Genomic DNA, 144,179 nt, shown 5'->3' on the forward strand with positions numbered 1-144,179 from the left:
ATATATATTGTGTGTGTTTAATGACATTCTTCAAATTCACCATTTGTTTTCTAACAGCAAATGTCCCCTTAGATATCAAGTTGAGGAATTGATCTCTTACCTTTTTTTTGGATGCCCTTTCTCAAGGGCTTTTTAGTTTGGTTCTTTGTCACTTAACACAGACTTCTTGAATCATTCAAGTTACTTGCAACCTCTTATGAACTTTATCAAGAGGCAAATTTTGGATAAGAAAATAGATCTACTTGAAAAAGTTAGAATTTTAATATAGAGCATTAGGAAGACTTGCAATTATGTCATCCATAATGGTCACATGCTTAATCTGAATAGAGCCATACAATAATTTCATCACTCGTATAATTTCCTAAGGCATATTTGCACTTGGGATGAAAGGGATATGCATGCATATGATTGTAGTGTTCCTTGCACCCTTTCTAGCAAGCATTTTCTACCTAGCTCCCTTAATAAAAAGAGAGCTTCTTCACTTTGTGGATTAAAATGGTATTTCATTTGCACTGGAATAAAGAGTTGTGTTTTTACAACAATTGACATTCTTGTTCTTCATTAAGGGCAGAAGGTTGTCAAGTTTACTTGGTCAAAACACAAATCTTTTAATCGGAGCAACTTTGAAATTCTTTGTTTTCTATGTACCATGCTTTGGGTTATATCTATCACTCCTGATTTTAAAAAACTTTGCTTGTGAGACCCCTACCTACTTTATTGGCCAAATTGTTTCTTCAATAATCTCTCAGTTGGATAAGCTTAATTTTGGTGATAGCAAAGGACATTCATTTTCTACTTGCCAACTTCATTGTGGTTTATATAGAAAACTTAAAATCAATCCCCATAGAAGTAGATGCGTGTCCTTTGTCTTTTTACTTTTTTTTTTGTTTTCTATTTCTATTTTCTTTTTTCTTCTTTAATTGTATTTGAACTTAGAGTCAGGAATTCGGGTGAGTCGGGCTTATTTTGATTGAACTCAATTTGGATTGAGCTTAAAATATCATATATTTTAAAAAAGCTCATATAGTCAAGCATGTCACTAACTTTTTTTTAGGAAGATTCAGGTTTAGCCTAAATTACAGGCTCTATATATCTATAGAGCTGATAATTTCAGCAATTGGTTCAATTTAGGTTGGGCTTATTCAAATTGAACCTAAAGTATCTTTCCTTTTTTAAAAAAACCTATATAGTCAAGTTTCATCTTAACTTTTTTCAAGTGAGTTCGAGTTAGCCCATTAGGTTTAGCCCGAGTTATTGACTCTACTTGAATTATTTGTATTTTTATCATAAAAATGAAATGTGATTAAAGTATGTTTATAGAACAAGTGAAATTAAATGTTGAAGAAGCCAAATCATCGATCAATGGGAAGTATTTCATCTCTTTTACTATTTCAAACTTTGGAGCATCTTGCTTGTCTTCTCGCTCAATACTAATGGTGATGCTTTTGAAAAATTCAAATTCAAATTTAAAATTTTATAATGGGTGGGTGATGCTCAGGTTAAAAAAAAAAAAAAGGTAAGTACTTGCTTTGTCTTCAATTTATTGCACTTTAATTTCATTGCAGAGTACAGTGCAATAAATTTTAGTTTTACGTTCACCACACTGAGAGAACACAATTCATTAATTTACTTTCACCGCCATATTTGGATTTCTTTTAATTTTTCTCGTTAAATTTGGCAAATTTCGTCAAGTAAAAGTTTTACTCGACAAATTAGAAAGAAATTAAACGATCGCAGATTTGCCTTTAATATGAAAAATTGATAACACCAAGCAAGGTTATTATCCGCTAAGAATAGTGATGTTGCTATTTTGGTTGAATAAATAATGCTATTATGGTCTCGCAACATAAATAATACTATTATATGGTTCAACGGTCATTCATGTAAATCACCTTTTAGAAGGGTTTTCTTGTCTAAAATGTAAGTCATTTTACAAAAGTTTATAATTGTGAGACATTAATTGTTTTATTAAAAAAAATTATCCTTCTTAATAATATCGAATGATAATGATACTCCCTCTTATCCTAATTTAATATAAATCATTTTTAATTATGTGAGACATGAACTGCAAGACAAAGTAAAATTGTTCATGAGACATGAAAAGTGTGAATTTCGTACATGCAAGATGGACTGTTTAATCAAAATTAATGAATTAGTAATATATTTTTGGTAAAAAAAAAGAATTAGTAATATATAGCAATTATTGTCCCATTAAATGAGATTCTATTGATACACATATATATTAACCAATAAATCTTGTCATGTTACTTTCTCCATTAAAAAATATAAAATATTTTTTAAGAGTTAAATATTAAAAAATATAAGATATTTTAATCTATATTAAAAAATATAAGACATTTTTAATCTTTTAAGGTGTAATCATTATCTTTTTTTTAAAAGTGTCTGTATTGAATGAATTACTTTATATTATTATAAGATGTTTAATACGAGTAAGTATGGAAAGATATGATAGTTTGAAAATAAGTAATTATTTTATTAGGGGATGAGATTCGATTAAAAATACCTTATATTTTTAAATAGAGAGAGTAATTTTAATTTTAAAATGCCTTTTTTAGTCTCCTTTTACCTCAGGTTACATTATGTGTTTAACTTTCCTCTTCACATAACTTCTTTGCAGATAAATATAATATAGAGAGAGAAAGAGTAAGATATTTTATTTATAAATTATGAATAGGAAAAAAAGATATAACACGAGAGAATCTAGAAAGTCAAAATCAATAATTATATTAATGGAAAAGTATGAATTTTTTTAACAAATTGTGCTATTTATAATTTATGAAAAATATAAATTCATTTGAATCGATGTAATATATTTGATTAGTTAATAATAATAATAATAATAATAATAATAATAATAATTTTTAGGGAAGGTGATGTGAAAACAAAGGTCTGCATATTTTGAATTAATTTCTCAATTAGAGAACAGATTAGAAAGGTAGTGTAGCAATGATTGTGAAATTGACACAAGCAATGATTGTGTAGTCTAACTAAACAAGAGACCCTGTACCTTGTTTTGATAAAATTAGTTTAGTGTAGCATTATTTTATTATAAGCGAAAATGAAATGACAATAACATTATCAACTATTCTCTCAATTAAAAAAATTATAAAAAATTTTTAATTAAATTTTATTATAATAAAACAATTGATTGTCTTTAAATTAATACTATATTTTATATTTATTTTTATTTAATAAAATATTTATTTTAAAATAAATATAAAATGATTTATTTTATTATATATTTTTTAAAAAAAATATAATGATTATATCTTAAAATATTAAAAATATTTTATATATTTTAATGTCTTTATTTTAAAGTGAAAAAAATTATATGACTTTAATGAATTCAATGATTAGAACTGGAACGAATGGATGAAATTACGATAATCAAACATAATCTTTCCCCCAAACAAAACATGATACTGTGTTTGATAGAAAATGTGGTACTTTCAGTAATGAAAATAATGAATGAAATTAAACTTACATAAACTTGTTTGTCCAGGAGAAAAAATAAATAAAAGTGTAAATATTTGTTATTCGTCTTTTAAATATTATTTTCTACTCTTTATGTTTTTATTCAAAATGTAATAACATATATTAAATAAATTTATCTTAAATTTTATCACTTTCATTTTATAGTATTTGTTTTTACAATGTTCTCAAAGGTTGCTTGCAGATCAAATTTGTGCAATTAAACTATAATTTTAATTTCATAAATATAGGTATTATAGCATTGTTTAAGATGACACCATAATTTTTTTTTTTGGGGTAAAAGACACCATAATTTTAATTCTAGATGCATTTATTTTCTCATTTTATTTATTAAAATCAAGATAAATTTAATTTATATAACAATATTTATATATTAATCACTACCACAATTATTCAATAACATATATTTATTAATTTTCTTCAAGTAACGGGAATTCGTTTTTAACTTTTTAGCACTTCCTCTTTTCTTTCCATTTTTATTTAAACATTACGTGCAATAAACTTAATTAGTCATAAACTACTAATTAAAAGTCAACTAAAAATTAGACACTCCTCTTTCACTCCCTATCTTAATAATACCAAAAGAAAAACAAAATGATTAGTCTGATGTCATAATATCGATCAAAAAAGTCTCATGTCATAATAATATATGACTACAGTATATACGACAATACGAAGTTCCAAACATTCTCCCAACAACATTGACAAATCTCAGCCGTAGAATGGCAGAGTTATCCGACGGTCATAACGTTCGGGGAAAAATAGTAATACGTGAAGAGAGAGGATAAAAAGAGCGCAAGGAACAAAGCTAGTAATTGAATAATATTAAATTGGTAATTAAAAAAATTACATAATGTAATGACACGCTTGGCTCAGAAGCTAAGACTTGGCTTCGTTTTCTCTCGGAGAATGCAATGGAAACAGAGGCAATAGCTCAGGAGGCTCAGAGCCTCGTGGCGTGTTCAGTGGACTCGTGGTTGCAAAGTAAAAGCCTTTCTCGGCGATCGCTTTCTCTTCTTCTTCTTCGGCGTGCGTGGGCTCCCACGCGCCATCAGCTCGAACGCCGACACCGGCGAACTCATCATCACTCCTCTGTTCCCACCATTGAAGAAGATGGGGAGCCTTTCCGCCACACCGACTTTCAGTTCCAGCTTCTTGGCCGTGTGCCGTCGCTCGTGCAGTTTAAAGGCGGGCCGTTTGGCCCTATCTCAGCGGCGCCGGCGATCGCTGGCTTGTGGCCTTGCGCTGTAAGTCGCGAAGGAAGAGTGAGCGGGAGCTTCGGGGCTGATGGGTCCTCGGGCGCTCCAGTTAGCTTCTGAACGACGGCGCGGAAGTTTGACGGGTCGGCTGGACGAAGGTGGTGTTGGGGGTAGTCGGGTCGGATCCGTAAGGCAGTGTTTGGATGGTGGTGTTGGAAGCCATGAAAAGCGCAGAGAGAGAGAGAGAGAGGGAGAGAGAGCTAATGGGTCTTGGAGACGAAGCGTGGAAAAAGAAAGAGGCAGAGGTGTGGTTTTATAGAAAAAAGTGGGGAGAGATTTTTGTTTTTTTTGGAAGTATATAATTAATTGAAAAAGAAAATATATTTTTGGGGGAATAAGATTACTGTGCTTGCTTTTTATGGAGTGGTGTGTGTGGTGGGAAGTGTCATACATACGGATGGGAAAAAGGAGGGAAAGGGAGACTCGGAAGTCAGAAGGGGAAATCTTTATAACTACTACTTATCAAACAAGAGCATAATTACTACTTCAATCATATTTTTTGACTTTGCAAAGCAGGAAACTTGTTTCTTTTTTAGCTATTTTCGAGACGATTTTTTTTTTTTTTACTATCACGACGAACACGTTGAATCCTAACTTGTGTTCGGAAATAAGTTTCTCAGTCAAACCATGTTTTGATCATAACATATAAAACTAAACAAATCCACGTCCTTCTCTTTTTTTAAACAATGTTAGGTGGTTTGAGAGAATTTTTGCTATTTCAATTTCAATAGTGCTATATAGTAATTAAAGAATCTTGATCATTTTTATCTCTAACTTTATTTAAAAGTTTACTGGACATCCTAAATTTAATTATAAATTAATTTATTTTTTAATATTAAAAATTCCCTCTATCATCACCCTAGAGTTCATTTATTATTACTTCATCGTTAAATAATTCTATATTATATTTTTTTAATATTTTTATTATCAAAATATTTAAATCAAGATACTCATAGTTCTTGAAAATAAGGTTGATAGGTTAAAAATGATGATTAACCCATATTTTATAAATAAAAAAAAATACTAAAAAATATGCAATATGGGACTCGCTGATGATAAAATAATGATAGGATGATGATGGAAGAAATTTTTAACATTATGGGACAAAAATTGATCATAGTTGAATTATGATGTTTAGTGACCCTTCAAGTAAATTTGAGGAATAAAATAAATGTTAACTCTTAATTAAAATAAGGGCAAAAGGAGTAAATACCTCTGTGGATGCTTATTTGAACATAACAAACTCACTAAACTTGTCATCACAAAGAATTTTTTTTTTTTTTGTTTAGGAAAAAAGGCAAATGATCAGAGACAAGTATGTGGAAAGGACAGAACTTTACACACACTTACATTTACATGTGTGACAGTGTGAAGAGTAAAGAAGAAAGGTGAGGTAGACACAGAAATACAAGAGTGATAAGCGATAACAGATACAGAGGTAGCTTTATATATAAAGCTCTTGTAACTTGTTGACAGCTTTTGAAAAAGGAAAAAGTGATAAATTAAGATCTTTTATTTGATAGCAGTAAGTAGATGATAGAGCAGTAGTAGCAGATGCAGAATGATGAAGAAGAGCAACAAAAGCTTTGCTCTGAGCATTACACTTTACGCAAGTTTAGTTGCTGCAACAAGATAGTGAAGAGATTGGGTTGAGATGGAAAGTTTTGTCACCTAGTAATGGAAAAGAGAGCAAAATTTCTGGGAAGGAAAAAGGAAAGGAAAAAAAAGGCAGTAAATTGCAGGGAAGAGGACCCCATGTTCATGATGAAGAAAGAACGATGAAGCAACAATAATGGAAAATAGAAATAAGGTTTCGAATTCAACTCAACTCAACACGTACACACAAATCTCACTTGATGCTCCTTCCATCTTAATTAAGCTAAAAGATTTTCAAAATTAGTCCTATTATAAAATAAATTGTGACATGCTTTGTTGTCTTTATAACCAAAATTATAAAATTTAACAAATATTTATCAGATTTTTTTTTCAAATTGTCCCTTATAAAATCACACTTAATTTTCATGAGATAAATTGGACACTTGCACATGCTAAAGATTAATTATAAAAGAATTTATAATCTAATTTTTTAAATTTAAGACATACTTATTTAGGACCACAATACAGGAGGATGATAATTACTTTACAGTTCCTAAAAAAATGTAAGGTAAAATTTTAATTTCTTATAAAGTTGTACATTCTTTTACTTATATCTTCATTAAATATCTTATATAAGTGATTTAATTATAATGGTAATTAAAATTTTCAAGTATCATTTAAAAAAATTAATAAAATGTGGGGCTATAATAAAAAAAATAACTTTAAAAACTATTCAAATGCTATGTATTTTAGACTGAAGTTTAAAATAAGCGTGTTGTATTATATTTTGTATCTCTTTAATATTATAGATAAAATTTTTATTTTTATTGAGTGTTTTATATTTTAAATTAATTAAATATACTTAAAATGTTTTACAAATTGAGACGGGAGCAGTAATTATTAAGATGGGTGGAGGGTAATGAAAATGGGGGAGAAGGGTGAAAGTGAAAAAGAAGAGAGTTTGAATTTTGAAAAAGGAACAATGGATGAATGAGTGAATGAATGAATAAGGGAAATAGTGAGAGAGCTGAGCTGGCATGAATGATGAGCAGCGTGTCTGTCATCACTGTCACCTTCTTCCTTCTCCTTGGAACCACAAATACTGTTATTCCCCCCCCCCCCCAACTCCCCATTCCTCTCTCTCTCTCTCTCTCCTCTCTCTCTCTCCTTCTTCTGTTTTCTGGCCCAAAATTATTATTATTTAGATTTTTAGAATGTTTTTTTTTTTTTATATCTGCTGCATGTCCGTCCCGTGACTGTGCCTATGTACGGAACGACACTGAGACCCAGAATATTCACATCAAAATAAAAAAAAACCGATTTTTGGTGTTCTGTTTTGCTATAACGAATTTTTCTTATATTATGTGATATACTCTATGATAGTATTACAAAATAATTTACATTAAAGCATGTCCATTGTAAAAAAAAAATTGGAATTGGAAGCGCCTATTTCAACTAATTAAAAGAGTCAAATTAACTTATTTTCTTCAAATCTTAAAATATACACGTAGTTGCGTTAAAAAAAAATTATTACAAGCATTTTTATAATGGTCATAAAATCATTGTTAATAATAATGGCCTCATATAGTGAGGTCGGTATTAGTTTGGGCAAGTAGTAGTAACACTACATATTTCACAAGGTAGAATAAAATAAATACATTCTAGTATGTACTCATCAATTTGAGCTTTCATTCTCTTAGCATAAAGTTTTTAATATAACTAAATTACTTTGGATATCATTTGTTAGGCGTATAGAGAGAGATCTAACACTATCCAATGTAACGTAAAGAGCTGCTTCTCTCATCAAGATAAGTTAAATTCTAAACATTCACAACTGTACTTCACTAGGAGTGTGGATGCCATATACTTTATATTTTACACTGATGTTGAGATTAATAATAATATATTCAAATGGCCCATCCCATCATTCTACTACCAACTTTAATTGTTAAGTGTCAAATTCTTTAACACGGGGGATGAAGACATGAGCTGATTTGAAAAGAACAATTATAAACAGTTCATGCAACAACTAATTTTAAATTAAAAAGTTATTGACACACGAACATGCATATTCTTTATAATTTAATTTGTAAATAAATACATACATGACATATAATTGAGAAGAGATTGACAAAAATATGTAAGAAATTAAAATATTATAACTCCACACACACGTTAATATACAGTGTATGATAATGCTACAAATAAAATACAGTATATTCTCTGAGTTGCGCAAGAGCAAGTGCCTGGTTGGTCCCAGAAGGGGAAAAAAAACCAGAGAGAGAGTAAGGAGATAATGCTTATATATATATGGTTGTAAGCCATGGCGTGCAGTAATTGAGAAGAATATATTCACGAGAGGAAAGATAAATTGTGCGATTAATCATGTATTTACATTTTAAAAAAATATCATATATTTATTAATTAAACAAAATGAAATTTTTTTAATACAATGCCATGGTTAATACTGTGCAAAAGAAATAAAAACCAAGATTTGTTGACAAGATATCTCGAAACTCAAGTAAGTCATTCAGAATGCTAACACAACCGATAAGAATTAGTTTAGTTAATAAGTATTTAATTTATATTTACAAAGTCGTATATTCAAATCTCATTGTTAATATAAAGATTTTATTATCAAGCGATATGTAAATACTTTTATGGCACTTAAATTTGAAGATGTGTTTTGATTTTGATGAATTCCTGACATCTACTATTTAAATTTTTTATTTAGAAAAAAAAACAAACACCCATATTGCTTGATATTAATCTTTTTTTAAAAAAGGAATAAAAATTAAAATATTATATATTTATGCTCATCCACGCGTGGTTGGGTGTTTCTGTGTGTTTTCGTATCTCTAGTTTGCGTGAGGAAGACCACTTTGACATTAAACAAAAGCCGAGTAACCGGCTGCTTCCTTCTAGTTTCCATATTCTTTCGAGTTGGCCTTTTTTTCCTTTCTACAAAAGGGGAAGCTACAGATTTAAACTATTAAATTAAATTTGATAATTTAAATTTGACATTTTTTTAAAAGTATATATTTAATTTGAGCAATTTAAATTTATAGTAAAGAATAGTTAAGACAAGAGAAAAAGTAATGGGGAGAAATCTTTTTATTATCAAGCGATATGTAAATACTTTTATGGCACTTAAAATTTGAAGATGTGTTTTGATTTTGATGAATTCCTGACATCTAACTTATTTAAATTTTTTTATTTATGAAAAAAAAAACAACACCCATATTGCTTGATATTAATCTTTTTTAAAAAACGGAATAAAAATAAAATATTATATATTTATGCTCATCCACGCGTGGTTGGGGTGTTTCTGTGTGTTTTCCTATCTCTAGTTTGCGTGAGGAAGACCACTTTGACATTAAACAAAAGCCGAGTAAACCGGCTGCTTCCTTCTAGTTTCCATATTCTTTCGGAGTTGGCTTTTTTTCTTTCTACAAAAGGGGAAGCTACAGATTTAAACTATTAAATAAATTGATAATTTAAATTTGACATTTTTTTAAAAGTATATTTAATTTGAGCAATTTAAATTTATAGTAAAGAAATAGTTAAGACAAGAGAAAAAAGTAATGGGGAGAAATCTACCCTTGCTTTTACATGGTTTGGTTTGTCTGGAGAAGATGCTTTTCTTTCTTAATTTTTATAACAAAAATTGGTTGGTGGGTGAGATGGGTGACTGCGACTTAATTTTTGCTTTAAATAATATTAAAGTCAAGCATTGTGAATGACAACACACACACACATTGAAAAAGCTCTTGTCAATATTGGACCTAATAAGAGAATTTTGAATAAATCCTATAAATTATTTAAAATAGTATCACTTGCTTTATTAATTATTCATATTTACACACATTTTTAGGATTTGAATTTAGTAACTGTATTTAATATATATATTAAATGCTTGTATTCATTTAAATTGTTAAAATTTATATCAATAGTTCAGATAAACTTGCATACTCATTAATTTTAAAAATAGAGTATGAATTTAGAATCAATGTTATGAATTTTAATGATTTAAATGATATAAATATTCAGTATTTATATTAAGTATAGTCATTATTAATTTAAATTCTTATCTTTACTTGTATATTTTCGTGCACAAATTAAATCATGATTCTAAGAACCGATAACAAATAGTAATAGTTCCCATTTTTATTATTTCAATGATAAGCGATTTATTGGAAACATGCAAACATTCTAGTTTGGATTTTTTTTTCGACATTTATGCATGAATGTATTCTATACGAAAATGACAACTAAGGACAAAGAAAAAAGATTGAGTGATTTAATTATTTTTTTTTTCAAAAAAGGCGCAGTCTTTTTGTATTGGTGATATTTGATGATGGAAAAAATGATGACTCTTCTCCTTGAAAATTATAAACCACAAGTTGAAGAGAGATTTACGGCGATAAGGGCCCAACACGATTTAGTTACCCCATCTGATTAAGTCTATCTACCTCTCCACATTTATCTCCAACCTAATTTTATCCAACGTCCCAAAATTTATATTATTAAAAGGAGAGTGCAAAATATATTTACAAATATTTACAATTTTATTTAATTTTAAATTAGATCTCTGCAGGTTATTTTATTTTAATTAAACTTTTATAGTTGGTAAATTAAATTTTTTTAATCACTAAAAGTTAAAATCCTCAAAATTTTTATTTTAAAAAACAAAATTAAGAACTTTTATATTTTATAAATGATTACAAGAATTTAGAATTAATTATATATTTTTATAACTCAAATTTTATATAATTAGGCTACCTTCTAAATATTTTTCATACATGTAGAATTTTCATAAAAAATAAAAAATGTAACAAGTGTATTAAATAAATTTTTTATGTTGGTTAACAATACTAAATTAAATTTTTTGTAAACTCCAATAATTTTTTTGTTAAATTTAATAATTCATGATTAATTTTAACTTTCAGGATTCTCATATATATAGATCAAATTATAAGGGTTTGATTAAAATAAAATAAAATGTAAAAGATATATTTACAGGTCCTTATTATAATTCTCTCAATGGAGGAACAAAATTTTTTGCTTGTCAACTGCTTGTGACTTTTGTTTCCATGATGGTGAGGATGTTATGCATGTGTTATATGATTGAAAGATTGCTGTGAGGTGTGGAGAAGATTAGTCCTCAATAAAGATAGATCTCTATTTTGGTAGTCCAATAAAAGGGATTGGTTTTACTGGAATCTCAATCATAAAGTATCCTATGATTGTTATTTGTGGGATGTTTTTGTTGTTATTGTTTGGACTTTGTAGAAACACACGTAATGACCATATATTCAATAATGTTTTTTTTTTTTTCAATCCTCTTGAACTGGCTAGGAGGATTGCTAGCTATGCAAGCTTAGTTCGTAAAAGCTTGATGGAGAATGATTCTATTGGAATTCCTTTAGCTCAAGTAGAGGTTAGGTGGGAGTGTCTGCCTCATGGTTGGATGAAGCTCAATGTAAATGGATCTGTACAAGGCCGTCTTAGACATTTGAGATGTGGAGGGTTGTTCATGATTAAGAGGGATATGGGCAGTTGGTTATATGTTCAATTTGGAATGTTGTTCTCCATTGGAGGTTGAATTATTTATGGAGCATTTATCACAAGTTTGGGTTGCAAAAGATATGAATCTCAAGATCTTATTGTGAAGAGTGACTCAAAAACTTGTCAACTTCTTCAATCCTTACTTGACTCAAGACAAACAGATTTCTGGCAGCTCAAGCATGGTGCCAAGTTTCTTAACCTTGATGTTGAAGTTGTAGTTAAGCATAAGTTTTCAGAGAAGATAATATATGTGCAAATTGGCTTACAAAGAAGAGTGTGGACTAACTTGATAATTGCCAAGGGAGCTTGTTTCTTTGTTGTATTGAGATTCTATGAGGATTTTGGTCCCTCATTTTATTCTTAGTTTTCTTGTTGTGTGGGCTTTGCTTCGTTTTCCTACAAAAAAAAAAGGGAGTTATTTGTAGTACTCAAAAATTACCTAATAATGGGATTCTAAAACTAGCACCTATTCAAATCAACACTTATATTTTCTTTATTTTAAATTATAAGACACTTTTAGAGAAGATTTGGTAGTATAAAAATATAAAATACTTTAAGAAGATTAAGGTTCATTGAATAGACTTATTTTAATATTATCCTTTCTCTCTATAATTAATTTTCATCCCGTCTCTTTTTTAATATATTAAACAATGGGCATTTTTAAAAGTTTATATTTTTATTTAAAAATATAAGGTTGTTAAGTGTATTATTTAAAAATTAATATGTGAGATTTTATCTAAAAGTGTTTTATAATTTAGGATGGAGGGAGTAAAATATATGAATAGAATTATCATGAAATGGACCCAACTTTTGTTAATGGAAAGGTTGACGAAAAACTTGTAATGCATATCTTCCGATAATCTTCTAGTATAAAGGGAATGTTTGGGAAAGAAAGATGCAATTTTGTTGTTGAAAATCACATTTACAGGATCGTGATTCAAAGGATAAATGTGATGTCAAGAAATATTAAAAAAATATGTTTGGTTGGTTTAAAATATTTCATCATAGACCCGTTGAATAGATCATTTGTTTTTTTTATTTTTTAACACAACTTGATCAAATTTTATCATTGCATGCACTAATAAAATTCGAACTCTAATCAATACTCCAACTCATTTTCACCCTAATGCAAAGTGTCTAAATCCTTGATCATTTTTAAATAGTGCCATGATGGGTTTTTAATCCCAAAAGGTCATTTGTAGAGAACGATGGTCTCAAGGGAACATCCAATTATGAGAGCCCTCGTTGGAGGACACTATGATTGTAAATGATGATTAAAGAAGGAAAATTTGAGGAAGTTTCGCATTAACTAATGAGACGTCTTGAATTAATTAAGAAAAAACACAATAGTAGTTATTCATATATTTTTTGATTGTGTTTTGTTTTTAGTCTCTATAATTTTATTTTGTTGTTTTCAATTTTTTTAATTTGATCAATTGTTTTTGGTCTCTTTAATTTGATGAGATGGCAACAAAAAAAAAATCCCTTTAATTTGATCAATACGTAATATTAGTTTCTATAATATTAAAAATGTACATAAAGACCATAAGATGGCATTGGCGAAGGTAATTTTGTTGTAATTCTGTTAACTTTTTTGCTGACATGGTAAAAATATGTGATGATATGAATATAAATTGACTAGATATTATTAAAAATAAAAGGGAATGGAAAAAAGATTTCTTGTATATTTGGCTTAAGCAAAATGTGGAAGACAAAGGAGACTGGGTATAGGTAAACAAAGGAGTTAAGTGCAATAATATGTGTATTACTTTTTAAAATTAGAAAAAACTAGCATTAAAATCAAATCAAACTAGAGAGACAAATAACGATCTCAAATAGAAATTATATAGCAACCAAAAACAAAACGTCAAAGGATTTATTGTTGTATTTCATTAATTAGATACTAAAACTAATTGTTAATTATATATTAATCATCTAACTAATTTCATGGGCTATTTATTCACTAATCCATGTGTTTCTATATATATAATTATCTGAAAGTGGATGCTTTTGCTTTGGGGACAAGTATATTAATGATAGGTGGGGTTATAACAAATGAAAGATTGACCAAAGGATTTGGAGACAATAACACATGCTTTTGTTGCTTGGGATTATCATTAAGTTCATTATTTAAAAATCTTTCCTTGGAAAATTATTAGTTATAGGCACCTTTAATTTTTTTTCATTGTTACTATACATATTTCCGTACATATAATTGATTCTCGTGGTATAACCAAACAGGCACTCTCTCTTTACCAGTGTGAAGTGATTCTCTTTTGGTTAAAGGGACATTTTGAACTTGGTTGATTGACCCCATTGTGCTTCTTATCTTCTTGTTCATGAACGTGTGAATCGGTGATCATCTGGCGGTCGTTAAAAATATTTCTAGTTTTGCAGTCAATGGACATCCTTATCTAACTTGTTAATAGAAATGATGGGTTCTTAGCATTGCACACAGAATTTGACTAGCAAATTGCATTATTTATAACTTATAAACAGAGTAATCTGGTAGAAAATTTCATATAAATTTTCACAATATGTTTAAAACTCATGGTAAATGAGTATTGACAAGACTTCGTAAAATATGATTTTCTTATTGCCTTATGCTTGGGAGAGTTTATTTGGAAATATATATAGTAACAATGAAAAATAATTGAAGGTGCCTATAATTAATAAATTGGTAGCTGCACTAGTGTTCTAGCTATCATTGGAAAAAAAAAAAAAAATCCTTGGATAAAACATATATAGAACTGTTTATTGACTTTGTGAGGGTAATAGGGTGCTAAAGAAAAAGAAAAAGAAAATCAGCTTCAAGAAAGGGACTATATGGTTGGAATAAAATATAAAATCATCAATACAGATCAGCCAAATCAAAAGTTCTAGAAACTGCTTTATTACCAAGACTGCCTTCTTCTTCCTCAGTTCTTCATCTAATTTGGGCATGAAAATAGTAGAACTCTTCCGCTTCTCACCTGAAGAAAAAATCTCATCTTCTGTCCAAACACAACAGCTAACCCAGCAGCATACGCTGCACCTAGTGCTGTTGTCTCTATGTCAGCGGTCTAACCACTGCACTCCCCAACAAGTCTGCCTGTACACCATTGATGCAGTATTTACAAAAATATTAGGATGTTCGCTATTAAGCTCATTTTTTACACATCTGTAATTACTCCATGAAATGCTATTGCTTACTGAAACGGTCAAATAATTACATGGCAAATGCAAAAGCAGCCATCACATAGAAAAAACTTGTATACTTCAACATGTAAGATTCTGAGATATTAAACATCGCATTCGCATGCTCATGTGTGATGTATAATTGAAAGCTACTATAGAAAAGATGCGAGGGATAAAGTTAAGCTAACAAAGTTGAAAAGATGTTATGTGAAAGCTTTAGAATTTGTAGGGGGTATGAAATACAGTGCGCATAATGATATTATCTTGTAATAATTCATTGCCATCTTCATTGGTGTTCATCACCTTAAATTTTAGAATTATCTTGGATAAACCTAACCTCTAAAACGCTATAATTGACATAAAAGCGTATACCATTCCATTAAATGATAGGATTTCTCTCAAGAATTTATTTCCTTTTATTTATTTTGGTGCTAGACATCCACTAGTGGGGCATAGAGATAATTTGTCATGTGAAAGACAAAGTTTCCTGAAACTGGAAATAAATATGTCAACGGTAAAGAAGCATTAAAACCTGAATTATATAGCTTTTAAGGCCAAAGATAAATTAGATAAAAGGCCTATATCTGGAGATGTTTATTTAAAATCAGTTAAAAGAGAGAACTTTAGAACAGATGAAATGGAAACAGTCCAAACCTGAGTCTGCATCAAAAGATTGTAACAGCTGCCCCACATCGGCTCTGAGCAAAACCTCCTGTATTTTTTCCTCACTTGAATCCTGTCATTGAATCTAAGACATCTTTCACTTGGAAACACATGCTCTCAAGCACAGCTCGAGCAATGTGAGCCTTGGTTGTAAACCTCGTAATCCCAATACAAACCCCACGAGCATCATCACGCCACCACGGAGCAAACAGGCCATTAAAAGCTGGAACGAAATAAAGCCCCTGTGGAGTCAACCAACGATGCTAATTCCTCTATATCGTTAGCACTTTTAATCATTCCAAGACTGTTCTCTGAGCCATTGCACTGCAGCTCCAGCAATTGCTATTGATCCTTCTAGAGCATAATTTGTTGGAGCTTTAGGACCAAGCTTGAAGGCTAAGGTGGTAAGAAGACCATGCTTTGACCGAACTATATTTGGGCCAGTATTTTTGAGTATGAAAGCACCTGTGCCATAAGTACATTTAGCCTCACCAATACAGCAAGCTTGTCCAAGCATTGCAGCGTGTTGATCTCCTAGACATCCAGAAATCGGGATACCAGCGATTGGCCATCCGGTAGAGGACTTTTCCTATGATTTCAGAGTTACTAAACAATTTTGGGGAGGATTTCTGTTGGAATTGAAAGGGTTTTCAAAGTGGGCTCATCCCAGTCAAGGGTTTTGAGATTCATGAGCATCGTCCTTGAAGCATTTGAAACATCAGTGAGATGCAACCCACCCTTCACCCCACCTGTTAAGTTCCATATCAACCAAGTGTCTACTGTTCCACAAACAGAGCATCGCCTTTCTTATAGCCTCCTTGACCGCATCCACATTCTCCATTGAACCATAAGAGCTTAGTGGCACTGAAGTATGTACTTATGGGCAAACCGCAAGTCTCCACAAAGTGGATTCTACCACCAGGCAATTCCTGTTCCAATTTTCTATTCGAAAATAATAAGACCCAACCATTCTGAGAATGAAAATAATGAACTGCCACAAAAAATTCGAAATCAAGAAGAGGAAAGTTGCGTATTTATTTGAAATTTGACATCGTGAAACATGAAAAAAAGAAAAAAAGACAAGTCAGACTAAATAATTTATACAACAGACAGACAATCTACATCACCCACATTTGTATATAATATTCTTGCTATGTGTGTCATAGATGAATCCTAATATTTAAGCTTTCAATCAGCACAAGCCCAATATTGATATCCTGCAAGCAAAAACAAAAAATGGAAGAGAGAGAATCTGATACAGAAGCAACCATACTTAATTAACTACTTACCCTGCTTTTGGGTAAAACTGAGTGAACTCGACCTGGTGCGATCCGACAACATGAGCCGAGCGATCGTAGATCATGAACCTGGTGCTGGTATTTCCTGGTCAAGTGAAGCAATGAACACTTCCTTGTCTGCCATTTTTTGATTGCTTTTCTTTTCTTCGAGCTCTCTAAATGGTCATGCTGATATAACATTTCACATTTGCTAGCAGGAAAATTGGTATGGAAATTCAAGTCTATGCATTGATTAGTAGATAAAGAAGGTTTGGACGTAGCGTACAAAAAAGGATTTTTCTTTTCTTTTTTTTTTTTTGGTCACACGATGATATGATACATGTGAAAACGATTTTGGTGAAATTAGGCTGAAGCTGCAATTTGGGTAATCGGTAACCTTAGAATCTAATCCGTATAAACGAAGAGAGAAAAGTAGTAGAGGGCGGAGAGCACAAGAAGGAGATAAATTGAATTTTGATTGCTTTTCTTTTCTTCGAGCTCTCTAAATGGTCATGCTGATATATACATTTCACATTTGCTAGCAGGAAAATTTTGTTATGGAAATTCAAGTCTATGCATTGATTAGTAGATAAAGAAGGTTTGGACGTTACAAAATTGCATGGACGGGAGAAAGTCTAATGCAACGTTACTACATAAATGAGCTTTAATGATATTTGAAATTTTAATTTCATAATATTTATAAAATATATAAAATTTAATATTATCTTTAATTTTAAGTGATATTTTATTAATTAATAAAATATTACAAGAATTAGCAACAACGGTGGATTCTGAAAAGAAAAAACGCCACCTCTTTACTTACTATTCAAAAATAAATGAAATCGGGCAGGAAACATCACCTCTCTACTTACTTTTTAAAAAATAAAAAAAAAAAGAGAAGTGGCATTTTTTTATAGAAAACACTAAACACTACCTTTCTACTTAGTTTTTTAAAAAATAAAAGGAAATAAGTGGCGTTTCCTGCATAAGAAACGTCAGCTATCTTCTTTTATTTTTTTTAAAATTAAAAAAATACCACTTTTTAATAATATATATATATATATCAATTCATATATATATATATATATATATATCAATTCAATACATATTTTTTTAGTAAATACATAGTTAATTTATATAATAAATAAAAATAAATAATCAATTTCATATTATATAAAACTGCAATAAACTTAGCAAGGTCATAAAAAATTAAAGATAAAGAAAAAATATAAATTAAATATTAGTAAGAAATATAATAAGGTTTATCAGCAGCTTTTGTAATATAGTTGTAAAAAATAATATTTACAACAAAAATAAATAAAAATAAAATCAGAAAAAAATTATGACTAATGTTTAACAAGTTTCTTCCTCAATGATTAATAAAGATTATTATCATTATTTTTTTAAAAGCTTTAAAACTTGACAAAGTAAATCATTTATCATTGAAGCACAAAGATTAAGATCTCACTGTTTGTCCCCCAGATTTGAATAAAGATTTATATCTAGAGAATTATTTCATCAACAAATATAGCAAATTAAAAAACAAACCCTTCAATAATGAAAAGAAAAATTGTCAATTGAAGATAAACAACTAAAAAACTATAAAGATCCATGTATATATATATATATATATGATATATATGTATGTGTATGTATGTATGTATGTATGTATGTATGTATGTATATGGATAGGTAGATAAGAGGTAATAAAAATGAAAAAAGAAACTTGTTATTGATATACATACAAGCAATTTTTAGTTAGAGAAGACGACGAGAGCACCTTAGTAATTAGAGAATAGATAACTCGTAAATTATAAAAAAGAAAAGCGAGCGACTGGCGAAGAAAACAACTAAGATAAAAAAATTAGAATTTAAAAATTTAAATAAGAGTTAAAAACTATTCATAATTTTTAAAATAATTAAAGCTCACAGTAGTAGAAGAGACACTACCTCTTTAATTTTTTAAAAATTAAACTCATTGATAAAAAAATAATTTTGAAGAGAGAGGTGCATTTCCATCACATAGAAATGCCACCTCTCTCATTTAAATTTTTTTTAACATTTAAAATTAAATAAATAATATTTTATACTTATAAATATTGAAAATAAAATAATGAAAAAGAAAGAGAGGTGGTATTTTTAAGTTTGGAAGTGCCAACTCTCTTGAATTATTTTTTAAATATTATTATATATTAATTATAAATACTTAATAAATAAATTATAATGAAATAATTATTTAATATGATAAAAAAATTTAAAATCAGTAAGAGAATATCAAGAATGGCATTTTCAAGCATAACAAATGTAGCCCCTCTTATTTTATTTTATGAAATGATATGATATACTATTTAAAATTATTTATATTAACAAATTATAATAAATAATTATTTAATCTGATAGAATAAAATAATAAATTAATAACAAGGTAGAGATGTGGCATTTCCAAGCTAAAAAACGTCACCTCTCTACTTTTAAGTTATTAGATAATAATACATATTAATAATTAATATTAATTAAATAAATTATAATAAATAATATTTTATCTTACAATAAAATATTGAAAAAGGAAGAAAGGTGGCAATGTGGCATTTCCAAGTTTGAAAACACCACCTCTCTTCAATATTTTTTAAATATTTCATATATATAGTTATAAATACTTAATAAATAAATTATAATGTAATAATTTTTTAATATGATAAAAAATTTAAAATTAGTAAGAGGGTATAGAAAATGACATTTTTAAGCACAACAAACATGGTCTTTCTTATTTTATTTATTAATGATATGATATACTATTTAAAATTATTTATTTAACAAATTAAAATAAATAGTTATTTAATCTGATAGAATAAAATAATAAATCAATAACAAGAATAGAGAGGGCATTTTCAAGTTGAAGAAATACTTCTCTCTACTTTCTAATTATTAGATAATAATACATATTAGTAATTAATATAATTAAATAAATTTAAAAAATAATATTTTATCTTACAATAAAATAGTGAAAAAGGAAGAGAGGTGGCATTTTGGAAATGCCATCTCTCTTCAATTTTTTTTAAATATTTTTATATATTAGTTATAAATCCTTAATAAGTAAATTATAATGTAATGATTTTTAATATGATAAAATAATTTTTAAATCAGTAAGAGAGTATAGATAATGACATTTCAAGCACAGCAAACATAACCTCTCTTATTTTATTTATTAAATGATGTGATATTCTATTTAATTATTTCTTTAACAAATTATAATAAATAATTATTTAGTCTGATAAAATAAAATATTAAATTAATAACAAGGCAGAGAGATGGCATTTTCAAGTTGAAGAAATGCCACCTCTTTACTTTCTAATTATTAGATAATAATACATATTAATAATTAATATTAATTAAATAAATTATCATAAAATAATAATTTATCTTATAATAAAATGTTAAAAAAAGGAAGAGAGATGGCATTTTCAAGTTTGGAAACGTCACCTCTCTTTATTTCCTTATAAATAATAGATATACTAATTAAAATTACTAATTAAAATAAAATATAATAAAATAATTATTTAATATCATAAAATAAAATGTTAAAATCAATAATAGAGTAGAGAGGTGGTGTTTTCAATTAAAAACACCACCTTTCTGCTTTTGATTGTGACAAAGATATTAATTTATTGAAAAAAAAAGATAGGTGGTATTTGCCCCTCTTGAAATGCCACCTCTTATTATTTACTAAAATTGTAAGTAGAAAAATAATTTATAAGCGATGTCATTTAAAATAAAAAATACCATCTCTCTGCTTGGACTTTAATGTTAGTGACATTTCATTTTTTATTACTATAAAATGCATGCTACTAAATTTTATTTCTGTAGTAGTGCAACTTTTACTTGAAGAATTATTGTTTTGGGGGTCAAATTTAATTTTTATCATTTTAATTCTTAATATTTGTTTCAAGTTATTATGTTAATCTTTTAAATTTTGCAACTTATATTAGCTCTTGAAAAAGTTGATGTGTAAATTACATTGTTGACATGGAATATACACATAATTTAGTTAACACATATACTCTCTTCATCCTTATATATAAGAAGACTTTTAGAATTTTTTTATCCCTAAATATAAGAGGTTATTAGCATATTTTTAATGAATAGACTATTATAATCTTATTAAATTAGAAAGAGAAAAAGATAAGTACTGTCATTAATTTACTTTAAAAAAAGATTCATTTTTTATTTACAATAATTAGAGGTAAAACTGAAATGTTGCTGTATTTTTAATTATATAACCAAGTTTTATTAATTTGTATGATTCAATTAAAAATATTTTATATATAGAGATGGAGGGAGTAAGTCAAATCTCCTAATCTTAACTCTACTAGGACGTTGTTGACTTTATAATTTTATAATTGCTAATTTAATTTGTGGTTTTTTTCAACCTACATAGCCTTTTGGCTTTATCCAAGACACCAATTTTGCTTCCCTCATTTTCCAATCCATATCATCATCCTATTAGCAATGTCATGTAATTAACAACGTTAATTTCTATTATAAACTTAAGAACTAATTCCTCCAATCTTATTTATAAGACATCTTTTAATAATAGTTTTTAGTCTTAAACATAGGACACCTTACAATAATTAAATCATTTTTTTTAATTTTACCTCTTCTTAATTAGCATGAAGTTATTTAGTATAGTTGTATTATTATTTAAAATCAAGTGTAAAAATGAATGTACATTTCACTTTTTTATGATATAAAAAATTAATTTTTTTAAAATGTGTGAAACAGTTGAAAGTATTTTATAATAAAGATTGGAAGAAGTAAACTGTTAAGGATTGAAATGATGAAAAGTAAATTTGAGGCATCAAATCAATAATTTTCTCAAATGTAAGCTGCTAAAGTTGCATTATCTCATAAATAACAAAAAGAAATTATATTTTTTACATTATATATTGAATGTATTGCTCATGATTTCATTATATGCTTATATTTTTTGAAAAAATATCAATCAAGGACTGCTGAAAGAAATTATAAATCAAAGACTATTTATTATCAAAACTCGAATGGATATTTGTCGATTCGAGTTAGTCTTTTATCAACAATTATCAATTCAGGTTTTAACAACTTATTCTAAATTAACAACAATTTATTTGAGCTTTTTTCATTTAAATTTTAACAATAACTAATTTTTAATTGATATAAATTTCCTCCAGTAGTCCTTCCTTGCTATTTTCTTATATTTTTTTGGGGAAAATTAATGTCTTAATTCTTGTAGTTTCACCAAATTTTGAATCAGGTCCTTGTAATTTTTTTCTTCTTTTTATTAGGTCCTCATGATTTGCTCAGTTATTAGCGTTGGTCCTTCCATCTGTAAATCTTTCGCATGCCATTAGTTTAAGTTGATGGGGGATGGTGTGTTGCTGAATAAGATTTGACTAAGAACACATATGGACATACACTGCCACGTACATTAAGTAAACACATTGAGGTGTTGCCAAGCGTAGTCTGGCTGTATAGATCGAAAAAAGAAAGCTGCTTGGTGTAAGAGTTTGCGACAGAGAAGGGAGATCATCAAATTCTTCTGCGGAAGAGCAAGTAAACTGTAGATAGGGCAGAGATCGAGAGAGATCATTGAATTCTTCTTTGAACTATAAGTCTAGAACTTTTTTTTTTCCCCAATTTATTGTCATATTTCAATGGACTTTCTGATCTTGTGGAGGTGATTATGCACATTATATAGATCATTTTTCTAAGAATTGAATGCACATATCAAAGCATCGCAATATCAATGGACTCAAGGATGGCGAGATGTTTGGAAGAAGAAAGTGAGTAGAACTTTTTGAGGTCCTATATTAACAATGAGTAGATCCTTCAAGGTTTAGCTTTTGGTGAGGCTTCTTAGTTGCTCTATCAGCATGGGTTTCAATTTTGATCTAGCGTGTTGTGCCACTTGTTACAATGGTTATCTACATATAAAATTTTAACATCGTTTGTGCACGTCATGGTTCTTAAACTGTTTCTCATATTTCTAGGGATAAACGCCTCTAATAGTGTAAATTATGAGCAGTGTGTTTTAAAGAAAAAAACTGTAGGGATCAGGAGCAAAGCAGTGTAATACTACTATGCGGACCTGAGATATCCTTTTCCCTATTGTTTTACATGTGTACTTCATATTTAAATTCATAACCACCACCTTTTCTTACTTTTTTATTACTGTGTTTTAGGAAAAATATAATTGCTCTTCAAGACCTCAAATAATTGAAATGGACCTCTCTTTTAAGTAGGACACAAAGGATAGATATTTGATGAAAGTGTTATATACAGAGATTCTGGGGCATTTGATGGACACATATACAAAAGAAAGCCATGCTACCAAAGGCAAATAAAATATAGGACTTAGGCACGCAGGCTATCATATCAACATATAGGCAAGAAGATAAACTCACACTCTCACGATTGATAGCACAAGAATATCACACAGTTGCATAGTGTAATATGGGTGCAGATCCATTCAAACTCTGGCGACATGAAGTGCCCTCATTCCTCGTTGATAAAAATCCCAATGTATAGTTGGATAATCTTTGACCTTTTTGAACAACCTGGGCTGTTCTTCACTCACCAAACCTTCTTCTGGTCCGATCTCTCGGCTTAGTGCAGGTTGATAGAACATGGCAACTGATAACCTGTCCCTCTCTGAGTTGGTTAATACCCTATGAACTGGACTCTTGAACACCCCATTACTCATCATCTGCACCATTACATACAAACCACCTATAAATAAACGCATATATCACAGGATGACAAATATTTAATACTTAATTCCCAATAGAAATATGCAGCATTGCGTATGTTGGGTTTCATAAGAAATTCACCTTTGATAGATTAGTTTAAGCCGAAGCTCATTATGATGAGTTGGCCATTTCTTGCAAATAAATGCAAGTATGGGTTTCATAATACTATTTTTCCTTTTTGAGGGGAGAAAAGGAGGGAACGGTTACTCTTGCTCGGGAAAAAGAGTAGTGTACCAATAAGTGTTGGTTCTAGTAAAAGGGCTTATGACTTTTTAAGCATGAGGTTTTAAGTTGAAGTCTATGTAAATATAAAAAATGCTTTCAAGAGATTTATTCGCAATTAAGCCTGATAATACTTGAATCTGGTTCAGTCAAATAACTCTGTAAAAAAAAAAAAAAAGTAGTGTGGGAAGTCAATTTTGAGACACACTTGAAAAACGAAAAGAAGTTTAAGGAAGGCTCCTTGACACACACTCCCTCCCTCCCTCCCTCTCTCTCTCTCTCAACTCTTCAGCTGTTCAGCATAGCTATTTGCAAGTGATTACTCAACCATAAGAACTATATATCAAGTGAGTTATTGATAAGTCTTTGATTGAAGCCAATAATGATCACATGGCATTTCAAGATGAGACTATAATACCTCCATGAGATCACCCACGAGAACTAAAAGGGCGTTTTGGATTGTCGGAACAGTGAACCATTTGCCATCTTGGTGGATTTGGAGGCCTTCAACATCATCTTGCAGGATGATGGTAAAAGCAGTTGAATCTGCGTGAGGCTTAAGGCCAAGAACAAGATCTGGCCACTCACACCTAGAATAGTAATTGAACCTTGCTTGTAATGTTGCTTCCTCACCAATCTGATTCACAAAGCACTTCTCTTCCAAGTTCAGTGACCTTGCCATTCCTCTGGAAACCAGATCTGTCACCTCCATTATCTTTCTACCATATTCTTCCAAAACACCCCTGCGCAAGAGTGAATCAATCAGTCCTAGTCTCAGTCTCAAAACACAAATATTAATACTTGTGTCCATGATTAACAAGGAAAAAATGAAGTAATATACCTGAATGATGGTGGGTTTGTTGGCCAGAATGTGTACTTCCTTGTATCTTGTGGGTATAGATAAAGAAACAAGCGATCAGACCAGTCTAGAGACTGTCCTTCTTCAGGAACTGGGTCTGCGCCATACCCATCAAATTCTTCAACCCCTTTACAAACTTTGTTCTTTTCCTCCATCGGCTGCTGAAAAAAATCCCTCCCAACTTGGCGAACCTCATTCAAAAAGGAAACCGATATCCCATGATTCACTGCCTGAAATTCCATGAAAAAAAAAAAAGAAAAGTCAACAAGAAGTTAAATGGTGAAGAAGATATATTATCACTATTAAAACCAGAAACATGCTTGCTACAGAACTGGAACGACTGATCTGACTGTTAAATCTTACTGTATAGTCATGAAATGGAAATATAGAAGAGGTGGGTATGGAATATAAATAGAGAGGGAGAAACCTGAAAGCAGCCCCAAGAAGAGAGTGCTAATCGAAGCTTGTCCAATTCTTGTTTTTGTTGAGCAATATCTGGTGCTGGTGATGAGAGGAGGCCAAAGTCAATGATTGGTATTGAACATAAAGTTGAAGACACAACTTGTGTTGGACCATCGTCTCTACAAATATAAGGTGGTGGTGGTTCTTCACCGTTGAGGACCATTTCTTGGACACGCCTCGCTAGCAAGATATCTGCTGGAACTATAGAAGTTTGTGCCATATTAACAGCAATACCTTGGTCTCTGTACCGTGTCTAATACGCTGCCTTCTTCTTCTTCAGCTATATTGATTTTCTGTTATGTGTTATGTTGATGATGCTAATTAAGTTGTGAGCATGGCGAGAAGCTTTTCTTAAATCTGGACTTATCTCTGGTTTTAAGCTGTATGATTGAACAAATATCACAAGGAATCCTATTTCATGGACGTTTGTCCAAGAGAGAGTCACGTGCCTGGAAAGTTCAGCGAGTGGGTGTCATTTTCATTATCTTTTCACCAATGCCGTTATGATATTTTTATCTTAAGATTTCAAACAGCCTCCCCCAAATTATAAAAAAATTTTAAAAAAATTTTATGTCCCAAAATACCAAAATATAAGACTATTTTACAAAAATAAAATTTCATTAATAATATTTTTTAATATTGTTCTTTTCATATATATATTTTTTAATTTTTTTATAAATAAAATAATAAATGAAGAGCATTTCTAAAAATTTATATTTTTATTTTTAAAAAATAAAATTATAAAATATATTTAATAAAATTTATTAATACGTGTATTTTTTTAAAAAAATATATTATAAATTAAGATGAAGAGAGTATTAAGTAATGGCTAACTAGGTGCCACGGTGGCACCACATGACCTTACGAATGTCAAACTTGAAAATTTCACCCTTAGCAATGACACGGGAGTGAGAGTTTCTCGAGTTAGGATGTGCGCCAGATATTTGAAATTGTCCCTATAAAAAATAATTAGTGTCATCCTAATATCACATGAAATTTAAAAAGTCAATTGTATTATTTATGACTTTATAACCATGTGGCATATTTTTATATCATATATATATAGAAATATAATTTTTTTGACCCATAAAAAAAATTATTTAAAAGAATTATGTTTGTCCTATGATGTAAATTATATGTTTATTTATTTTGAGATTCATTTGATATTAGAAATGAAATAAAGTATAAAAATAAAAAATTTCTTTTGTAAATAGAAAATAATTGTTAATTTTTCATTTTCTAATCTAAATTTAAGATAGACGAAAACTGTCATTTTAAATAGTATGACCATCGAACATATTTCTACTTAATTTAAATGTTTAACTATAACTTATTATTTTTATAAATAGGAAGGGAGGTAGTAATAATTACTCTGCATGAACGAAATTATAAATTAGGACTAAAATGCCCTCCAACCTTCAGATGAAATACTTGAAAGGAAGGTAGTAATAAGATTTTTATCTCAATATTTTAATTATTAGATGATTGAATGTTTTGAAATGGTTAGCGTAAATCCCTTACATTATAGTAATGAAATTTGAAAAATAAATTAAACTGTTTATGGCTTCCAACGAATATGTTATGCTAGATTTTTTTAAAGAATAAATGTTCATTTTTGCTATTAATATTCTTTAAGGGACGTCCAGCATGCTGGACTATTTGATGGAGTAACTTTACTTTTAAAGTAATTAAAATGAAGTATTTTTATCGTTACTGTCAAATTTTCAATATTAATTGTTAGAAATATTAATTGGAACTCCAACATTAATCATTAAGAAATTTAAAAGAAAGAGTAAAAGTGCTATGCTTTAATTATTAATTAATTAGGGTATTTTGAAAAATGCTTTGAGAGTAAAAATCTACCTTTGACCTTTTTTTATAATATCACATATAGAAATATGAAATTACTTAAAATAAACACTTTTGTCTTCGGGTTAAAGTATAAATTTACCCTAAACTTTTTTAAGGAGGCGCAATTGGCATCTTTTTATTTTTAAAGATGCAATATTGCCCTAACGTTTTTTAAAACGGTATAATTTTACCCTATACAAATAGATTTAAGTTTTGACAGTCAAGTTGACTGTTATATGCCATATGTCATGTATTGTTGAATTAAAAAAATATAATACATGTCCTGTCATCCTTACATTCTCCTTTTAATATTTCATTTGATTTTTATTTTTTGAGTTAGATAAGGCAAGTGTAGAGGCTTAGGATAGTAAGATTAGTATTGACGTAAAGCTCAGATTCAAACAAAATTTTGGACCACATCTTTGTAAATCATCTTGTAGAAAGCGTTTGCATCCTTCAATTGTTGGTGCGAACAAAATTTCATGATTTCTTGAGTTCTTGACTTGCCTCATATTCGAACAACTTGCCCATGGCTTCTCAAGTTCTTGTCTTCCCTCAAGCTATCATCATCCCCTCAATCACTGGTGCGAGCTTTAATGGAGCTCAAAGGGTCATGGGTTTTGGAAGAGGCTCTCTCTCTCTCTTTCTCTCTCTCATGCATTGTCAATAGCGATAATGACCTTCGTGATTTCATGTTCAATCTTCCCTAGCCAAAGCTTGGAGAGTTTGCATCTTCCCCCTAGCCCATCATCGAGGTTCCCTTGCGGTTGTGTGTCCCTCTACAACTTCTTGTTCCACTCTTCTCGCAGCCCTTGCGTCTTCAATCTTCCCCTTACCTTCTCTATCTTCAATCTTAGTTTGTGGATAGCTATATTTTAGGGCTATAATTTTTCTTGTGAATGATGATGTTTGGCCATGAAATTATTGAAGAAATTAGTTCTGGTTAGTTTGTTGGTGTACTTATATGCAATTGTGTTATTGAAATGGAGTGTTAAAAACCAATTCTGGTTTGTTTAAGGGTATATTGTGTGTAATTCTAAAAAGAAAATTTTGATGGAGCTTTGGCATTCTTGTGACAAAATGCTTTCAATTTGTTAGAATGAAGTCATGGAATGGGAATAGAGGATTCATCTGGTTAATTAACTTTGATTTTTCTAAATTGTGGATTTGTTGAAGATGGAGGCAAAATGATGAAGAAGCGTGAGATTTTGGTTGATTTTCACTTGATTGAATAAAGGTGCATGAGATTTGGGATTGATGCAAAGTCTCCCGTCCTCAAAGAAGAATGATGAAGAAGGATAAGGGAGAGAAGAATGAAGATACCTATGATAATAAGGGGAAAAAAATTTCATAAGTGGCATCAATGCGGCACTCTAACAAGATAAATAAATATTCAAACAAGGTCAAAACATTTGGATTTGTTGGTTTAAGATAAAATTGTGTTGTATTTAAAAACATTATGGTGACATTGTGCTTTTTAAAATAAAAAAATACTAATTGCGCCTTTTGAAAAACATTTGGGATAGATTTATACATTAACCTTTTGTCTCATAACCTCAATTATATTTTTTATTTCTTTTAAGATTCATTTGATATATAAAAAATTTTAAAAATAAAAAAATAAAAATTTTTCTAAAAAAAATTAAGATTCATGTTTTCTCTAAAATCTAAAATTTAAAATAAAATGGGTAGATAAAAGTTAAAAACTGTTAAATAAGAGGAATAAAACATATTTTAATACTAAAATGCCCTTCAACCTTCCGATGAAAACCGTGTTCCCAAACCTCTTTGCTCTGTTCGAAATCGAAGGTCGTCTGTCATTTCTCTACTCGATCGAAGCTTCAACCAGCGATTTTTCCACCAGGTTTCGTCTATATTTTTACTTATCAGCAAGTTTTTAGTGTAATGTGAGAAGTTTCTGCTTCGATTTGCCCTCTCCATGTCAGCCCTATTTTCCCATCTTTCGCCTTCCATTTCCCTTCGCTCTTCGCCGGTTTAGAGTCCTTGCATGTGCAGGCTTCTTCTTGCTGGAGAAGCGTTGTCCTTTGCTCTGTGTCTCTCTGTCCATCCACTTCGATACTCGTAGGTATTTTTTGATCATGGTGGTTGTGGCACATGGAGTTTCGTACTTCGCTTCCTTTTTAAACGAGCTTTCATGTTCTGCGTTTCAGTTGTTTAGCTTTCCTGATAGGAACGCTTTAGGGCTATATGCACGAATTCATTCACATTCGTCAACTTGTTCATTCGATTGATGTCACTTTCCACTTGGTGCATGCAACACTTCCGTTGTCAAATTCTTTTCCTTATATAACGTTTGAACGCGATAGCGCACTAGCGAAAAATGAGTATTTTCTTTTTAAACAAATGAAATTCAAATAGTTGATTCATCATTTACCATATTAAACAAAAAATTCATGGAACACTAATATAGGTGAAGTGACTGGGTCAAGCATGGTTTCAAATCCTTTTTTCAGTGGTTGAAATTCCTACTTATGGCATGCGGACAGATTAACTTCCTTTAACATACAGTTTTGGTTAAATATTTCCGTATGATATCTATTCAGAGATTAACTTCCTTTAACATATAGTTTTGGTTAAATATTTCCGTGTGATATCTATTCTCATATTTTAGATCTCATACTATTATGTAATGAGTTTTTCTGTTTCCGTTTTTTTTTTTTTTGTGGGGTCTACCATCAGCATTTGAACTTGTGCCCAAATGGTTCACCTTCAAGCAATGAACCACAGAGACAAAAGTCAGCTGGTTTTCTGTTTCCATGATCATAGTCTTTTTACAAATTCTTATTGGCTTTTATCAGTTTTCTTCCTTCCCTGCTGTTTCTGATCAGGTTGAAAGCATTTTTAGATTTAATAATTAACTTCTGACATTGTCCTTTCTGCTGTCTAGTTCTCTAAATGATTCATAAATACAGGTGGTATGCATTGGGGTTTAAAAATTAAAATAATGTTATTTAGTTTTCCTTTTTTCTAATAGGAATTGAGAAAAATGACATTAGCTTTGGTCTTTCTTACGCTACAATTAGGAGCTCCCATGGAAGCTAGTGGAGGAGAAATTGCATGCAAATTAACTGCAATATTTTAAAGGGAAAATCACTAAGAGGCACCACATAAAAAATTTAATTTTTAAAAAGTCTCATGAAATGCAAAAATAACACTCAAATCCCACGAGTCTTAATTGTAAATAAGTTTCGGTGCGCTCCAAAACTTATTTACAATGGAAACCTATGAGACTTCACACTTAATTTTACATTTTATGGACTTTTTGGAAATTAAATTCCTTGAGATCTCTTAGTAATTTTCCCTATGGGTTATTTTGGTCATTGAATCATACTTTGCAGAACATAAATGAACTATCATGCCTAGTCAAGATTCTCTCTACTGCAATGGTCATGAAAACTATCATGTGCAATATTTTTACCAGAAAGATAAAAAATAAAGTGCAATGTATACTGAACTACTTTGAGAGAGGCAGTGCTTCAATTTCTGAATTAGTGGGACTCTCTTCGTGGCAATCTTGATATTTTGGAGTCTTGTTTTATCTGTGTGCAAAATAAAACCCCTTGCTGTCTTCTAGTTTAAGCTTGTATCAGCATCCTGTTATAGGGAATTCCTTATTTTAATGTTTTCTACATTCAAAACAGAACAACTAAGAGTTGCTCATGCAAGAAGCTACTATACAAAAATTCAATTCTGTTATATTTATTTTCATCATCTTTGTGTTATGCTTCGCAGGTCAGGAAAATGGCGAAACGTCAACGCAATAAGGTGAATAATAAAAGGAAACATGAGACTTTGATGAAGGAGAATGACAAGACATTAACGGACAGGGTCAGTCTGGAGAGGAAGAGTGACCGTGGCATGTCATATAATCCTACCACGTCCACTGCCCACACAAGTTCTTCACCTGAATTTCAACTTCCACCTCCAGCCACATTCCATGACCCTGTAAGTAAAAAAATGTACCACCTCCGTCCCAAAACAACTTTTGAAATATTTTATTGTCCCAAAATATATGGCAATTCAACAAAAATAAGATTTTATTAATGATACTTTTTTAATATTACCTTTTAAGAGGAGAGAAAACTAAAATGATTGTAGTCTAATGATTAAGTGTGTAGATTTAAAATAGGATAAAGAAATTTTTAGTCTCTCGAATTTGCTTCAGTTATTGATTTAATCTCTAAAACTCAATTTTCATCGTTTGGTCTGTTATGTTTTCTTGAATTATTGTGTTAGTTTCTTAAGTTTTTAAAACATAAATTTACTCTTAAATTAATCTAATATGTTTAAAATATTTTGATAATTTAGCATTGACTGTTGATAAATAAGAACAAACTAACTCTCAAATCAATTTAATTTTTATTAATCTAGTCTTTTATGATTCATTTTATTCTTTTGTTTTTAAAATTTTTTTATTATGTTTTTTCTATATAAACAATTATACTTCTTTTTATTAATTTACATGGCTACCATTAATTATTTTGTCATCCATGTTCGCAGAAATCTACTTTTTTTTTTTTTAAAATTCTGATTATTTTTAACATTTTAAAAAATAATTATAAAATCTCACAAAATAAATTTTTTCAAAAATAAGTAATTTTTTTATGAAAAAAATGTTAAAACAAACAGGTCTGCCAGATAATTAAAATAGATTGAGTGGTTTTGCTCTCGATCCATCAAATTAAAAGTAGATGGTGTAGTTTTGATTTGGTTTATTCTTATATTTTTTATTTTAATCAATGCAAAATCTAAAATAAAATATATTCTTATTAAAAAATTCTAAATATTGATATTATCATATTTTAAAGTTCTAAATTTAAATTTAGATATTCAAATGGTCCAATAACAATTTATTTTAATTTTAAGATAAAAGATTCTCGATCAAAATCCGTGTCGAAATCAAATATTTGTGTGCCTATGGCTATAAATAATCTCTCAACGGAGATATAATATTCTTCAACAAGAGCTATATCAATTTTCTCCAACTTCTTATCGCTACTCATTCATCATTCAAAAATCAAAATGGGCGTAGAGTTTCTACAAACAGAGCAAATATTGTTGCAGGTATGTCCTATTTTTTTTTTAATGAGCAAATTTGTCACGATCAAAGATTTTTAGGATGAAGATCATAATTAAAGTATTGAACATGTTCTTGATTTTTTTCCAGGAATTCTGTAGGACCGATGAGTTTTTTATTTACCTTTTTTTTCAAATTTAAAATTAACCAATTTTGCGTTGATTTTCAAGTCGTTTACATTTTGCGTTGGTTTGTTCTCCTTTCTATATAGTCTTTCCGGGGGCCAAATTATAGAACAAATTAACCAATTTTGTGGTTCTTTAGTAATTATAGTTAACATACTTAAACAGACTTGTAAGAAAATGTTCGATTTTTGAACTTTTGATCTTCATTAAAATTGATAATCATAATAAAGTGTAACTGGAAATTACAACAACTTGGCAATACAAGGCAGGTGGAAGAGTTGGAATAACGAATTGTCCCTTCTCTAAAGGGAGAAGATGTTTATGGCTAAATTCTTTAAAGAATTTAAAGAGAGTGCTCACCTCTGTGAGAAGATTTGAAGGTCTTGCATATTGTTTAAGACCATGATCATCATCATTATCCTTCTTCTTAGAAAGAGATCTAGGTTGCTTAGGCTTTTTAGTTCTTTTTCTGAAACTAAAATCATCATTAATTCACACAATTAAGGAGGAATAATATTGAAAAAAGTTTATCTACTCATATAATAATTCTTTTAAAACATATTGTAAAATAATTCTTTTATTTATGAAATTGTAATTATGTGTAGGGTTGGGAGCCTAGAGGCTATGTATGTACCCTGCATTTGATACCCTAGTAAACGAATATTAGGCTAGAGGTTATTCCTTTCATTTCATCTCCCGTAGAAAATTATGTAATTTTTCTTTGTGAAAATTGCTAAAATTATTCTGGTGACCCATATTTCACCTTATTTAAAATTTTGCCCCGCCTTTGTCACTCTGGGTCTGTCTCTGATTTCAGTCTCTTATAGTTCACATTTTCACAACAGCTATTATGTTGTTGTCTTATATTTAAACGCTTAAAAGTTGGTACTAATAATATTGATGATATTTTTATTCGCTAGGATCACACCAACCACATTGAGAAGGAGATGGAGGCACCAACCAAAATCAATACTAACTTTGAAGATCTTCCGCAAGATCTTATCCACTCTATCATGAATTATCTCCCTTGCAAGGATGCATTTAGACTTGGCGTTTCATCCAAAGCCTTCTATTCTTTGTGGCTTTCCAATCCTGTTCTTCACTTTGACAACAGATCCTTCGTACGAGATGAAGAAGAAGAAGAAGACGAAGACGAAAGTGAAGACGACGACGACGAAGATGAAAGTGAAGACGAAGAGACGAGGACGAGGACGAAATGAAGAAGATGAAGACGAAGGGGAAGACGATGGAGACGAAGACGAAGACGAAGACGAAGACGATTACAACTTCTTCTCTTTCATACGCAAAACCCTCCAGCTTCGCAGACCTCACATCAACAAGTCTCTAAAAAATTTATGTCTTCATTATTACAGGAAGAAGGCCACGTCGGATCATGATAACTTTTATTTTACCAAACTGTGCTTGATTCGTTGTTGGACTTTGCAGTAGAGAATCATTGTCGAGAGATTGTTCTTCTTCATATACTCCTCACCATGCCTGGCCTTACCTTGTCTGCAGAAAATAATTACTTGATCGATGTGAGTCATGACTCAATTCTTCCTCTATTTTCATCAGAGTTCTGACCTATCTAAGTCTTTCTGGTTTAAGAATTCCGATTGCTGATCCTATTATCCTATGCCCTAAATTGGAAAGTCTTGAAATCTTCCATTGCCAAGGATTAAAAACTTTAACTATTTCATCCCAGTCATTGGAAAAAGTTGAAATATGCGGTTGTATAGGGTTGGAAGGAGTTGAACTGAAGGGAAAGAAAATATCAACTTTCATTTTTCAAGGCATTAAAGTCAATGAACTTGAGCCATATGATGAGATATCAATTAACCTTTCAGCTTGTGAATCCGTGAAAATGTGATTCTACTTAACACCAAGTTGTCAGAGAATTTCTTGACGGAACTAGCCACAGAGTATTTGTTCATTACGTTCTGTGACTTGCCTGAGAACCTGAGAATCGAAAACCCCAACATTAGACAGCTGTCGATAAGTGTGATAGTGATGATAAATTGGAGAATTATTCCTCTCTGCTATCAATCTTGAGCATTTTATTTATGAGTCTCAACAAAGACCAAACTGTACACTGAATATCTCAGCATGTGTGGCTCTAACACACTTGACATTGAAAGGAGCAACCATAACAGATGAATGGTTGAGAGAGTACAATATCAAACTTGGATTGTCTGAAGAGTGGACGATTAGTGAATGCAATTCCTTAGAGAAGATTGGGTTTGAAAATAACAGGCTTGCGTGCTTGTGTTTGGCCAAGTGTTTCAATTTAAAAGAGGTAATTGTTGATGTTCCAAACCTGCTCAAATTTGCCTATCAAGGAAACCTTCAAGTTTATCCAATCCAAATCTTATCATCAACCAAATTCAGAACTGAGATTACATTAATGCCAGAAGGCAACATAGATCCACTCTCATGGTTTGGCAACATGAAGCAATTTCTCTTGCTTTCAACACATCAAAGACCTCTCTATCAATCGCTGCAAAGCACAGGTATGCCCTTATTTTCTCTTTTCACATATGGAAACTATATATAATCATCATAAGATGATCTCTTAGGATAATTCTGTTGTGTTTTTAAGAATTAATAGAAAAATCCAAATTCATGTTTTAGTAATGATTATAATTTCTTTATAATTTCAAATTTTCTTTAGATTTTAGTTATTAGAAATTACACCTAACACTCTTTTCTTTACAATTTCATTATTAGTGCCTCTATTAGTTTTTCCACTCATCTCATTTTTATGTTTTTAGCTCTCACCCATTGAAAAATAAAGATAAACCCATCACTTTCAAACATTTTTACTTTGAATCTCAGTTCATCTCTTTTTTACTTTTTTAAATTTTTATACTATCCAAACAAAAGATTCTAAACATGTAGATTTTAAACTTAAATTTAAATTCAAATCCATCCATACAAACATTGGCTTAAAAAAATGTGGTTTTCAGTCTTTGAAATAAAGAACACACAAGTTTGTCTTAATTATTTGTTTGACATTTGTTTGTTTAGAAGTTGATTTTATATACTCTTTTGAGAGGGAAAAAAAATCTCCTTAATTCATATGCTTTTCATTATTAGTATGTGAAATCTTATGTCACTTTTTTTTGTGGGGTTTTATTTTTAGGATATGATCTTTCCAAAGAAGTTTTTGCTGGAAAATAATCCATGTCCACTACACAATCTAAAATATATGAAATTACAAATGATGAATAATCCAAAGGTCAAACAGCAGTGAAATTGGTGGAGAGTTTGCTTTGGTTGGCGCCTAAACCCTTGCAATTGACGCTCACTGATTACATGGACAGAATTAAAACCTTGAAGGTACGTTTTATTGAACTTTCATTTATCAAAAGTAACAATTGATGTCTGCAATAGGAACAAGGTTTTCTATTTTGAATTTAATTGCATTTTTGTCCCTTACTAATTTGTTCAAGAGCGTTTGGTTTGCTAAACTTAAATGTTATAATTTTCTTCTTCAACATTGTACTAGGCACTCTATCATATAAAAAACATAATTTTGACTATTAATTGACCTAAAAGTTATAGAAAATGACTAATAAAATTACAAATAAGTATCATATAAGAAAGTTAAAATCAATTGAAGGAGACTTGATGATACTACATGTTCATATCGCGTACTTATATGTAATTTTGTGGGTTTTTTCTATAATTTTTTGAGTTCTTTTTTTCAATTTTTGAGTCAACTACATTTGAAAATTAATTTTTTTAATAGCAAGGTGTCAATGTACTATTTTCTAAATTTGAAGGTAGAAATTAAACCACATAAGTTCAGAAAATCAAAATAAAATTACAAATAAGTATCATATAAGAAAGTTAAAATCAATTGAAGGAGACTTGATTGATACTAATGTTCATATAGGGTACTTATATGTAATTTTGTGGGTTTTTTCTATAATTTTTTTAGTTCTGGGTTTTTTCTATAATTTTTTAGTTCTTTTTTTCAATTTTTGAGTCAACTACATTTGAAAATTAATTTTTTTAATAGCAAGGTGTCAATGTACTATTTTCTAAAGTTGAAGGTAGAAATTAAATCACATATAAGTTCAGAAAATCAAACATTTCTAAGCAAATAGTTGAAAAACAAATATTCTTTAACTCTTATCATTTTATAGCCATATAAAAAAGCATATATTGAAACGAATTTGAAAATATTGCAGTTTGAATATGGTGAGAAATTGGAGAGGACGAGGGCAAGATGTTGTTTGGAAGTTCCCATCAAGTGTTGGCGACACTATGAGCTCAAAGTAGACATTCAAGGCTTCAATCATTGTGGGACAAGACGCTTGAGAAAATTCTTTGCTACTCCTTAATTATATGCACATTCCATATTGGACTCAAAAGATTAGATACCCCATTGATCTCTTTGATGTTTGTAATTATGTTCTCTAAAATTGCTTCATAACTTTTTAGTTGGAAATGACAAATTCTCCTATTCTATGCATCCGCATGTATCTATCTAGTTTCTTAATCATATGTGCTATTAATTATATTTGGTAACAAGCAATGTAGCATTAATTATAATTGATTAATTAATATCTTGTCATATGATGACTTCATTATTTGATCAGATAATTTGGTTGTTATTTTATCAAAAAGGTTAAATTATACACTATTTCCTTAAACTTTAGACCATATACGTATATATCTTTTTAACATTTAAAACTTTATAATGAACTCCTTCGTCTATTATATTTATTCAGATAACCTTGTATAATTAATTTTATACATTAATTATCTATATATAATTTAAAATTTAGAAGAGTTATCCTTATATCAATCAAAGTTTGATGGACTTAGATGCACACAAAAATCAAGTAGTTTAAGGCGGTATATCATGGCTAGGGGTTGTTACTCTCAACTTCTCTCATCTTTTTTGTTTTTTTGGAAATTACAAGGTAACCAAAGCTTGAAACTAAAATTAAATGCTAACTAGTAAGACAAACCTAAGACTTGTTCAAAATAATCTTGCTCCAATTTTGAAGCAGAAAATTAAGATAGGAGGGAGTACTTTTCAAAATTCAATTAGCATTAATAATTATGTAACAAAACAGACAATACAATCAATGTGCATATACTTGCAAAAAAAAATATTTACCTTATAAAGGATTTTTTTTAAATATTACCTTTTATTAAGGATTGAAGGGAGTAAAATAGAGGACTTAGGCACATAGACCATCAACATATAGGGGATCAGTTTCCCTGCTCATCACATGGTGCTCATCCTGTGATGCAATTTAGACCATCTAGATTTTAATTTGCATGGTCTGAATTTTAATTTAAATGGTCCAAATTAAAAGTATTCTTATATTTTTTTTATATTTATTAAAATAAAAATTTATAAAAATTATAAAATAATTTTAATATTTTTTATTTTTAATTTGATCTAGATCTAATTTGGAGGGTTCAATTCAATATTAAATTTTTTATAATTATTATATATTGACTATTCAAATGTACTCTATACAGTCTAAATTTAATCAAGTGTTAATTTGGACTATGCAAAGTACACTTGAATAATCAATATACATTAATTATAAAATTTTTAATATTAAATTGAACCTTCTAAATTAAATTTAGACCATATTAAAAATAAAAAATTATTAAAATTATTTATAATTTTTATTTTAATAAATATAATATGTAATAATACTATAAATCTAGACCATTCAGATCAACAAGGATGAACAACAAGGAAACCAATTCCCAACATATAAACAAGAAGATAAATTCACACCATGACACTTGTACTTTACTTCATAACAAGCAGTGGTGAAGAGAAGGGGACCAGCAAGGGCTGCGGCCCCCCCAATTTTAAAAAACTTTCTTTATATTATATAGGTGTTACATACTTTTGACCCTCCTAAAATTTATAAAAACTTTATAGTATATATATTTTTTTTAATTTTGACTCCTCTTATACTTAAATCCTGGCTCCGCCCCTGATATAGCAGCAAATTTTACACTCCATTGGCCACATGAAATGCCCTCATTCCTAGTTGAAAATAATTCCAATGTAGAGTGTGGGATAATCTTTGACCTTTCTTGAACAATTTAGGTTGTTCTTGCTTCTAATTGAAGCCTAGTGTAATGTGTAATATGTAAGACTTGTGTGTGTCAAATCATTTGAAACCTATAAATTAGGCTAGTCTAAGTTGCAATGGCAGTTATGTTAGTGTTTGGACCATTTTTTGACATGAAAAATTTGTAGACTCACAATTGAAAGAGAGAGATTGTTGGGTTGTTAATTGTGAGTGTACTTATGTCAATAAGAAAAGTCTTATATCGGAAAAAATTAAGCTTAATTATTAACTCAAAATCTCATACTCAAGTTTATGAGTCCTATCAATCTTCATTCATTTGTCCTCTCATTCAATTTCTAAACGATTGCTTTTTATTCTCAACAAGTGGTAGAAATGACTTGCTAAATTTTTTTTAATTTTTTTAAAAATAATCTTAAATCATATATTTAATATTAGTTTTAAGAGTGCATTTAGGGGTTTATGATTGAATGAAAAGAAATGATTATTAATAGAATGGAGTGGAATAGAATAAAATTTTTCATTGTTTAGGAGTTTTATGATAAAAAGAAACAGTTTTACATGACTATTATTTGGGAGTTATTATAAAATCAATGGAATAGAATGTATTAAAACTTTGTTCTTTTAATATTACTCATGTGACTAATTTTTTTAAAAAAATAATTTCCATTTAAATAATTATAATATTTGTTCAACAAAAAAAATAATAACTAAAATTAATGGTCAAATAAGGTATGCAAAAATTAATAATAAAAAGAAAAAGCAAGTAGCAAAGCTATTCAAGCAAACACACTTGTTGGACAAGAGGAAAACACATCAAAATCGTAGTGTTGAGAGGGGCGGAGAGAGAGATGGTGGGAGGCAAGACAAGTGGCTAAAGAATGAAAATAATAAATAAATTTTTTTTATTAGGGTAAGAGGCTTAAGGCAATTTTGTAAATGAAATAATTATATTATATCACTTTATATGGGGGAATAAAAGAATTAGAGCTATATGTCATAAGGTCATTACTCTATCTTTAAAAAGAATGTGCAGCGCACCTGCTTATATAATAAAAATCCTCCCTGAATCTCTTTGATGTGGGAAGTAACAACTCTCCCGGCTAATCAAGGAAGCTTCCTGTTATAGGCGGCCCATCGAATGGATAAACTTGACTTTGGTTTTGATACCACTTTATCATAGAGTCATTATTCTTTTCTCAAAAAGTTAACCTAATGACAGTACACCCATTTATATAGTCAAGACTCTCTTCAAGTCCCTCTGATGTGGGACTTAACACGTGAATCAAAGCCTTTCTTGCCATTTATCTCTTTTTTAAAAAAAAAAAACTCACAAACAATGGCCTAAGCTTTTTAACCATCTCATGTCATTCTATTTCCCCCTAAAAAAAAAAATATCTCCCAAACATAGTGTAAATAATTAAAGATGGACTAACCTTGTATATTAATGGAATCCTCTATTCTAATAAGCTTTAAAAAAGCAAACGCTAGAAAAATTCACTACAGATGGGAGAAAATAATAATAGTTGGATCACAAGTAAAATCAGGAATTGAAAGTAGATGAAACAGCACCAAATTCACTCCATCAAACAACACCACAAAATACAAATCACTCACTCACGAGCACACATTAAGCAAAGGAAAGATGACTTTCTTCACCTCAATATACTGGACTTTTCAGAGGCCAGGCTACTCACCACTCTCAATATTTTAAAATACTCCACCCCCACTCTCTGCAAACGTGGATGATTCAAATATAAAAATCTAATAAAACTGCTCGCACCCTCTCTGACCCAGACCTACACTCTTTTGCCACGTTTCTCTTTCTTTTTCCATGTGGCCAGGACCCAAAGAATAATCCCTTGACCCAGCAGTTTTGGTTTTGCCCCTATCTGTCCGTTTCTCCTTAATTTTCTCCCAGAGGTCTTAGCAACCTAGCAGCTCTATCACATACCCAAAAAAAAAACCGAAAGGGATGGACTGAAGCCCAAAGGCTCTAAGACAGATTGAAGTATACAGAATGATTCAAACAGGGTCAGTGTTTGAAATCTAGGCCCAGTGTTGAAATTACCAACAAAAATGGACATAGTTTCTTCATCCTAGTCCACAATTGAAGGCTCAGTATGACTCTAACAAAATAAAACTCAAAATGAAAGCCCATATTTTTTATATCCTTCGATGAGATCTAACGGTTCTCATTCTGCCACGTCTCCTATACCTCTTTCACTTACTGTGTCGCTTTGTCTCATGGTTGAGTATCTCCGCCCCGAACTCCGATCTCCTTCTTCTTCAAACCAACTCTTACTTGTCGAAAATGCTTGCGCGCCTCGCGGCGAAGCGTTTCAATGAGATCCGTCAAGCTTTCCGCCAGGTTTGCTTCATTTTTTTTTAATTCTCGTGAATTCACTTTCGTTTCCCTTTTTCTCCCAACCACTCGCTGACATCGTTTCGTGTTTTCGTTGCTTTTCTTTTCTTGCAGCCATCAAGGGCCTTCTCCACGGCTCTGAACTATGTAAGGTCTCTTTATTACAGTTTAAATTTCAAAGTTTTCACCATTTTCTTTCATTATTTATTGCGTTAGCTTGTTTCATACAATGGTTATTGACTGAGTGGATCTCTACGACTTGGGCAGCACATTGACTCCCCAGATAACAATCCAGACCTTCCATGGGAATTCACGGATGCCAACAAAGAGAAGGTAATTTTCCAATGCTCTGGGGTTAAAGAATTCTAATGTTGCTTGTTGCCAGCATTGGTTATTTATCGTTATGTTACTATAGAGCTCAAAATGCATGCGAAAGTCCTATGCTACTATTGATTATTCGTTTAGGAGAAAGGAAGTCTGATATGTGATGATATATCAATATAGTTCAGCATACAGTGTAAAAAAAAGGAAAAAACGAAAGTGGGGAAGCAACCGCTGAAGTTCTGTGTTCCAATTGTCCTTTTATGATATAGCCCTCCGATCCTATTTATAAAATGTTTTCTAAAAGTAATTTTTAATCCAAAATATAGGACACCTTACAATAATAAAACACTTTTTTCAATGTTACCCCTTCTTGATCAACATGAAGAAATTTAATGTAGTTGTATTATTATTTAGAGTCAAGAGTAAAAATGAATGTACATCTTATTTTTTGTAATAGCAAGAAAAAAATTAACTTTTTTAAGACACGTGAAATGGTAAAAGTATTTTATAATAAGACTGAGGGTAGTATTTAGTTAAATCTGTAATGCCTGATTTTTTTTTTTTTTTGCTTTTTATCTGGATTCTGTCGATAGGAGTGGATGCTTAAGGTTACCATATCAGTTGGCTAAGAGCGTAATAAGAGATGTTCTGGGGTCTAGAGCTTGATGGTTAGTGAGCATTAGTGTGACATCCTTGTTTAGTTGGAAGAAAGTGAATATATGCCTTGGGTTTTATGGTCTTTTGCTATTGTAAATCCTGAATGTAGTTTAATTACACCTGTACATCTTTTGTGCTTGATATGGCACTGAGGCAAAGTCTATTACAATGTAATTTAATGAAAAAGAAGAAAAATGTGAAATGTTAGATGCCCTGCATTGCTGGATAAAACATTGTGCTTTACTTCTTCCTATTCTATTGTGTCAGGGAAATATTCAGGCTTGATTTTGAGCCTTCAATAGGTAATCAAGAAATGTGGGGCTCAGTATGTTAAGTTGTTCAAATGTCACGTTTGTCATATGGATTAAGCGAGTTCTAGTGTCATCTATTCCAATCCCTGTCTTTGAACAAGTTATCCAAAGAATAATTTGTGCTTTTACTAAGATGCATTAAAGTCAGTAACATACATTATGTCAGGATAATGTGAGTGATGATCAATACATGCGTCGTGCTGCTTGGCAAATCAGTATATTGACCTTAATAAGCCCCCCCAAAAAAAAAACCTTTTTTTTAAGATAATTTTGTTTAATTACACTGGCATATGCTGCTTATTCATTAATTTATACGGTTCTTACAATTGCTTCCTGGTTTTCAGTGAATATAGTCCTACATTACTTTATTGCTTAGCCATACACAAGTATGTAGGTCAGTTTGTTACTTCAGCAAATGTGGCTTTTGACTAGTGAAATTTTGTGGTGTGCATTTTGCTGCTATATCACACGTTTACCTGTACAAACTAGATGTTTTTCTACTTTATTGACCCAGTTTAACTCAGACATGTAAAAACAGGTTGCTGAATCAGACAAGTTAATTAAATGTCGAGTTCATGGATTAATGCTTTATCAATTGATTCCGTTACAAATTTACAATGTGTCAAAGAGATAGGATAAATCTACATTTCAGTAGATGTACATTGTACATTGTGATGTGTCCTTGTGGGTGCATCCCACTTATTACCGATTATGATATTATTGAGTTTTGAACACAGGTTAAGGAGATTATATCTCACTATCCATCCAACTATAAGCAATCTGCAGTTATCCCTCTGTTGGATCTTGCACAGCAGCAGCACGGAGGCTGGCTCCCAGTTTCAGCAATGAATGCAGTATGTTTGGTTTCATGCTCAAATGATTCTTTTTAGTAGTCTGGAAAGTATCAAAGTAACATGTCTCATACTCTTAGGAAGTTTTATACATAAAAGGGTGTTACGCAGAAATTTTCCAATGAAAAAATGGATTTGTTTTGCTTGATAAGAATTTCTGTTATCTACTTACTGGAAAAATGTTGTTGGATTCAATATAAATATGGCCCTGTCTGGGGAAATGGTGATTGTGTGCCCATTCTTTTGTTACAAACGATTACTCACCTGCTAGTTGTGCTGAATTGAAATTGTTTATTAATCATAGTATGCATGGACTAGTTTCACGTTTCGGTAATGTTTCCACTCCCATGAAAGCCCTAACCTATTCTTGATCATGATCTTGGTGATTGAATTCGATTAATGAGCTGCAAAGATGACACTATGCAATTTTTTTCTATGATAGTTAAAATGAAGCTTTATATGTTTGATTTTTTGTGGGGTATACCTCATTTTGCTGAAGCATCATTTTGTTGGTTGCCTAGTTTGTACACTTGAAGTTTCTTTATGCAACAAGGTTGAATATAGATGTTACACACAAAAACATACATATCACATGTGTGAAGAAACCGCCCTGTCATTGTTTGGTTTAGTTAACTTATATCTTCCAATTACCATGGATTTACAATTGAACTATGAAATGGCCAAACTGATGTTTGAAATATTAAGATATAGTGAATACATACATTTATTTGTATGCGCACGTAATAGCCAGAAGTTAGTTAAATATTCTATTAAGTAATTGTATTATGAATTGCTTAGGTGGCAAAGATTATTGAGGTTGCTCCAATTCGAGTATATGAGGTCGCCACATTTTACTCAATGTTTAACCGGACCAAGGTAAAATGCATATTATGATTTAATACTTCTATATTTACGTGTCCTCAATAAGACAATTTTAAGCATATCTGCATAAATTGGTGTGATTTCTTAGGTTGGGAAGTACCATCTATTGGTTTGTGGAACGACACCTTGTATGATACGGGGTTCACGGGAAATTGAAGAAGCTTTATTGAAGCACTTGGGGGTGAAACGCAATGGTCAGTTATCAATCTTGTATTGCTCCCATTTCATTCAGTAACCAGATTTTATTCTTGACACTTGGAAACAATGATGTTTTTTTGAGAATTAATTTCTTTGGATATCTCATTTGCAGAAGTAACAAAGGATGGTTTGTTTTCTGTTGGAGAAATGGAATGCATGGTAAGTTTTTACGCAATATTTTCATATCGCTGTGATGACGATTGTTATGGTGTAATAGATGTGACTGTTTATTTATACGGTAAACCTGTGCAGCTTCAATATTTTTGAAGAATTCTCTTGGGTTGTTTTTGAATTACTTCAATTCATTGAGAAAATTTTAAAGAAACATCAAGAACGAACTTCACTGTACATTAATTAATATCTAACTGAATAAAAATGAAGTTCCTACAAATAAGTTACCACATATCCAAGAGCAATGTGATCCAAAAAAAAATTTGCTGCCTGCAGGTTATTGGGTTTTGCCAGAGATCGGATCATTATGATTGAATGAATCTTTTGTTGTTATGCAGGGATGCTGTGTGAATGCTCCTATGATTACAGTGGCTGATTACTCAAACGGATCCGAAGGGTATACCTATAACTACTATGTACGTACTGTTGTATTGATCATAGTAATGATTCTTTTGTTTCCTTCTGAAATATCTTGGAGCTTAACATGACTTGCCTGTGATTCATTCCAGGAAGATGTAACCCCAACGAGAGTAGTTGAGATAGTAGAGCAGCTGAGGAGGGGTGAGAAGCTGCCGGTAAGGATATCAACGAGGAATATCTTCATTGATCTGTTCATGTTTAAGATTCTCATTCTTTCATGCCCTGAATTTGAATCTCTCTTTGTATTATATAGCCTGGCACCCAAAATCCTAAGCGGATCAAGGCTGGACCAGAAGGAGGAAATACTACTCTATTAAGCGAGCCAAAGCCGCCTCCATGCCGTGACCTGGATGCCTGCTGAAGTATGATGCTTTTGCTTTCAATAATGTAAGGCTCACAGACAATGGACCTTGCTTTATTCGTTGTATTGATGAATTTTCGGACACACCCAATTTTTTGTATCTGCCTTCCAGGATGGTGTCTCTCCTAAAATGGTCCATAAAATGCCATTAATCTCTTGTGTTTCCTACTGCATCAGTGTTATCTATACATTAATGGTAAAGATGATGAAATCCGAGCTTACCCTGATTTCAAATAAGTTGAATACCCATATCTGGTAGTAATAAACCAATTGCTACGACAGTTCAAGTATATGATCATTTTTTTCATTTGGTTAAGTAGAATGTGCGAATAATAAGGTTATTGTAATGTCTTGAATCATTTTCAATCTTGTAAGAGAAAGTTAATACCAAACCTCTGCCAGGTTACCGGTAAATGAAGTCTCAGGAACATTATTGTTTTTATTATCAGAGGAAGCTGGCATGGCAAACATGAATTTTTTTTTTTATTTTTTATTTTTTGGGATAAAAAGGATAAATAGTTCCAGATACACTAGGAAATAAAAAGAAAAAGAAAATTAAAAACAGTAAAAAAAAAAAAACTGGAAGCTAAGACAAGGGGGGCACACGTCTGCAAGCATAGGTTTCAAACGCTAACTCCCAACAAAGGCCGCATTGAAGTCATTGAGAAAAGAGCAAATATTATATGCAATTTATTGAACTAGAGCCTCTAACTAAAAGTTTACCGAAAAAAGAAGTTCGGCAGGTAAAGAAGATTGAGTACTTGAGATTGAAGATCCCCAAAAGCAGGAGTTATAGTTAAGGTCGAAAGTAAGGTTGAATGCAAGCATAGAAATTCAAAGTCGCTCAAATTTGAAGATCGGCGCTTAGTCTAAGAGAACATGATAATCTGTTGTTTGTCCTGAAGAACCAAGATTTGAATTATAGTTAATAACCTCTGCTTTTCCTTGATACATATGAAGCTCCATCCATCTCATTAGAAATATGGAAGACTTCGTCTAGTAACAGTCACAACCCGGTTCCTTAATCCTGATGGAATATTGGTCACACTGATTCTAGATGCATGTAGATTAATTTCATGCCAGGTACATATATGTTTTAGAAACAAGTACAAATGGTGATAATTTTGAATAGCTTTGTAAAGATCTAGCGTGTGACTATCATGAATGATAGAGTTCCTAATATTTCAAATACTGTGGATTAAAATAATGAATTTCTCTAAAAAATCAATTTTCTCATCTAGAATAAGATGATTAATGAATTCCTTCAAAGATTTCGGATAGTTTGAACAATCCAAAAAATAAATTTTAGGGACAAAACACTAAACTAAAGAGCCTTAAAAAAGGACATTCGAAAAGAAAAAAAGTGTGAGGAATTGTTTCTTCAACCTCGCATCCAAAGGAACATGTGTTATTAGAATGCAAGTGATGCCTTTAAAAAATATCCTTACTGGGAATTACTCCATGAAGAAGCTTCCAAAAAAAAAAAAAAAGACAAGATGTTTTGAGGGAAAATTAAGCTTCCAAAAAGAAGACCAAGGGGATTTATCAGAATGAGTACTAGCCAAATTGGAAGTAAGAGATTTGTAGCCTAATCTTGAACTGTAAGAGCCAAAGAGACACCCTTTTCATACCAACTTTTCCTGTTGCCTCAAGAGAGAAATGGGGATAGAAGAATGGTTTTGACAGATTAAATTTGTTGTAGGACATTAGCATTCTGTCGAAATGGAAGCCAGGGGGAGTTGGTACAAGAAATAAGATCAGATACATAGAGATGCTTAAAATTTGAATTAGATGGAAGGGACCCTTCCCAAAATCTATTAGTAAGCTTAATATTCCTCCTATTACCCTTGATTAGAGCAAGTAGGAGAATCATCAAGTGATTGAATCAGCCTCTAGATCTTAAACTATATGAATAGGTTTGAGTCCCGTACCTCCCAAGTGCTTGGGTAGGAAGAAGAGATCTTTGTTTGCTAGAGGCATCCTTTTCTTATCATTTTGAATGCCCAAAAAAAAAAAAAATCAATACATTTAACATCAATCTTGTTACAAATTGACAAGGGTAATTTAACACGAGAGCTGATAAATGATAGCAGCAGATAAACATAAAAGTCTATTTAAATGAATGTACTGCTTGTTTGGATAAAGGCCAAAATTGATTTTTTGGATCAAGTTATCCAAACAGCAATATTTGATATAATTGATTATTTTGCTTGAAATTGCGTTTTGCCTTAAGTTGATATTCTCAGTTTTTCAATTTCAATTATGCACATTGAAACATTTATTGTTTGTCAAAATTTTTGAACTGCCAAATATACCCTTGACATTTCATGACTTATGATTTATGGCATTATGTGGATGGAGATATCTTCTTTGCACCAAATATATCTCCAGACGAACATTTAACTTGGCATTCATTTTGTGAAAAGTTATAAGCATTTATTATATACATGTATTAAATAATTTTTATAAATATTAAATATATCACAATTATATTTTTGTCAAATAAATCAAGATTAATTTGATAATATAAAAAAATAATCTTTTGATCTCTATAATTTTAACATAGTTATATATCAATCTTTAAATTTTAATTCATTATCACTCAATCTTTATAGTTTTGACTTTTTTAATTTTATTTTTTAAAATACAGGACTAATGTTTTAAAAAAAGTTGAAAAAACTTATAATACAATCAATTATAATTAAAATTAATTATATTAATTAATTATTTTATACTTAATAATAAATTTAAATAGACTGGTAATATGCTACTGATACGAGTTTATTTATTTATTTGGTGTTAAAACCAAGAAGTTCTTTGTGTTTCTTCGATTACTTTACTAAGCTACATGCAATCGTCCGTGGCATTGTACTGGTCCCCCAGCACACTGACTCCAGTCTCAATCTAGAAAGCCATTTGTTGCCAGACAAATTATTTGAAACTTGTCGAAAATAATTTTAGATATGATACATTATATCAAACTTCTCTTACTTTTTCTTTCTCTGGGTTAAAGTTACTTCTTTTTTTTTCTGGCTTAACATAAATATTTTATCCACAAAATTTGATATTTAAGGAAAACTGAGTCTTTTTCTACTTGTTAGTACTATTAACCCCTTTTTTTTTATCATATATTAAGAAATACTCCTCATCTTTTTTGTAACTTATTTATATCAATCTTATCAATATTAATATAAAAAAATATAAAGACTAAAAGTATGTAAAATTTTAAATATACCTCTATATAGTAAATTAAAAAAGTAATATTATATTATTTTTTTTCTTTCATGAAAAGTAATTTTAAAAATACATTTAAATATTACTTAAAAATTCATGCCGTAACTTATAAATGGAACCAAACGGATCTTCTAGTATGTGATTTATAAATAGGATCGAAGGGAGTAAAAATAAATAAATAAATCAGTTGACTTTTGGAGCCATTAAATGGCTAATATATGCTCTAATAAAAATTTAGGAGAATGATATTTGAGTTTAAAGACAGGAAATTAATGACAATAATATTTTTGACAAAATTTTTTTAAAAATGATTTATGAATATTAATTTAAATAATTAGAAGTTTAAAAGTTTCAATTAAAAATAGAACATATAAATTCTAAATGAAACCTTAATTTGCCATTAGAATTTTGGTTTGCAATTATCTAAGTCAATATTTATAACTTGTTTAAAAAAAAATACTTGTCAAAAACTTAACTATTATTATTATTATTTTAAAATTTTACTGTCATTCTCCTTGAAACTTTTGGTTTCAACTAAGGAACCCAGCATCTACTCTTGTAATTGTGATACACACACACACATATATATGTATATAAAATTATGATCGTAATTGATAAGTTTGTTTTAATTTTTCTTAAATTAAATTCCTAGCCTCTTTAGGCTCATGAACACAAGCCCACACGGTCATCGTCATCAACGAGAATGTTTTGTTGTTTGTTGTACTTCACCACGAGCGGGTTACTCGAGTCTGGGCTCAAAATCATCAAGAGGTCCATCGTCTATTGTTCTACGAGATAAATAATCAAATAGCTGCGTTTTTAAGGAATCGATGATGACTGAGCAACCCACGTGTATGTTTCCCAACTGAAAGAAAGCAAGCATCATCTTCACCTCCAAGATTCGATTCGATTTCAGCCCTTCAGCTTGAGGTCTCTTCCATTTTCCCTCTCCCATACTCTCTTGCTCTCTGTTTCGGTTCCCAGAAAATTCTGATATGCCCATTCGCCTTTTAATTGTATTCATGTGATCATGTGATAGTCGAAATCGATTATGGATCTTCCACCAATAAATTCTTTTCAAAAAAGTACTGTAGCATTTATATTATTTACTGGGTCGATGTTGATTGTTACTTATCACGTATGAGATTAATCCTGTTGTTGTTCTTCAACAGTTTGAAGCCGAGAAGATATGGGGAGTGCGTCGTCCTTGTTGACTCAATATGATATCGAGGAAGTTCAAGAATACTGCAATAATTTATGTAGGTCTCTGGGTTTAACATTTTTGTCTCCAAATTTTGCTGCCTTTGTTTAAGTCATGTCCACTTTGGTGTGAAAATCAGTTTCCCAGCAAGAAATAGTGGCCTTGTACGAAAGATTTTGTCAACTTGATCGTAGTGCGAAAGGATTTATTTCAGCAGATGAGTTCTTGTCTGTTCCTGAGTTTGCTTTGAATCCACTTTCTCAGGTAAAGAGTTGTTTCATGTTGAGATTCTGAGTTATTGTGGGATTTCTTCATTTCTTAATGATCCTATACTATATGATGGATGATTTGGTCATTTGCAGCGGCTGCTCAAGATGGTGGATGGTTTGAATTTTAAAGACTTCGTAGCCTTCTTGTCTGCATTTAGTGCCAAAGCAAGTGCACAGCAAAAAATAGAACGTTTGTGTTTATGGCAGCGTTATATGTTTTCTTCATCCTTTTGTACCTGTTTTAAGAAATTCTTAGGTGGATTTGGTCACGAATAAACATGTGAATATTTCAGAAGGTTTAGTTCTCTGCGATAGACTTGTCTAACTAAAAATCTCGTTAGTTTATTGCTTTTAGAAGAGCTTGAGCAATCAGAAAATGTAATTCTCCATTAGACACTGATTATAATGTGGCAGTTACAAATGCTGAATTTTCTGAACCGCGTGGCGTTAGACCTTAGACTTGTTAATTGATTGATTAAGTAGGCATAGTGGGTGGAGACGGACTGAAGTCGATGTTGATGTAAGCATGTAAAACTTTTGAGATAGGATTCGGTTATGGTACTATTTACAACCAGGAAATGTCCATTGTTTGATATCTCTCCACCAGATTCACCAATTGCTGAAGTTATAATAGCTTCCACCTAATATAAGTTAGGACTGCAAAATTCACATCATGCTTTTGTCAACAATGAATTGTATACGGTTTTTTCTTATTGGCGTTGGCGTTGGCGTTTAACTATTTATTGTTACTCGTATTTCTCTGTTGTAGTTATCTTCAAAGTATACGATTCAGACCGTAATGGAAAGGTGTCTTTCAAAGATATGTTGGAAGTCCTAAAGGATCTGTCTGGTCCATTCATGTCTGATGAACAGAGAGAGGTATCACCAAAGATCTACAAAGTTCACTCTATTGCTTAATTACTAATAAGCGCTTTTATTACTTGTTTGATATGTCTTTAAATCTTGGAGTACTAAAATGTAATTTCAATGAAATGGTGGATGAACTTTTTGTCTACTGGACTTAATTCTTGTGGTGAGTAATGGGTTGTGCTTGTTACAATGGCACTAATGATTTTTTTTTAAAAAAATATTTCTTAAGAATCCATTTTGTTTCTGCCTTTTTGAATTACCTGTTGACAAATTGCATTTCCATTTGATAAAAAAAATCTCATTTCTTTCAATTCCTCCTGAGCTGTTTCATCATGCAAAACAATTAATTCTACATGCCTCTTTGACTATTCTGATAGCTTGCGGCTTGAAATGGACCTTCACAAATTTTTTCTCTATTCTTTGGTCCTCAGCAAGTCCTGAACCAAGTTCTCAAAGAAGCAGGATACTCAAAAGATTCCTACTTGACATTGCATGACTTCATTAAGGTTTGTACATTTGAATACATAATTCTTGTGGCAAATTTTAATACACATTATGAGAGGAAGAACACTTTGAATGGATAAATTTGAGCCTTTTTTCTCTCTTCTAAAATCTGGTCCTCTAGAATATATGGGCCTATTTAACCTGTGAACCGTAATATGGAACATACTTGAGTTTCTTAATTTTTTTTTTTAATAATTTTCTTGGCCACAAGGGGAGTTCCTTATGAGATACTGTACCTGTTAGTGGATAGGGCTGCAGAAATAAAGTGGGAAAAACAAATAAATAACTGTTGATGCTTGGCATTAATGGATAATTTTATGGTGAAGGTACTTCAAACAGCTTGTCTAGTGCATTTTCAGTCATGCAATTAAGCCTCTTCATCAACCAATATATATAGTAAAATATAAAACAAGTTATACTATTTATGAGCCATAAATGCTAAATATTTCAACATACTTTAACTCCTAAGAAGCAGGGGACCCACAATTGAGTTGAAATTATAACAAGTTCATGTTACTGGGCATTTGAATTGGCTTTTCTTAGCATTTTTTAAGAATTTGGGTTGCTTACTCGGACATCACAGTTTATAATCGTGTGCGGTATCCATGCTTGGTGAAAAAGTCACTTAACAGGTCAAGAGTTAAGTGGGGAAAAAGGCGCATATTTCCAATATAGCTGTACATGTAGATTTGACATGGGTTACTTGGAGTTCATTCCTGTTTGTGGGGATATGTTTCTCTTCGATATATTTTCTAATGTTTTTATTTTATTTATCACAGGTTCTTGGTGGTTCTGACCTAAAAATGGATGTTGAAGTTCCTGTTGATTAGGATAGCCTGCAATTTTCTCAGCTTTCTTGAGAAACAAAATTAATCCTTGTAACATAGTTTATATTGAAATGAAAGTATACAAATACCAATGTTCCTTTTCATCTTGGGAATCAGGTCTTATTAGCCACAAACAGTACAAGATTTGAGGGTTAAAAAAGGAAGGAGAAATAGAAGTATGCAATTCTAATAGAATGCGGCAGCATTTCATTCTTCCACTAATTCCCAAAACAAACTTGAGCTTGTTATTTTTCTATGCACATGAAATTCCTGTTTAATTGCTGAATTTTTTGAGGACTTGTTTATATAAGCACGTCATAATTGGCCAAAAATGAATTAAATTATGTGATTAATTTAAGGTTGTTGGTCTTTGCCCAACCCAGTATACTATTTGATTTGTTCTTATCCAAGATGAAAAGAATCCGCTAAAACAAATATTTTTTATTTTAAATGTTCGTCTTTCATAGCTTCGTGCAAATCGTTTGTGATGAAAGTTATGGATCTTACCAACCACTGGGTACGAAATTGAGGTTATAATATTATTAATCATCAACTCTGAAAAGTACTAAACTAGATTGATGAAGTCAAATACCTTGCTGAATATAATAAAAGCTTCCTAATAAATAGAGTATTCAACAAGAAGCCAGCTTTGTGACTAGGGGGGAGTGAAGCTCAAATCTGCAGGAAACAGGGTCTGCTCAACTCTTGTACTCTCTTTCAAGGAAAGAAAAGTTAACATGATATAGGAGGGGTAGCATCCATAGAATGATCCAAGAAATTTAGATTTACTTTAGTGTGTGGTAAGAAACAATCATTCACTTCTGTTATATTTCCTTCCACCCAAGCTTCCACAATGTCTATTACTTGGTAAGAAATCAAAAAAAACCTTCTTCAATCACCTTGTGACACTCATGCATGATGCAGAGAGGCAGAAATTTCATATAATATCCCCCTAGTTTTCTGAACATCCTTGTGGCCAAAAGTTGACACACAATGGAGAGCCAGGTTCGTCATGGATTTGTTGCTGAGTATTTATATTCCTTGCAAAAATGTGAAGAAATGTTAGTCTTGTGGGATAAGGAAATGGCAGAACTTGAGTGCCATTTCAACTTAAGGGAGAAGCATTCAAAGTCTAAGAAGCTTAAGGTTGCAAGTAGCAGCAGCAAGACCAGAATGGTGATTGGAACTTCAGAGGCTTTTATGAATGCTTCTGAGTGTGTCCCTTGTATTGCTGATACTAAAAGCAGGCCAAGAGAAATGTACAGAATTAAGGATTGCAGAAGCAAAAATATGCTAAAAAGGGTTTTCCCAGTTGGTGAATTAGAACAACTTAATCAACGTCTGAAGATGCTTGAAGAAGATATGGAGAATATGAAGCAAGCTATACTTAGGCAAGTGAAGGAGAAGAGAAGGTTGGTGAACAGAATTTACCATTACTTTCAGTGTATGCAATATATGCTTTGGCATAGAAGTGAAGTAAAAGGAGAACAACTTTACCAAAAGAGATCGATTATCAAGACTCCAAAGGTATTGTCTTTTGTTCCAAATCATCCTACTACATGTTTGCTGCATTTGTGTAGATCATTCATAACAATTATCATTTTTTTTTTCAAGTTTATTACACAGGGAGAGATGTAGATTGCTTGCTTGGTCTTCTAGGAGATAGCAAGTGGTTGAATTAAGGGGAAATAAACTTCTAAAGGCGTTCATGTAGGTGCTCATTTGAGAAACTTCTTGCTTTTGGCACTAGCTTTAATCATGAAACAGATAAGCGGCAGCTGAATGTATGCATTCACATTTTCTATGGTTTAACCATAGCATTTGACAATCTTGCAGATATAAACACGTGTGTGTGTGTGTGTGTTTCCCTTTTGGCATGGAATTCTCCCCTTAAAAAGAAAATTTTCATGGTTTAGAGTAGTTTTCTTTTTCCCTTATAAATTTGGTAACATAACGTCCAAGGTCGAACTCTTAACTTTTCTGTGATCACCATGTTTCAGCAGGATTGTCAGGAAATTGAAACTTGTTCAAGAATCTAATGAAACATTGATAGATATTCACTTTCTCTTAAATTTGAGCATAAAGTTAAATGAGATGTACCTGTTGGATTAACACCATGGAAACTGAAGTGCATACTGATTTAGATCTTCATCATTTCCATTCATGGTTCTCTTATTGATTGTTTCACAATCCTTTCATGTTACAGGTTCTCACTGGCCTGCCAGAGGTTCTTTGTCATAATTTTAATCCATCGTTGATCACCAAAGGATTTCAAGCTACTACTTATTTTTCCAGGAAACTTCAAACTGATCCCACATGTTTATGATTCTTCCATCCACGACATCAATAAAGTGTTGTAACACTCGCGTAGTGTCCTTCCCCACCTCGAAAAGTTGCAGTCTTCTAAATTTTTTAGTGCATGCCTAGTACATGAAATATATATATATATATATATATATATCTTTTTAACAAAGAAATGGATGATGCATTAAAAAATGAGATAGGTACATTTGTCATTTCCTTTGTGAAAAACATTTTCTACCAATCAAACATTGTATTAAAGTCTGTTCATAGATCTTCCAGGCATACTTCGTGAACAAGACAATTGTGTCCTGCTGAAATGACCACTTCTATGCCATTCGCACGTACCCTCTTGCAAAAATGATGATGATGAATGCAAAGAGAAAAAAATATTAGCCGCTGATTCAATGACCGATTCCAGTAAATTATATTCAAATGAAAGATTTTACCCTTATTGCTGCATGCAAAGTGAGACCAATAACTTGGGTAGGAAAAATTATAATTGCGGCTACAATTCACCCAGTGAAAAGGATTATTGCCCCAATATAGCATTAATAGGCGAAAATCAATCCAAATGGAAGATGCACAGAGTGGATATCTATGATATGCAGTTCTTTATATTTCATCCTACACAGATAAGATACAACTATACATAACGGAGTGGCATTACAATCAAATATATATATATAAGCTAAACTAAACTCGTACACAAAGTGGTGCCTTTCAGATCTCTCCCTTGCATCCACCAAAACCAAAATAATCCCTTCTACTACTAGCAATGGCCATGCTTTTTCCGGTGTTCCAGCTTGGGACAATCGCGAATGCGATGATCGAGCCCACCACAATAGGCACAACCCTTGACCCCACTTTTACCTGTGATTTCGTTATTATCTTCCATTGGATCATTCGAATCCGCTAAAACAGGAGGAATGCGTTGTTTTGCTTCTTGCAACAGATGTTTCAAATCAAGCAAGGTTGTCTCACTTTGATTCGTGTTTACGAATGTTGTTGTTATGCCTGCCTTGCCACATCCTCCAGTTCGTCCAATCCTATGAACATAATTTTCCATTTCAGCAGGCATGTCATAATTAACAACATGATGAATATCAGGAAAATCCAACTCCTCGGATGCAACTTCAGTTGCAACCAACACATCTTTCTTTCTAGCCTTAAAGGATGCAATGGCATACTCTTTCTTCCTGATCTTTGCCTCCATGAACAGCCACTGCACCAACACCTTTCAGGAGGAGATATTCATGAATTTCATCCACATCTGACTTGTTCTCACAGAATATTAAAATTGGAGGTGGGTTTTTTTTTTTTTTTTTTGCAGGCATTCAAGCAGATAAACTATTTTTGCCTCTTGCTTAACATACTCCACTTCCTGGATTACACCAAGATTTGTTGCCCCCGGTCGCCCCACACTGATGATGATAACAGGTTTCACTAGGGCACTTCAAGCAAAATTCTGAATTTTGGTTGGCATAGTTGCAGAAAATAAGAGTTTGCCTTTGAGCTTTGAAGTGATCAAACACTTCTCTTATGGCATCTTCAAATCCCAAATCTGCCAATCTATCAGCCTCATCTAATGTTAAATACCTGCAACTATCCAGATTCATTTTTTTATTTGCCAACATATCCTTCAATATCCCAGGGGTGGCAACAAAAATATGAACACCGTTCTTCACAGCCTCAAGCTGAGATCTCATATCCACCCCACCAATGCAAAGCAAAGGCCTAAGTTCAGGATATACGGCTTCTCGCAAAGGTTCCAGAAACCGTTCGACGACCTCGTGAAGTTTGTCTAGCATGTTCCCTGGAAGGGCATACAATCAAACCAAATGGACCTTCTCCTGGAACAATAGGCATCATAATTTACTCCTGCAACGCCACCATGATCATTGGCAGCACAAAGACCGAAGTCTTTCCTGATCCTGTGAATGCAATCCCAATCATATCCCTCCCAGATAAGATCACAGGAACGCCTTGCACTTACTTGAATAGGTGTTGGCTGCACAATCCCTTTAACTTTCAACTTGTTCAAAACTGTTCAAGAACCTTCTGAGCCTCCATGGCCCTTCGCTTGGCCACAGGTACATACTGCACGTAATCATCATCTACTTCCATATCAACTACACAATTGACTTCCAAAATGCAGTTCCTATACCGAATTAAGAACAAATTATTGGCAATAGATGCAACAAAAAGAAGCGAACTTAACAAATAAACTAATTTTGGTACCCTACGATAATTTCACAAAAAGACAACCTCATCGTCCACGACTGTTCGTAGAGAGGTAGGAACTTTGCACTTTAGAATTGAAGGGGGGAATGCATGACCATGATAACCGAGGATGATCTCCAATAAGGAAGAACTAAGTGTCAACTAATAATCGGTTGCCGTTGTTCCTGTCAGAGGTCATACAAAGATGAAACCACCGACAAGTTTTTAGCCGCCAAAGCAAGCGTTTTTAGGCTTTTACACTATTGATTTTTTTTATTTTTTTTTACGATGACATGGCATTTTTAAACACAAAATCGAACAGCTTGGATAGGAGAGAAAATCGATTTTTCAGCCCACAGTCAATTTTTTTGAATAAAATTATCTACACACCATAAAAACACAAAAATTGATTGAAGAGGCAAAACGTCCATTCGCTTTTATCAAAAGTTTGTCAAAAATATTAAAAAAAATTATAAAGACAGGTTTAAGAAAAAATTATAAAAAAAATATAATTTAATAAAAATAAAATTAAACTCTCATCTTCTTTTTTAATAAAATTTAAACTTTATATCTTCAATAAATTAATATTTAGTATTTAAAAATTAAATTATATATTAATTTATATAGTTAAAAATTAATTTTAATTAAATTATTTAAATATCTTTAATTCTATTAAAATTAATTTTAAAAAAACAGTATTTAAATAGTGTTATAATATAATTAATTTTAATTAAAATTTATTACTTAATTAATTATTTTTATAATCTATTATAAATTAAAATTCAAACGCACACTTAACAGTTAACACAAAACGCAAGGCACAGCATTTGGGGTCTGAAAACGTACCCAAGCTGTCGAAGAGGGACTAGCGGACTCGGGCTTGCGAGGAGAAGGAGGAGGCATCGAAGAAGGGAAGAGCAGCGGTCGAAGAAGAAAGCAAAACGGCGAACGTAGCAGTGCTTCGATCATCAAAATTTGTGAAAGCATTAATAATAATTACAAACTCTGAACCATTAAAATCCAAAAAAAAAAAATCTTATTACTTGCAATAAATTATTAAGTATCTTTTATTAATTTCTTGAATAATAATAAAAAATTATAAATAATTGACCTATTTTTTATAATTGACTCTCCCTACAAATAATCTCTAATATATTTTAGAGAGAATTTTAATAATAACCTTTAAATCATATTTATTTAAATTTAAAATTCTTAAATTTTTCAAATTTTACTATAATCGAGGGTACTGATTCGACATTGAACTTATAAAAAAATAACAAAATTATTTTTTATTTAAATGAATATCAAAATTGCTTTACTTCACTTTGTTATTGCTCTACTTTATTTATTTATTTACTTACAAAATGTTATCAATTGCTCTATTTCACTTATTCATTTCTCTGAAATGAAATCAAGTGAAAGTCTATCAATAAATAACTGAAGTAGGACAATGAATAATAGTCCGTAAGTAAATAAATAACATACAGTATATAAATCAATAAGTTATTTTGAGATAATTTAAACACCTAAAATGAAAACAAGTTAAGTAGAAAAATTTTAATATTAATTTAAATGAGGGATAATTTTATCATTTCTCTTAAAAATTAATATCAAATTAGTACCTCTATAATGCATTGAAATTTCAAAAATATAGAGGGCTTTGTTAAATAAGGATGATCTAAGGGTTTTTATTAAAAATCTCCCTATATTTTATAAATTTTTCAAAAGATTTATCTATATATTGATGATTAAAAAATTATAAACGATGGGCTTGCAATTCACAACATAAATTATCAACTGATATTACAAATAATTTTAGATATATTTTCTTGATTTCTCAAGTGATTTATTTGTATATTGGCAGCAAAAATTTAAAATGCATAGCTAATTCTTGTAAATTGTAAGCTGATGTTACAAATAATTTTAAGTATATTTTGTTAATTTTTTAATTGATTATTCACATTTTTTTAAGAGAAAATATCATTCAAAGACCGCTAAGGATATTTAATATTGAATAAGGATCAAAAGATTATAAAATATCAAACTAGAGGATTTTAGATGGGAAAAGATTGTAATACCTCTACTTAAAAAAAATTATTAATAATTAGCAAAAGACTTCTTATTAAATAAAAACGAGTACTTGTTAATTTATGAATGTTTACTTGTTAAAATTCAATCTACATTGTTCTTTATCACAATCAATCTTTTTCATATTTTTAAACTTGTCAATAAGTGGATGACTTTTTATTAAATGGGAACAGGTACTTATCAACTAATAAATAGTTACTTGTTGAAACTTTGATTTATACTTGTTCTTTACCACAATCAAGCTCTTTCATATTTTTAAATTTGTCAATTAACAAATGACTTTTTATTAAATATAAATGAGTACTTGTTAATTAATAAATAATTAGTTATTAAAATATAGTCTACATTTATTTTTTTTCATAACCAAACTCTTTTAGATTCTTAAACTTGTTAAGTAGTGAATCACTTCTTATTAAATACAAACAGGTATTTATTAATTATCGAATTACTACTTATTGAAACATGATATATACTTGTTCCTCCTCATAACCAAGCCTTTTTAGATTTATGAAATTATTAATTAGTAAATGACTTTTTACTAAATATAAATAATTACTTATTAATTAATAAATGATAACTTGTTAATTAAAATAAAAGCAGTTGTACTATAGTATTTTTCTCACCTAAAGTTATTTTTAAATTAGTCACTTAGTCCTGCAGCAACATTTTAAAATATTTTAGTTCTTATCGAATATTAATTATCCTTAACAGTCTTGAACGATATATTTTTTTTTTTAATTGCAGTACTAAGATTTCCAATTATCATTAACATTGTTGTGGGTCTTTAATTGTCATTTTGCCAAAGGTTCTTTTCTTTTCTTTTTTCGTTTCTTTTTTTTTTTTTAAGGCACAGACCAGATCGTTCCAATCTTCTCCCGTCGGCGACGGTGCCGATCCATCCCACGATTCCGATCTTCTTCTCAACTTGAGCAACCTCAATCGACGCGTCAGTCTCTCGATCTCAGAGTCACAATCCCATCCCTCCATCGACGGTTTGTGAGTTCTCGTTGTCCAAAAGACCACAAGTCTGGCTCAGCGTCATTCGGTCACTCCTTCTGGCAATTTCTCTCAGCCTCGCCTCACTCTCTTCGGTCTCTTGTATTGTGTAAGTCATTTGCTTCCTCTTCACTTGTGTGAATGGTTTGATCAACGACATTGATTTTGTGATAGCTGTTTTCTTTAAAATACATTTTCAAGATTATTTTAACATCATGAGTGTACCTCTGAACACTGGATAGCTCGTTCTCTTCTATTTTTTTTTTATTTTGTTTCTTTCAGGTCTGCTTAACCATGTCTTTGAGAACTGTGACTAGAAAGTTGGGGAATGAACTCTTGCCCATGTTATCTTCCACTTCCAGGCTACATTCTCATGCCACCAGTTTTGGTTGGTTTAGATTCTCTTACTCTCTAATTTACATTGCGTCTGATCTTTACTTGCGATGCGCATATTGTACAATTCTCTTAATTTCTGCCTTTATTATTATTATTTCTTTTTTGAGTTTTCATTCGGGTAGAAGTATGTTAAATTCTCAACAGAATACCCTTCCAGCTCTAAGTTTACGAATTCGTACAACCAAAAGATTGGAACACCCTTGGGCCCCAAATGTTTAAGCTAGTTGAGCGGTTTGCTTTGGTCCTAAATGTAAGACCTTAATCCACCTTGTCCCCCATATATATATTTTTCCCGCTCAAACTCCTGTTGGTACTCCCTCAACAATAATGGAATGCAGCAATAATTTAAATGCAACAATTCATTTGACGGAAATCAAGGTACATTTTTTACAATTAACGAATTTATCTAACTTCCTTAATCTATACAAATTAGTTAAGTGGCTCCTGCATTTAAGAATGAACAGGGTATTTGTTATTATGAAACTAGTTCCTGGAAATTATAGGAGTAATTGCTTTCGCATAGTTTGTCATCTACATGAATGAAAATATATTAAATAATATTAACCTGAAGGTTGAAATGTAACAGGAAACATTGAACAAATTGCAATACATTGATTAAAATTTTACTTTGCTGAAAAATAATGATTTTTATAGAAGTGATAACTTGTTGAAATTTCAATGTGGAATAGAAACTGATCATCATATAGTACCTCAAGTTTTAAGGGAATAAATTGGTTATGTGATGCTATGCTGCTAGACAAAGCATCAACAAGTTGCCAATACTTTTGGTCTGCATTCTCAGATTATAACATGTTATCCCATTTGACACCCAGGATTTAAAGAAGTAAATGAGGAAGAAAAGGCCCGAATGGTTGGTAATGTCTTCACAAATGTTGCTGCAAGCTATGACGTCATGAATGATCTAATGAGTGCTGGATTACATAGATTGTGGAAGGATAGGTTAGATTATCGGCAGTTGTGCACTTTTTTAATCATTCCAAGTTGAATCCTTTTATGCTGGTTTCCTTCACTTAAATATGTGTTTTCTGCTCAAATTCTCAGACTAGTTTCCAAGCTGAACCCTTTTCCTGGAATGAAACATCTTGATGTGGCTGGGGGGACAGGTGAGCTTCCTTTTCACAATATATGTTTTATAATGCTTCTGCATGTAAGTTTGAAAAGTTATAAGTAAATCAGCATAGATTGGCAAAAAATTTATGCGAGAAAAATTATATATGCCTGGAAGGAAGTTAAGGATTGCACATTAAGTTATATCTTAGTCTCTTATTTGAAAGATGAATTGAGCTTACTATCTGCGTGAGTTTGCTGATTTATCCCTCTTTTCTCCATAAAGTGTTAAGCGTTTTGATTTGAGCAAAATTGGTCCACTTATGAAAACAGAAGTGTCAATATCTCATGTCCTTGATGCATATTTCTGTGCTAAAACTAAGTTATTTTCTATGGCGGGGACTGTTTAACATTATGTAACTGAGTGCTAACTGTCATACAGTGACGATGATATGGAGTTTTGAACAATTTCTAAAAGCAAAAAGGATATTAAGGTTATACAATAGTCATTTAACTTGCTCAGAGCCAAAGTTTCCCATGATATTCTCTTTTTGTGTTTGTTCAACGATTGTAATTGTATCACGAATATAGTTGTATGACCCGTTTTTCAGGTAAAGCTTGCTTGTCCTTTTCCCCCTGGAATATTCTCTTGTAAATATCGATAGAAATACAATGGCACAGGCGCTACTTATCTGTGCTAGACTTGAATAGCTTAAGGTGCATGTAATAATTTTTGTTTTTTGAACCAAACATATTCTTATGTGTTGGAATCCTGTGATCTATGGCTATGCCTTATATTTTCTTTGCATTTATTGTATTGACATCAACATTTTATTTCCCCTTTTAGTGCTCATTTATTCCCTGGTTTGTATGCTCTGTCTATCTCGAATGAGTGGCCTTCAAAAGAATAAGATAAACTCTGGCTGTTTTCTGTGGCCAACCCTCTATATATTTGCATTTTCGTTCTTCTAAAGAATAAGATAAACTCAGAGAACCAATAATTCTGAAATTCAGCAATTATTGATTTTATAGGGGACGTTGCTTTTAGAATCTTGGAGACTATAAACAAAGTTAAACTGAGAGGACTTCGAGATGTTCTTGAAGATACTTTAGAGGAGGAAACTCAAATATATGTTTGTGATATTAATCCTAGCATGTTAAATGTCGGCAAGCAAAGGGCATTGGAGAGAGGTAACCTAGAAGGCCTTCAAATGTTGGTCGTTAGTTTTAGACTTTAATACAGGAATATGGCTAACCTTATTCCTAATTCGTTTGAAGTGCATATTTTCTGATGATTATTATAGGTTTTGGAAAAGACCGCTCCCTTGTATGGGTGGAGGGAGATGCTGAAAACTTGAGTTTCAAAAATGATTCAATGGATGGCTACACTATTGCTTTTGGGATTAGAAATGTTACACACATAGAGAAAGCTCTTAACGAAGCTTATAGGTAAGCTTCACTTTTTAAGATATTTATGTACGCCGTAGCAGCTGAAAACTATCAATCAATTGAAATGTATGGCCAATAACCATTGCTTTCCTAAACAGGGTGTTAAAACGTGGAGGGAGGTTTCTCTGCCTTGAATTGAGCCATGTTGACATTCCAATATTTAAAGAATTGTAAGTATAACTTTCCCTGTTTTGTGACATCAATGCATATAGTTATTAAATTTGAGAGGAAAGAGCGGAATAGAATGGGCATACTATTGCATTTAAGAATGAAAATACAATAAATGATAAATTGGCCGATCATCCTCATGAATTTTTATAGATAACGTAATCTAAGTTTATGTTGATTTTCTCTTTACCTCCTTCTGCCCATGTGTTTAACTCAAACTGATCTAACTAATTTAATGTTTCACTTTTTATCTCTCAGGTATGACCTTTATTCTTTCTCAGTTATTCCTGCCATGGGAGAGTTGGTTGCTGGTGATCGAGAATCCTATCAGTACTTAGTTGAGAGTATTCGGCGATTCCCCCCACAGGTTTTTATCCTTCCATTTGTTGGTAGCTTTCGATGTCTTTAATTTTGGCTTGAAACGAAAGAATTGGCTGTTTATCAAAAATTGTTACTCTGGCCAAAGCAAAACCAAAATTTAGAAAAATAAAATAAAATAAGGTTAACTACTGGGAGCAGAACAGGATGATTTTGGGTGGGGTTGCATATGCTAGCCGGCGCACATGTAGGTGCTTCTCAATGCAGCTAGTCAGGCTAGATATAACTAATTACAAGTTAATCTGCCAATTAATTAATGGCAACCAATTCCAATGATTTTTTAATTGAAGCCTTGTATCAGCAACGAGGAAGCAAATAGTTGCTTTCTTGTGAATGTGTTGCTGATTGCGCTACAGCTGCAAGCAAATAGACCTGTCGTGAACTCCACCTCTTTTTCATAAACTAAAAGGAATGAGCTGCTAATTACTCTAGGTTTTGCCCTGACTGCTGCTTGATGGGCATGCATGAGATGTTTTGTCGGATGGACTAGAAATTAGACTGAAATACTACTGTAAGACTAATCTCTTTTACACCAGATCTCATCTAGTATTTTATTTTTATGTTGATCTTATTACTGTACTTATGATTACATCTGTTAGAAAGTAAATTCTTGCTCAAAAAGAGATGTGAAATCCATGACTTGATTGTTCCTGATTGCAACTGCATCTGTTGTCTTACATCCAACAGATCTTATTGATGTGAAATGAAATTTTCTCTTGCATTATTTCAGTTTTTAGGGAAAGATAATGGCCATGGTATTATTATTAATCAGCTACAACTGACCAAGGAAAATTATGTGATCATGATATATTTACTTCATATAGCTTGAAACCCCTTTATGCGGTCAATAGCAAAGCCACATAAAATTTTGAATATGCATTTTACAATTACAAAATAATTGGAAATTTTGGGGGTAGCCTTTTGATTTAAGTTTGCCTGTGCTGTGTATACACAAATTATGCAGAAGTTTTCTGGTGGAAGCGCAAATCTAAATGAAGGTTTCTGAATTCTCTACCTGGATGTGGCTAGGATCTCATTCTGTGTTGACTAATCTATATTGCAACTGATGTGCAGGATAAATTTGCTTCAATGATTGTCAATGCCGGATTCCAGAAAGTCGAATATGAGAATCTAGTTGGTGGAGTCGTTGCCATCCATTCGGGATTGAAAATCTGATGGGGCATGCACGTTTCTGAGATGCACAGCGTGTAGATCAAGTGTATGATCTTGCTGGCATTCTGAATGTTTTGAATTGATTAGAATGGATTTTGTAGTTCCTGCAGTTAGTGCTGCAAATGCAAATGTCTTTATTGTATTTGGCGGTTGCAATTCATTTGCAAGTACTCGAGTCTTGTATATGTATTATGGACGGCTCTAATAAGAATTTAAAAATGAAATTTGCTTTTGCACCAATCAATAAAATTATTTCAATTTTTATGCAGAAGTTGGTCTCTATCACTTCCATTCTGTAGTATGATTGTTTCTATCTCTCTTTTTCCCCACCATCAAAATGTGAAAAATGCTAGAGCTGTGTAAATGGATTTTCATCTTCTAATTTACTAGTTTTGATTATCCACTTTATGGTACTAAATCTCAAGATCTAAATGTGTGACTTTAATTTTTATCTGAAAATTTTAAAAATTAGAGGTTTCAAATTTTACAAATAACATGTATGTCTCCTTAGGATAGATATCAGATTAATGTTCATTCTTAGTGAACTTCAGTGCAAGATAAAGACGGACTTTATGTTTAAAATCCATTATGTTATGTGCCAATATTAATGAGGGAATAAATTTAAAATATAATTAACATTAATCGTGTATAAATAAAACAAAATGCAGATATGTTACAAGGATAATAGAATTTTTAATCTTTTAAGTTTGGCTTAATTATCAATTTGAACACTCGAGTTTAATTTTCATCGATTTAGTCCTTATTATTATTTTTAAATTATCATATTAGTCTTTTAAATTTTAAAACACAAATTGTCTTAAATTAACCTAAAGGATAATGAAACTTTTAATGCTTTAATTTTTTTTTTAAAGTATCAATTTGGTCTCTCAAGATTAGTTTTTATTAATTTAACCCTTTATATTTTTTTAAATTATTATGTAAGTTCTTTAAGTTTTAAAATACAAATTAACTCTTAAAATAATCTAATATGTAAAGTATATTAATGATTTAGCATGTATATGTAGTTAAATCTCAAATCAATTTACTTTTTATTAATATAATCCATTATAACGCTTTTTTCTCTTGTCTTTTAAAATTTTGATGTTTTATTTTTTAATTAAATAATTACACTTCTTTTTTTCAATTTATATGGCTATTATCAACATTCTATTATCCATGTCAATAAATTTTAACAGTGCTAGTTTCTTTTTAAATAATAAGAACCGAATCAAAAACCAAAATAAACTTAAAACGATTAAATCGATAAGAATTAAACTTAAAGAATCAAATTGATAATTGAGATAAGTTTGAGACAATAAAAGTTGCATTATCCCTTAATCTAATATGTAAAGTATATTAACAACTTGACATATATAAATATCTAAATGTGAACCAATTAGTCATGAGATAAGTTTAGTTTTTATTAATTTAGTTGTTGGCAAAAAACTATTAATCTAGTCCTTTACATTGTGTTTTGTTCTTCCATTTTTTAAGATTTTTTAATTTACTTCTTTCCTTTCAAAATAGTTACACTTTTCTTCATTAATCTACATATTTAGTTATCCATGTCAACAGATTTTAATAATATTATCTTCTCTTTAGACAATAAGAATCAAATAGATAATTAAGACAAATTTACAAGATTAAATTGATAATAATTAAACTTAAGGATCAAGTTGATAATTTGGCGCAAAATTAAGGGAAAAATCATAGTGAAAGACCTTTGGAGGATTTTATTTATTGACAAAAACCAAATAATTTTGAAATTATACTGCAAAACTAAGGGATCAAAATGTAATTAATTTTTAGTGTTAAAAGAAAAAACTACCTCTTATTTAAAAAAAATCTCCTCAATCACCGATTGCCAAAACTAAGGTGGCTGGACCACCTCGCTAGAGACAAGAGAGACAGATTAATTTTTTTTAAGGTGGCTAAGGCAGAGTTTGAACTCACATCCTCTTGGCCATCAAAAAAATAGTTAGCCATTAGACTAACAATTCATCTCAATTATTTAATGTAAATATATATAGATATATATATATATATATATATATATAAAACTTTGTTTTCACTTTCTATGTCAATTTTTACCAAGAGCTTAATAGATAGTTGTCATCTTATAAATGGCTATTTGTTAAACTACTAATAAGACTTGTTAAAAAGTTTAATATGCATTAGTTTTTATAAATGCTTACTTATTTTTATTATCAAAAATGACAAATTTTCATTAGCAATTTAATAAGTAACCATTTATAAAATGACAGGTCCCGTTACTAGCTTTAAAAATTTTTTTTGTTTGATAAGTAAATTTTAGTAAAATAATAAGTTCATATAAGCATTTGATGTATAAGTTTTTAGTAATAAAAATAAGTAAAAATTTAAAAAAAATCACTCTATATTATATTTCTTTAACAAGTCTTCATTGATAATTTAACAAATAACTATTTGTAAAATGACAAGTCCAGTTACTAACTTTGAAAATTTTTCTTGATAACTTGATAAGTAAATTTTAGCAAAATAATAAGTTCACATAAGTTTTTAACATGTAAAATTTTAGTAAGAAAAATAAGTAAACATTTATAAAAATTATTCCATATAAAATTTATTTAACAAGTCACCATTGATAATTTAACAAGAAACTCTTTGTAAAAGAACAAATCCTGTTACTAACTTTGAAAATTTCTTTTGATGACTTGATAAGTAAATTTTAGCAAAATAGCAAGTTCACATAAGCTTTTAACATATGAAATTCCAGTAATAAAAATAAGTAAACATTTATAAAAGTCACTCCATATAAAATTTCTTTAGCAAGTCACGATTGATAAATTAACAAGTAACCATTTGTACAATGATAAGTTCTGTTACTAACTTTGAAAATTTCTTTTGATAATTTGACAAGTAAATTTTAGCATAATAACATGCTCATAAGGTGATGGAGCATTTGGATTGTCTAGATTTATAGTTTTTATTTTATATTTATTAAAATAAAAATTATAAAATTTTAATAAATTTACCTTATGTAAGGTCTCCTTTACTTAACCACATTTAACTTCAAAGTATGGTACTCAAGGGATAAACCTTCAAAAGATTACCAATAATGTAAAGTTTATTAAAGAGAAAATTACTCAAATCATCTAGAATGGAATCCCAAATTCACATTTCAAATCTTACACAATAGTTATTAGGTCCAAATCAGAGTTTGAAAATAGTGTGGAAGCTTAGAAATCAATTAGCACTTAAAACAATGAATTTTAAAACCCAAAAATGACATGTGTGCTACAGCTTGTGACATGTGCACCATGACTCGTTTTCTCTGTGCCATACACTGCGGCATGAGAAGCCATGTACCGTGGTGCATTGTAAGAATTTGACAGCATCAATACTATCATTTGATAGCACAAGAAGCGAATTTCTGACACATTCCAAATCTCCGTTTGACGTTCAATTGAGGTGATTTCGATATCTACATGGAGCTTTCTCCTAACTTTAACTAATGGCATTGATTTCACACTCAAACTCTTTTTTAATAAAAAGTTGAATACCAAAACCCATTTTGACCACTTTTTCATAAAATTTCACAAATAAGGGGTCCTAACTTAACCACATTCATCAATAGCCTACACTAACCATTCGACCATACTCAATGAATTCTAACGGACTTGTGCAATGCACCCTACATAATCAAAAACACATTTATCATAAAATCACCACTCAACCCCAATTTTACAAAACACAAGGGGGAGGAAAACATTACACAAAATCATCATTTTTATTTCAAATCTTTCAAAATACACAATTATGCAAGTTGTACACAAAATAATGCAAATGGTGTAAAAATAATGTCAAATGATCCTAGTTGAAAAACACATTAACATATATACATGAAACAACAAAAAGGAGGCATATAGGGGATCAATCCACAATTCTAAGCCTCTGTGTGTTTTCGCCGACTCTAATTCGATGAGTTAGGCTCTGAAAATATTGAAAATTGAGGGATGAGTACAATCACTCAGTAATTAAGTTTCACCAAACCAATACAGTCACATATAAATTGTAAAATAGATGCAATTAAGTAAATATACAGATATCACATATAAACACTTGGGCCACGATTAACAAAACTAACAACCATGTAATCAAGCCCACAATACACGATATCATGTTATTTCATAAAGCATAACACAAGGTTGTAATAATAACAACCATGTGCCCTAACCCATGCCAGACCACAAAACTAACAATTATATAGTTGGACTTATATGCATGATCATATGCCAACCTTATACCTTTTATGTTACCTCCGACACGAAACTGATGGCTATCATGCGGCTACATCCTTTATGAACTAAACCAGCCTTCCAATTGTGAGAAGCTATCGAGTTAGGATGAACTCACTCACTTATATAATCTGGGTTCTCTCAATACTAACAACTATGAGATGTCGTATCCTTAATCCAGCCTCTTCATGAACCAGTGGAGACTAGTTAGGTTCGAGTCCCTCCTAAAATAAGTGGAACAGTCCCAAATAAAATATGGGACAAGAGCAACCTCTCAATTTCAACGGTTGATGCCAAGGCAAGTTTTCGATTTTAATGGTCATTGTCAGTACCACATGGATTTAAATCAATCTACTCCTCTCCCTAAGTGAACTCTTACCAATAATCATGCTATGTACATATTTTACGTACTCATAATCAATTACTACACATGCTCAACACATGTCACATCACAAATTCTCTACCCACAATAACAAATCAAAATCGAGTTCACAATCACAAAGGGTGGCAACATCAAGGTTTTTCTTTCCAAAACCATTTCACAAATCAAATATATTGCTAATATACATCATTAAATTTAAATCATAAATCACATTTCACAACATAATTAACATTAAATTATAAAGACTAGGTTTTCCTCGGTTACCTCAAACTTTTGACCAGTCAAAAGTTTATCGCTCACACAAAACACATTCAAAGCTTCTCCTAAGCTTGAATGGTACTAAATGAAACCACATTATAATCAAAATCAAGAATATCATCATAATCTCAATTTTGAAGATTTACTAATACCAACCTCCACATATCTATTCTACCAATCCATAAATCACTATCCATTCATACCTAATGGGTTTACTAGGTTTCATTAATATACATTATTGTTAATAACACTTCAAACCATCATTAATAGACATAAACCTCTTCCAACTACATCATTAATGTTGATTTTTGGATATTACCTCATTAATGTTGATTTTTGGATATTAAATGCTCTACCCAACAAACTCTTGATAAAACAAACAATGTAGGATTTATCTGTCCCAAACAACCCCCAATATACCTATTTTGATCAATGGAATTGGACCTATAATTCTATGAACTGAAAATGTATCTTTCAACTCAAACCCTATCATAAATCTCCATAAATAAGAGAGAGAAAGGAAGAAGAATATATAATAAACTTATCTTGGGTGTTTAGAAGCCTCAATCTATCCATAAATATCCAAATATGCGTGCCCTAGCAAAGCTTCAACGTCTTCTTCGTATTTCTCTTTTTCTCTTCTCTATTTTCTCACACAAAACGTGATTGATTTATCAAAAATATTGGCCGTGCGCATGGCACAGAAAGGCCCATTATGTTCAAATCTGCTTGTGCGTCGTGGCATTTGGCACAGAGAATAAATCTTTATTTTTTCTTCCTCTTCCTTGCCCGAATGGCTCGCCATCGATTTGGCCCTACTTCTAGGGCTAAAATCATATTGATTACACTAAGTTAAGCTACTCTAACCACACACCTCATTAACTCATTAATCTAAATCATTGAGTTAACTAACCACGATTAATTTTCCCGAATGTCACACCTTATCATTAATCTGAACAATGTAGATTCAATTTGAATAGTTTAATTTTATATTAATTATTTTTATAATTTTTAAAAATTGAATATCCATATATGCTTTAGACGGTCTAGATTTAATATTAAATTTCTTTTATAATTTTTATTTTAATAAATATAATATTAAAAAATAAAAATAAAAATAATCTCTAAGCACTTTAAATTTTAAGAAAAAGTCAGGAGTTAAAAATTTTAATTTTAGATTATTTAAAGTACATTTGTATAATTAATTTATAAAAATATAAAAAAATATTACATTAAATTATTTAAATTAAATCTGCATTACATAGAATGATGATAAGGTTGATTTATTAAAACAAAACTTATCAATCTGGACAAAACCCGAACCCATCCTTAACTTATGAATAGTGTAATTTTTAATAAATTTAATATAGTTGTCAATAACGATAATAAGTTATTGACTTTAGAGTATGATATTATATTAACACAAAAGGTACTTTTAGATATTAAGATGATAGTAATAATTATGAATGTTCGCCCCACGTCAAATCATAGAGTAATACTTAAAATGACACATGAGAACGTTTCCTTGATTTTATTAGCTATTAGCATGGGTTAAAGTAAGTTTTTAAAATTTATCTTATCTAAACTTACCCTTTTTACAAAAGGCACGCTTTTTTCAGAAAGATCAAATATAAATATTCACCTATACCAACAAATATACCTCTTTTTATAGAAAAAGGTCACCCTTTCTTCAAAGGAATCACAAATCATTGGAAGCACTGCTACAAGAAGGCTTAAAACAAAGCGAAAATGATTCTTCTTCTTCTTTATTTTATTTTTTTTGGGTCAGCAAAATGATTATTCAATATTTATTAAGCACGTTAGTGAATAGTGATGGTACTATTACATGTTATATCTGTCTATATACTATCATAAATTAAATATGTATTTATTAATAATAAAAAGTTGGCCAATCTCATGCAGGAATAGAGATGGGAGACTAGGAAAGGCCACAACCCTTCATAACTTTTTAATTTTTTTAATAAAATATAAAGATTATATATTTTTAACCCTTTAAATTAGCATATTATAGAAGTTTTAAAATATTAAATGTGATTCTCATTTTAATTCTATATATAATCTTCTACGTATGTATAGTGCAACTGTTATAATGGCTTGAAAATAGTTATCATATGATCTATTTATTTTTAACAAGATAATACTACATATAATCTTAAAAAAAATGATGTCATTTGATATTGCTTTCATTTTATATTTAATGAAAAAAATTATAAGAATCATTGCTAACAAAATTTGTCAAATATTATTCCACCCACCATCAATTAACAACTTTACTTAAATTAAAAAAATGGGTTAAAGGATAAAAAATATTCATAATTTTTTTCTAAGAGCACCCAGTATTCTTAAATGAAAGATAGTGCAAGAGTACTCATGATATTAATGAAGTGAGTGCAAAAGTGTTAAACTGTTAAATTTAACTAACGTTTGTTAATATTGACCTATTAAAAAAAAGATAGGAAATATAAAGTGTAAAAATAGCCATAAACTTTTTTATTTAGAAACTATTGATATCCTTAAGTCAGTAATGGTGTATGGATAACTATTAATTTTATAAAAAGGTTGTATAGCCAAGCTCGATACTAACAAATTAGGTTTCCAGGCTTATTTGAACTTGCTTGAATATTCAAATGCTAAAATATTATTTTATTTCTTTTTTAGTCAATTCCATTTTTTATATTAAAAAATGAAAATTTTTTAAATTTTATTTGAATTTATTTTATTTGTAATAAAAATGATTCAAGTGTTTGAATTAAGCTCATTCGAGTTTAACCTTGACCCAAATTTGTTCATACTTATTTTGGTGGCCTGAATAAGCTCAAATTAAATAAAAAACTCTAAACTCCCAAGCCTGATATTAATATTTTTTGAGTTTATTCAAGCAAATACATCTGACTTGACCTAAATTATTAAATCTAACTGTCTATTAAAATAATTTGATATTGACCGTGAAGTTTTAATAATAGAACTTGATGGATTGAAAAAGATTGAATCATTTTATAAAATTAATAGGTACCTATACATCATTGTTAATGTTAGGATACCATAAATTCCAAGAAAAAAAGTTTATGGTTATTTTTGTATCTTATATTTACTTCCATTTTTTAACAATTAATGTTAACGAATGTTAGTCAAATTTAATAATTTTGGATATTTTTGCATCCATTTTATTAACATTATAGACACCCTTACATCGTCTTTCACTTAAAAATATTGAGTGCTCCTAAAAAAAAATTCATGGATATTTTTACCTTTTAATCCTTAAAAAATCAGTTAAATTTAGTTACTATATTTAAAATTTTAAAATTATCCTTGAAAAAATTGTTTAGTTAGTGAGAAGATTATTTAATTAGTTAAAAATATAAGAAAAGAACATTTTAAAAATTAATACCTTAAACAGGAAAAAATTCCTTATGCAGATGAAATGTGTGTGTGTGCACTGTAACTTTACCTATGCTGAATCAGCGGGGCGTTACATTGATCGACATTGAATGTAATCATTCATTGATTACCGCATAGATGATTTTATTTATTTTTTCTCGTTGATCCTATCCAACAATTGAGTCAACTATCAGTTACAGGATAGTTGAGCAAGGAGTATTTTTTTTTTTTAATGGTGCCCTCCTATGAAAAATAATCCTATCTAAACTACTGTTGAATATTAAATATATACAACCAGTGAGAATTCAAAACCTGATTAACAAAATTGAAACTGACTAGCTTATTTTATTAAATTCAATCTCATTAATAAGGAGATTTTAATAGGTTCCTCTCTCCTAATATGAGTTAAGTCTAATAAAAGAAATTAGTTATTCACAACATGAGAGATATGTTTACATTCAATGTTTGAGCGCACAATTCTTTTTGATGAAAGGATAGATGTAAGTAATAAAAGAAATAAGTTGCTCAGCTAAGATGAATGTGCATGTTAAAATCTGAATTTTATTTTACCAACAAAATCTAGATTAATATCTAATGCAATATTCTCTCCATTCTTATTTATAAAACACGTTTTAAAAAATTTATTTAGTTTCATTTATAAGTTATTGTGTAGCTTTTTAAGTAATATTTAAAAAATATTTTTAAAATTATCCTTCATAATAAAAAAAATATAACATCATTTTTTAGATTTGTTATATATGGATATATTTAAAATTTTACATACTTTTATTTCTTTTACTCTTTTTATATTGATATAGATAAAATTTATAAAAATAATTTATAAAAAGACAGAAATAATTCTACACAGTAGATATAGTGATAGTAGAACATTATAAATTATAAAAATATACTCCCTCTTAATTATGACATAAGGTATCTTTTAAGAATTTTATTTGATCCAAAAATAAGTCATCGGATAATTTTTATTTTAATTATACCCTTACTTCATTTATTACTTTTTTTTAAAAATAATATATTAAATTTTAATTATTATTATTATTATTAAAAATATGATATTTAATGAGAATATAATTGAAAAGATATAAAAATTTTAAAAAAATTAAGATTTTAATTAATACTCCCTCCATCTTAAATTATAGACATTTTTAAAAAAAATTTTCCATCCTAAAATATAAAACACTTTAAATAAATTAAGATTTTATTAAATATAATAATTTTAATATTATTCTTTAACTTTTTGTAATTAATTTTTATTTATTATATTTTTAATATATTAAATAATAATTATTTTTAAAAATTTATATTTTTATTTTAAAAAGATAAAATTATTAAATGTATTTAATAAATTTTGTTGATATGTAAAATTTTATTTAAAAATATTTTTTTTAAAAAAAAAAATCTTCAATTAGCGTGCCGGCTGGAAGGAAGCGTATCCGTACTGGGTGAAGTCACCAGGCGGCCAGCGGGTCCCACCTGGTCACCTCTCACCAAACGGATAAAGTTGGGTTGAGACTTGAGAGCCAACTGTGGAAACTTGTGAGCCCACCTTTTCATTCGCCCCTCCCACCGATTTTTTTCCTTCTCTCTCCTTGAATCTAACTGCTCGAACTAAATGAGAGCCGTCCGCAGCTGACGAAACCCGACACGTGTCGACCATCAGTATGTTCGGATGCCCCGGTCACGTAAACGTCGCACTTTTCTCTCCTTCCCACCATCCCGCTTTCAGTCTTGCGCTCCTCTCCCTCAGCTTTTGGTTCATTTCTGTTGGCGTCACTGAACCTGAAGCGAGAAGTAATATGATCGATATAGTTACTTTTCTCTGATTTCTCTTCTTGAATTTCGTCCTGTTTTTTTGGGTATAAAACTTCCTTCTTCTCGTAAGTGGACAAATGCTGATTGCTCTGTTTCTTATATTATTTGTCCTGATATGTGAAGCTTGTCCTGATATGTGAAGCTTGTTTCCTCACTTGGTCTTTTCTGAGATTTGAGTCGAATATGCCATATCTAAGTTTATTTGCGTTTTCTTGTATGTAATTAAATTTTCTGTACTTTCTCGTACTCCTACTGGTATCTATTTCTGAAGATATTTTAGTGTTCGAGGTGGATCAATTATTCGATGTTCCTTTTGATTAAGGAGATGGCGTAGAGTTGTTATTATTATTATTTTAATGTTTTTTGTCTTTGCTATTTAACTGCAATTTTCAGTGAGATATTTTGTATAGCTCCGTCGCTCCTGCCATATACAGGGGCATGAAAATCGCCTGCGCGCGCGCGTATTTGCCAGTTATGCCGATTAATATAAAAATCTTGTAGTAAAATACTTGTTAAGTATCAAGTTTTACTTCTGGGACTTCCTTGAAATGTGTTGATAGCAAATGGTGCTTAATTATGTGGTGGTGGAAGACTGAAGCGAACAGAATGTTAGAATTAGATATAAATATTGGCTTAGCAAAGTCAGAGGTTTGCTTGGATTGATCTGACCCGCACTGATTAGTTTACACGGTTGATAATGATATCTCATTCTCTACTCGATTGCTTGTTTCTCTCTTTTAACTGCCATGCTTAGTACACCCTTGTATCTTTAAAAAAAATAAAAAGCGAAACATATGCTAGCATGCCTAACACAGTTATCATAAAAAGATAAAATCAAACTGATTGAGTCATTTTCATCGTCGGGCTTTAGTGATTTGAGTTGGTGTGGGCTAATTAACACTTGGCTACTTCGTAACTCCTAATAGTTTTTGAGAATCTTTTCAATTGAAGTCAATCTCTGAATGATCAAGTCTGCTAAGAACTTTTTCAGCTTTGCTGTTCTCTTTTATTTTTGCAGGCTGAAATAGAGTGCATATATTCATATTTGGGTTATTGAATGGATTGCTGAAGTGTCCTGCTGCGCATATTTTTAACTGGTGATTACAAATTACAGTATATTTTCTCAATGGGAGGAGTTTGTTCTAGGAAGCAAGAGCAAGACATTGAAGATAGTTCTCCAGGAGAATATTGCAAAAGTGGGAGTTTGAAAAGGCTCACACCATCATTCTCTTATCCTATGATGAGTTTCCATTTACAAAATGGAGAATGTCCATCACTGTTGGACTTGTGCATCCAAAGAATAAGTCAGGTGCTTCCAAGACTCATATGATTGGTCTTGACGTTTCACTTTTCCTTCAGGGATAACCACTGCAATCTGCAATTTTTCTTCTACAGGATATTGATAGATATAGCTCAATGTCTATACTCCCACGGGATATAAGTCAGCAAGTTTTTAATGAATTGGTGCGCTCCCATCGTCTAACTGCTGCTTTTCTTGAAGCTTTTCGAGATTGTGCTCTCCAGGTAGGTCATTTTAAATTATATGTCGTGTTTGTATTTTATATGATGTTGTTGTGAATATAGTCAGTTGTATTCTTGATCTAAATTATCCAAGCTCATCTTATTTTACATTTGACAGGATCTTTACTTGGGAGAATATGCTGGGGTGAATGATAGTTGGATGGATGTCATTTCATCACAAGGATCATCTCTACTTTCTGTGGATCTTTCTGGTTCTGACGTCACTGATTTTGGGCTGACTTATCTTAAAGCTTGCGAAAATCTCCTAGCCTTAAATCTTAATCATTGTGACCACATTTCAGACTATGGTCTTAAATACATTAGTGGTAATCTTTTTCTTCTTCTGGGTTTCTTTTAGTCTTTCATATTGGTACATGGTCTTGTGCATCCGCAGTTATTTATATTTGGTCCCTTGCCTTCTGTATATGGACTTTGTTCATTAAAAGAAAAGGAGAAAAAGATAGAAAATCTGATACTATAGATGAGAAACCAGTTTTTGTAAATTTTAAATGTGCATTAATTTGATTAGCTATTTGTTATCGTCCAGAAAAATGCGCTTATCCTTATGTATGCATCTCCCTCATTCTTTTTGAATTTTCTTTTTCACGGGAGCAGTAGTTGATAGGTACACTTCACCTTTTCCTTTTGTGTTATTGAAAAATTTAAATATAAAATATTAAGCAGATACTCTGCTTGAATTTTGGCATTTCAGTTCACCCTATATTTCCTTTTTTTTTTTCAGCTTATTAAAATATGAGGTAATGTAACTTTGAGCAGCACCCATCATCATATAATCAAATTTTTTTTTTCCTGCTATCTTGAATGTGTGATTTATTATTGCACTTGAGATGATAAATGCATACCATGTATGGTTATTTCTTTGTTGTTGTTGTTTGTCTGAAGCATTCTTTGGCAGCGTTTTCTGAATTTTGATAATTTTTCTGTCTTTCCATGTTATGTTGGTTTATTGATATTCATATGAAGATATTTCTGGCTCAACCTTGTGAATGTCTTGCTTTTTCCTATTAGCTTAAGACAATTTTTTTTTTTTTTTTTTGAATGTCCCAGGTCTGACGAATTTAACTAGTCTGAGTTTTAGAAGAAACAATGCGATCTCTGCTCAAGGAATGAGTAGCTTTTCTGGTCTAGTTAGTTTGGTCAAGTTGGATTTGGAGAGATGCCCTGGGGTTCATGGAGGCCTTGTTCATCTTCAAGGTTGGTTTTTAAATGTATTGCTGATAACTTCCTGCCATTTTTTCTGCATCTTATAGGCATTCAGACGATGTGTGCATTTTCATCTTTCTTTGCATATTAGGTTCTTTAAGGGAATTGATGCATGCCACACTGTTGTATTTTTGAACTGCACTTTGTTTGATACAGTTTTGATTTGTTACCATGCATATATTTACTTGTCATTAATGTTTCATCTATCCTGATTTTCACATATGTGTAGTGTGTCTGAATTCAGAAGGGGGTCAGTTTCACAAGGCCCCTTTACATTACATTTAATTTTGTGAATAGTTCATCCTCCAGTCTCTCTCTCTCTCCCCTGTCTGTGAAGAAGTGTTGATCTAGTTAAAGCTACAGAATAAGGGATTGTTAGAAATGGAAGATAATTAAGAATTAATTAATGCTATAGGGCAACATAGTTGAGAAAATTGAAAGAGATGACTTGTAATTGAAAAAGCGACTTTGGCATGTTGATCTTCACCTTGGTAAAGTTGCGTGATGTTTGCATGCTCTTCCATGGTAGGTGTATACCTGAAATGCTTACCAATTTCAATTTAATTTAACTCATATTTCTCAGGCTTAACCAAGTTGGAATCTCTTAATTTGAAGTGGTGTAATTGCATAACAGATGCTGACATGAAGCCTCTCTCAGGTTAGTTGTGTCTTGCCTCTCTTTCATGACAATACCTGGAAGTTTTAACGGTTGAAAAAGTGAACTACCACATAGATTAATTGTGTGTGTTTTCTTTTATGCACTTCGCATTTTTCACTGTAATAGGTCTTGTTCAGGTTGCCATTGTGTGCTTGCAGGAGCCAAGGATAACTTACTACTGGACTTCGCTTAATTAATGAGATGTACTATAAATGTGGATGTAGTTTTGGTTGGACGACAGACATGCTAACTCCTAGTGGAGAAATTATCCACCCAAATTTCAATTTCAAATTTTCATATTCTCAGTCATGCATTCCTCCTTGGTATTTTCTTTCTATTTTTGAGCAAGCAAAAAGCAGGATGAATGTCATGAAACATCTATCAAACAGACAGTCTGTCTTGTTGGAGTTCAATGACTTTTTCTTAATTTTGCCTTTTGCTTTCTTCAATATGTATATATAGTATACAAGGTTTGAAATCTAAACTGTCTCCTCTTACAGTAACACAGTAGACAATCCATACAGGATAATGTCATTGGCTCATTGCATTATTACAAATGTTGGTTTTATGATAAATGGCCATATTGTGTTAAATGTAGTCTCATTAGTCACCTTTCTATCTCAAGGATATCTTCTTAACTGGGATGTATTTCAACGGATAGGCAATGAATGCAATTATCTATGTATAAGAACCATATAATTATCAGCACAGGGATGTGTATATAAAAGTTTAATCATCAGTCATCTTTTTTTTTTTTTAATAACCAGTGAAATGTGAGACATGGTTTGGTAACTAACAATGCAATTTTTTTAATTCAATATGCTTCCAGAGCTTACAAATTTGACAAGTCTAGAGATTTCACGCAGTAAAGTCACAGATTTTGGCGTCACTTTTCTCGGAGGTATTGTGTCTTTCCTTTCCTATGTACAACTACAAGCCTTATCTCACTAGATGGAATTGGCTGGATGAATCGGATGATGTTTTTCCTTTCCTATATACAAGGGCATATTTCAGAACGCAAAAGGATTAACCTGAATTTCATGGAGCCATATTTACTTGAACTAAATTGTTGATAGAGCTTTGATAGAGATATATAAAAAAATTTTAACTAACCAATTTTAGGATTTGATGTTCAATGTCAGACTACTTTCACTGTTAGCATTTCATTCATATGAGTATGCAGTATCTCTTCTATATTAGCACTTTTCTTACTGCTTTTCTTTTCATTCATATTTTAATCTGCATCAGATAATGAGCAACAATGGAGAATAGGCAATAATATTTCTGTGTTTCATTGATTACAAACAGGGGATATGTATATAGAGCTCCTTGACTCTCTGGCTAACACTCTAATAAAATGATACAAGTCTTGGCTGCCTAACAGCATGACTGACTCTAATAATCAGCTTGAAGGAAAAAATGTATTTTATTTTTTCATATTCGTCTCCTTTTCTTCCGTTTTAATAATGCCTTGATTTATTTCAGGATTACAGAAGCTTTCTATGTTAAATTTGGAAGGATGCCTTGTAACATCTGCTTGTTTGGGCTCTCTTGCAGGTTGCTTTACTTTCTTGGCATTTAAGCTTATTCTGTTAATATTCTTACCTAGAATATTTAGGCTGAATGGAATTAACTTGTTTTTATGTTTAAAATCTTGGGTATTCATCTTAAGTGGGTTATGACTTGAGTATGATTTCAAATTTACTTCAATGATAGCATAAAATCCTCCTTTTTGCTCTGTTCAGTTGCTGAGTTTCTTTTGATGTCTCTGCTTGATCGTTTAAAAAAGAGGCACCGATCTTAAATTTTAATGCATAAAAGCCAATAACATAATGACTATATGCTTTGCCGGTCAAATGTTTTTGTCAGGCATTAGAAGCTTTAGTTTATTTTCTCATTTAAAGGGAATGAAACTGAGATGCCCATTTTCAGTTTTAGTTTGACATTGGTGCATATTTTTGCCAGAGCTTCCTGCATTGTCAACCTTGAATCTTAATAGCTGCAAACTTTCAAGCAATGGATGTGAAAAGCTTTCACGTAAGTAGTTAAGACGTTATAATTGATTCTGTAAGGCTGCAATTGTGTAATTTATAATTTGATCATTAATCACATATATGTGCCGCAACTATTCTAGGGGGTGTGGTGTTAAATCTTTGGCATTGCCGTTTCTGTTTTGTAGAACTGGGCAATTTGAAGACATTAAACTTGGGATCCACTGACATTACAGATGCTTGTTTAGCTCACGTGAAAGGTGATTAAAAATACTCACCTTATGCTCTCCTCTTTTTCTCTTTCCCCTGAATAGACCAGAGGAACAACTTGGTTCACTCAAGAATAAAATGAAGAAGCAAACTTTCTACAAAGTACAAACTGCAGTAGATAGATACATGGGGTTATTTTCTTTTCCTTCAAAGCAGCTGGGGATCAAGATCGTATCTTTACAAGAATGTAAAAAATCATCATATCATCTAACAGCTTTTCTACCATTTTGTTTACAAATTTATCTTCAACTCGAGTGTTCTTATTACATGGTTTATAGCCATAGCCATGACTTATCTAACTCACTCCTTTAAACTTTTGTGCATAATTTTGCCATCGAGTGAATGGATTTAACAGAAAAAAGTTAAGCTGCTTTGCTGGTGGAGCCGAAAGACAAAGAATACTTGGAAGATATAACTTATATTTGAAATTCTGGTCTGTGTTTTCATCCAGGATTGACAAAGTTGGAGAGCTTGATCCTAGATGCATGTAAAGTTGGTGACCGTGGATTGGCCAACTTGGCAGGTAGATATATGAATCTTTTCTCTCATTTTTTGGGGGGGTCTACTTGTGATGGGTAATAATTTCCTGGATGAAAAATTTGTCCGCATGTTTTGGAAAATGGAAATTTTTGTAGTTATTTATAGTATTCTATTATATTGGTTGCAAATGATTCGATTATTGATTTTGCTTCACATGATTCATCATGGAAAATGTGCATTTGCTTGTTCATGTCTTTAGGCCTTCGGCAATTGAAATGTTTGGAATTGTCTGAGACAGAAGTTGGAAGCAATGGGTTACGCCATTTATCAGGTTAAAAACTTATATTTTTTCTATGGATTTGTTAAATATTGATTGAGAATTGAATGCTAATGAACTGTTAGGGTCTTTCTGGAATCTTATTTTTTATACTTAGTAAGAACTTCTAAAATGTACATGTTTACATGTTTGCTAAGTCTTTCAAGAATCTGACCAATGACGAATACAGTGAACTGGATAAATATGCGTGCTTTGAGAGTTTATTGCTTATATAATTATTCTTCACCATTATTCTTAAAACACTGGTTTGTAGCTCCTTATATCAAGTTCTTCATTACTTTATTTCTGCTTCAATTTATCATTGTGAACTGAATTTATTTTTTGTGGTAAATACCTTCGTAGATTGTCTTTGCTATATTCTAGTATTATATGCATGATAAAAAGTGATCATCCTCACCATGGAGTAGCATTTTCCTATATTGACTACATTGTGATTTGATTTTTCATAGGATTGTCTAGCCTGGAGAAAATAAATCTGTCATTCACTGAGGTTGGTGATAATGGTTTAAGGAAATTGCGTGGGCTTTCATCTCTGAAGTCTCTTAATTTGGATGCTCGCCATATTACTGATGCCGGATTGGCAGCTCTTACAAGTACGTGTTCTCATGCAAAAGTTGCAATTTTCTGTAGTTTACGTTGGCTCTAAATCCTGTAATCTGACAGACTTCCTGCAAAATGTAATTTCAAATGTTTGAGTATCCAGGCTCCATAGTCTTTTAACATAAACCTTAATTCGGCAGAATGCCTCATTCTGAGTTTGTTGATGCAGGTTTGACTACGCTTACTGATCTGGATTTGTTTGGAGCAAAAATAACAGATTCTGGAACTAACTATTTGAAAAGTATGTAATATTGCTGTAATATTCCCTTTGTGGGTCAGCTGTGCTTTGTAGAATTAGGCACAAGTTAGCTTTAGTTCCTTGACTGAATTGATGTTAATTCTAATTTTGTACTGTTTTGCCAACTTTTTTTTACGATGAAACAGGCTTAAAGAACCTAAGGTCCCTGGAAATATGCAGTGGAGGCTTGACTGATGCTGGTGTGAAGAACATCAAAGAACTTTCATCTCTGATGTTCTTAAATTTATCACAAAACGGCAACCTTACAAACAAAAGCCTGGAGTTCATTTCTGGTATCTTCCCAGACCTCTGTTTTACTTGATGGAAAAGAAACTCTTTTTTAAGCAATCACTTGTGAAAACTCTAAATCAGTTTGCCTAATGAAGGGCTTCTGGTGTGTTGTTTATTAAGTTTTGTGGTTGGATTTTAAGCTTTTCTGCTGAAAAGAGGAAGCAATCCAGGTGATCAATTTCAGACCAAAGAAGAAAATCTTAGGATATCAATTAGAAATTTCATGTCATAAAACTAGAAACGGCTCATTAATTTCCACCTTTTGACTGATTTGGTCCATGATGGTACTGGTTTCTTTCCTACAAGTCATTATTCAAGAATTACTAAGACAATGTTCGCAAGAAACAAAGTTGATTTGTCCTTAAGATAACGCTGGTCTGTCTCTATTCCTAGTCAAGCATTGACAAGCATTGACATGACCATTTGGAAGTTGACTGTCTATGAGTCATCACCATAAAATGATTGGAGTTTTCTAAATCGAAAGGACATGGTTTGCATTTATTGTGTCAGACTTGGTAGCTATTTGTAATTATCTCTTTCCGCAAACATGAATTTGAATGCAATTTTCAGGTCTGACGGGGTTGATATCTTTGAACGTTTCAAATTCTCGCATCACCAGTGCTGGTTTGCGGCATTTGAAACCGCTCAAGAACTTGAGATCGCTGACCTTGGAATCATGTAAAGTGACAGCAATTGACATCAAGAAACTTCAATCGACAGATCTCCCAAATCTGGTCAGCTTTCGGCCTGAGTAAGCGGAGAGGTGTATTCTAATATATCCTCTCCCTCCCTCCCTCCCTGTGATATATGTATATACCGTCATGTCTGAACGATACTGAAAGACAGCCTTAAATTGTACATAGATTAATGGATGGCCTGAAGCTTAACTCGTGGCAAGATTTGGCCATAATCTCTCTAATAAGATGATGGGCGGTGTCTGGCATCGTCCTGTCTACTACGCAGACAGCAATAAAGAGGCATATTTTTTCATTAGAACTATGAAAAGGTTGATTCTAGCAACCAAGGTTTGATATTTCGGATGTTTTAAAATTTGCGTTTTACTTTTTTTTTTATTTATTTTGCTCCAGTATTTTAGTTGTTCGATCCAAATTAATCCGGTCACGGGTCATTAGCTTGTGGATACCTCACTAAAAATTTAATCGTTGATGCATGCTCGAAGCTTGAACGTTGGATCAACCTTTTAATTTGCATGTTCTTGGTCTTGTCGGATTGTCAGCTATGCAACTGTAGAATTAAACAAGTGCTTTGACTCTGTTCCCTCTTTTTAGAAAGACTTATGTCACGGCCTTGGACACACTTAGCTTCGAAAGAGAGTGTGGGAATTCTTGTTCCTGTTCATCTTTAATTGTATTACTTTCTGGGCTTAGCCCTCGTCAATATTAAAAAAAAAAAAAAAAAGCTACCACTTGCTGCTTACAAGTTTGGTAATCTTGACATTCTCACCTGGGAACATTTTCTATCGCCATGAATAGTAAGAATCAATGTATGGAGATGGGAGACGTCAGCACAAAGTGGAGGTTGAAAGATAATGTGCTATGAAGCAGAAGAGAGGGAGGAACAAAGATAGAACGGAGATTTAGACCAAGAATACATGAGTAGCTTTGTACATAAGTAATTTGAGAGAGAACTAATTCATAGTACGTGTTTAAAAATCAAAATTAGTTCTTTGTAGAGAAAAATGTGTTGATTTTCCTGAAATGTCTTTTCCTTTAATTATTTATAGATGAAATTACCTTTATTAATTGCATGTATTAATCTATATAATCAACAGAGATAGTTTGAAAGATAAAAGAAATTGAGATCTTATATTTAGGAGCAAAATCTCGTTTTGGCTAAAAAAATCATCTCTTAAATATTGAAAGGAATATATATAAAAAGTTTCCTAACTAATTCCTGGATTACTTGATAACCTATTGTTCATATTGTAGTAACTTGAGAATCTTGATCAATGTAAATTGTAATCCAGTTCATAATTTAAAATGGCCCTATTATACATATCTTTTTAAGTGTATTCTTTAAGTTTGGGGTTATGTCTTAATCCTTTTTTATATTAAAAAAATGGCCTTATTATATTAGGGTGATTGCATAGTAACATCCATCTAATGAAAGTCTCAATAGCTCTAAAATTCAATTTGTTACCATCCCTCCCGTGAAAAGTAGTTTAACTTCTTGAATTTGTTTAAGTTATCATTATCTTTTAGCCTAATAAATTATTTACCTTATATATCTAATTATTCTTAATCTCCCTCATTGACTAGTCAAAGATATTTACAAAAAAAATCACTAGACTTAGATAGTTTAAAATATAACTTCTATTAAACCCATTTGAATATTGTTTTTCAATATTATAAATATATACCATACATCATCAAATACAATAGGGAGTTGAAAGAAAAATAAACTTAGAGACAATGGAATAGCTATAATATCAAATTAATGTTGAGATGACCTTTCAGGAGGACTAAAATTGAATTCCACCTTGGCTTATTTGATAAATCATATAAAATCTGAGCTATTCCTCCACTATTTTATTTTGCGCGTCCTTTTGCATGCTTTTGAAGAGAGCTGTGGGTGAAGTTCGTTCTAAAATTTTTGAAGAATTTTATAAGAGCCTTGAGACGAAAAAAGGAGAGCGAAATATTTATAAGATTGTCAAGAGTAGGGAAAGAAAATTAAGAGATCTAGAACAGGTAAGGTGTATTAAGGATGAAGAGGGAAGAACTTTAGTTACAGATGATGAAATTAAAAATAGATGGGAGACTTACTTTTCTAAACTTTTCAATGATGGAGAGGGTTCATCTAGTAGCTTGGAGGATTTAGTAACTGGTGACGGAGAACAAAATTTGTCATTTTATCGAATAATACATGATAAGGAGGTAAAGGAAGCTCTTAAGAAAATGACAAATGGTAGAGCCAACGGACCTGATTGTATATCTATCGAAGCGTGGAAATGTTTCGGTGAAGAAGGGGTGAGATGGTTAATTAAGTTATTTAATGTGATTTTACGGTCCAAGAAAATGCCTGATGAGTGGAGGAAAAGTACTTTAATTTTTATTTATAAAAATAAAGGAGATATTCAGAATTGTACTAACTATAGAGGGATTAAACTCATGAGCCACACAATGAAATTGTGGGAGAAAGTAATTGAGCACAGGTTGAGATTGGAGACAAGTATTTTTGAAAATTAGTTTGGTTTTATGCCAGGTAAATCAACTATAGAGGCGATTTATTTACTAAGGGGATTAATGGAAAAGTATCGTTGTAAAGATAAAGATCTACATATGGTTTTTATTGATTTAGAAAAAGCTTATGACCGTATACCAAGAGAAGTGCTTTGGAAAGCGTTAGAAAAAAAGGGAGTACGGATTGCTTATATTAAAGCCATACAAGATATGTATGAGGGGGTAAAAACTAGTATAAGAACGCCTAGTGGTCAAACAAAGGATTTTCCTATAAAAATTAGACTACATCAGGGATCATCTCTGAGTCCTTATTTGTTCAACTTGATCTTAAATGTTTTGACGGAACATATTCAAGGGGAAATTCCAAAATGTATGCTCTTCGCGGATGATATAGTTCTTATAGCAGAGACAAGAGAAGAGGTTAATTACAAACTTGAGTTATGGAGGAGGACATTGGAGTTGAAAGATTTTCGTCTGAGTAGAAGTAAGACGGAATATTTATATTATAAATTTGGTAAAGGACTATTTGACAATAATTTAGAAGTGAAATTGGGTGATCAAATTATACCTCAAGTGAAAAAGTTTAGATATTTGGGAGCCATTATTCAAAATGATGACGAAATCAGTGGAGATATTTCACATAGAATTCAAGCTGGATGGTTTAATTGGAGAAAAGCTAAAGGAGTTATTTGCGACCGTAACGTGCCTAATAAACTTAAAAGAAAGTTTTATCGCACTGCTATCAGACCAGCAATGTTATATGGTAGTGAATGCTGGGCTCTAACAGGACAGCAAGAGCATAAAATTGGAGTAACAGAGATGAGAATGTTATGATGGATGTGCGGACATACACGTAAAGATAAAATTCAAAATGAGCACGTACGCGAAAAAGTGAGGGTGGCACCTATTGAGGAAAAAATGGTAAAAAATCGGTTGAGATGGTTTGGGCATGTACAAAGAAGACCAAGGGAGGCACCAGTGAGAAGAGTGGAACATATAACTTTGAGTCCGATTAAGAGAGGTAGATGAAAGCCTAAGAGAACACTCTTGAAAGTTATTGAACGTGATCTCTTAATTAATAATATTCCTAAAAGCTTGATAAATGATAGAGCATAATGGCGTCTTGCAATCTATATAGCCGACCCCACCTAGTGGGATAAAGGCTTGTTGTTGTTGTTGTTGTCCTTTTGCATGGTTATAGATAGTTATGAGAAACTAGATTGTAACTTTCAATTATATTTTTAGATAAACAAAGAAATGTGTGAATTGACTTGCTCACTTGATTCTCATGCATCAAACGACAATTCAGATATGATTATTTTTGTAGAACCACCCTTGAAATGCAAAAAGTTTTATATGCTCTAACATGTGCTGATCGTTACCCCTACCCAAAAAATAAAAAAATAAAAGCTTCACAATGCTATCTCAGGCGGAGTACTGACTATAAATTGATTCCTTAAAAATCTCAATCACTTCAGATTAAGCAAGCAAGGTTACTCACTTCTTGAACACAATTAATTTCTCATGAAGCATTTATTTGAGAGTAGGATCATATGTAAGAGTGAAAATAGGATAAGAAGCTTTGCCAACGGTCTATCACTAGCTCTAGTTTTGTCCTAATCAAGCATGTTTAAACAAAAAGGACAATATGAAGCTTATGACTAAGCCTATTAAAATAAATAAACTATGCCTATTGACCTTTAGTATATGACATGTTTCTATTTTTAGTTTTTTTTTTCACTCCTTTAGGTTGTGAATATAAAACTTAGTTAAAAAGTTCGTTTTGATCTTAAACATAAAACCTCGAACTTCTTTATATTATATCCTTCATTTAATTCCCCACCCCCCTTTCAAACTATCCTTATTAAATCATATTTTTTTAAAAAAAAGTGATGCACATTTTTTACACAATAACAAATAATTCACTTATTTTCTGTAATTAAGTTAACTGAGTATGATGTTTAGGACTAGAAAAAGTATTGTATTTATATACATAATAAAAACATAATTATATAAATATATATTGAGTAATGTATACATATATAAATAAAAAATATAATTTAAATTAATTTTATTCATAATTAATCAAAGTTTTAAAACACAAGATCTCATCAAACCGATCGAGATAACGGTTTAATCGGAATCAAACTGTTGTCAAATTGGTCAACAATAAATTAATATATTTTAAATAATATACATTTAAAAACTGATTTTCCAACTAAATTAATAAAATGTTGAAAATTTAATTTTAAATTTGTTTGGAGAAATAATATTTTGTAGATTTCATTCCACCCATTTTTATAGACATAAATAAAATAGAAATTATTATAAGTATTGAAGAGCATTTAGTAATATCAATATCCCAACTTTTCGCCTCTCCTCTTGTCCCGGCTTCCCGCTTCCTCCTCTTGTTTAATGGAATATTAATAATATTAAAATGCATATGGCACGTGGGGGGAGAGAGAGAGAGAGAGAGAGAATATCACTGCCCAAGTGCGAAACCCTAGCCGCACCCCATTCCTCTTTCTGCTCCCTAGGCTCCAGCGATGATTCTTCTTTGTGATTGCCGCCATTGATGAAATTTGTAAGATATACCAGTTCGTTTGTTCGTTTTTCTTTCATAACTCGAAAAGCAAGCCTAAGGTGATGATTTGTTGTTATTTAGTCTCTTTTATCCTCCCTTTTTCATCTTTTCTCCCGTCAGGTCTCTCTATTTAATCTAAATCTTAAACCATTTAACCGTTCAATTTTTCCGGTTTACTGGTTTTTGACCGGTCCAATTGCTTCACGGTTTCGTAGTATCAACTGGACTGGTTTCAAGATTTTAAAACCTTGATTATTATCACCCCATCCTTTAAGATAAATATAAATAAATATATATGAAGTTAAATATATAATATTCATACATATGATCTATATAAATTTTTTAAAATGATGAAAATAGACGTAGCCTCTCAATTAAAAGTAAGCCTACTTAACCGCAGAAAAGTTGCTTGAAGTATGCTCCATTTGATACGTTGACAATAATTTTAATAAGAATAAAAATTTAAAATACATTTGGTGTGGCATGTATAAAATTGAGAAATTATTAATTAATATTTAAAATATAAAAAAAAAGATAAACATAACTTTTAATATCTATATTTTATTTATATTTTATTTTTAATTTTTAATTTTTTTAATATTTTAGATTTTTATACTTTTATTTTATATTATTTTATAAAAATTTAAAATATAAAAAATTAAAAATTAAAAATAAAATACAAATAAAGTATAAAAATTAAAAGTTATAATTACCTTATGAAAAATACTAAAGTGCCCCACCCCAAACAAAAAATTACAACTCCAATTAATTGCCGAGTGTACTGTCAAAAAAACAAGACTCCTCTCTCCTTCTCTCTTGCTTATGCCATTCCCCACTGGAACTCGAGAAACCACATCTAGAATGATCTTAAAGCAATGAACCTTAAGCCTAGATTCTTGTAGGCGACTTCAATGACATTCATGGGACTGAAGAAAAAGCTAAAGGTGCCCCAATCCACTTTGATAGGTGTAATATGCTCTCTTTCCCCAACTAAATCTTCAGAATCGAAGGTGAAGGTGAACGGACCCACCATCGGAGTTTCCGCTGAGAAGTCTACTAGTTGATTGGTGTATTTGTAGAATCAAAGATGAAAAAGAATCAAAGATATGGAGAAATTGAAGATGAAGCAAAGAAGATGAAGCTAGAACTTTGGACAAAGGATGAGTCATCGTCGCTAAGCTTCTTCTAGATGCACTTGAGAAGATGAGTAAGCGGCAGCTAAGCAACGAAGGTTGGAGATCCAATGTTAGGTCAGTCGCCGTTGTTCATAGACTGAGTGGGGCAAGAGAGGAAGGGACGAAGGGTAATAAATGAAAAAAGGCATGTGAAATTGCAAAACTAACTCTCTTTTTTTTTTTATCAATTTTGATGGAAATGATTTGCACGTGAAAACCAAATTCAATCTCATTTTAATCAATCAAATATAAAAAATTCTCAAATTCATTTTCATATTCAATTTCACCTGGCAATCTCGAACCCTAAGGTTTAGACATTTTGGAAGTCAAAGTCTGCCATCTATAATTAACAATATTATCAGAATCAGACCTTTTAAATTAAAATAATATTTTTTAAATGATACATATGAATACAAAATTATTTAACCAATATTTGTTCATATACTGAAATGCATGCTCAAGTATATCCTATAATATTTGTTTATATCCGTCGTACATATAACAAATTAACAAAATTTAATTCATGCACAATTCAAATAGTCAAAAGATAAACAATAAATTTTAAAAATACAAAAATGAGTAAAGATTTATAATTTAAAATACAACAACTTATAATAGTATTAAAAATGCAATTTTAATTTCAATTAAAAAGTACATGTAAATCGGGCGCCATTTTTTAATGTTACAGGTGCTGGGACTTTAAAAGGCAATATGCGATGCTGCGTTGGAAAGAGTATGCGTTGGGAAGTGATGGCTGCCAGCATTTTTCTCCGTGAACAAAAGACAAAAACAATCTCATATGCAGTGAGTTTTTTAATACATTAATAAAATTAAAAATCTTATTATATATTATAAGACTGTCATTTTTAATCACATTTTCAAAAAGACTAACAAATGCACAAACTGAAAACCTCTCCTAACAAAAAAAAAAGACAAAAACAATCATTACCGTTTATCTTTTAAAAACAATCTTGACCGTTGATTTAATGCCCCTTTTCTCTTCTCTCTTCTGCCCAATACACAAATGCTGTCTCTCAAGTCTCAACTGCGTTTCACTGCAGAACCCATTTTAGTGAGTCACAGGGGCGAGGAGAAAATGGTAAAATGTTGTGAGACATCGTCCTCTGACAAAAGAATGGTGTATAGCTAGACACCGGCTATTATGGAGTTTCAAAATGGGAAAAAAAAACAAGGTGAATTTTTCTCCCTTTGATTTTTTCTTTTCCGTCGTCCTTTCCTCTTCAATATTCTCTTTCCACAACTTCTTTTCCTTTCCTCCCAGAGCTCTCAAGTTTTTTTTTTTTTTCTTCGATCTTTTTGGCCAATTTTCTGGCCCGACAGAACCACCTATCCCACCGGTTTTCTCCCGATTCACTTTTTTGACCGGTGTAAGTAGTATTCCGAACCAAACATGTGGCTGGTTCCCAATCCAACCGTTTGAACTGGCCAATTCCATCCAGTTTTGATAACAGTGATAATTAAACATGTGAATAGGTCAACTCAATTCCCATTGAACCAGTTAAACCCACCAGTCCATTTTTAAAACCTTGATTATTATCACTCCCTCCCTTGGGGTGTTTGGTTTGAGAGGAGAAAAGGGGAAGAAATCTAATAGAAGAAAGAGGTTTGACGATACCTTGTTTAATTTAGGAGGGAAGGAGAGGAAAAATAATTATATACAAACAACTTTACCCTCATTAGTGTTTAGATACTGAAAAAGCATATTTACATTTTTTTTAAAATTTATCACAGAAGGCATATTGATTAGGGTGTGACAAATTTTACCCCTCCCCTCCCAATCTCTCCAATTTGGAGGGGAGGGAAACTTTTTTTCTCCAAATTTTAAAGCCAAACAAGAGGAGGGGACAGAATCCCTCCCCTCCCCTCCAACCAAATGCTCCACTAAACAAATGAAAATAAATTTAAGTTACATATGATTTAAACTATTTTTTCAAAACGATGAAAAATAGTAATAAGCCTATTTACATAAACAGGTTAAGTATTTGTTAGAAAAAATTTTTGAACTAAGGTTTAGTTATTTTAGAAGTCAAAAGTTTGCCACCTATAATTAGGCATGTGAATAGGTCAGGTCAACATTACATACCTCACCTACATATTAAATCATTAAACATAACATTATCTTCATATCTTTTAAAAATAACAAAAAGAGACAACTTAAAATGCGTTTGAGTAAAATATTATAAAAAAAAAAAGGATTAAGAGTATAATCATTACATTAATGTAATAGAGATTGCAAGCCCCCTAAAGGCAAGCAATATACTTGAAGTTCTGGTGGAGACTGGAGAGAGAGGTGGTGAGCGAGGGAGAACTAAAAGGAAGATAACTTTTTTTTTAATATATTCAACATGGGTCAACGGCTTGAGGCTTTGACAAAGTTCAAAATCACATAGGAAGAGGTAAATAAATATTAAATAACATAAGTAATCAACATTCTAAAGATTGCAAAACGGGGTAAAAAGATCAAAGATATTTCTAGAATTCTCCTTTGCGCATGAGAAAACTTATACAAGTTCCTAAGGCAAATAACTTACACAGATCCTGAACCAACTTGTCAAATCTACATCTCTTGAGCGTCATTCTTCAGTAAGTTTTTAAGTCATGAATCACAAACTGCACATAAAACAAAAAATAGCTTACCAAGTTTCTTGCCTACAAGGATGAAGCTAGCAATGGCAGAAAGTTTAAGATGAAAAATAAACGGCCAGAAGCACAAAAGTACAATGAATGAACTTCCACACCCATGGTATTGAGCTCGGAAAAAGGACATTTTCAACATGTTTAACCGCAACCAAGAAAAACTTTAAAACTTGTTAAATTCTCTCCTATTAAATATAGGTACTTTAACAACTTGCTTTCTCTCACCAACATTTTAATGGAAAGTAAAGGGAAAATTTGTAATAAAAAATTAATGACATGATTTATAAATAAGACCAAAAAAATCATTCTTGTCTCTAGCCATGGGAATAAGTGGGACCACATGAATTTATGTGAATGTGAACAGAGCCGACTGTGTAACGGGTCTAAGAGTAGTTTGATCAACTAATTTGGAATGCTCAACATGAAGTAAAGTACATACCAAATTTGTGGAAGGGCCAGCAAGCCAAGTATGTAAAAGAAACTTGTCTTTGGCTGATTAGGATCATCTCTGGGCTTGATCCAAGGAAGTGCCAACTGAAGTAGCTGCCACGCTGCTTGCTGACCCATTCTCAACGGGCGGAGGCACACCCCACTTGCCTTCAGACTCAAGCGGTTCGAAGACATGAACTCCACCATCTGAGAGTCCAACCGCAAACTGAGTTGGTTCTTGTGGATGTGCTGCGATCACAAGTGGCTGTACACTGGAAACCAAAAACAAAAGTTGAAGTTCACCTATAAGTACTACACAAGAAGTTTGATAAACTTATTAGAGAATTGAATATTTGCAGAAACAAACTCTAGATTGACTGCCATCCTTTTTAGATTGCAACTATAGACAGCTATATGGTTTCAAGGTTTATAGTCATTAAATTCACAGGAAAACTACTCCACATACGAGAGCCAGAGTGTCCACTTTCCACATAAAATATTATATCTTGAAGCATTAGTTCTTTGGACACAAACTCAAATCTTTGAAAGGAATCGTATTGATCAAATGAAACATCTGCCGACTGTAGGCAACTTCAATGTGAAGTTTTATCCCAGAAATAACTTAGCAGATTTAAGTCAGAATACAGACTGAAAAATAAGGAGAAACCTCAAATAGCTTAGATGATGTGTCTAGAGCATGGGGACGAACATGTGTGATTGTGTAAAGAAAAACAAATTCACAATTTTGGCAGTGATTTCTACACAAAAGTTTTGGAAATTAGTTTCATAAAGTAGTTGACAGCGAAAGTTCAGATAATTGACTGACTATACTGGAAAAGGTTTCATGGCAGGTGAGACAAATCAAATGAATAAACACAAGTTAGCTGATGAAAGAAGGCGTCACCTCACACTTGAAGGAAGATAAGCAGAAGGATTGATACGACAACGTAACCCAAGGTTTGAAGCACTAAATACAGAGACTGTCGCATCCAAAAAGCTGGCATATATCAGTTGGCTGTCACATGAGAAAGTTGCGTGTGATATTGGAGCAGCAGAATCTCGGGGCAACCACTACAATTCAAATTACTCGTATCAGATAAAAAAAGAGTTGAGTAAAGTCAATCATGTAACACATGAACCTTAATGAATTTACCTGCTTCAGACGTTCTAGTTTTGATGTTTCATAAATTGCAAGTTGAGTTTCATGTACAACTAAGAATTGCATCTGATCCGGATGAAACTGTACACGAGTGTCTGCCGTTGCTGTTTGGGCTCTCCCAGCGGGAAGCTGCAAAGGTCTGGTCTTCTGCTTTTCCCATCCATCAGTATTCCACACACAAAGCTGCAAAACACAAACTCGTGATGACTGATGATTATTTACACGATACTTTTGCAAACAGCAGTGCCAATATTATGTTCAAAGGGAATCCATGCGAAAATAAATATCTATTATCAATGATAGACGCAAATCTTGAAGTACCATTAATCATAGAAAAGACAGGTTCTAGATTTGGAGAAAGGTCTATATTTTATTACCTGGGCATCTGCTCCAGATGATACTAGCACATTGAATCCATGAGAGAAAGCAAGACCTGTTATTCTTTTAGTATGACCTTTCAGTTTACTTTTAACCTGCACAAAGAGCTCTTCATAAACATCGAGGATCTAATCATAAGTCCTGGTATTGTTTCAGACATTGGACAGTATTGATACCTCATCCACACGGACATTATATATCTGAATGGTGGAATCATCCATGCCAATAGCTATAATATTGTTATCCTGGGGATGGAAAGCAAGAAACGTGGCTGCAGGTGGTGGAGGCATGAAAGTTGTCATTGTCTGCATGTAGCAAGGTCAAGATTGAATTAATTGAAACACAAAAATATGAATAAAACAAGAAGGGCCAGTAGGTCACCTTAAAAGTCATCATATTGAACAAGGAAATCTTCCCTCCAGACGCAGACATTACATAAGAATCATTTTTGGAGAGAGCAAAGCAGGGCACAGCATCCTCAGGATTGCTGTCAGCAATGTCATTGGTCATCAGGATGCCACTTGATGGTTGCCACAACTGGGGTGACACACTAGCAGTGGCCTGCAAGTAGAAGCACCAACATAAAGAAATAGCATGATTCCTATTCCAAATTTTATGATAGTAGAGAATGATAGAAGTAACTGCACATGATCTCACATCACACCTTGCCAGAAGAATTTCGCTCACTCCGCTGCCATTTCCACAGCAAATGAATGGCATTTGATGATAATGCCAATACAGCATTACCTGAATTTGTATATATCAACCTAGATATCTGCCAAAAAAAAATTAAGATAATCAGGATTCAAGACATTCATTCAACAAAGTGGAGAGCGGAAATAGCACATAAACAACATTACCTTTGTCACTCTTACATTCTCAGGTAGTTTCAAGGATCTACACTGAGATGGTTCATTGATTTCAGTAAGCTTCCATATCTTTGACTTGTCATTGGACTCTTCAGTTATTCTAGGTTTGACATCACCCAAGTTTCGAGAATCGCCGTTCTGAAAAGATGAAATCAATTTGTCAGTTACATAGTTAATAGTACCAGTCATGATGAGATGCTCACTCTACAATCCCAGCAAGAATGAACATGACAAAATGCATTATTTACGCTATGATATGTTAAGAAACAATGAAGAAAGAACTCTACAAGCAGCATGCAAAAATATGACAAGTACTAATTATATGAAAACAAGATCAGACAGACCATTCCAGGAATAGCTACCACAGATGAGCCTCTCTCTGCAAGTGCAGCACTACTTGCAGCAGCAGCTGAAATTGGATTTATTGTAGGCTGCTCCAAAACAACATTCATTAAATTAAGCTTTGTTGGTAAGTTCAGGGGAGCATAACATTCTAGAAATCTACCTTTGCCATGGCTTCAGATGTTCTAGATGTGTCATATAAAGAATTCTCAAATGCACGCAACAATCGACTACCATCTGCATTTGATAAAATTTTAATCCCATTTTCATTTGCCGAAACAGCCAATAGAGTTCCATCCTTGTTGAAACGAATCCGTGGGCTTGCCTAGAAATCAGATTAAGGCAGCAATAAGCAACTACCATTTCCAGAGATTACCTCCCCAGTTTGAAATAAATGAATGAACTTACAGGAAGACCTCCATCAGCATCAATAGTCATCAAAGGTTGAACATTGTCCATGTCCCAGAATTTAATGGAGAACTCATCACCAGCAGCCAAATATCGATTTTTTGTTGTATCAAATTGCACAACACCCAAAGATCGCTTGCGGAATCCTAGATACGTCCTTTTGACTGCTCCTTCACTTTCATTCCACTCAACAATAGAGGACTCCCCATCTTTGCTTGTCCCACATGAAAAGAGTCTGCAATATGCATTAACAAAATCCAAATGTTTGAACAGAAAGAAATAGAAATAGATATCTTTATTGATCATACAAGAAATAGAACTGGGCAAATAGCCATGGTTGAGAATATTGACCTTGTACCATCAGCACTGTAAGCCATTGTTGTGCACCAACGACCAGGAGCATCATAATCAACACGAGATCCCAAATTGTCATACAGCCAAGCTTTTATCTTTCCATCTAATGCTGTTGAAAATATGAACTAGGACATGAAAGCAGAGTATCAGAAAGAAACCCAAACAGGGGGGGAAAAGTCAAGAACTTTCCCTTAGGCTAATCACTTGGGATAACAAAATGATTTATAAAAAATCTCCACGAGTCATACCTGAATGTTTTCTTTATAATGAGGGCAGACACTATAAACTGGAGCCTCGTGACCTTCAAAAGTATACTGTTTTGCACCCGTGGCAGCATCCCACACCTTGAATTACCAAAATTAGTAAGCAACATTCAATAACTTACCCATTTTGGAAAAGCATGCCATGCCTTGAAAAACTTACCTTAATGGTTTTATCATCACCACATGTTATGACACAGAGTTGCTTATTAGGGTGGGAAAATGCCAGATCATTTACTCCACCAACATGAGCATCAATCTAGACAAAAAGTAAATAAATTAAAAAAACAAGCATAATTAGAATCAAAAGGATGCTCCAGAGTTTTTTATTTAAAAAAATATTTTGTACATTACCTCCAGGTGCTGTCGCACATCTTCCCCACCATGGTAAGAGTATATTTGAACAATGTGCCTCGAGTATGCAACTCCTGTTTATTTAAAAGTTGTTAAAAAAAAAAACAGAGATTGGCCTGGCTGAATTCTTAAACGAAAAGTATGTATTGTTGAAATCATCATGTCACAATGATTCAATTCAAACACATTCAACTTACCAAACAAGGCACCATCAGGACTCCAGATCACACGGTTGACAGAAACACCTGGATCTTTAACAAGAGCAGCCTAAATTTAATGAATGATTAGTTTTCTTTTCAGTCATAACAATATTACAAGTCAAGGAGTTTGGTACAACACGGCAGAGTAAAAATTGAATACTTCCGAGAACAAACAACCTGCAGCGGCATTGAACAGGCACTAAGATCCCAAACTTTGAAATTCCTCAACACCAGTCGCTCACGTGAACCTACTTCCCACAATGATATGTCCCCCACATTGGTACCAACTGACATATCATGTCAAGAAAAACTTAGTCAATTGCTAATATGAATAGGAATAATAAAATTATTTTTCAACAATTAAGTTAATGACACCATTGAAAGGTTTTAGAATAGCAGCTTACCAAGAAGCAGGGTCTGTTGTACTGGATGAAAGTCCATGCTCATCGGAGATGAACCCTGATTGAGTGTTCTTGTCACAGTCTTTGGTATGTCATCAGGAGCAATGAAAGCCTGACCATGTCCATGACCTGGGAATGCTGCTGGCAACACATTAACAGGAAGATTCACCTGCACAAACAAGATTATGGCATCAGAAATTTGAAGGCAAAACTACACTATCAATCATCAGTAGAAAAATGGCATAGATAGTATTTCAAGACCACGTGCAAGTAAGTAGTAGCATCTTACTTCATCTGAAATCCCCATGGGCCTTGTCCTCTTAGAAACATGATCAGAATCTCCAGATGGGTAGTCAGCAGAAGGGTTCGTTGGAGGAGTCCTAGGGTGTTTCAAAGCAGCTTTACAAGACAATGAACCACAGCCAAAGTTAAATATCAAGCCAAATATATCCTAGAAGATCATAGCACAGCTACATATGAAGACTTTGTGAGAAGACAGCAAAAGAATGGACTACCAGGAATTGATGGAGCACCAAGACCTATAGCTCCTCCCCCAGAAACTGCAGCATGTGCCACGGTGGTTGGATTGGACATCCAACCTGCTAGAGGTGTTGGCGCAGGTGCCGGTGTAGGTTGAAAAGGCTTCACACATAAGGCATCACACACAATTGCATACTTAGTAAGAAAAGAGAACCAAAAGAAAATGAAGAGATGCTCGTTGCAGTGCATATAACACCAAATTAAGGTTGACAATCAGTTTTATAACCCACCCCATGAGCACCGAGAGGAGGAAACCCGCCAGCTTTTGGTAAGGCTCCAATTAACGGATTATTAGCAGGTGATGGAGCTCGTGCACCATTTGGCTGTCCACATGAGTGATCCACAAAAAGAGTTTTTATATCTGGATTTGGACGTGGATTCTTACAAAGTTGGTGCTGCCAATTCAAGCTGCAACTCAATTTTTTATTTCAAGAAAAAAGGTGTTAAGACATAACTTCATCAGTAGCCGTCTACAATGAGAAAGCAGAAATGGTAGCTCTGCCGTAAATCAATTATTGAACATTCAAGCAAGTTTCATCACACAGCCAAACACATTGTACAGGAGCATAATAGACCTCCGTCTACAATCAATAGCATTCAATAGCATGAACTTTATCATTGATGAAAATTACGAAAGAGCTTATTGGCAGAAGATATGGTGCAAGTATACATCAATGCCAAAAATTAGAAGTCAGCACATGCAGCTCATTCGATATTTAAGGTAAAGGATACGATAGCATTGGCTTTGCCAAAGTGTACAAAAAATACATCTCATACATGCGGCATGCAGCTATTTTGAATTGAGTGATATGGAATGTTTGCAAGACATACCTCTGATTGATGAGAGTTCGTAACCTTGAGTTTTTAAGGTTGGGAAATTGCAATTTGTCCCGGAATAGGGGATTTGCTTCAATCAGCTTTTTGAGCTCAACTAACATGATTGCTCTTGCAGATTTTGTGTCACCATACTTTGACAATTGTTCATTTTCCCTACCACATGAGAAACTTATGAGTATCCAAAGAACTTCTACACTGCAACCATACTGAAGTGTACATTCGTACCTAAAATTCTCCAGTGTCAAAAGCTGTGTGATTTCCTTAAATAGATCTTCATTGAATGTGGCAAAGACTTTCAAATCCTTCACTAATATTTCTACAGCCTTGGACCGATCATGCCTATCAAAATTTACAGTTAACCAAAGTTACATGCTAGAATGTTGACAGTACACATAATCAAATGTGAACCAGTGAACTTACTTATCTAATGCCTCAAGGTATTTTTGCTTTCTTATCTCGAAAAATATCTTCATGGAGTACCGATTATCATCTACTTTGGTGAAACCAGAGAGGTATTTTTCAACCTCATCCCAATTGCCATTATGCACTTCATCCTCAAAATATTTCATGTTAAAGAAAAATCCAGACTCCTGCTCAAGCCTTTTTTTTTTTAACGAAAAGGGAGAAAAAAAATTAGCGTAACCAATAGTGAAAATGTACAAAAATCATAATCATAAATGAGAAACAAAAATGGCACAAGCCCCACTTGTGAACAGTCTCTTTGAACTTTTCCTCATCCAAAAACTGCAAGATCAAGAACACCAGTTCTCTGCTGAGAGACGACATCGTCACTGGCTCGCCCTCGATTAGATACGCACTAAAATGAGCACTAGTAGACTAGATCTGCAAATTTTTTTAAAAGGAAAAAAGAAAATAGATTAATAACACATCGGTTAGCTGCGAATGGCTTAAAAATCACTGGAAAAATAAGACACAAATAATTCAAATCCATACCTAGAACGAAATCATTTAACCAGCCCCAGCTTTTAATCTAAAGATAGCTACCATTTTGTAAAATTAACTACACCAAACCGATGTGGGTAGCGAAATCAACTTGAGTAGATGAGAAAGGGAAAAAAATGAAAACAATTTGACTCTATCCTGAACGATCAAAGCGGGTCAAGAAAGCATCTTTAATCCATATAGGAATCGAAGATGCAAGAGAAAAAAAGCGTAAAAGGAAAAAAAAAATAAAGGCAAGGGCATAGAAAGAAAAAGTTGAAAAAAAATAAAACTAAAATACCCAGAAAAGCTAAAGACTAAAAGCAACGGATTCGACAATATGAGAGAGAAAGTATGTGTGTCTGTTTGCCCTGAGAAGCTCTCTCACCTTTGAAACCCAGCAATCGGCAACACATGGAGAAGAAGGGTCCGAATACTGAACGGAACAAACGGACCAGAAGAACAAAGTTTAGGTGAAAGCTCCCTCTCTCTCTCTCTCTCTTATCTTTCTCTTTCTCTTGGACTTTCTCTCTCCTCAGCTGGACTCTTACATGGTCTTTGCCTCCTCGCTCTACATAGCAACTTCTCGAGAAATGCTTATAGATATATATATATATATATATATAAGGACAGTTGAGCTAGCAGAAATGGGCGTTTTTTTTCGTATAAGAAGTGACCGGCAGAGGAGGTGATAGTCCAAAGGACTTATCAACGATAAGTCCTCTCCATGACTGATATGATAAGTGCAGTGACACATGGGGCCCACTAAGCCGGCTTCAATTCGTCTTTAAATCGGCTCGAAATCTGAAGCTGCCAGCTGTCTTACAACTTGGAGAAAACATAGAAGGGAACTCGGGATAATGCTAGAAATGGCTTGATTCTCTATTTTTCTAAAAAAATCTTTAATTTTCTTAACTTGTTGTATAATTATTTGAACTACTGCTATGCTAAAACAAGTAATAACTGCATGCTTCTTTTATTAATTCTTCTAAAAAATACAACCTTTTTAATATGTGAAAATAATATTTGAAAAATCCTTAGAATATTTTGACTTTAAAGGATCACTTAAACTTGCATGGATTCTTTGTATTTTAAAAGGAAATCGATGCTCTTCCCAGCGGAGGACAGGGAGGGTTTTTGCTTTAATTATATTTATAGAGCAATTCGATAATTTTTTGTGTGTCTGTCTTTACACATTTATCCATATTGAAGTTAGAAAATTTATTACTAATGCTAAAGTGTTTTATTTTTAAAACATATGTATTTAATAAAGATAAAGTTTGAAACTTATTAAATTTTTGAACATGGTTAATGCAGTTTAAAATTTTTCTTAATTTTTATAAAAATACTAAAGATGACTTATAAATAGAATCTTATTATGTATTTAAAGAAAGATAAATTAGGAATGTAAGACTGATGTACAAGAATATCAATTTTTACCTTTGATATGTTTGTTATTTAATAATTTCACTTTAAATCCTAACCTGTTATGAGGAGTCTTCTTTAGTGGAGGAGCATATGATAATTGTTTAGTGGTTGTCATGGGATGTAAATTTAAATATTTAAAAATACAAAGATGAATACTATGGTTTAAAAGTAGAAAGTGGGCACCAAGGAGGTGGATGATGAATAAAATATAATCTCTGTACTTTCATGTTAATTAGAAGTTAGTCTTACATGTTCATACAAAATTCAAAAAATAAGGGTTAAAGTATACATTTAATTCTTTAATTTTATATAACATTTTATTTTAGTCTCTTAACTTTATAAATTATCTTTTTCGTCATTTAACTCTAACACTGTTAGTTTTATCTCAATAAATTTCAACATTTAACTTTCAAATATTAACAAAACATTCTCAAATATTGACATGTTAAATTTAATTTTTTTCAAAATAACAATGACTGATATAAAAAATAATTATTTCAAACTAAAGATATTAGGACTAAAAGATTAAAAAGATATTTTATAAAATTAAAGAACCAAGTTAAAACCTTATATAAAATTATAGGACTAAAAGTATACTTTAATCAAGAAATAAACTGTACTTGTATTTATAAATAATGCAGTTTATAATTATAAATGGTTCATGTGTATTGAGAAAAATTGATTTTTTAAATCTCACGAAAAATAAAATTATTTTTTTCAATTTTCAATTTTTTCCATATTCACAAATGACAACGATTATGATTTTTCATGCATCATTACCGAACATAAATTAACCCATACAAAAATAAAAATGGAAAAATATTTTTTAAAATTACAAAAATATTATGCATTTTAGACCTACAATAATTGGTAAAAAGTACCATACATTATGCGAACATAAGTGAGTAAGTGACAAGTGAGTATACATTAATATTAATTTTTTATAACTTTTGTAGATAAATTACATATATTTGTTATAATGTTAAAATTATTTCAAAAATATAAGCTATTTTGAGTCTAAAGTACAATTAATAAAGTTTTTCCAAAATATACTTAATTTGGAGAGTAAGGTTTTTATAATTGAAATACCATATTAAATAAGAGTATATATAAAAAAATGTGTAATTTTAAACACAATTAACTAATTCATTAAAAGCATAATTTGATTAAAAATATATTATAACAAGAAATAGATGAAGTCATTAATATAACAAATTCCAAAGTAATATGTTTATTCATTTAAAATATTTTAAATCTTTCAAAATACAATTAACAAAGTTTTCAAAAAAGACTTCTTAATTAGAGGATGTAATTAATAAAATTTTTTTAATTAGAATACTCTATTAATAAGAACATATATGAAAAGAGTGTGTATGATTTTAAAAATAATTAAATAATTTATTAGAGACATAATTCAGTTAAAAATTTTAAATACCAAACCAAAAGAGCAGAAATTAAATTGAATTTCGTGCATCACAACGAGTTCAAGAAACTAGTTAATGTGGCCAAATGATGCCCATTATTATTACTTTTTTTGACCAACGCCCATTATTATTACTTGAAAGCCATGGAAATAATAAATCTATTACGTACGGTAATTGCCGAGAAAGTGATGTTCATGAATGCTAGAATCATCTACGAAAACGACAAAATTTACGGGGAGGGCCCCTCAAAGGGTTTGACCCCTGATTTGGGTGAATATTACGGAGGATGCCATTCAGTGAATCGTGATTGTGACAGCCCCAAGATGCGGTACTTTTAATGTATCACGTGAAAGTGTTGATCGTTTCGGAACCGTAAACGAGAAAAACAGTTCACATCTTCCTTTAATTTCTCTCCTACTCGTACGATACGTAAAATGTAACGATAAGATGGGGACTAAATCAAGAAAGCCGAGTTAATAATAAATACCCGTATGTTATTAATAAATAATACTCACGTGACACGTCACTCTTAATATTTTTTATTAGATCCGACAAAAATTTTAAAATTTGATAAACTCTAAATTTTACCTATTAAATATATTCATTCTTTTTAAAAATATAAATCATTTTTAACTTATTCACACCTTTAAAAAATTACTTATTGTCTTAAAACCTACTACATAATCTTTTCATATCTACACTTATTTAATAATGTATTTCACTTAAAAAGGTGGAGGATTAATTTATTTATTTATTAAAGTTATTTTCAGAAAAAATATTAATTATGTATTAAAAAATTAAAAATATATTATGTTTTTGAACATCTAATCTCAAAAAAATGCCCTATATTTTCATCAGAAGAAATACTTATTTTAAAAACCATGTTTTCTCAATGTGAGATTTAATGAGAGAAAATAAGATAAAAATTAATAAATAAGACATGATGAAGATATTATTTTTTAGAAGTATTGAGTATTTTATACATTTAATTGGAGTAATTTTTTTCTCAACTAATTTTTTTATTAGCAAAATTATTCCACTGTTGGTCAGCCATTTATTCCCATATATATTTTTACATCCCCATAATCTCAATTACTAATACATTTTATGATGAGTGGGATATATATTTATATAAATATCTAGATTAACAAAGGCAATGAGTAAAAGGAAAAAAGAAATTTTTAGATGTACTAAATTATTTATATTTTAAATCAAAATTAGTTAAAAAATGTTTATATTTTATATGAAAGGGAGTTTATTTTATTTATAATTATACACACACAAACATGATACTTTTCGTTCAAAAATATAATGTATTTTTAATCGAATATCATCCCAATAAAGTAATTACTTATTATTAAATTAACACTATCTTTTTATATTTACCCCTATTAAATACCTTATAATAAATATAAAGTCATTATTAATAGGAGCACTTTTTAAAAAAAGTAATGATTACACTTAAAAAAATTAAAAATATCTTACATTTCTGAATATTTAACTCTTTAAAAAATATCTTACTCCCTCCGTTCAAAAATATAAGGTATTTTTTAAACAGTTGAATGTTAAAAAATATAAAATATTTTTAATCTTTTGAGATATAATCATTATTTTTTTTAAAGTGTCTTTATTGATAATAATTTTATATTTATTATAGGGTGTTTAATAGAGATGAATAAAAAAATATAATTAATTTAAAAATAAATAATTATTTTATTAGAAAGTAAAATTTAATTAAAAATATTTTATATTTTTAAATGAAAAGAGTATACTCCCTCCGGTCCCATTTATAAGTCCAATTTTAAAAGGTGTATTTGGTCCCATTTATAAGTCACGGTGCGTCTTTTTAGGTAATATTTGAGAGGTATTTCCAAAATTACCCTTCATGAGAGAGAAAAAGTAACAGGATATTACTTTTTAGATTTGTTATATAGGGACATGTTTAAAATTTTAGTTATTTTTATTTCCTTATACTTTTATTGTATTGATATTGATGAGATTGATAGAAATGATTTATAAATAATATCGGAGGGAGCATGCTTGAAGGGAGAAAGTAGGCTCAAAATATGCGGTGCGAGATTTGTACTGTGTTCGGATTGTTGTCGCTATCAACCGCGTACGTCTGCTTCTAGTTCTTTTCTCCACGTAGCCTGATAGCCATAATAAAATAAAGATATGTTGTAGGGAAGATTTTAGAATTTTTTTTTTTAATCCAAACTGAAACCCCCAACTCCAACATTGTCAAAATCTAATGAGAATGTGATATTTTAACAACCTTGAATTTTTCAACCACCTTGCTTCTTCAATTCAAACAAATTGTCATTTTATTTAATGAAGACTGAGTTTTAAGTAAAAAAAAAGTTATATGGACTAAGTAAAATTAAATTGTAAAACATAAAGCATAAATATAAAATTATAATAAAACATGGACTAAGTTGGAAGAGTATAATTTTTTTTTCGCCAACAGAAGAGTATAAGTTTAATAATTGAATTAAAATTAAAAGGATATAAATTAAAATTTAGAATTAAATAATTAGGATTTTTCTGTAAAAAAAAGCCACCGAAAAAAGTTGGATCTATCTTCATTTTCAAAGAGAATCATGTGATGTTGTGTTTAGAGCCTTGCCCTTGCCGAACACTCTAACCTCTAACTCGCCTGGTGGGCCTTTAATTTAATAATAATAATGATAAATATAAATGGCAGAAAATAATACTCCCTCTATATAAAATTATAAAATATTTTTTTAATAAAAATCTTATATTAATAAATCTTATTAAATCTGCTCAATGACTTTATTTTTTAAAAAAACAGAAATATTAGTTTTCAAAAATATTTTTCATTTAATATATTAAAAAGAAATGGACTTGAATTAAATGGAAAGAAAGAACGTAATATTAGAATAAATTTATTTAATAAAATTTTAATTTTTTTAAAGTGTTTAATGTTTTAAAATATTAATTTTTTAAAAAAATATTTTATAATTTGGGACGAAATAACATGATGAGAGCATGTTGACGATGAGTTTCATATGCTTCTGCCACCGTTGCTTCGTCTTGTTTTCTTCCTACCGTAAGTGCTTGAGTCTCTTTCATTTGCTTTCATCCCACTTTTTTTTTTTTTTGCTTAATTTAATTTCATAAAAATAAATGGGAATGTGAAGAAGGAGACCAAGAGGTGGGGCTGTGAAGTTAAAAAAAGTTGACGTCATTGATCCATGGAGGGTTCCTTTTCAAAGAAACGTATATATAGAAATATCAAGTGGGGAAATTAAATGGAGAAACTTAATCCCAAAGGGAAAAGAATAAAGAAAACGGAATCGTGTGGTGTGAGTGAACGAGTCCACAAATCCCTAGCTGCGTACGGTGGTCCCACCAGCCACTTTGATAATGAAAGCAAATAAAATATATATTGTACAAGAAAGGGATAACATGGATAAAACAAGCGTCATTCAGTGTTCACCCGGGGCGCTCGTGAAAATGTGATCAAATCTTGACCTTTCATTTTACTTTGAAATAATCTTTATTATTTATTTAAATTAATTTTTAAATATTTTTAATATTATATTTATTAATATAAAAACTATAAAAAAAATTAATATTAAATTCAAATTGTCTTTCATACTCATTCAGGAAAATATATCATGGTACTCATTACCTCTAACAAGACATGAACCATTCAAATTTAAATTTTTTTATTTTTTATTACATTTATCAATATAAAAATATAAAAATTTTTAATCAATTTATTTATTATCAATTTAGCTAGTACTGATTTAATTTCAAAGGTCTAATTCAATATCAAAAATTTTATAACTTGATTATCTAAATAAACTTTAGATAATTTAGATATAATTTAAATGACCTAATTTAATATTAAAATTTTTTATAATTTTTATAGATCATCTAAATGTACTCTAGATTGTCCATATTTAATATTAAAATTTTTTATAATTTTTATATTGATAAATAAAATATTTAAAAATTAATTTAAAATAAACGATAGAGATCATTTCACAGTAAAATGATTTGACCATGCATGATGAGCACTGGGTGATAGAACAACGAATGTGAAAGTGAAAAACAATAGATGTCATGAAAATAAATATTTTGTTGGTATGAATATTATTGTTAAAAGTTGTTTATACTTTACACTTCATCCGATCTTATTTGTAAGGTATAAAGAAAATTATTTTTTTGTTTCTATTTATAAAACACATCATTAAATTTTATCTTAAATTTTTCATTTTACCCTCCATTAAATTAAATATTGAGGAGAAAAAGTACCCCTCTATCCTATTTATAAGTTATTTATAACATATTTTATCAAAACTAAAGAAAACCTTTAAATTCACTTCCTCTATCTTAAAAATTTAATAAATTTTTAACTTTACCTTTAATAAATTACACACACATTAATAATGTATTTTCTTTCAAGAATATTTAATGTAGGGTACTATAATGTCCTTTGACATTATCCACGTATAAACACATCACTTAAAGCTGATTACATAGAAGAAAGATATCAAAAGAAGATATAATCAACCTTGATTATTTAAAACTTCAAAGATAAATTTAAAATACTTTTGAGTTGCAAAATAAGTAGTGAAAGCCCTAGCAGCATTAATACCATAGTACAAACAATTAGTGCTGGGCAAATGGGCTACTAGCTTTCTTTTGCAGGTTGGGTTTTGCCAACTCACCAAATAAAATGAGCACGAAAACCCAACTTAACCCATTTTTTGTGTGCTAGCCTGCAAAAAAATTTGCCAAAATTTTTTTAACAATTTAAAATTTATATAACATAAATATATACATTTAGTCCACATTTTGATGCAAATTAGCAATTAAAAAATTTATAAATAAATAAAATAAATATAGAATTCTATCAAATAAATTTTAGTTCACACTCCATGACAAATTAACAATTAACAAACATCCAAATATAGCCAATATGATTTAAATTGTTCAACAGCACACTACTTGAGTTCAAAATTAACTCAAACTTTACATTAAGAACAGTCCAGCTTTTAAGTATATACAATGCTCAAAATACTGTTATTAAGTCTTTACCTTTCTTTTGTTCAACATATAAGAGACAAAGCTTGCACATACAAAGGCGTCTTCACCTTCCCTTTATTAACTTCTTATTTTCAGTTTAACTAATCTTATTAGTTGTCAAACTCAAAACCATGAACCACACACAAACAGATTAACAATTTATTTTTTTTAATAAAGAACATATTAATAATTTAACTAATACTATTAGTTGTCAAACTCAAAACCATTAACCATGTACAAACAAATTAAGCAACAATGAAGCTAACAATAATTTCATAATACAACTATGTAGAAAGCTAGAAATTTGATCATCTCCCCCTACAATGCAGATATGTTTATTTATATAGATGCTTGAGAAAATATAAGTTCTACCACTTACCACTCCAAATTTTTAAAAAAAAGAAAAAAATTATTTGATAAGCTAGCTAGCGGGTTGGGTTGGGTTTAGATAGGTGTTGAAAAAATTAAATTTTTTAAATCAAATGTGTATATATGTGTGTGTGTAAAAGGTTGCCTCACTTTGCTAGATTTTTTTCTATTAAATATCTTTTCATCTAAATGTGTTATCTTTCTTATTGAAAAAAAATTTAAATATAAATTCATATTATTTTTTTCAATGAATTCATATTTATGATTTCAATTAATAAATTTTATGAGATTAACAAATAATATATATTCAAAATATTTATATAAAAATAAATAAATCATCAATTTACAAACTATAATAAAAATTTCATCTGTAAATTGTAAGAAAGATTTACGTTATCTTTCAAATGTAAAAAATATATTTGGAAATCATAAATTATAAATTTAAAAAAATATTGTCACTATTGTAGATTTATAAAAAGATATATTACGATTAAAAAATAAATTTGTTTTAAAGAATATGCTAGCGTATGAGTTAGCCCGTTTTAGCTTGCTAATTTTATAAGTTGAGTTAGCCCAACCTATTTTAAAAAATGAGTCAATTTTGTCAACTTAACTCCTCAAATTTGACGAGTTAAATGGGCTAACCTACGAGTTCAACCTGTTTTCCCAACTTTACAAATAGTCATGGAGACATGAAAAATAATTTGACTATTGAAAACAAGTTAAACGAGGGTAAAAAGTCATTTTTAAAATTTCAACATGATATATTGAACCCTGATTTAGATGATTAAAAAATATAAAAATATTTATTTTGTTGATGATTCTATATATTTGAAAACTTAAGAAAGTTTTGATAATTAGCTTAAATCTATGATTCTCAACCTAAACTATATCCTTTCTCTTTTGAGCCTTGAGATAAGTATTTGATTTATTTCAATTATCTTTGAATAAGATCAATTTGTGTTTAAAGTGTATCAAAATTCTTTATGTTGAGTTTTCTTATTCATACCAATATCAAGGGTCCCATGCCTTTATATCTTAGGCCATGCCAATGTGAAATTGTCCTATGTTATTTTAAGATGTTCATACCAGTTTGCCTTCATACCAGAATCATTTAATCCTGTAATGTGATTAATTATTTTTAGGAGTTCTTGATTGTAATTTTCCCTACTTTTTATCATTTAAATCAAAAGGAAGTTGTTGCAGGAGGGAATGTTTTGTACAATCATGCTCTGCTACTGTGCATTCTTTGATTGAATATATCTTCTTTCACTCAAAAAATATAAAAAAGTTTGATGGCCGGAAAATATAAATAATGTAAAACTATTTTCGTATTTAGCATTGATTTTTATTAAATATATGTTTTTATGTACATGATTTAAAGTTATAAAACGTTATGCTATATATTCAAGTCACCAACAACACACCTCATCTCAATTTTTTTAACAGAAGTCCTGTATATAGGAAATGTAAAAAAAAAAAAATCAGATTATTCATAATTAACGAACTTAATAAATTGTGCTCCTATCAGGGTTTTAAAAACCTCGGGGCCTATCTTGTTGTATCCATAGATAATAAGCTAAACTAGATTATTTGGTGCTTTTTTTTTTCCTCAAACATTTATGCTAATTTTTGTAGTGAACTGAAAATAATTTCAATATTATTTATCATGACAAAGATGTTTTAATTGAAATGCTATCATTTAGAAGAAGATTTGAAAAATATGAAGGGAATTTGAATTAGAGAGAGATTGTATATTAAAATAGAAGTGAACATTTTTTTTTCAAAATCTTGTAAGGAGTAGATAAAATTACAAAAATTTGACAATAAAATTTATGCACAATAATCAATGCAATATAAAAATTTAAAAGTACAGCATCCTCATTAAAATAAACTTTATAATGAACACTTATTTTTGTATTTGAAAAAACATAATTTTCAATCTTTATACTTTATTTTTGATGGTTTAAATTATTACAATTTTTTCTATCTATACTTTAGATCGTTATAGTTTTAAAAGGATGCTGACGTAACATTAACGGTGTTAATTATACCGATGTAGATAATAACACCATTAATAATATGATGACGTGTCAATTAGTAGCTGATATTTTTTTTTCCTACAAAAAGAAAGAAAGAAAAGCTTATGTATATATTTTAATTTTATATATATATATATATATATAAGTAAGGTTTAAGATTACGAGAAAATATCATGTGTTTATTTTTAGGCTTGCTATAATTTTATGCTTTAGGGTGCCTTGTGATTCTATACTCCAAAGTCAGATTTGGATTTAGGTTTTAGATGATTTATTATTTTTAATGTATATAAAATAAATTATTCTGGTTTGGAGTTAGGACAAATTGTTTCACTTTCTAATTATCAAAAAAAATTTCCCTCGGGTTCTATTTACAGGATATTGTAGAAGAGATTTTGATTTAAAATATAAGACATTTGTAATAATTAAACTATTTTTTTAATTTTATCATTTCTTGATTAACGTGAAAGTGTTTAATGTCATTGTATCATTATTTAAAATCAACAGTTAAAATGAAATTATATATCATTTTTTACAATATCAAGAAAAAAATTAACTTTTCTTAATATATGTGAAATAATTAAAAGTATCTTATAATAAAGACTGAAGGGAGTACACATCAACTTTTCTTCCCCCCCAAAAAATATACATCAGCTACTAACTGACACGTCATCATATAATTAACAGTGTTATTATTCACATCAGTATAATCAACATCATTAATGTCATGTCAGCACCCTTCTAATAGTGTAGGGACTTAAAGTGTAAACATAGAAAATTATAGGGACTTAAAGTGTAAACAGAAAAAATTATAGAAATTTAAAATATTAAAATAAAGTGTAATGATCAATAGAAAATCATGTGCGGGACTGAAATTTATGTTTTTCTTATATATTTTTTAATTTAAAACATTTATAAAAATTTTAAAAAATATAAAAGACATTTAACAAAAAATAACAGCCACCAATCAAATGATAACACTTCAATATACAAGTGTTTTTACTGTGCAACAAACAGTAACAGTTTTTTATAAAGAAAAGATACCGCCCCTTTTATTTAGAAAAGTTTAGATGATTTAAATTTCAAAAACTCACTAAAATTAAGAAATTTCTTTAAATTTAAAAGGTGTTTATAAAATTACTTAAAATCATTTATTAATAAATTTTTCACAAATGAAATTTTAAACCATAATCTTTTAAATTATAAGTCAAATATTTATCGATTGAGCTAACCTTATTCGTAGCTAAACGTCCTTTTTCGATGAATTGACAGGAACAAGACTACAAAACGGGCAGTGCAACTCGGGTCAGCCGGGACCTACATTTCCAGGCTGTATTAAATTTTGTAGTTGTGGGTGGGTGAGGTTTGAGGAATTCTTAAAGTACCTTTGCACTGTGCACTGTACAGGAAAAAACAAAACTTTTTGTTTCAAGTTATCCCTCCATTGATAAACATCGAGGGAACAAAACTTACATTTCCACCTACCTTATTTATAAATTTATAAAGTAGAGATATTAGTTATTTTTAATATATTTTATTAAAATTAAAAATTTTTAAATGTTATTAATTATTTTTAAAATTTAATAAATTTTTACCTCTATCCCTAATAAAGATAAAAATAATTATTTTTAATAATTTTTTAGCATTTAATAAGGACATACTCTTTTCATTAAAAAATATAAATATTTTTAACTGAATCTCACTTTCAATAAAAAATTACCTACTTTTAAATTAACCCTGCCTTTTTATATTTACTTCTATTAAACACACTATAATAAATATAAAGTTAATATCAATATAGATACTTTTAAAAAAAATGTAATGATTACACCTTAAAAGACTAAAAATATTTATATTTTTTAATATTTAATTTTAAAAAGTACTTTATATTTTTTAATAAAGGGAATAAGTGTAAAGATAAACATAAAAAATAGAGAAGTGCTATATAAATAGAACTAAAATTAATATTCTCTTTTTGTCTTACAAATAGAGCTAGAGGAGTAGAAGATTTTTTTTTTGTTTTATTTATAAATCATATCATTAAATTTTATCACAAAATTTTCATTCTACTCTCCATTAAATATTGATAAGAGAGTTACTAAAATATGTATATTTAATAGTGTCAAAGTTAAAAATTTAATAAATCTTTAGGCATAATTGATGAGTTTAATTTTTTTTATTATAGTGAAATATATTATAAGTGATTTATAAATATGACTCAAGAGAAACTACCATATGTTTTAGCATTTGAATTCGGTAAGTGACAAAAATTTACTCCCTTAATGAGTGTCTCAATTATAGTTATTGTATTTTATTAATACTTAAAAATTATTAAAATATATTTTCTTTCAAATATTCAAAACAACCCAAAATTCAAAAAAATTATGCATAATTTTATGGCAATTGATGTATTCAAAATTTTCTTTCTGACTTAAATCTATGGATCATATAACTGAATTTATACACCTTAACTTAAATTTTATTTATAAATGATAAATAAATATCAATAAATGTTGATCCTCATAGAAGAAATTATTACCATTTAAACATAAGATCTGAAATTCAAACTAGTATGAATACATATTACAGAAAATGCATATGGCTATATACCCAAAAAAGAAAAAAAAGAATTTATAATTTATTTTTTGTAAAGTTTATATCATGATTCATTTCTCAAACTCCATTCTACATTAAAAATACTTATATACTTAATCTTATATACTAAATATACTTGTTTGCAATTAAATCAAAATATGCGTGTCTTTTATAAATTATTTAATCCATAAATTTTTTAATTATTGATATTACTAACATATTAAATTTCTTTAATATATAAAAATATATCAAGCACATAAATGTTTGCACTAAACTATGAATTTTGGTCCAAACCAAATCATGTAGACTAAAACAAGTTTGTTGCCCGAGCCTCAATTCAAGCTTTTAAAAAAAGAGTTGGTTGAGCTGGAAACTTAGTCATCCCATGCATCTTTGAAAATGGAAATGGATAAAATTCTAGAGGAAATTGCACATAATGACCATAAGAAAGTAGAAAATGAATCCTGGAGAAAACTGCCTTGATGCTTATAAAAGAAGGAAACCACAAATATACAATCACTGCAACCTTTTCAATAATGCCAATTGTTGTTAACCCAAAAGCATATTGCTTTCACATTTGGTTTGACCAAATTAGACACTTTTTTTTTCAACAAATTTGACACAATTCCTTCGATGTGCCATGCATCTAGTAGAGAGTAGTAAATTCTCCAACAATTATTAGATCGTCAGCTCTTAACAAAATAACAATAATAGCATGCCATCGATTTTTCTTTAAGTTTTTCATGTTTTGTTTCTTATATTTTCCCTTTTAAAGTTGTTGATATCATGGATACTTTCATCATATAAGTTTTACATGTTTCTTCATCTTCATTTTTTCATTCTTTTATTTTTAAGCATTTGTATTTGAAAAAATTGTGATAAAAGATTTTAAAAACTTACCGTTTGAGTTAAAAGTTAAGCAAATAGTACCTTTAAAAACACACTCTACTGGCATGCCTACGAAAACCGTCCAAGAGGCTAAATATACAAGTCTTGATCGCTCAATATATAAGATGTGCGTCTAATCTAACCATACTTATTGATATATAGATGCCAATAAATAGAAAAGTTACGGAGAGATCTATCTTCAATTGGGCTCATCAATGCTTAAATTTGACCTGAAGAAATTTATTATATAAAAAATTGGATTCATGTCCCATTGTACGAAGGTCGACCAAGCATTGTGTCTTTTATTTTGTATTTAAAAAAACGTATTGACTTTGAATTTTAGGTAACATGTTAGGCGTCACCAGACTAAAGGGTTTTTTAGCACTTGTGAAAATTGTTCCCTAATTCTTTTCTCCCTTTCTTTTTTTTTTTCTGAGAAAAACAAATATATTATATTATAATAAAAAGATTAAATTACAGTAACACTGTGAAACATTAACAACCAATGTGAAAAAGTAAAATGCGAAAAAAAAAAAAGCAAATCATCCTCATCTTGAACCCCGATATCAAAGTGAAGAAAATTCCCTTTTCCTTTCTTGGCGAACATCAGGCACTATTTATGAAATTGCCTTACACATCTTATAAATAATAATAATAATAATAATAATAATAATAATAATAAGAAGAAGAAGAAGAAGAAGAAGAACAAGGAAGAGGAGGAAGAAAAAAGAAAAAAAGGGGGGGAGGCTGATTCTCTAATCTCAACAATGAAAAAATGTGCTTTTTATAATTTATTATTATACTGCATACTTTTTTTTTTTAATATTGTAATCACACAATTATTGAAATTTTTCTTAGCTAATAATCCAATGAATGTTCTATGTTTTATCCTGCTCAGTGCTCGCTGATACCTGAAACTGAAAGGTTGAGCGCATCAGCACATGTGCTTTATTTTTGTAAAATATGAAAAATATAATAATAAGTCATAATATTCATAAATTATAAATAATACTCCCTCCATTCAAAAATATAAATTATTTTTTAAAATGTTGAATGTTAAAAATGTAAGGCATTTTTAGTCTTTTGAGGTATAATCATTGCTTTTTTTTTCAAAAGTGCTCCTATTGATAATGACTTTATGTTTATTATCGTGCGGTGTGTTTAATAGGAGTAAATATAAAAAGATAGGATTAATTTAAAAGTAGGTAACTACTTTACTAGAGGTGAAATTTAATTAAAAATATTTTATATTTTTAAACAGAGGAAGTATAAATTAATCAGTAAATATTGTATTATATGTAACGTATAGCTAGATCTGTTCTTATCTATATATTGCACAAATTTTACAATGATTGATATGTTATTCAATTTTATAAGTTGCGCCTTCACGTGTTGATTCATCGTAATCGTATGGACCACGATTTATCTGCCAAATGCATTATTCCCATGAACTTCTTTTTTTTTTTTTTTTTTGGGTTATTAACTATGACTGCTGTCGGTGGGAAAAAAAAAAAAAACACTCCATCCACCATATTTTATAAGATATTTTAAATTTTATTTAATGTTCAAAACATAAAATATTTTTTAAAAAATTAAGGTTTTATTAATAATAATTATTCCTATATTATTCCTTATTATTTTATTTTTTAATTAATTTATTTTCCTCTCTTTTGTTATTAATAAAAGGTAATTTAAAAATTTTATAAAAAATTAAGAGTTTAAACTATATTTAATGAATTTTATTATTACTTGTAATTTTAACAACAACAACAAAACACCTTAATTGGGATGGGGGAGTATAAGGTATAACTTTGAAAAAATTATATATAAGTCCTGTGAAGTAAATTTATTTATAAATAAATTTTATAAAGTTTAAAAATCATAACTAGATCTTTTGAAACTTGAATATAATTTAAAATTGAGATAAAAGAATAATAATACTCCTATTAAGTATATATACATTACGTCAGTCAAATAATTTACAATTACTCTATCCGTATTTTATAACTATAATTTCAGCTTTTTATAACTGTAAATTTGTGTATCTAATAATTAAATTAATTAATTTAATTATTAAATATTTAAAATTAAAATTATAAAAAGGTGAAGTTATAGTCGTAAATTACTAATAAAGTAGTTATAAACAATTAATATTAAACTTTACTAATGACGCATGATTGTTTAATTATTAAATATATAAAGTTATATTTATAAAAATTAAAATTATAGTTAAAAATTGAGGATGAAATAGTTATAAATTAATTATTTGATAGATGTAATATATGTTTAATATAAATATTATTATCTTTGCAGCCTAACTTTAAATTATACTTAAGTCTTAAGAAATTTGATTGTGGTTTTCTACTTTTACAGGACTTATTAGCAAATAAGTCTGTTTGACAAGATTTATATGTAATTTTTCCTATAACTTTTCTTGTAGACTTTCATCAATTCTTATTTAATTTAATTTTTTCTTAATTATGTAATAAAAAAAGTAATTACTCCCACTGTCTCCATGTTATTTCATGAGAACTATCACAAATTGTTAGCATATTAATTATAAATAACTAAAATAACTTGTTTTCTTAATTTTGTAATTTAGGTAAAAAATCCTATAATTAGAATTGAACTAGAAGTAATGTTATTGATGATTTAAAGGGCATTTGCTTCCCCAGTTGACAATACGGGGGACTATGAGTGACAGCCAACGCATTGATTATTGATATATGATGCAAATATATCACTTTAGTTTTCACATAGCACAGGGCCCCAAGTTTAGTCATCAAGCATCAACTCTAAAGCATTAAATATCAAATGATTCTAATTAAAAACCAAAAAGTAATGCCTCTCTCTCGTTTTTAATTATCCTACCTATCCTTTTTCCAAAGAGGTTCACACACATGCAACCACATACTCACATCACACGCAACACACACCCAATAAAAATATTTTTCTCATAGATCGCTTGGAGGTACAATTCACAAACTTCCTCTTTTAAGGGGTGTGGGATGCTAGAAAAAATAAGCAAATTATTTTTCAAACTCACTTATTATATAAATTATTTTTTAACTTTTCAAAATAATAAAATTTAACCTTTATTGTTAACAAAAATTAACTTTAATTATTAGTTGATCAAAAAATGATAGAAAGAGATATTAAAAATTATAGAAATTAATCATTTTTTGTTGGTCAAAATTAACTTTTATTAACGATAAGGCCGGATTCTATCATTTTTAAAAGTTAAGAGAATAATTTATAAAATAAACTCCAAGTATAAATTTCAAACACTAAAGAGGCATTATAGTAGGATTAATATCTCAAGCCTTGGATTTTTTCTCTTTATCCTAATTGGAGCTAATGCTTATAAAATTGTTAAATGAGAACTAAGTATAACCACTTAGTAATTAGAGAACTTTAAATTTTGCATATGCAATGTCAAATTAAGGCATACAAAGTGAGTAGTTTAAATCAATCCAGTTTATAATACAATATCACATCCCATGATATATGAAATGCATGAAAAAAATTAGCCTTATCTCCTCCTTATACTATCGACTAAATCCTTAGGTTAAATAGGCTCGCATAATAGACTGGTTCAAGCTTACCAATTGTGAGGAGCTACCTAGCCAATGTGCTATGCTTACTCTCAAATCATGAATTCTCCCATTATTAATTCCTAGGGGTTTTGCAAGCCCTACTCCACACTTAATCTAGTGTGATGTTAAGGGCATAAGCTCTATGTAACTTATGCTTACATCCACTCTTGGGTGAGATTCAAGAAGACTTAATCAAGTCCAGTTAACCTACGCTTACACCTACTCCTATGTGAGATTTAAGAAGACTCGACCCTAAACCAAACATCAAGGCCACCCATAGTGTTGGTAATATTCGCATGGACAAGAATAATACTACTACTCTTAGAGGGAACTCTTGCCTAAAATGATCATGCCAACTAGCTCAATGCATCACAAGAGCATATGAATTTCAGAAAACATTTTAGATATGATATTCATATATTCATCATTACAATTTCCTAGTTTCTATCACAATATTCAAAATCTTCATTTCAACAAATAACTCACAATTTCACTTTAATCTTTTCTCATTTATATGAAAGGCCACACTTGCATTTGAGTTTTCTAAAACAATAAATTTCTTGAATTTTCTTACAACTACCAAATGCATTAACTTTCATTAATTTCATTTAACTCTCATAAACTTAAGTATAATCATTTATGGCTCCCAACTACTATAAATCATCACTTTAATGCTCCCAATTCAATCGAATTCAAAAACCCATACATATGGATGCATATAATGATCATAGGAGTATGACACTTAAACGATTTTCATTAGTTTTATTTGGACCAAAGGTTTGGACCCAAAGCCATAACGTTAAAGAATTATCATTTCCTCTACAAACCTTGACTCAAAAATGGAGTAAAAGAGGAATACTAGTACAAAATGACTTTTTACAGCGTTTAAAAATGACTTTTTACAGCTGTTAAAAAGGTGATGTTATTCCAGGGGGTGTAGAAAGTCCTTCTTTTTACATCGGTTATAAACCCGATGTAAAAATTAAAGTTTTTACACCGGTTATAAAACTGATGTTAAAAATTATATACAAAAAAATAAAAAAATTACTTTAACTTTTAACACTGGTTGAGAGACTAACCAGTGTTAAAAGTTGACTTTTAACATCGGTTGGAAGGTGAACCGGTGTTAAAAGTATTAACACCGGTTCACCTTCCAACCGATGTTAAAAGTCAACTTTTAACACCGGTTGGGCTCTCAACCGCTGTTAAAAGTAGACGTTTAACACTAGTTATTACCATAACCGATTAAAAAATATTATATTCTACAACGGTTATGGTAATAACTGGTGTAAAAAGTATTTAATTTTTTTAATACTATATTTATTTTATCAATTTTACTCATTCCTGTGCATAAAAATTGTCAAATCAGACAGCTCAATTAATTTACAATTATTTATCAAGTATTTATCAACTATACAAAGTTATTTAACTATTAAAAAACTAATAATTATCTAAATTGTCAAAATTATCATTCCTGTGTATAAAAATTGCCAAATCATACAGCTCAATTCATTTACAATTGTTTATCAAGTATTTATCAACTATAAAAAATATTTAACTATTAGAAAAACTAACAATTGTCTAAATTGTGTCAACTATCAAAATTAAAACATGTCTAAAAGTAACAAAAAAATTAAAAGTTCTTCACAAAATAGGTTGCCCAACATATGCGGATGTCTTTAATTTTAGCTTCAAAAAATACATCCAAATTGTCGAACATTTAAAATTTGATTAATAAAATAGGCGTATTAATCAATCTCAAATAACATAATAAAATAAAACTTTTAAAAATATATTTATATTTTTTGTAAATTCGATCATGCCTAATGCGATAATATTGAGCATGTGTCTCATGACATATAAACCGCACAAGTTCGTCCTCAATAATTGTCTATGACTCTGTATAAGAATAAATCATAAAAAATTAGTAAGAAATCTTAATAATTAAACATATTAATAAAGTAAAGCATCACCTTTGACTCAATTCATGTGGGATCCTTAAGCTCATATCCATACTTTTGTAAGACTATATTTTGATATGTTCTCATTGCCTTATGATCAAAATCACCAAGTTAGTAAAATATTTAAAAAAAATTAAATTAAATAGTTTAACAAAAGTATTCTTAAAGTCTGTCGTCTTTTTTATTTCTTTCCCAAGTTTATAATGAAGAGAGCATAAAAAGATAACAGTGTTGCTCTTCATTGAAAGAATAAATAACTGCCAATGGTCCCTGCTAAATATGATACAAGTTAAAGTAAATTCACATTGAAAAAACTATTAATTATAAATTGATCCTTACGAATGTACATATAGAGCCATAAAAATGTCCTTTTTGACTTCACATATTCTCTGTTGGAGGTATGCGGCCCTTAACTCTGGAGTATTACCTTTCTCTGTCATGTGATGAGGGCAAAGGAATCCAAACTTATCACTTTTGCTCGATGTAATGTACAAATGATGAATATACCTACAACAATGCAATTATATTAAAGAAAATATACTTACATCATAAATAGTTCAATGTATGGTATGGTAAGCTAATTATTCGACAGAAGTCAAACCAAATCTTCCCGTTCAATTGTCACAATCATGTCTTTCTTACCCAAAACCTCCGAATCTATTTTTAAACTCTTGAATTCAAATGATAAATCATACGCTATTGAGATCATTTGTTGATGCGGAGTCAACGAGGGTTGTGGAAGTTTTGGGAGATTCGACGAGGAAAGCTTCTACATAATAAAAAGGAAAGAAATAGTTAATAAAAAACATATATTAGGAAGTTGTTACATAAGAAAAATTCATGAAATTTCATACCACAGCTTGAACCAGATTCACAAGTCTTTTAGGCCATAGGATAAAATTGCCAATAGCTTAAACCATAGTTTTCACCTCATCAGTAGGGAATGGAACTAAAGCATCTAGCACTTTTGGATATACAACCACCACTCTTACTTGATTATCTTGAATTTGCTTGTGGTGGATGGTTGACCCCAAGCTCTAGATGCTACCAAGAGCAACCAAGCATTTATCAGGATCTTCTAGAAATATCTCACATGGTTCACCAATGTTGTCACCAGAAGGACCTTCTAACACACACTCAAGAATATTACTTCCTTTTGTACTATGAAATACAGGAGACGTATGAACTGGTTCAGTAGTTGTCTCCTGTTGTGAGCTCATCATGCTCATCATCTCCTCCTTCATTTGCTCTTTCATTTGTAGAAGTCGAGCTGCAAATGAAGCTTCAAACTCATCCTTAGTTTGCTACCTCATAGTGAATATCAATGTATCAAGCTTTTCTCTAGTCACTACACCTCCTGAATTGGGATGTGCAGGTGTTCTAAAGTAGTCCTTAATGCCCACACCATATCTAACACCTCTCACACGACCCAGATGCTCTGACTTGCCTATAGCAATTGTTAAGATATCATTTCTGCCGTCTGGAATGAAGCTTCCTTAGGCTTGTTGTTCCTTAAGAGTATCCTATAATATAAAAATAAACAATATTAATTAATAATATATACAATTGTATAAAAATTTAAAGGGACAAGGAATAATACTTTTACTTACAATCCTCTTGACAATCTCCTGTGCTGTCTCACTTGTATAGCCTCCTTTTTTGTACTGATGTCCATATCTTCATTTCTCGTCTCAAGAGACAGGTGATGGTGGAGAAAGGAGTATGGATGGATTAGACTTGGCTTCTTCTTCTCTCTTCTTCTATTTCTCTGCCATTAGTATATTATCAACTCTAGCATAACCTCCACGAGACAGGGTGTGGGGGCATTGATTCTACTGAGCATTTTCTCGCCCTTTAACTTGTTTTTCTTGTTAATAAATTGAATTTTAGATTTTATAATTGAAATAAATCTAAATAAAACTTAAATCAATTAAAAATCAACAAGCCAAAGCCTTTCAGAAGTCCGAATCTTGACAAATTCTTTCCAAGTATCTTCATCAAGGAACTGGTATGTATCAAGAGGATTGGGACGAGCTTGACCCTCTGTCACCTCAATAAAGATATATTTTCTAGCAATATCAGTCTTAAAATTTCTCCAATGTGTTCCACAGTAAGAAATCAACTTGTGTCGACAATTTGATTAGATAGAATATCGTATGTGAGCTACAATGAAGATATAAGATAATAATCAATAATTGTCCAATAATATATAACCATAAAAAATTTTTAATTTTTAATTATTTACCTGAATACTTTCCTAAATCTGTTCCTTCACACATTCTGGCACATCAGGCCAGTCCTCAAACATAATAGAAGTCTTGGTACGCGATAGGAGATCAAGAAAACTAACAAATTTGGCTTTATGTGGCCCTATCGAATTTCATCTCCAGTCAAATTGAATTAGTAACCTATGCCCAGCACTCCTACTTAAAGTCAGAAAAGATAGACCTTTTTTTTCATATGCTTTTTGCACCAGTATTCTTTTTAATCTTATCGAAAACAATATTAATATCTTTCACACGTTCACACACTTGATCCCCAGTCAAAGCATCCAGAGCATCATTGTGTTCTTGGTGACTATGAAAAGCTTTCTTCAATCTACGATATGAGTGATCTCGTTTAAGAAACTTTCGATGGCCAAGGTAGACTGTCTTCCTTCCATGTTGAAGTTGATAGTAGTTTGTGCTTTCTTCACAAATTGGACAAGCTTTATGACCTTTTACGCTATAACCAGATAAATTTTCATATACAGAAAATCATTTATAGTACAAAAGATCATAGCACGTAACTTAAAATTCTCCTTCTGATTTGCATCAAACACTTCCACACCTACCTCCCACAACACTTTCAAATCTTCAATCAGAGGTCTTAGGTAAATATCAATATTATTTTCAGGTTGTTTTGGTCCCGAAATTAATATGGATAGCATCATGTACTTTCGTTTCATACACAACCTAGTGATAGATTATAAATCACTAAAAGAACAGGCCATGAACTATGTATACTATTAAGACTACCATAAGAATTCATTCCATCAGTAGAAAGTCCAAGCCTCAAGTTCCTTGGCTCATTTCCAAATTCAGGAAACAATTGATCAATTTTCTTCCATTCAAAGTTTTTTATCAGATATCCTCTCATTTGCATGCCACAAGTTCTTTACATCATTAGTATTTACAAACAAACGCTTGAACCTTAGTATAATTGAAAGATACCATAAGACCTTTGTAGGAGCTCCCTTCTCTTTGTATCGTGGTGCCTCACATTTCGGACACTTCTCCTCTCCTTCAAGCTCTTTTCTGTACAACACATAATCATTAGGACATGCCTGTATTTTTTTATACTTCATACCCATTGGACACAAGATCTTCTTGGCATCATAAAATAATTTGGTAGTGCATTACCTTTCAGAAACATTATTTGAAGTAACTTTAACAACCATGTGAAACTTTGGTCACTCTACCCAACTCTTGCCTTTAAGGTAAATAGTTTTAACATCCCATATAACAAATTAAAATCAGTGCACCCCAGGTATAGAGGCTTTTCTGCGTCAATGCACAAGTTATCAAACACATGTGCTCGTTTAAAAGCCTCTTCCCCAACATCACGGATCATGTCCTCTAACCAATCTTCATTCATTTCTACTTCATCATCAAGATTATCAACTCTCACACATTAAGATGTGTTATTATAATTTTCCAATCATTCACCATGCCAAATCCATATTGTATAATTTTTGCAAATCCCATCACAAACTAAGTGCTCTCTTATTTCGACAACACCTAGTCTCCTCTCATTCAAACAATTAATACAAGAATAATAGAACCTTTCACTACTATCAACAGTATTTTTCTTAGCAAATTTTAAAAATTCTTTCACCCCATTATTATACTCGTCACTCATTCGTCTAGCATTCATCCAACTATAATCCATGTGTTACCTCCTAAAGAATATAACTAATGTTATTATCTTCAAACTATTTCAAGAAATTAAGTTCCTAATTAATTTAAGATTTAAAAAAATTTTGGCAGAGTCTTCCCTGAAAATTGGATCTCTTAAGACTTTTAAAAAAAATTTTCAAGAGAAAATTGACAATTGTAAACTAAATAAATGATCACATGCAACAACATGAGGTCTTATGAAGTCACTAATAGCACTCCCAACAGCAATCAATATCATTAAAAACTAAATTTAAGAAATTTTAAGGAAAGAATGAATTCAAAAAAAATTTTGACAGAGTCTCCCCTAAAAATTGGACTTCTCAAAAGTTTTAGAAAATTTTACACAAAAAAATTAACAATTTTAAATCAAATAAATGATCACATGCAATAACTTGAGGCCTTATGAAGCCACTAACAGCATTCCTAGCAATAATCAATATCATTAAAAACTAAATTCAAGCATTATAAAATTTAAAAATTCATATTCAACACATACCTGAGTGGTGACAGCTGCAGCAATGGCTCAACACTAAGAGAGTGAGGAGGGGGAGAAGGAGTGGTGGCAAGACAGAGACACTAAGGAGGGGGGCGGGCAAGAGGGAAGGAGAGGGGAGTGGGCGGGGATGAGAGGGGTGAGGGAGGGGGCGGGGGCGGGGAGGGGGGGGACGAGTGGGAGGGGCGGCGAGGGAGTAGGAGATGAGGAGTAAGAGGCAGCGAGGGAGGGGGGAGGGTGGCAAGAGGGAGGAGAGCAATTGAAGGAGAGCAAATGAATAGAGGAAGGAGACTAATGGAGGGTAATTTAAAATTTTTTTTACACTGGGTGAATGATCACCTGGTGTAGAAAACAAACTTTTTACTACACCGGGTGAGATCTCTTTTTACACCGGGTGGACTCACCGGGTGTAAAAAAGCTACTTTTTACACTTGGTGCATGGCTACTAGGTGTGAAAACCAGACTTTTTACATCGAGTGAAGGTCCACCCAGTGTAAAAAGTATCAAATAATTCAACATAATTACAAAAATGTCACCGTCTTTATTTTTTACACCGTTTGCCTTTCAACCGATATAAAAAGTACCTCGTAAATTTTATATTTTGTACTAGTGGACGACGAAATGTAAGGGAGGCTAACCGTAATGATTTAGAGTTTTTAGATCCTTGGAAAGTTGAGCCTAAATGAATCCCTAATAGAGATATCTAAGAGCTTCTCTTCTATTCTCTCCTTCTTCTATTTTCTATCGTTAGTTCACTCGCATTTAATTCAGAAACATGGCCTCAACTCAAACACACTACAACTAACGTGTTTTATGTTATTTTATTTTTTTCGAATAAGAGGAAACAACTACATAATTAAACTCTTGATTGGAATAGCTAGAAAACTAATTCACTGGTCGAACCAGCTAATTTAGGTCAAGTTTAAATGTCACTGAGTGAACAATGTTGGTTTCTTCCAAATTTTGATCCGAATGACACACGCATTTATTTGGGCTTGTGCATCATGCATGCGTATGATGAACTTTACAATGCACGTACATATGACATTTTTATAATTTCTTTTATACTTTCAAAAAATAAATTAATAAAAAAGTGTCAGTGGGAAGTACATGGACTCACTTTTTTGTTTTAAAATTCTTCCTTTTTTACCAAATTGATATTTAAATAGCCCGCAGCTCTCATGATTTGAGTTGTGCGAGACACCTGCAAGGTAATGTGACTTTGATGTCTAGTAGTCATAATGCCCACTATGGTTTAGCGTTCGGCTTCCATATTTTATATTTTATAATAAAATGAAAAATATTTTTCTTGGAATTTACGTAAAAGTAATTATCAGTATATGGTCCAAGCGATAAAAAGGCGTAATGCGTTATGCGGTATTTTATTATTGCAGAATCACTAAAGTATTGTAAGTAAATAATAATAAAAAAAAAAGAATCATAAATAAAGTCGAACGCATTACTTGATGTAATTCATGCATCGTTTTCAAATCTTGGTAACGCTAGTTTGCGTCAAGTGGGAACATGTGTAAATATAGAAAGTGGCATAAAAAGTAATACAATAGTGAGTTTAGTGAGAACATGTCTAAGATGGTATGGTGCAAAAAAGTGGCCAAAAAAAAGATATGGTATAAAAAAGAATAAAATATAGAAAGTGACTTCACATTTATGAGATGCCTTTTAGCTTTTGTGGTCTAAATAAACGAGAAAAAGTGTCATTACCGAATAATAATAGTTGGGTTGAATGAAAAAAAAAAAAACCCTTTCAAATGAAACTAGATTTAACCCCGTGCTAGGTTTTTTTTAGAAGTTTAATTATGTGATTCTCCCTATTTTTTATTAAAAAATTAGTTGAATTCTTTTGATATATTTTATAAGAAATGAATATTCTTTGTCTAATGGAGTATTTACTTTAAAAAAAGTATACTCTCAAAAATAAATGACTCAAGCTACTTATAAATTACTAAACAACTAATCAATTTATCAATAGTATAATTAAATAAATTGGTGTTTTTGATAATAAATTACATCTCTAACATATTTATAAGTTCTACCAATTTTTTTTACAATACGATAATTTTAATATTAAAATTATTTGTTTTAATATTAATATGAGGACTTCTAATAATTAAAAACAAGTTATTATTTTCACTATATAGCGATTTGTTAGCGCATATTTTATCACACATGCAAAAAAAAACTAATTAAAAATTGCACAAGTTAAAATATTCTGACATAGTATTATGAAAATATAATATAAAAACTTGTTTTTAGATGTCTATGGTCATAATAGTTAGGTGCTCCTTGAATTGTTTTATGCAAAAATTGAAAAAAGAACAAAAAAATTAAAAAAATTATATTTTAAAATGATTGTACCCACTTTTACTATTTATTTCAACTGTTGAATGAGCAGTTAAAATTTTTCTATGTTACTATATAAGATTAAGAATTCAAGTTTTGCGAATGGCTAAAAAAATTACATTGATTAAACAGGAGAGCTAGATATTGTTATAAAAAAAAGTAACTGTTATTAAATAAAAAAACGACTAAAACAGCAACAAAATGTAATAAAATCCATCCAATCCTATATATAAACACTTTCAAATTTTAAAGATACTTTAAATTTAAAGACTAATTTGTCATAAAATTAAACTACTTTTCAATGATATCCTATTAATTACACTATAAATTACACTAACGCTCACTATTGTCTGACTTTTTACCTTCCTTTATCATCCTAAATCATAGTTTTCAATATACTCTTCCATTTTTATATATAAAATATTTTTAATCTAATTACACAAATCAATAAAAGTTGGTTATCTAATTAAAACTATAACAACATTTCAATTTTACCTTTAATTATTGTAAATAAAAATGAATCTTTTTTTTAAAGTAAATTAATGAGAATACTTATCTTTTTTCTTTTTTCATTTAATAAGGGTATAATAGTTTATTTGTTAATAAACATGCAAACAATCTCTTTATGTAGGCCAAAAAAACTTAAAACCTCTTACATAGAAGGAGTAAGTTATATAAGAAAAAATGTTTGATGCTCAAACAAGTCTGAGGTGACTAATATCAAAGATCAAAATAAGTTTTAAAAAGGTGTTTTATATACTCTTTCTTCCGTTAAAAAATATAAGGCAGTTTTTTCGAGATGTAATCATTACCTTTTTTTTAAAATATCCCAATTAATAAATAATTTTATATTTATTATTTAGTGTTTAATAAAAGTAAATATAAAAATATAGAGTGTTTGAAAATAGGTAACTCTTTTTTTTAAAAATAAAATTTAATTAAAAATAATTTATATTTTTTAATAGAGGGATTGCAGGAATAGGAGAAATATATCTTAATTTTAATTTTAATGCATAAAAAGGAATCCTTCTCCGTCAAGAAACTAGTTGAGACGTGTTTTGTTTTCTTCCACTTGATGTCACATGAAAGCAATTCAACGTATATAATAATCTGAACTTGCTTCGTTTAAAAAACAAGCACAGCCCCATGGACCGAAAGTGCCTTTGTTTTCTTTCGTATTTTTTTCATTTTCTCCTGACTAAATTACTAGATATTTTTTAAAAAAATGATATTAAAAAATATAAAATTTTATGAATATTAAATTTTTTTTAAATAATTTATTAATATTATTATTTTTCTCTCTCTATTTAATTTCATTCTCTCTCTTTTAAATATATTAAATAAAAAAATATTTTTAAAAATTTATATTTTAAAAATAAAATTATTAAATATATTTGATGACATTTATTAGCTTATGAGATTTTTGTTTGAAAATTTCTTATAATTTAAAACAGAATATTAATTATGATCAAATTATTAATTGAATTGGACGAATGGGTGCTTCTCGTGGGTTACACTCGCCCTGGGAGAAAGTGACCGTATAAATAAGATTTTACGAAGAAGTTGCCTAAGATTATGCTTTTTTAAAAAAGAAAAAAAAATCTTTGTCAATAATGTCATGAGGCTTGACTAATAATGAAAATTGACTGTCTTGTCTTGGGGTTGTTGGTTTTAACTAAAAAAAAGTCCAAATCATCTAAAAAATAGGGGTCATCTGGCTTGCTCTCCCCTTCTTAGAGAGAACTTTTTTTATTTTATTTATAAATTATATTATTAATTTTTTTATAAATTTTTATTTTACCCTTCATTAGGTATTAGATAAAAAATATTATTAATATATATATATATATTTAATATGGATAAGGTTGAGAGTTTATTAAATTTTTAGACCGAGTTAATAATTTTTAATATTTTTTATTTTGATAAAACATATTAAAAATAATTATAAATAAAATTGGAGAAATTTGTTAAGCAATAATTAAAAGAATCATACAATTTTCAAAATATTGCACGCTATTAATATCTTCTTTAGCATAGAGCATATACTAAGCTTGTCTAACAAATGGCTAGGTAAAATAATCCGGATCAAGCTGGTATCACCAATTTGTATTTCAAAGTTCGATCTTGAAATCTCTGGTTAAAAATAGTATAACTCTCTCACCACTTGCACCAAATGTCAATAGGATATACTATTAAATCTTAATTATGGGCTTTGTAATTTTAAGAGTTTTTTCTAATACCAAATTTCTAATATTTTTCAAATCTGAAAAAAGTGTTTACTGGTCAAAAAAAAAAATGAAAAAGTATTTGTTTTGTTTTTTTGTTTTTTTTTTTCCGGTACAAGCAAGAAGTTTCTTCCACCTAATGCAAAAGGCTAATTTTCGATACACAGCAGGGAGGGGAAAGGATAAGGTTTTAATGACGTTCTTTATCGATTAAGATGGAGGAAGTGGGACAGGAAAAGTAATTTAATGATTCTTATTAATTCAAAAGTAGATAAGAATGGGGCTAATTATAAGTTAATTATTTACTCCGTCATAATTATAAATATTTTTAAAAAAATCTCACGTATTAATAAACTTTATTAAATATACTTAACCAATCTTATCTTTTCAAAACAAAAAATAAACTTCACAAAATACCCATTATTTAATAATATTAAAGAAAAGGGATGAAAAATAATTTTAGAGAGAGAAAGGGTAATATTAAAATTGATGCATTTAATAAAATCTTAATCTATTCAAGTGTATTATATTTTTGGGATTAAAAAACTCTTTCAAAAGTGTCTTATAATTTGAGACAAAAGAAATAATATATGTCTAATAAATAATTATAGAAAAAATATAACTTTGACTCCTTATATTTTATTCACATTTTGTTCTAGGTTTCTTATTTTTTTATTTTATTCTAAACATAAAAATATAAAGAGTTAGAATACTTAACAAAAGTATAGGGTTTATAACAAAATATTAGTAAAATATAGGGATCTAAAGTTTGTTTTTTCATAATTATGCTACTTTTAAAATTATTAAATATCTTCTTCAAAACAAACTTAAAGATGTGGTGTAGTTTTTTTTTATATAGCTACTTAGCTTCAAATATTATGAGATTTAATTAATATAGCTCTCTTAAACATTTTTCTTTTTATTCACACAAACTTAAACGCTTCTTAACCTCATGTTGAACCTTTCTACTATAACTAATATCTGTTGGTGAAAAGATACGTGTAAATGTTCACTTTTTTAATTTTTTTTTTTATGGGTGGAGCACAAGAGTTGATTATTGATATTGATGATATATTATAATTTTTAATTAAGAAATAATTGAGAAGCATGACAGAAAGGAGTCAATCCTTTTTGAGTTGGGTGGATGGGGGCCCCATCGTTCACCAGATCCGATATCTACGAAGCTTTCGTGAACGCCGATATATCGCGATACGATGGAAAAGTAAGCTATGCGAGAAGTTGAAGAAGGTATTTTTTTTTCTCTTTTTCTTTTCGTATAGGGTGATTCCCGTAATCCCATCAATACTTTCGATATATTACGAAAAAAGAAACTTTAAGTTAAAATATTCTTTCATAAAGTTTGAAACTTTCAACCCTACTCCCCATTGTTCCCATTTTATACATAAATCGTTCTCAACTATTTTATTAAAATTAAAAATTTAAATTTTATTTATCTTATATAAAAATTTTATAAGATTTTAATTTTATTCTTAATATATATTTTTTAAAAAATAAACATTTTAAAATTTAATAAGAGTAAAACAATAAAAATATATACAATTAAAAAAATTCTTAAATTATTGTAAAAATTATTTTTAAAAATTAAGAAATTATACTTAAGTTATTGATATTTTTTCCAGAAAATTATTATGTTATTTAAAAAGGAAAGAAAAAACTTTTAGTTTATCTTTATTAAATATATATTTTTAAAAATATTATACCCATTTGGTTCTTTTTATAAATCATTACTACCAATCAAATCAATACCAATACAAAAAATGCAAAGAATAAAAGTGCATAAAATTTTAAATATATTCTTATATAAAAAATGTAAAAAATAATATTATGTTACTTTTTTTTTATGGAGGATAATTTTAAAAATATCTTTTAAATATTACTTAAAAAATTATATCATAACTTATAAATAGGATAAGAGAAAATAAATACTCTCTCCGTTAAAAATATAAATATTTTAACTGAATCTTATCTTCAATAAAGTAGTTATGTACTTTCAAACTAATCATATTTTTTTATATTTACCTTTATTAAATACTTATAAAATATAAAATTATTATCAATAGTAATATTTTTAAAAAAATAATAATTATACCTCAAAAGATTAAAAATATTTTATATTTTTTAATATTTAATTTTTTAAAAATATTTATGTTATTTTATGGAAAGAGTATATAATTTTTAATTATATTCATTAAAATATAGTATATAATTAATGATTCACTGTCATGCGAACATGACTAATGAAAGTCAAAAGAGACTGTTTAGTTTCTTCTAAACCTATACGTAGGATTTGGCGTAAGTAATTTTTTAACTTTTATATTTTAATTTATTTTGTGATATGCTATAGGCTGCTAGGGTTGTCAGAGTGGAGGCAGCACCACCTCATACCAAATTGAAAAGAACAATGAATAAATAAATAAATAAAAGGTTGAGTTACTGTCCTTGCTGCCTCAGCCTCATCTTCTTGTCTGTCCTCTGTAGTTCTCTCTCTCTTTCTCTTTCTCACAAATTATATCTTATTTTTATTCGATAAAGACAAAGCAATTTCTTTGGTCCATGTTCATTGTTCAGTGGAGACAAACGCATGAAAAATAAAATTTGATCAGTATATTTATATTAACTGACCAAAATTAGTAGTTCTAATACGTTTCAACGTAAATATTGATTGCTTTGTTATAATTTATATTTGGATTTTTTGTCGGTAGCAAGTAACGCATTAGGCGTAAAAAGGGCATGTGCCTTAAAGTTTGAAAATTTTAAAATTGATTAGTTAATTAGTAGAACCAGTAGATAATATACATGTGTGTGTATTAAGAAAAAAATAAAGTTATGATTTTCATCCAAAAAAGAAAAAAAAAAAAAGTTATGATAGGTTTCCATGCTTTTTATAAAGTTGATTTAGCAAGGTTCCTATGCTTGCAACTGCCGACATAAATAGATATTCGTGCATGTCACATAATTGTCATTTTCCAATTTCCACAACGTTATTTGGTATATAAAATAAACGGTAGTTGAGCAAATTGATCTTAGATCATAGATATAAGAAATGCTCCTATTCTAACCTAATTTTTAGTATAATATTTTTTTTAATTTCAAAAACATTACATTCTAACTTTTATTATTAACTATAAGGGTCAGATTGTATTATTTTCAAAAGTTAAAAGAGAACATTACATCAAAATAAGTTTAAGATTTCAGACGCTTTTGAACCTATAGTTTATGGACTAATTTACTCTTTTATTCTAAAATAAAATAAATGATTTCATAAGTTTAGAATATTACTGTTAGATAAAAAGTCATAATATATGGATATTTAAAACTAATAATAAGTCTATTTTTATATTTTTGATCTGGTTGTAACTCAATCCTCAAACTATGACTTGGCACAACTCAATTCTTATACTTTTTTGTAACTTAAAATATTGGTCCATATTTTTTTTTAAAAAATCAAGTTATAAGAGATATGTGAATTAGGCGTAGCCTTTGTTTGATTTTTTTTAAAATTATCAATTTAATCTCCAAACTTCAAATTAGTACCACTCAATCCCTCTAATTGATTGAATGAACAAATTACAGAATTAAATTGTTCCCAATCAAAAGATTTTAGGGACTGCACTGTTCTAAGTTAAAGTTTTAAGACTTAATCCTAATAATTGAGAAAAATTTTAAAGACTAAAAAAATTATATTTTTAAATTTTAATTCTTGAAATTATTTGATATCCAAAAGCCATGTCTAACTTTGATAACCAGATTGATATTTAACAAAATAATTGACATTCAACTACCCAGCCCAACAACCTCAAGCTCCAAGACGTCCTTTTTAGAGCTTGAATGCTACTTTTTTGAATCCTTATCTTCTTTCATGCTAAATCATCCCCCCCTTCCAAAACACACACAGTTCAACCGACAACTTGACCTATAATTCAAAAGCTTGCATTTCTAGCAAGTAGAATAATCCCCTTTATCTAAAAATAAGGCCGATAATTTAAATGAGTTGGGCACATTAAGGTTTATTCAAGTCTCAAACTTATGGAAAGCTTAAATGGTCAAGTTTGGCCCTTCCACCCAAATATCTTTGGGTGTTTGACTGACTTGAATATTTAAAATATTAATTTTTTTTATTTTTATATTTAATTTAATTTTTTTAATTTTTTACTTTGTAATTAATTATTTTTATTTTATAAAAAATATACAATATATTTTTTTGGAATACTTAAACAATGTAGAGCACTCAAACTTTTTTTTAAAAAATGTGGGTTTTAAAATTTAAAAATAATAAAAACATGGCCATATAAATATTTTTATTTTTTAAAAAAGATCTATAATAACATATTCAAATATATGATATCTTAATGTAAAATAACTAAAAAATTGAAAATTAATTAATTTTTTATATATTTTTAAGAAAATAATTTTTTTATTTGAGTATTCATCAGGCTTGGCTCAACCATAAAAAATACATAAATTTTTCAAGTTTGACCATAAAATTTTTAGTTTTATTTAGGTTTGGCCAAAATTATCAAATCTATCTAAAAATAATAATCCTCCTTGCAAAAAATGTTGGAAAAAATATTTTTTTAAAAAAATGATAATAAAATTCTCTCAAATTATATAAATAATAATATGATCTTTTAAAATACTATAATTTCATTGAAATTTTTAAGAAATTTTGTGTTAATAAATTTTAAATTGAGAAGACCATTTTATCTTTATTAATAAGTTATGATTTCTTGTTCAATTCTTATAATTATTTTAATAAAATTATTATTCCTTAAACAACAATTGAATAAGATTTTATAGTTTGATAACTTGTATTTCAATAATTGAAATTACACGTGACAAGTTATATTTTTTTTTAATTCTTACAATTCACAAAATAAAAATTATTATTTCTTGAGCAAGAGTTGTAATTGAGACTTATTTTTTAATAATAAAAATTACAATTAATAAATTATAATTTTTTATTTAACTTTTATAATTTACAGAATAAAAGTTGTTATTTCTCGAGCAAAAATTGTGACTAGAGTTTATCATTTTTAATATGGGTAAAATAATTTTTTTTATTTTAAAATTGATTGGCACAAAAGTCTTAAGGGACTTCATTGAAATTATGATATTTTAAGATATCAAATTATCATTTATGTAATTTAAAAGAATTTTATTGTCATTTCTCTCTCTTTTTTTTAACACAAAAGCCATGATGAATCATACCAAAAAAATAAATAAATAAATGAAAATTAGGTTAGATCAACTAATAACAAGTCTTAGTACCCTATGGGGGGATCATCATAAATAATAGCATCGAAATTGTCTTGGTTAGCTCAATTGAAGCAAGCGTTTGTTTCTTTGAAGAGATGGTTGATTGTGACTATTCAATTGCACATGATGAGCTCCCTATAGTCCTGATGTGGCTGATTAGGGGGTGGTCATCTAAGTCCTTGTTGCCAAGGAGCGATATTTTTGCAATTGAGTCATAGTGAATGTTGACTTTTATGTTTTTTTTTCCCTCCAACAAAAAAAGAAACCTTGGATATTTAGCATTTCAACAATAGTGCTAGGGTGGAATCTAAGGTATTTAATGAAATATTTTGGCTAGTTATCTTGTTCATCACTGATGCCTCCACAAATTGTTGTTGCATTGTGATCAACAGGCCTGTCAATATCTAATTTAACCCTGCTTGTATGAGGTGGAAAATATGATCGCAAAGGCGGTTGAAAAAATATAATACTAATTTCAAAATATGTAGACAATAGATAAAGGAAGTAATCTAGAAGTTGTGGAGGCAATGATTTAGAAGCAGTATTATGGCAGGGCACTTTGTGTTTGTGAGACCAAAATAGGAACGGAGTAATCCCAGTGGGGACAAGACAGAAAGAAAGAGACATGATGTTGTGTGTAAATTACGGGACTGACTGGTTTTGGTTTTGTGTTGATTACCAACGACACGTGTGCTTTGTCACTATTCACTAACAAAGACTTTGGAATGCTACTCCTAACCCATAACCATGAGCTGAGAAATTTGGGGCCCTCCCTGCTCCCACCTTTCTGATTTTCTTATGATATTACTTATAAACATTACTATTAAGAATATTATTTATTCTCAGTCACAATATCAACATAATTTTTTGGGATAATCAGTATCCTTATAGTTTTCTTGAGTTTTGAATCTAAGTCCTTGCATTTTTATTTTTTTATTGAGTCCTTTTAGTTTGCCCTATTAAATCCGTGAGGCCCTTTGATTTACAACTATTTGATACGGTCCAGCGACGCTAAGAAGCCTGTTAGATAGTGGTGAGGTGGCAGACAACTAGAAAGACTCCGTGTAACGAGCATTCAGATGGTAAAATAAAGCCACATCTATTTTAAAATAAAGTCACTGAAAGTTCTTGATGGTCATAATTTTAATAATACGAAGTAAGTAGTATAAGATAATATTTTTTTTATAATATATTAATTATATTAATGTAATTTATTTAATAATTTTTATTTATATCATTTTTTTTTTTATTTTTGAAAGAGTCAGTAGCTTCAAATATCAAAGTTAAAGAATAATAATAATAATTTAATGTTGTATTTCATTTGTTTGTTGTTACTATTATAATTTAAAAATTATTTATAATTATTATCATTATATGTTATGCATTATGTATAACTGATTTTAAATTGTGCATTTATAATTGTAACTGATGTAACTCAATAATTAATTTTAAATTATTGTGATTTATGTATTTGAGTTATTTATTTTTAAATTTAACAAGATATGTAATTTAATATTTTAGTGAATGTTCTTATTCATATTCTACATTCCATATTTTGAATAACACCCATCACGAGACATGATCATGCATTTAATTAATGGTTTATTTTGAAGAGATGTACCAGTTCTTTTTTGCTTTGCAATGATTTACTCCCTCTTTCCATACTTATTAATAAAGGAAAGGGAAGATTTTTTTTTTTCAACGTATTTACAAGACATGTCAATATTTTTTATCATAAGTTCTCTTTTTTACTCTTATTGAATATTTGAAAGAGAAAGTAATGCATGATTCCCTGCCTCTGAATTTATAAGATGTTTTCTTTGTGGAAAAAATTACACATACAAATAAACTTCATTAAAAGAAAAATTACACAGAAGTCCTGCATGGATTCTGATATCTTAAAAGTCCTATAAAGTGTGGAAATGATCTCAAAGTACCATGAACTTTAGTTGTGATTAATTTTTAACATAAATTTACCAAAATACCCTCCTTCTTCTACACCCTTGCAACTCCTCTCTCCCTTCCTCTCCTTCCCCACCGTCGCGCTTGTTCTCACTGCTTCCGTCACCTTGGCCTGCATTGCAAGGGACGTGACATTTCCAAACATAGCTTAAAGCAAAGGGCTTGGTTGGGTCCTCTATCAGATAAGAGATCAAATACATCTTGTATCGAGGGGAAAATTACACATTGATTCTCGCTCCCCCTGGTCGAGTGAGGAAGATAAATTGCCTTATTTTAAGTATTTCTATATATGTGTGAGCATGTGCTCTCTCACTTGAACCAAAAAGGCTGAAAGCAGGGAGAGTTCTTCGTTCGTCGTTGACCTGAAGCAGCAATTTGAAATTTATAGTTTAATCGAGGATTAAGATTTAAGAGAAGGATACCGAGAAATCATCAAGCAATGGCTTTGTTTGTGGACTCTGACCAATCAACGTTCATCAGGTGTAACATAAAAGGTCACCAAGGCACCTTTTATGCCCACATACGCAGATAATTGTAAAGAGCAGTACTCACAATCCATGAAAGAATAAAAAAAAAAAAATGCTTTCATTAATTCAAAGAGTCAGTTACAATGTACTTGAACTAGATATTTATAGCACTCAACTTCTGCAAATACAATCAACTAACACAATAAAAGACTCAATAAATAAGACATGTGTAACATACATATAACACCTTGTGTATCTAACACCCCCCTTTAAGTTGAGAGCCATACAAATTCATAGTACCTAGCTTGCGTATCAAACTAGCATGATCATCTGTACCAAGAAATTTAGTGAGCATATCTACTAATTGTTCTTTAAATCTAACATGCTGTAAATTAATTGCACCTTCTTGTAATTTTTCTCTAACAAAGTGACAATCTATTTCTGTGTTTGGTTCTTTTGTGAAAAATTAAATATCTAGTAATGTAAATTGCAGCTTTGCTATCACAAAATACATCTACAAGACCTATATCTTTAAGACCAAGGTCTTTTAACATTTTGGATAGCCAAATAACTTTTGAAACTATTGATCCAAGAGCCCTATACTCTACTTTTGTAGACAACTGAGAAATGGTATTTTGTTTCTTGGACTTAAACCAGTGACCCAGCAAACTTGACTTTATAGCCTGTTATTTATCTTTAGTATCCATACATGTGCCCCAATTTGAATCTACATAGCATTCAAGTTGATTCCTTTTTGTTGCAAATAAAAGTATCCCCAATCCTGGACATCCTTTGATGTACTTAACAACTTGAACAGTTGCCGCCATGTGTGAATTCCTTGGAGCACTTAGGAACTGACTCAGATTCTGCACAATAAAACTCAAACTAAGCCTAGTAGTAGTCAAATAAGAAAGCCTACTTGCCAATCTTTTGTATGATGTTGGGTTCTACAATAATATATCCTCTTCCTTCCTTCTTCCTTTCATTTGCTTCTTACTCTTTGGAATAACTTTGCCTTCTTCACATAATTGCAAATTTTGTTCCATTGGAATTCTTAGTGGCTTTACTCCACTAAAGTCCATGTCAGATATTAAATCCAAGGCATATTTCCTTTGTGTGAGAAAAATACCTTTATCTAACTTAGCCAATTCAATTCCCAAAAAAATTTTCAAATCACCCAGGTCCTTTATTTTAAACATGTGATGTAGATGCTGTTTAATTTCATTTATACTCTATATATTATTTCTAGTAAAAACCAAATCATCAACATAAGCTAAAAATAAGAATGATATTTGATTTATTCTGTTTAATGAACAAAGGGTAGTCATATCTATTATGCCTAAATCCCCTTGGATTAATACTTCAATAAGCTTAGCATTCCATTGCCTTAAAGCTTGTATAAGTCCGTACAAGGATTTGGTCAACTTGCAATGTGGTTAAATCCTTGTGGGATTTTCATGTAAACTTCTTCATGTAAGTTTCCTTGCAAGAAGGCATTGTAAACATCCATTTGAAAAAATTAATGAGTTATTAATAACAATAAGGGTAAGAACAGTTCTTACTGTGAGCATCTTCATAATAGGGAAAAATATTCAAAATAATCAATTCCCTCTTGTTGGCTATAATTTGTAGTTACCAACCTAGCTTTACAACATTCTAAACTACCGTTAGGCTTATATTTCTTTTTATAGACTCCTACATCCATTGGGTCTCTTACCTCCAGGCAAGTCAATAATTTCCCAAGTTTCATTATCTTCTAAAGCCTTCATCTCAGATTTCATAGCATCAACCTATCGAGAATCCTTAATGGCTTCCTCATAACTACAAGGTTTAAGAAATGCATCAATATTTAGCAAGTAATGCATGTAATCTAAAGAGATATTAGCATATGATATATAGTTAAAGATAGGATATTGACACCTTACCTCCTTACTTGGGTGATTTGTTTCCACATGACATATATAGTCATTTAGTCAAGGTAGATGTCTTTTTTCACTCTGTGGAGGTGGCTACCTTACATGTTCTATATCAACATTAGTTTGGTTTCATTCATCTTCATCATCCAGGTTGATTTTAGGAGAAAAAATTGGCCTTTCTGGTGTACTTTTGGAGGCATTAATAGCTATTTCTTTGATTAAAATTGGTGGTTGCTTATTTTCATATAAAAAAGGGTCAAACATAGTAAAAGGAATAAATGGATTTATATTGGAATTTGAAAAAATTAACTCTATAAAAGGCATCTTATTTTCCATAAAATTGACATGTCATCTGACAAAAGCAAGGTAATAGAATGGGCTTCAATAAAAAGAAATGGGCTAAGAATACTTTAAACCTACTTTGATGCCATGTAAAGAGTAGTACTCGTAATCCATAAAAGAATAAAAAAATACTTCCATTAATCTAAAGAGTTAGTTAAAATGTACTTGGACTAGATATTTCTCAACCTTTCCATATACAATCAACAAACTCAATAAATAAGACACGTGAAACATACATGTAACACTTTATGTATCTAACAATAATTCTATTGTGAGTTTGAAATCTATGGCATCATAGACTTCAAATTTGGCAAGAGAGCCGCGCGCCATGTTGTAAAACCACAAGTTATACGCAAGTACCAATCCCATTATAGAAAGTCACCATTATGGCACAAGGAAGAAAACCCTAAACCAAAGCGCTAGGTTCATAATACAGGTAACATGATAGCTTTTTTTTGGCCATTCAATGAAACATTCTCACTCAAGTTGAAACATTCTCACTCTACTAAACACAATTAACAAATAAAGCTCATGGTAATCAAAAGATTAGTTCAAAGAGTGATTACTAAGGTTTAATTCAAAGGGATCTCAAGTTTTCTAAATAATAATAGTTTAAATAAATTGAAATCCTTCATATCAGAGTAAAAATAAGTTATGGAAGCATGAAATACCTTATAGGAGTGAAAGAAGTTGAAAACAGTTGAAAAACAAGACATGTGTGGTGAAACAGGGCAACGCGTCACAGCTCATGCATGCTACGCTATAGCGTGTTGCTCTCTGTGCCATATGTCGTGGCTCAGGCACCATGTGTTGTAGCGTGTTGCACAAAATTTTAATAGATTCTGCTGTTATTTGACAGCAGAATTAGGGAAACTTTCAACTCACCCCGATTCTCCATCCGACGTTTGAATGACGTGATCTAGGTGTCTATGGAAAGCTCTTTATGTGAACTAGCTAATGGCATGAGTTTCACTTCTAAAACAAGTCATACTAGGAAGTTAGATACCCAAATACATTCAAACCACTTTGTAATACTTTTACACAAAATGGATGTCCAAAACTCTCAACAATTGCCAAAAGCTTTTCCTAACACCTGGACCATATCTCATAGACCTAGGACTATTAGTACAATACATCACAAGCACTGAAATATTATTATAACAAAAATGTACTCCTCAACACTATTTTACTAAAAACAAAGGGGGAGGTAATTTATCATTGCATCTTGCCCAAATCGTTCAAAACATGTTTAAATCATTATTTCTACACTTGCACTAGTATTTTGGCCCTATAAAACATATATATATATATATATATATCAACATGCATAAAGACTAAGGGCTAAAATACAAATCTAACATTTCTAACAACAAAATAGTGCAAGTGTGGTGGCATGCATTGCAGAATTGGCAATTCATATGCTATTACACAATTAAATCTAAACTAGAGACATACAGTAAGAATATGCTAATTTCTTACCTCTTTAGCCTTCTCCCTCTCAACACTAGAGCTAAAGCCTAAAAAATATTAAATAAAAGAGGTGAGTCTAGCCACTTAGTAACTAAGATAAACCTACCCTATGCAGTTATATATCAATTATAAACCATATACATGTACAAGAAAATCAAGTATGTAAAACATACTAGCATATATCATATCTTGTAATTTATCATTAAATAACTTCTTTAACTCTCATAACTAGGTGCATTGTCACTATATTCTTAGATATGTGACATGACCTATACTTATGTAACTTGCCACTACTCAACACGTGTGACACATCATATATTTACTTAGGTAATGATCAACCAACCTTATATCCTTCTTATTTTCTTAGACTGAAACTGCAGGCTATAATATGATTAGGGTTTCGTCCGTGTGATTGGACTACCCAAGCTCACTAATTGTGAGGTGTGACCTGATCAAAGATCACAGGACTCACTTTCAGACCATGGCTTCCCCTTATTCTTAAATTCCTGGGGTGTCTCATACCTTAAATTATTCTCCTCATTAAACCGGTAGAGATAGCTAAGTTCTAGTCCCTTGACAAACTATGGGACAGTCTCTCGACAAACTATGGGACAAGGCTATACCCCCGTGTATAAAATGGCAGCCTAATTACCATATGAATTTTCTCTACTCTCAATCTCTAGGCGAACTTCTACCACTGATCATGTCAAAATCAATACTCACTCATTTTCACTTTTTTGCTTTCATATACGCATTATTATAACAACCACATTAGGCTCACGATCATGCGCTACCCAAGTATGTATTCTTATCATTTTTTCAAAATTCATTTCTCATTAACACACACCTATCATTTTTGACATCACATTTTGCATTTTCAAGCCAAAAATAGCTTTTTCATACACTCATTGAAACTATATGATTTTAATTTAAAAATCAATCACATGCATGTAACATTCACAATTCACATTTAACAATCAATTAACATATAACAATCTAAAGTAGAGTTTTCCCCGATTACCTCAAACTTTTGAGAGCTAAAGGTTTACCTCTCAATCAACTAGCTTTCAAGCTTGAATTTCCAATCCAATAGGTGACCAAGAGCCAAAACTACAATAAGTCAAGTTGAATTTTATCAACATAACCAACTCAAGCATTTGAATCCTCAATCTCTACTTCTAAATTACCCAACATTCACTCTACAAGAGTTGGAGCCTATCTATTAGGTTTAATAATTACCTTTAGCTCCCAATAATATTAATAAGCCATTAAATCCCCATTAATGGCATCACAAAATTTCAACCACCCATAATAAATGAGATTTTTGAATATTAATGGTGTCCAACAAGTTAAGACACCAAAACTCATTATACCAAGTTTAGATATTTTAATCTACTTCCATTAACTCATTTGAGTCAACAAATTCAGACCATACCCCATATGGACCAAAATCACTATTCTTATCTAAACTCTAACTCAAATCCTTAAGAAATGGAAGAGGAAAGGAGGAAAAGGCTTGGAAATCTTATCTTGGATGATTTAGAGCTTCAAACCTCCTCAAATTCTCATCTAAGTCGTGCCCTAGCAGAGTATTGGCGCATCTCTTTGTTTCCTTTTTTCTTTCTCTATTTTTGTCTCATTTTGCGTTTGATAAACTGTAAAAAATGATCATGCACATGGACGCACAATGCGCTGTGGGTATGGCATAGAGAGGTCCTCCCTTGCTTAGAAATGTCTATGCATCATGGTGGACGATCTCCATGCCACGGCGTGTGGCACAATAACATCAACTCTTCTTTTTCTTTTTCTTTTAATGCCTGGGTAGCCTGCCTTGATACCGGACCCACAACTAAGGTTGAAATACCATTAAATATAATTATTAGACCTCTCTAACCACACACAATACTTTAACTTACTTAATTACCTTAATTAGGTTTAATTAATCAGGGATTAAAAGTCATGATGTTACATTCAGCCTACCTATTTTGGGCAAGTCATGGAAGCAGTACTCTATCTGGCTCTGGCATGCCCTTCTTTCATTCTCAAGGAAGGGAGTGCAAGTGTTATTGGTGCAATGCAGGTTAGGGGACAGAAGCAATAGGAGAAAGAACGACAACGAGGAAGGAGAGGGGTGTGAAGGAAGGAGGGTGTTTTGGTAAATTTGTACTAAAAATTAATAACTACTCCCTCCGGTCCCATTTATAAGTCTCATTTTAAAAGATATATTTGGTCCCATTTATAAGTCATGGTGCGTCTTTTTAGGTAATATTTGAGAGGTATTTTTAAAATTACCCTTCATGAGAGAGAAAAAGTAACAGGACATTACTTTTTAGATTTGTTATATAGGGGTATGTTTGGAATTTTACTTACTTTTATTCCTTGTACTTTTATTGTATTGATATTGATGAGGTTGGTAAAATGACTTATAAATAGGACCGAGGGAGTAAAGTCTATGGGACTTTAAGTTTATTTGAACATTTCATAGGACTTTCAAGAAATTAGAATCAATATGTGGGATTTTCGTGTGATTTTCCCTTTATCAAATACATTTTTCAATCTTAATTTTTCAATAAACTTTTAGCAATATCTTTGATTAATAAGAGAGGGGGGTGAATATATTTAAGGAGTGAATTAATGAAAGCTAGTATTAAAATAATTATTATTAATGAAGCCTTATTTTTTAAAAAATATTTTATATTTTAGGACACCAAGTTACCTAAAAAACATGTCTTATAAATGGGATAGAAGAATTATCAATGAATATATGTTTAACAAACCAATGGTTGACTCTAGTGAAAGGGGTTGATTTCTCATAACGTGGTGAACTATGATTCATATCCTCCTTAGAAGAGGTATTTACATTTAGTGCCCGACTATATCTATAAGCAATAATAAAAGTATATGTATTTAATAGAGATGATGGTAACTTTTTTTTATTGTTCATAGGTATCCAAGCAATTATATTTGAGGTAAGGTTGGATATTAAATGTGAGCACTTCTTCCAACGAGAATTTAAACATTGGTTTTTCACATTGTGAGAGACTAGTCTTTTTTGTTAGACTCAACCTCCATTAACAAAACTTGTTAAATTTTTAAAAAGAGTTAATAAATTTTAAAATTTTCATTTAAATAAAATATATTAAAAATAATTTATAAATAAAAACAGGAGCATTATATTTGATCCTCGTAAGGTTTGAAAAAGTGTGTGAAAAGGATTTGAAATGAGCACCTTGGGGTGATTTTCTTTTCTTATGTTTTTTCTCTTTGGGGACAAAAGAGTGGATTTTCGAATCTAATGAGGGAACAGATACAAGTTGCTGTCATGGATGTTGAAATTTCTGGTCATTGTTTTATTTCATTTCCCCAAAGGAATATTCTTTTTCTCTAAATTAAAATATTGTTGTTATTTTTAAAAGCAGTCGACAGGTCACGCGCTCCTCGCCACGCGTTGCATCTTAAATGCTGTCCGCCTCTTGTCCTCTCCCGCTTCGCCTAATCTTCGTCAACTTGACATCGTTATTACCGACATTAAGTTGGAATTTGTGCATACTTTTTCAATATTAGGGTTACAGCTTTTTATTTATAAACAAAATTATATATCACAATATAATTTTTTAAAATTATTCCTCATAAATCATAATTTTATTTTAAAAAAAATAAAAACAATTTATACAGCAGTATTTAATTAAATACAAGAGTATTTAAGTTTAATTTTTTTATTTCTAAACAAAATTATTATCATTAACTGATTTCTCTTAACATATGTGATGCAAATATTTTTTTTGTTTTACATAGAAATAGAGGGAGTAATTTTGAATGTGTTTCGTTATCTCAAAATATTAAAAGAAATTAAAAAATAAAGTTTGATTAATGATACATTTTTAATATTGCCCTTTAAGTGAAGAGATAATTGAAATAATTATAGTGTAATGATTAAATATATAGATTTAAAGTTATATTAAATTAAGCATATTTTTAAAATTTATATTCTTATTTTGGTAAATAAAATTGCAAAATGTCATTATTGAGCTTTATTAGTATTCATAATCTTATCATAAATTGTTTTATAATTTAATATGGAAGTAGTAGTAATTTTATATCTAAATACAAAACACTTAAAGTACTCCTTTTGTTTTATATATAAGTTATTTTTAACTATTTTATTAGGATAAAAAGAATTAATGAAATTATTAATGATGTGGCCACTCTCATTGTTCACTGCAGTGAACCCCACTTTAACAACACAACAATGATAGCATGACAAGATTAACTTTCAAATATACATAATTAATCATTTAGACCTCTGATTAAGATGATCCAAGTATTCCAACATAGACAATTTAATTATTTAACTATTGGCATCATTTATAACATTATCTCATGCCAACTGAGGATCATGGAACACTAAATTTCAATGTGAGCGTTTAAACTCCTTGCACATATACAAGTGTCTCCCCTTTGTTATCTACTAAAGCTTACAAATCAGTCATGCATAGAATAGGCAATTCATGCCATAGATCTATAAGATGGAACTAAGTTATCATCACAATACACACTTGCATATTAGGCCTTTTTACCAAAACCTCAGGCCATCCGAAAATGCTCAAGTTAACAATTAAAAGTGTGCATGCGAATGATCTATAGTTGAACTTTTACAAACATGATCCTAGTGTTAGCTAAACATAATATACTTCATCACGCATCATAAGCAACTAGAGATTACAATACTATCTAGTGCTTGGCCTTAAAGGCTTTCCTTTTGCAATTCACCTTATTGTCTCCTAAAAAATATTAAGTAATAAGAGTGGGATTTAACAATTTTAGTAACCAAGAAACTTAATGAAGGCATGATCAAGCATGGCAGTTGCATAATCAGGTAATTAATAGCAAATAATTCAAGTTAGCACATAATCACAATCTCTCATATATCAATGCTTTATGATTAATGCAACAACTGTATATCTCTCCTTATCTTATCTGACCGGATCCATATGCTATTAACTCATATAGGTTTGATACTTGTGATTGAACTAACTCTGTAACATCTTAAAAATTATTCCCTTGATAAATTAAGCTAATGAAGGGTAAATATGTAAATTTAAGTATAAATGAATTTGATGATAGTTAGAGATGGCTTTTAAGTTTAACTTTAGCCTTTGAATTTGGTTTAGAAGTAAATTGGGTCACCTGGGCTCAAACTGTAGAAAAAAAATTAGATTTTGGCCCAATGCATTATGTTGCAATATAAAAATTTACGCTACATCATAATTTCCTGAATCAATCTTTATAAAAATGTAAAAACAG

The 144,179-nt window shown here is 30.4% G+C and overlaps 8 protein-coding genes, 1 long non-coding RNA gene and 2 pseudogenes across 19 annotated transcripts; 7 read left to right on the plus strand and 4 right to left on the minus strand.

Annotated features, from left to right (window-relative positions):
• Nucleotides 1-14,677: 14,677 nt before the first annotated feature.
• On the minus strand, nucleotides 14,678-17,198 carry LOC129289861 (glycerol kinase-like; annotated as a pseudogene).
• Nucleotides 17,199-23,318: 6,120 nt separating this feature from the next.
• LOC129291601 (protein SRG1-like) lies at nucleotides 23,319-25,745 on the minus strand. Its single transcript, XM_054929058.1, has 4 exons — nucleotides 25,344-25,745; nucleotides 24,899-25,146; nucleotides 24,476-24,800; nucleotides 23,319-23,792 (listed from the first exon to the last, which is right to left on the minus strand). The coding sequence occupies exons 1-4, from the start codon at nucleotides 25,596-25,598 to the stop codon at nucleotides 23,556-23,558; spliced, it is 1,065 nt and encodes a 354-aa protein (XP_054785033.1). The 5' UTR covers nucleotides 25,599-25,745; the 3' UTR covers nucleotides 23,319-23,555.
• A 3,229-nt stretch (nucleotides 25,746-28,974) lies between these two features.
• LOC129289862 (uncharacterized) lies at nucleotides 28,975-33,672 on the plus strand. The gene is made up of 4 exons (XM_054926625.1): nucleotides 28,975-29,038; nucleotides 29,145-29,311; nucleotides 30,983-31,195; nucleotides 33,373-33,672. The coding sequence occupies exons 1-4, from the start codon at nucleotides 28,975-28,977 to the stop codon at nucleotides 33,670-33,672; spliced, it is 744 nt and encodes a 247-aa protein (XP_054782600.1).
• Nucleotides 33,673-36,932, plus strand: LOC129291397 (uncharacterized). The gene is made up of 3 exons (XR_008588674.1): nucleotides 33,673-34,962; nucleotides 35,595-35,791; nucleotides 36,649-36,932. It is a non-coding gene; the product is annotated as an uncharacterized LOC129291397 (long non-coding RNA).
• A 3,825-nt stretch (nucleotides 36,933-40,757) lies between these two features.
• LOC129290485 (NADH dehydrogenase [ubiquinone] flavoprotein 2, mitochondrial) lies at nucleotides 40,758-45,306 on the plus strand. Of its 2 annotated transcripts, XM_054927269.1 has the most exons (11): nucleotides 40,758-40,900; nucleotides 41,009-41,041; nucleotides 41,162-41,227; nucleotides 42,924-43,040; nucleotides 43,836-43,913; nucleotides 44,008-44,113; nucleotides 44,230-44,276; nucleotides 44,627-44,704; nucleotides 44,798-44,863; nucleotides 44,962-45,095; nucleotides 45,182-45,306. In XM_054927269.1, exons 1-10 carry the CDS (start codon nucleotides 40,844-40,846, stop codon nucleotides 45,067-45,069), a joined length of 756 nt encoding a protein of 251 aa, XP_054783244.1. In that variant the 5' UTR covers nucleotides 40,758-40,843; the 3' UTR covers nucleotides 45,070-45,095; nucleotides 45,182-45,306. The 2 variants fall into 2 exon arrangements, with proteins under 2 accessions (XP_054783244.1, XP_054783243.1); XM_054927268.1 differs by having other exon boundaries at nucleotides 40,760-40,900; nucleotides 44,962-45,306.
• Nucleotides 45,307-48,964: 3,658 nt separating this feature from the next.
• On the plus strand, nucleotides 48,965-52,190 carry LOC129291583 (uncharacterized). 2 transcript variants are annotated; one of them, XM_054929038.1, is made up of 7 exons: nucleotides 48,965-49,233; nucleotides 49,476-49,562; nucleotides 49,644-49,768; nucleotides 49,867-49,963; nucleotides 50,543-50,652; nucleotides 51,075-51,149; nucleotides 51,927-52,190. In XM_054929038.1, exons 2-7 carry the CDS (start codon nucleotides 49,493-49,495, stop codon nucleotides 51,975-51,977), a joined length of 528 nt encoding a protein of 175 aa, XP_054785013.1. In that variant the 5' UTR covers nucleotides 48,965-49,233; nucleotides 49,476-49,492; the 3' UTR covers nucleotides 51,978-52,190. The 2 variants fall into 2 exon arrangements, with proteins under 2 accessions (XP_054785013.1, XP_054785014.1); XM_054929039.1 differs by lacking the exon at nucleotides 48,965-49,233 and adding an exon at nucleotides 49,240-49,388.
• A 119-nt stretch (nucleotides 52,191-52,309) lies between these two features.
• LOC129291582 (uncharacterized) lies at nucleotides 52,310-54,601 on the plus strand. Of its 3 annotated transcripts, none has more exons than XR_008588709.1 (3): nucleotides 52,310-53,501; nucleotides 53,589-53,684; nucleotides 54,181-54,601. XR_008588709.1 is itself a non-coding variant. In XM_054929036.1 (3 exons), exons 2-3 carry the CDS (start codon nucleotides 52,968-52,970, stop codon nucleotides 54,298-54,300), a joined length of 654 nt encoding a protein of 217 aa, XP_054785011.1. In that variant the 5' UTR covers nucleotides 52,310-52,774; nucleotides 52,899-52,967; the 3' UTR covers nucleotides 54,301-54,601. The 3 variants fall into 3 exon arrangements, 2 of the variants coding, with proteins under 2 accessions (XP_054785011.1, XP_054785012.1); XM_054929036.1 differs by lacking the exon at nucleotides 53,589-53,684 and having other exon boundaries at nucleotides 52,310-52,774; nucleotides 52,899-53,501; XM_054929037.1 differs by lacking the exon at nucleotides 54,181-54,601 and having other exon boundaries at nucleotides 53,589-54,156.
• A 188-nt stretch (nucleotides 54,602-54,789) lies between these two features.
• Nucleotides 54,790-59,573, minus strand: LOC129289863 (DEAD-box ATP-dependent RNA helicase 35A-like; annotated as a pseudogene).
• Nucleotides 59,424-64,485, plus strand: LOC129290489 (2-methoxy-6-polyprenyl-1,4-benzoquinol methylase, mitochondrial). Its single transcript, XM_054927272.1, has 9 exons — nucleotides 59,424-59,691; nucleotides 59,865-59,970; nucleotides 60,812-60,938; nucleotides 61,041-61,102; nucleotides 62,079-62,237; nucleotides 62,351-62,495; nucleotides 62,594-62,665; nucleotides 62,922-63,030; nucleotides 64,116-64,485. Exons 2-9 carry the CDS (start codon nucleotides 59,877-59,879, stop codon nucleotides 64,215-64,217), a joined length of 870 nt encoding a protein of 289 aa, XP_054783247.1. The 5' UTR covers nucleotides 59,424-59,691; nucleotides 59,865-59,876; the 3' UTR covers nucleotides 64,218-64,485.
• Nucleotides 64,486-74,096: 9,611 nt separating this feature from the next.
• On the plus strand, nucleotides 74,097-83,006 carry LOC129291043 (EIN3-binding F-box protein 1-like). 6 transcript variants are annotated; one of them, XM_054928144.1, is made up of 16 exons: nucleotides 74,097-74,428; nucleotides 75,382-75,672; nucleotides 75,759-75,887; nucleotides 76,003-76,210; nucleotides 76,953-77,099; nucleotides 77,692-77,766; nucleotides 78,596-78,667; nucleotides 79,252-79,323; nucleotides 79,732-79,803; nucleotides 79,946-80,017; nucleotides 80,479-80,550; nucleotides 80,767-80,838; nucleotides 81,294-81,437; nucleotides 81,614-81,685; nucleotides 81,829-81,975; nucleotides 82,544-83,006. In XM_054928144.1, exons 2-16 carry the CDS (start codon nucleotides 75,490-75,492, stop codon nucleotides 82,726-82,728), a joined length of 1,722 nt encoding a protein of 573 aa, XP_054784119.1. In that variant the 5' UTR covers nucleotides 74,097-74,428; nucleotides 75,382-75,489; the 3' UTR covers nucleotides 82,729-83,006. The 6 variants fall into 6 exon arrangements, with proteins under 6 accessions (XP_054784119.1, XP_054784122.1, XP_054784120.1 ...); XM_054928147.1 differs by having other exon boundaries at nucleotides 75,478-75,672; XM_054928145.1 differs by having other exon boundaries at nucleotides 74,097-74,407.
• An 8,259-nt stretch (nucleotides 83,007-91,265) lies between these two features.
• LOC129290834 (protein TOPLESS-like) lies at nucleotides 91,266-99,654 on the minus strand. Of its 2 annotated transcripts, none has more exons than XM_054927852.1 (27): nucleotides 99,455-99,654; nucleotides 98,831-98,967; nucleotides 98,545-98,724; nucleotides 98,350-98,463; nucleotides 98,119-98,277; nucleotides 97,518-97,695; nucleotides 97,263-97,389; nucleotides 97,037-97,146; nucleotides 96,751-96,916; nucleotides 96,524-96,633; nucleotides 96,344-96,413; nucleotides 96,147-96,220; nucleotides 95,956-96,051; nucleotides 95,781-95,876; nucleotides 95,530-95,657; nucleotides 95,179-95,413; nucleotides 94,934-95,095; nucleotides 94,773-94,859; nucleotides 94,420-94,566; nucleotides 94,224-94,334; nucleotides 93,941-94,120; nucleotides 93,736-93,864; nucleotides 93,559-93,654; nucleotides 93,176-93,364; nucleotides 92,927-93,093; nucleotides 92,033-92,294; nucleotides 91,266-91,566 (listed from the first exon to the last, which is right to left on the minus strand). In XM_054927852.1, the coding sequence occupies exons 2-26, from the start codon at nucleotides 98,908-98,910 to the stop codon at nucleotides 92,096-92,098; spliced, it is 3,390 nt and encodes a 1,129-aa protein (XP_054783827.1). In that variant the 5' UTR covers nucleotides 98,911-98,967; nucleotides 99,455-99,654; the 3' UTR covers nucleotides 91,266-91,566; nucleotides 92,033-92,095. The 2 variants fall into 2 exon arrangements, with proteins under 2 accessions (XP_054783827.1, XP_054783828.1); XM_054927853.1 differs by lacking the exon at nucleotides 99,455-99,654 and adding an exon at nucleotides 99,079-99,222.
• Nucleotides 99,655-144,179: the final 44,525 nt, after the last annotated feature.

This window comes from Prosopis cineraria, unplaced genomic scaffold (assembly GCF_029017545.1).
Source record: "Prosopis cineraria cultivar Desert tree isolate PC_DT_omini unplaced genomic scaffold, ASM2901754v1 PC13, whole genome shotgun sequence".
NCBI classification, from domain to species: Eukaryota; Viridiplantae; Streptophyta; class Magnoliopsida; order Fabales; family Fabaceae; genus Prosopis; species Prosopis cineraria.

Excerpts from the sequence above, each read along its gene's own strand:
- LOC129291043 (XM_054928144.1), top strand. The coding sequence starts at position 75,490 with ATGGGAGGAGTTTGTTCTAGGAAGCAAGAGCAAGACATTGAAGATAGT. Across the intron at positions 80,551-80,766 it reads TGGATTGGCCAACTTGGCAG|GCCTTCGGCAATTGAAATGT; the intron begins GTAGATATATGA and ends TCATGTCTTTAG. Across the intron at positions 81,438-81,613 it reads CGGATTGGCAGCTCTTACAA|GTTTGACTACGCTTACTGAT; the intron begins GTACGTGTTCTC and ends TTGTTGATGCAG.
- LOC129291582 (XM_054929036.1), top strand. The coding sequence starts at position 52,968 with ATGGAGAGCCAGGTTCGTCATGGATTTGTTGCTGAGTATTTATATTCC. Across the intron at positions 53,502-54,180 it reads CGATTATCAAGACTCCAAAG|GTTCTCACTGGCCTGCCAGA; the intron begins GTATTGTCTTTT and ends TTCATGTTACAG.
- LOC129291583 (XM_054929038.1), top strand. The coding sequence starts at position 49,493 with ATGGGGAGTGCGTCGTCCTTGTTGACTCAATATGATATCGAGGAAGTT. Across the intron at positions 49,769-49,866 it reads CTTTGAATCCACTTTCTCAG|CGGCTGCTCAAGATGGTGGA; the intron begins GTAAAGAGTTGT and ends GGTCATTTGCAG. Across the intron at positions 51,150-51,926 it reads CATTGCATGACTTCATTAAG|GTTCTTGGTGGTTCTGACCT; the intron begins GTTTGTACATTT and ends TATTTATCACAG.
- LOC129290489 (XM_054927272.1), top strand. The coding sequence starts at position 59,877 with ATGTCTTTGAGAACTGTGACTAGAAAGTTGGGGAATGAACTCTTGCCC. Across the intron at positions 60,939-61,040 it reads CATAGATTGTGGAAGGATAG|ACTAGTTTCCAAGCTGAACC; the intron begins GTTAGATTATCG and ends TCAAATTCTCAG. Across the intron at positions 61,103-62,078 it reads TGATGTGGCTGGGGGGACAG|GGGACGTTGCTTTTAGAATC; the intron begins GTGAGCTTCCTT and ends TTGATTTTATAG.
- LOC129291601 (XM_054929058.1), bottom strand. The coding sequence starts at position 25,598 with ATGGCACAAACTTCTATAGTTCCAGCAGATATCTTGCTAGCGAGGCGT. Across the intron at positions 25,147-25,343 it reads CTTCTTGGGGCTGCTTTCAG|GCAGTGAATCATGGGATATC; the intron begins GTTTCTCCCTCT and ends ATGGAATTTCAG. Across the intron at positions 23,793-24,475 it reads TCGTGGGTGATCTCATGGAG|ATGATGAGTAATGGGGTGTT; the intron begins GTATTATAGTCT and ends GTAATGGTGCAG.
- LOC129290485 (XM_054927269.1), top strand. The coding sequence starts at position 40,844 with ATGCTTGCGCGCCTCGCGGCGAAGCGTTTCAATGAGATCCGTCAAGCT. Across the intron at positions 43,041-43,835 it reads CAGTTTCAGCAATGAATGCA|GTGGCAAAGATTATTGAGGT; the intron begins GTATGTTTGGTT and ends TGAATTGCTTAG. Across the intron at positions 44,705-44,797 it reads GGTATACCTATAACTACTAT|GAAGATGTAACCCCAACGAG; the intron begins GTACGTACTGTT and ends GATTCATTCCAG.
- LOC129290834 (XM_054927852.1), bottom strand. The coding sequence starts at position 98,910 with ATGTCGTCTCTCAGCAGAGAACTGGTGTTCTTGATCTTGCAGTTTTTG. Across the intron at positions 93,865-93,940 it reads TCAATATGATGACTTTTAAG|ACAATGACAACTTTCATGCC; the intron begins GTGACCTACTGG and ends TGCTACATGCAG. Across the intron at positions 93,365-93,558 it reads CATCTGGAGCAGATGCCCAG|CTTTGTGTGTGGAATACTGA; the intron begins GTAATAAAATAT and ends TGTGTTTTGCAG.
- LOC129289862 (XM_054926625.1), top strand. The coding sequence starts at position 28,975 with ATGCCCTTCAACCTTCCGATGAAAACCGTGTTCCCAAACCTCTTTGCT. Across the intron at positions 29,039-29,144 it reads TGCTCTGTTCGAAATCGAAG|TTTCTGCTTCGATTTGCCCT; the intron begins GTCGTCTGTCAT and ends TAATGTGAGAAG. Across the intron at positions 31,196-33,372 it reads CAGCCACATTCCATGACCCT|GATCACACCAACCACATTGA; the intron begins GTAAGTAAAAAA and ends TTTATTCGCTAG.